The sequence below is a fragment of the Ambystoma mexicanum genome, chromosome 6q, assembly GCF_040938575.1.
Source record: "Ambystoma mexicanum isolate Mex_15411 chromosome 6q, UKY_AmexF1_1, whole genome shotgun sequence".
NCBI classification, from domain to species: Eukaryota; Metazoa; Chordata; class Amphibia; order Caudata; family Ambystomatidae; genus Ambystoma; species Ambystoma mexicanum.
The window spans coordinates 1505107555-1505251733 of record NC_090937.1 but is presented as its reverse complement, the minus strand read 5'-3'; positions in this window follow the sequence as shown (position 1 = coordinate 1505251733).

Here is a 144179-nt window from a genome sequence, read left to right as displayed (position 1 = left end):
GTTCGACCTGATCGAATCCCCTAGAATTCTGCGGATTTGGGGATTGTACATTACATTGTGTTAATGAATATTACCAAATACCTGCTGGCCACTCAAATTGATGGTCTAAAACTTAGGCCTGCACACCATTGATGTGCACACCCTTGCCATTTTCTTCCTTCTGGTCCTCAGTGGCTCCCCTTTTTTTCACCAGATATTGTTGAGGTTTACGAGTTTCTTCTCCCTCTCCAAATGAATGCAGTTTATTCTTTTAAGCGTCTAGTTGGTGTTTTTAGCTATATTCTAGTGTTGTTATATTTCTTTGTTTTATGTTTCAAGTAGGTGGGCATTGTTAAAATGACAAATTGTACTTGTTTACTGTGTATATAGTTATTTAACTTTAACACAAATCACATATATATTTACACACATACACATATATGCTGAGAGAAATACACATCAAATCATTATAAAATACAATCACAATTAATCACAGTTAATGGAGGAAGGAAAAATCATCAATATACTTATAATATCACATTAACTTTCAAATAATAAAACCAAATTGTTTATACAAATAAGAACTGCAGATTAATAATAGCCAACCAAGAAAAGAGTAGAACAAAGATATGACATTATTTTCCCTGCATCAGACAAAGGAATACAGATCTACTATCAATTTAACTTCTTCCTCGAAGTTCTGCAGGTATTTATTTACACTCTTCCAAACATGAGCAATGGCCTTTACTATGACCCGACACACATCTCAACCAGAAAGTTTCACTGGTAATATATTCTAAATCAACCTCAAACTTGGAAAAATAACATTCGTACACCAATCTCATCATTGGACAGTTTGTCAGGATGTGTCTAGCCGATTCGATCATATGACTATCAAGGCATAGTCTGCACGCCCTCTTCTCAACCAAGATGTCCATCCATGCACCTTTAATTTCAAGAAAGTCCAAGCGGTTGAGCCTGATATTTAGGAATATTCAACATGTACTAGGTAAGGGCAAGAGCATTAAGTATGTGTGAGGCTGTTTAAACTCAAAAACATCCTAGAGAATGAACACAAATACCTTATTCTATCCACTTTTTCGTGGCTCATTACCCAGTTCCATTTCTCCCAAAAGTTTTTGAGGGACTGAAGCATGGCTCCTTCACCATACTCCCAACAAGATGTCCATCCTATTTTCCCAGAAAATTGTTTCATCTCCTGGATTGTATTCAATACCACAGTTTTCCCTCCCTTTTAGGCAACTTGGAGGATGAACAATAAAGAGTTGGGGCTAGCAAATTTGATCTTTGTGTACAACTTAGCTCTGTTAACTTCAATGAGGCCAGACAAGGAGATCAATCCCATTTCCAAACAAACTGCCTCTATTGGTGTATAATTAGTAAACCCCAGTAATTTTCTCCAGATAAGGCCTTCAATAAAATCAGCCCATGCACACCAGTCAGAGTAGAAAGTCTCAAGCGCATTCAGAAAAGCAGCAGTACGTTTCTGCTTATATATTGAAGTGATTTGATATTTTATTTATATCACGCTCGTACACGAGTGTTTCAGAGCATGACAAGGCAAGGGAGGGGAACAGGGGAGAACAAAACAACGATCTTACTAGGCCCAGTGACATTGAGCAAGTGCATGGGAGGGGAAAAGTGCATGGAAAAGGGGAGAAGTGGCAAGTGCAGAACAGAGGAGAAAAACATAAATAATAAATAAATAACAGCAATATATAGTGGTAGTGCAGCCAGCAGGTGGCAAGGGCTGGGTTTAGCAGACAAGGTATCTCTGAAAAGTGCAGAAGAAAAGGGGGTGGGGGACTGTATGGGTGCAGATACAGACCCCAGTGCAAGGGGTGGCCCGTAGGCAGTGCAGGAGGCTGGCGGGGTGAGCCGTTACCTGGGCCTGGAGGACAGAGGGTGGCCAGGTGCACAGTTCAGAGAAAGAAACAGATCAGCAGGGGACAAGGGGGGCAAAGGTAGAAGCAAAGAGGAAGGTCTTGAGGTGCTTCCAGAACCAGAGATGGTTCTCCTCGAGTTTCAGAGTGGCAGGGAAGCTGTTCCAAAGGGAGGCCCTAGCCGAAGACAGGGATCTACCCCAGCTTGTTTCTTTGAAAAACAACTAATCCTGAGGGAGTTAGAGGTAGAGGAGTGAAGAGCTCGAGAGGGCAGATATTTATGGATGGACAGTTGAATGTATTTTCGACCCAGGCCCCAGAAATCCTTGTGGACAATGAAGAGGGTTTTAAATGTAATCCTTGTATGCACTGGGAGCCAATAAAGGGATTTCAGAGCTGGAGAGATACATTCCCATGGCTTGAGGCCAAGGACAAGTCTTTCAGTCCTGTTCTGGTTTAGTTGTAAAGGGCCAATAGTGGAGGCAGGTAGATTTAATAGAGGCTGTTACATTGGTCCAACCTAGAGAGAACCAACGCTAGGGAGAAAGTGAGCTTCTGGGGAAGGAGAGGAAAGGCAGAATACCTCTGAGGAGTTGCAGTAGGAAGTTTGACTTTTAAGAGACATCAGAGATGTGGGCAGAGAAGGAAAGCGTGGAGTCAAAGATGACCCCAAGTTTCTTAGCCTCGCAGGTGGGGGTAGGTAGAGGGCCAAGAGAGGCTGGTCAGAGAGTGACAGGAAAGGAGGGTGAGGGTGTGCAGATGAGGAGGATCTCCGTCTTGCTGGCGTTCAGGCAGAGATTGTTGGCGGCAACTCCAATCCTGAATGGCAGATAGGCAACCAGTTTAACAATTATAGACCCATCACCACTGTCCCATTCCTCCTCAAAATACTGGACAAAGCTGCCTACCTGCAGGTTCAGCACTTCATTGAAGAGAGCAAACTCCTGGGGCTCAGTCAATCTGGTTTACGCCCTAGACATGGGACTGAAATCGTCCTACTTGACCTGAAAAACCAGATGGACAATGCCAGAGATATAGGCAAACCAACACTTCTCTTACTTCTTGACCTATCAACCTTGGCTTTCGATCTTGTAGATCACAACGTCCAATGCCACCACCTCTCCTCCACTGCCAAGTTCTCCCCTGACGCCACTGCATGGATCACCTCCTTCCTATAAGACAGAACCATGCAGGTATTATCTGACCTAACCTCCGCCTCACCCACCTTCATACACTGTGGTGTGCCCCAAGGCTCTTGCCTCTCCCCCACCCTTTACAACATTTTCACACGTCCCCTCTTCCTCATCCTCGACGCTATGGGTATTTCCTACACCAACTACACTGACGATACCCAGATCCTCCTTACCCTCACTGGTAACTAGAACACTGGCTCCTTGACCCCTAACAACCTCTACAACACCATCCAAGCCTGGACAGCATACAATGGACTATGCCTCAACTCCGACAAGACCGAACTCCTCCTGTTCCCCCGACACACTAAAAAATCTATTTTCTTCAGTCACTTCACCATCAACACCATCAAAATACCTGTCTCAGACTCAGTCAAAACTCTTGGAGTCTATATGGATTTCAACCTATCCATGGACAGACAAGTCAATGCAATAGCCTCCTCAGCTGCATTTCACGCTAGACTAATCAATGCAGTCAGGCCCTTTCTCTCCAAAGAGAACTGCACGAACATAGCCAGCGCCATCACTGGCTCTAGGCTAGACTACTGCAATGTACTATTTCTAGGAACCTCCAATAAAAACTTGGAGAGGCTACAAGTCATACAGAATAGTGCTCTCCAGGCAGCCCAAGGCATTGCTAAAAGAGAACAAATCTCGGAGGCTAGAAAACTAGCCCACTGGCTCCCAATAAAGGAAAGCATTGTCTTCAAAGCTCTGACACAGACACACAATTGCATTCACCTCACTGCTCCTGTTTACCTCTCACAAAGGATCCACCCCGTCTCCTCTACAAGGCCAACCAGATCACCCTATACCAACAGGCTCTATGTGCCACTAGTAAAAAGAGCCAGAGCAGGTAGTTCCAACTTCCCATATCTTGCACTCACTCACTGGAATGCCCTACCTCCCACAATCCGAGGTGAGGCCTCCCTCATCGCTTTCCGTACAGCTATGAAAACCATCCTCTTCACATAAGGTCCCTCGTATCAGCATGAATACTATACATATGACCCACTGCATAAGCTGTAATGTAATGACCAATTGCATAAGCTGTAAGTATAGAATTATGTCTGTAGTATTTATAATGTACCAACTACTGCTACCATTCCTGTACCTCTGTAACTAAGCTCTTACAAGTAACAGCGCCTCAATGCCCCTGGGCTGTTTGCGCACTATATAAATAAATAAATAAATAATTAAATAAATAAATAAATAAATCGGAGATGAGAGAAGGAATAGAGGTGGCCGAGGGAAGCCTGAGTGTCATCAGCGTAGCACTGAAAATTGGAGCAGAAAAGAGCAATGCAGTGGGCGAGAGATGCCAGGTACTGGCTGAAAGGACAGGGTGAGAGATTATACACCTGGGGGACACTGCAGGTAGAAAGGGAGATAGAAGAAAGGAAGGACCCAATTTGTACCTGGGAGGGTCGATCAGAGAGAAAAGAAGCCAAACAGGCCAGAGCCTGATCGGTGATACCCAAGTTGTCACAGAGATGATTGAGCAGGATTGTTTGGTTGACCGTGTTGAAGGCAGAAGTGAGATTGAGTAGGATGAGGACAGAGGGGATGTAAGAGTCAAGGTTGTAGAGCAGATCTTCACAGATGTTCAGGAGAGCGGTTTCTGTGTTTCTGGCAGCTCTAAAGCCAGACTGATGGTCATGGAGACAACCAAAAGAATCAGAATGACGGTTAAGCTGCAAGAAGGGCAGATTTTCCAGCAGTTTGCCCAGAAAAGGAGTGATGCAGATGGGCGATAGTTAGCCGGGCAAGAAGGGTCAGATGTGGGTTTCTTGAGAAGAGGGTGCACAAGAGAGTGCTTCAGAGGGGAGGGGAAGGCTCCTGAGGTGAAGGAGCGGTTGAAGAAATTTGCCAGGGCAGGAGCGAGGGTGTCGTTGTAGAACTTAATGGTTTTGGAAGAACAGGGAAGAACCTGTTTTGATGAGACTTTCATAGATCAGACGTTTCTAGACCTCGTCACTGGTGAAAAGAAGAAAGGACGAGAAAGAGGGAGTGGGGTGGCTGTGGTAGAAGGATAGGGAAGACGAGGGGGAGGGGATGAGAGTGAGGACAGGATATCCTGGGTTTTTGCGATGAAGTGAGAGTCAATGGGCGTGAAAAGGGCCTTGGGGGCCACAGGAGAGGTAAAGACTGCATCAGGGTTGGCCAGCTCCTTGCAGATTCTAAAGAGTTCGGCAGAGTTGTTAGATGCGGCAGAGACACGGTCTTGAATGTGAACTCTCTTCTTTGAGGAGAATACCAAAGCACTGTTTAAGACAGGTGCTTTTCAAAGGAAGTGGACAACTCTATGAAATGCAGGGCACATGTGCTTTTTGTAGGAACAGGCAAACTCTAAAGGCAGTTGTAAGCACACCTGCAATTTGTAGGCAGAGGAAAACACAAAGGAAATGACATTTTTTATTCTGTCTAGATTGAAATTAATGTATTTAATTTTGTGTTTTTTTTTTACTCTGTAATTAAGCCTTGAAATGTTTTTCCCTTTAAAGTATAGAAATTGTATAAAAAAATGGTAAAGTTGACTTGTTTCAACTAAAACAATAAAAAAAAAGGAAATGACATTATGTAGATGTATAGATGAAAGAAATACCTGTTAGTGGTAGTGCATCTTTTCAATCAGCCATATCATAAACTATGCATGTTTTTCAGACAAAACCAATTAGCACACCTTGTCATCTGCAATATATGTAATAAAATAGTGTCTTAATAGGGATGTCAGAACCAATATGGAATCCTCTATTTGTGAAGTGGTATCATCCACAATCATTAAAGCATGAGGTAATATAACAGGTCAGCCTTCACCCCTTTCACTGCAGGTAATGGTCACATTTGCACTACCATCACCCACTATTTCATCCGAATTACAGAATTGAACACACTTTGTCAGAACGCCAAATGTGCCTGCACATCCTATGGCATGCAGGCAGTGTGTCCCCCCCACCACCCAATACACCAGCACACTGTTGATGAGGATTGAGCGTGTATTAGAGCTGCCTAATCATCCCTAGGAATCAGCATATTTCAGACACAAGACATAGCTTAAATTGGCTTTCAGTTTCTCATAGAGTCTCACTGAAAACTCTTGCACTGAGGCATAACTGTCATACTAACCAAGCACCTAGCTACCTGTCTTCTCGCTTTACCCACCACATCCAACCGCCCATTAGAGCTACACAGGCACAATGTCCTGCCAAACCTAGATACATGGTCCAGCAATCAGGTGGTTCCATCTTCCCAGTCCTCACCACAATACTCTGGAATTCATTACCTAACCCTATCAGAGCATAACCTTCTTTGCATTCCTTTAAGAGTATGGCCAAAGCCTGGCTTCGCTCGCAAGACGAGCACAACCCTTCCAGTTCCGAAGTTGCTTTGCATGCCACTATGCTCTCTGATGCTCCCCTGGAGTACCGCTTTTTGTAAATACCCTGTAATTTTGTATATTTGTAATTTACTTGTAAGCTTCTTATTGTATTGCTCCTATCCATGTTTATTATGTACTTTGTAAGTATTTAACTGATCTGATTGTATTGATCCTATCCATGTATATTATGTAACTGTAACTTCAAGAAATGCACCCAGATGCCTCTGGGCCAGGTGTGCTATATAAATAAATAAAATACAATACAAATACAAATCACAAAAAACACGAAAGACTGGGTATCTTCAATTGTAGCCTTGGTTTAATGTTGTCAATAGGTTTGCTGCTCTAGTATGTTGTTAAAAAATAAGGATTCAAATGGATCATGGGTCCCTGTGCGAATCACCACTACTTCACATAATAGTACTTACATGTTCTGGGAGTGGTGGGAATGAGAATGGAACATCGTGAGTGTAAAATAGTCCACCTGACAATGAACAGGTGAACCAATGCATACAACATGCATTTCATGAGCATTGCCAGCCTCTGGGTCACTTTTCCCTGTACCTTTTATCCGCAAAGTCCAGCACACAGCCACATAGAAGCATTTGTGACAAAGTCACAAAAGGAAGTTGATCTTTTATACAAATAATGTGGCACAAGGGTTCACTCATTGTTACAAAAGGGCATTTTGACATCTGACAACAGACTTAATTGAGGCATTGTAAATCTATGGGCCTCATTACAACCCTGGCGTTGGACCATGGTGCTATTAGCACAATGGTCCGTGCCGGATTCCACCATGGTGGATGGCGGATTTACCGCCCCATTCAAAGGTTGGCAGGGCGGTAAATCCCCATTCACCATGGCCCCTTCCCATTCCAATTTTTGGCCCATAGGGCTCAATGGGAATGGGGAAGGCACTAATTATGGCACCGTAAATTACGGTGCCGTAATTAGCACCAAGGTCCCTTAGGGGTTGGACTTTAACGCCTGCAAAAAGCAGGCGTTAAAGTGTGAATCGGGCGTTAAGGGTTTAACGGCACCGCAGCCTTTTACGGCACCATTAAACCCTTAACACCAGGATTGTAATGAGGCCCTATGTTTTGACTGCCTCCTGCATTCTTTAGTGTATGACTTTATAATCCATTACTTCCCAACTGATAAGATGGTGAATGTGGCCCAGGAGATATTTGCCCACTTTATCCCCTCCTAGATTGGTCAACATATTTCTGTAAGGATGCAGTCATGGTACAGACTTGCTAACGACTAGTGCATATCCAAGACCAAGTATTGCAGTAGATCAGTACTACCAAAACCAGAAAGTGCATGGTGAATATCTAACAGCTTCATGGTGGCAAACACTGGACACATTTCTTCTTCTATGCTGACGCTTGAAGAAGCCACCCATCATGTTAGTCTGTGTGCTACATCATCCAGTGAAGTTCCTCTACTGGTTTATCTACTGCAATTCGGTAATATCTAGAATAATAAATGAAGATGACATGTCTGGTGGTGTAGAAGCAGGGCAACTGGCCATGAGCATTCTCTAGACCTTTGGCCAAGATCCACCCGTTTTAATAATGACATTTAATATTGAGTATTCCATAGCAACAATGTATATACTACAGTATAAAGTTAAGGAGACAAAATATATCCAGGATGCTCGTCAGGATAAGACAAATACAGAGGGCTGTTATTTCAAAGAGTATGTGCTTTCCATGTATATTTATGGAATACAGAGATGATTAATAGCCTAGATGGAACATCAAGAGAGAGGAATATTTCAATGATCGTCAATAGCGAGCAGGACTGGACCCTTGAAAGTAGTGTATCAGACATTGGCACTCCTTCTCCTGATGTTCTGACAGCAGTTTAAGGGGCAATTGAAGCTTTCATAGAGCAGAAAAGTATAACTGCCAGAGAATAATTTAGATGGCCTACTGCGCACCAGATGGTTGCTATGTTCTCAACATATGCCAACTGTTATATGATCTTATTCACTACAATTTCGTCTAATCAAGGGGTCAATGTAGTCATGTGTTCTTCTCAAACCAACTGTGAAAACCCTTAACCCTAAACCGCCACCCACAGCTAGGATGAAGTATGAGCAAGTCATTCTGGGGTTATTGTTTTCGACCACAGGACTAGTCTCCATGACACACAAATAAACATTTGCGAGTATCATATCACTAAAGACGACAAAAGGCAAAAACATCAGACCCATTACTTGGAAGACCACACAACAGGGTTTTCAGATGCTGTGTTGGGGGTAAAACAGACACAGCCATCACACAGATGAAGGTCCATTGAAATGTCAAGGTGTCATCAACTCTGACAGTTGTGGTTAAATTCATTGCAACATTAAATTATAATTTTCTCAAATTCCTAGTAGCAGAAATTGGATGGTCTGTCTGGATTTGTTTGTTTCTACCAACCAGTGTAGCAAAACCCTAATGACATGCTTAAAGAGGGGAGGTTATGCATTTATGCATTTGTTTCTAACTTGCATTAAGCTATTTCTGCCTTTTTTCTGAATTCTGTACTCTCGACTTTTGAAGTTGTTGATTTCTGCCATTTTTGACAACTCCTACACTTGAAGAGAATAGGGTTGTACTGGAGAATTTTCAAACCATGGCATCCACCACTGCAATGGGATCCATCTTTCCTGGCTGATAGATGCATACTTGCCTGCAGGCCTCATCACTCTGTCACTCTGGCTCTATTTTCCTGCCCAAATGGTTTCACATGCTGAAATCTACTGCCGCCAATCGGATGGTCTGTCACTCTGGCTCTCTCCCCCTGCACAAATGGTTTCACATGCTGACTTCTACGGCCACCAACAGGATGGTGTGGTGCTGGTGGTGGTAACAATGTCCTGCTGGAATATGGATCCAGTGGGTAGGACTACAATGAGCCAGACACAAATGCCTGGGATGTTTGGACTGGCTAGAGTGAGTAGTGAGCAGGGAATAAGTATAGATTGCTACATCACTAATGTTAAGATGGATTTCTGAACTCTGACCAGGTGGGCAGAGGTTCAGAAGGCCAGCCTAGTTCCTTCAGGGTAACCTTCTGGACAAGCCAGACCAATCAAGGTAGCATTGGAGGCAGTCAAGACCAGGGCCCTCATTCCGAGTTGGGCGCAAAGGGATACCCCGCACCGTTAAGGACATCGGTGCCCGTAATCCCTTTGCACCCTATTCCGAGGTCCCTTAGCGGGTCCCTTCCTTACCGCCTGGCGTTATTACCAGGTTTTACCAGGTGTTATGGACGGGGCCCGTTAAGGGACTTCAGAGCTAATAACGGTAGTGCAATTTTCGGTACCATTATTAGCTCATTCCCCTTCCCATTGAGCCCTATGAGGGCCGAAATGGGAATGGGGAATGGCTTTTTCTATGGGGATTTACCGGTCCCGCAAAGGTCAGAATAGACCGGTAAGTCCCCATTGAACCTAGGGCGGACTCGGTACCGGTATTGGAGGTAGTCATGGCCCAAACTCGGAATGAGGGCCCAGGTCTCAGGAGGGGTGAGGGTGATTGAAAGTCCACAATGAGCACACACAGTAAACACCGCAAATTATTCTCAGTCAGGTATATAAATCAAAAATACATATACATTTATTAGAGGCCTTTTACATCAAACACAAAGTGAAACCATAGCAATATTAACAAAACCAACACAGCACTATACTAGGACACATATATACAGTAACTATTGGCCTAAAGGAATATTAAACAGGGGCAGATGCACAACCTGTAACAGAAGAGTGCAAATATACTTTAGGAAATTCTTCAAGAGTCTCAACCCTAGCTAATAGACTGTCCAATCCCTACGAAGTGTGGAGCCTTGTGCTCAAAAGTACGTTCAGCGCAGCAGCACTCGATTGTGTGTTAAAGTACACAAGGCGTCTCTTCAATGGAAAAAATTGTGATTCGGGATGGTATCTCACGCTTGCACCATACAGTTAGTCTGAAATTTTGCTGATATAAGTCCAATATCACTATTTCTCAAAATAGATCAGAAATGTCACTCCAAGAAATCCATTCTCCTCTTATTTTACAAATTCTTGCACTTTTTCAGTCTCGGCACAAACCTATTTCCATCTTTGTTAAAGAACAGGGTGATGTGACCAGCAGGCAAGTAGAACTTAGAGGTCCTTTCAACAAGTGAGTCTGTTCCCTCGGCGGGCTGGTAGCTACGGTACCCATTAAAAAGAAAATAGTATGGCCTGGTGAGCATGAAGGGTCCCACTTTGCACCTCAGGCGAACCCACCTGTCATATAGCCACACCAGAGCTACATTTTGGGTTGAATGCTCATTTGCGACTGAATAATATCTTGAAGACCACCTAACCTTTTAATAATCCTTATCGGTGGACTAAGCTGGGGACAATAGTAAAATTATAAGAAATATAGCCCATCTGTAACTGTCCTTTTTTAAATAGATCAAGGTTACTTCTATTATGGAAGAAAATCCCATGTTTGTTGTCGATTAAGAGCAAGGACATTAGCAGAGTTGAGTTGCCAAAGTGGGATAGTGCCTCCATTTGGGCACTTATTTCCTTCATTTCTCCCGCAATTGTCTCTCTGCTTTGCATGGGTGCACCGGCTGTTGACACTTAGGGATTCAAATTAACAATTTTCTGTGCCTCATCTGGCATTAATCACCAGGCTCCAAATGGATGGTCGTCGGATCCGCAGTGCCGTACACCGGGGAAAATGCACCCTCCCAAACAGATGAGCAAACTGTACCTACCCCTAATCCTGCAAGGATCAGCCTACCGAGATGAATCATGAAGGGATGAGCAAACTCTGCGGGGAACAAGGAGCATTTGGTTCATATTGAACTTCTGATGTTGTCAAAGCGCTGAAGATGCTTTGCTGGAACACACAGGGAAACAGTTAATTCTTGAAACACCCTATTGGAACTACAATTATCAGAAATAGTGACATAATCTTGCTACAAGAAACTTGGGCTGTTCAGGATCTATATGAATGGCTTCAAAATAATGTTTAAGCATGCGGAACATGGGTATCTTGGTCGCCGGTTTGGTGGTCTCATTATTGGTGCCAAGTCATTCATGAAAGTCTCCCCATTCTTAGAGGAAATTATTTCTCTGTATGTAAAGGCTGCAATAATTACCACAGACTGATGATTATGAATATGTACTCCACCTCAGGCTCTGCCAAGGTTAAAGAAATCTTAATTATAATGAAGAAAATATTGTGAGCCTGGTGTGTAAGATATCCTACTGGGAGAATGATAATTGCAGGTGGTTTGCATGCTCCTAATCTTATACATTGTAAATGACAAGATATGGGTGGGACTGATTGTGGATTAATGGAAGATGGTCTGGGCTCTGTTTGTGGTGAAGACTCACATTGATTTTTATTCATGACGAGATTTGATTTGACCTGCTTGAACTGGGGAAAAGGGGATAAAGGGCAGATGTCTCTCTTGTCTTGACTTTGTATTTATTGATAAGCATATGAGGGAACACTGCAACAAACTTGGTGTTGCATTTACTTGATGTTTGCTTTACTGATGATGTTGCATCCAACTTGTCGGCTAACACCAAGCCTAATTCCCAGATATTGCTATTAGGTGATCTAAACCTCGGCCTCTCTGATCCCAAGGACCACATGGCCACTGAAGTTGCCACCACCCTCTCTAACCTAGGCTTCCAGCAGCACATTCGTGATCCTACACATAACAAGTGTAGAACGCTCGACTGGCTAGTTGACCTTAATTGTAATACCAATGTCACTTCCAACGCTGCTTGCACCTGGTATGACCATCATGTCATTACCTTCCACCTGCCAACCACCAACCCTCAGCCTACACCTACCATAGCCTCTGCTATACCCACCAGAAACAAAAAGGACATTACCAGGGAAAAACTGCTTCCTCTCATCCTCCCTTGTCTCAACACCTTCGCTTCGCAGCAAAACGACAAGGACCCCACTGTCTTAGTAGACGCCTTCAACAGCTTGATGTTCAAAGCCATTGAGAGAATAGCCCCACTAAAAACTTACAAAGCAAAACAACAGTCTCACCTGAACTCCTGGTTCACCCCGCAGCTTAACAATCTGCACAAGGCTGAAGCCCTTTGGAAAAGTAATCCCAGCTCAGCGAATAAAGCCTCCCTCCTGATCACTTCACTTAACTATAAGGAAGCCATCCTTCAAGCCAAAAAAGAGATGTATAATTTACGCATGTCCCAAGCAGAATGCAACACAAGAGAATTATTTAAAATTCTCAAAGAATTAGAATCCCCCTCACCTGCCCCTGACGTGTGCACCAAAGACAGCACTTGGTGTAACAATATACAAAATGCACTTCTTAACAAAATAACCACTCTGCAATCCAAAATCAACGCCAAACAAAACTCCCTCCACACTCTTTTATTTACCTTGCCACCTAAAATAACATACCCAGACTCCCCTGTGCCATTCAGCTTCACACCGCTCACCGCTCCGGAGGTGGAAAAAATAATCTGCAATTTAAGACCCTCCAATTCCCAAGGAGACGCATGTCCAGCTCCGATCATTAAGGAATCGGCCCATGACCTTGCTCCTTTCATTACTACTTTTATCAATTCCTAATTTCAATCGGGTGTGGTCCCTAACAATTTGAAGGATGCGTGGGTCATCCCTCTTCTAATAAAACCTACCTTAGGCCCTGAGGTCCCAACCAACTACAGGCCCATCATGACAGTCCCATTTCTGCTAGAAATCTTAGATAGAGCAGTGTATCTTCAGATACAGAAATACTTGGAAATGAACAATCTACTAGGCACTAGACAATCCGGCTTTAGACCCAAGCACGGTACGGAGACAGCCCTCCTAAATCTCAAAACCCAAATTGAGGACTTTAAAGACAAAGGTAAATTAGCCATGCTACTACTATTAGACTTATCTGCTGCCTTCGACTTGGTCAACCACCAAATCCTTTGTCACCATCTGAAAACTGCAGCCCACTTCTCCGATAATGCCACTAACTGGATTCAATCATTCCTGGATAACAGACACATGAGGGTATTCTCCCCAACCTCCTCTGCCGACCCTGCGCCCGTCCCTTGTGGGGTCCCCCAAGGATCGTGCGTATCCCCCACCCTCTACAATGTTTTCATTAAACCCCTGTTTTATGTGCTTGACTATCTGGGTGTCACCTACACTAATTATGCCGATGACACCCAGATACTCATCCCCATCACAGCGATTACACGGTTGACTCGAAATCCCTAAATGACATATACCATGTCATCCAAACCTGGATGGCACAACTTGAGCTCTGTCTCAATGACGACAAGACAGGGCTCCTCATCCTAGGTGCACAGCAAAGACTTAACAAGCTAAAACCCATGTTCAGCTCCTTTAATATCGACGGAAACTCCATTAAAGTCTCCAAAGATACCAAAACTCTCAGAATCTACCTAGACTCCACTCTCTCCCTCCACAGACAAACAAATGCATTTGCTGCCGCCACAGCTTACACTTGCAAGTTGAGCACAGCATGGCACCCTTTTCTCTCCACTCATAACTGCACAATCCTTGCTAGGACTATGGTTATGTCCAAACTGGATTACTGTAATTCACTGTACCAAGGCACCAATCAATGCAACCTAGACAAACTCCAGATCATACAAAATAAGGCCATCAGAGCAGCCCTCGATATCCCTAGATCAGCCCACATCTAGGAAACTAGGAAGAACCTTCATTGGCTGTCAGTCCCCCAAAGGATCTCACTAAAATCGCTTGCCCTGGCCTACAAATGCATGAATAACCAGGCCCCCATCTTTCTCTCCTCACGGTTCACGCAGTATACCCCATCTCGAACTCTAAGGTCTACCATTAGCCAGAGCCTACTGATCCCCAGATACAAGCTCCAAACAGCCGTTGTGTCCAGCTTCCCAGTTCTGGCAGCCAAATTGTGGAACTCTGTCCCTCTTACTATCAGAAACCTTCATTCCCCTTCCCTAAATTTATTCAAACAGAAAGCCAAACTCTGGCTAGTCACATCATCACTCTGAAAATTACCTATGTATTTCTGTCCATTCTTCTAATGTGTTCTGATTACCTTGTTCAACCCAAATGTTATTTGAAATGCCATACTGTTATGTAACCACTGCTTCTAACATATGTGCCCGGTAGCCTCCGGGCCTGGTTTGCGCTATACAAATAAATAAAATACAAAATACAAGTATTTCGATTAGTGATGATGCAGCATTGCGGTGGACACACGCACTGAACAAACTCTATAAAATTAGTTCTAAACTCAAGTTCACACACATTGAAAGGTAAACCCCATAGTGAGGAAGAATGATAAGGCTAATACCTATATCAATATGAGTGGCACTTAATTGATTGGCTGCCTTAGGGCCAATAATTGGAACATTCAGAACTTAATGAACTGGCTGAATACAGTGCTGCACACCCAAAGTAATCCATGAGCAGCATATAAACTGCTATGATCACCTTATCCACTAAGCTAAAACAAACTAACAGAAACTACTTAGGTCTATAAGTACATCCAACCACTCCTATGGACTGAGCAAGAGCAAACCTAAGACACTTGCCATCATTAAATACAATAACTATCTAACAAGCCACAGATATTCCTTAGAATCTGTGAATTGGTTATCTATTTGGGAAATGCTTAAAAATAATGATGATGAATAGTGATGAGACTGTCAAGACGCTTTATCACCAACAACATAGGTATCAAATTGATCCCTATTAGTGAGAGTGTATTGCATGAAACCCTTAGGAACCTTTTTTATATCTCAGATCAGGATCAGGTGGTGGACTCCAACTATTTATACACCCCGGAATTTGCCAAAGGATTCTAACAAGATGATTTCATATTTATATTTAACTCCCTGAATAACTCCCGCACAGCGGGTCACGATACATTATCAAACGCAGTATTTAAGTAGAACCCAGAATTCTGGGCATTTGTTTTTTAAAAAACCTTTGAATAAAATATTACTAGAAGGGGTTATTCCACATAGTTGGACGCTGTCCATTTTGATCCTTATTCATAAGGGGGGTGATCGCACTGATCTGGTGAATTATGGCCTTTTGGCAATGCTTGATGCTTGCCAAAAGATCTTTGCAAACATACTCTTGAAAAAACTGACAACATGGACGCTAGATGTGGGTCTGTTGCCACCTTGCCAAACAGGTTTTCCCAAGGGGTCCAACACCCTGCATAACTTCTGCACATCAGAATATGTAATCTCGGAATGCAAACAGATGTTGAAAGATAGTCTATATCTGTGTTTCATAGATTTTAGTCTTGCCTTTGATACAGTTTCCCGCCCCTGGCTCTGGCGCAAATTGCGCCAATGGGGCATTGATTATTTGTTATTACATTTTATCATCTTATTACAGTTCAATAACTCGGTAGTGGGTCGACAAAATCAGGAGGTGCACACCACATCTGAAATATTGGTCAACATTGTAGTAAAACAGGGGTGCGTCCTTGCACCTGTGCTATACAACTTATATGTGAGTGATATGGGCCCATCAATCCAAACGGTCTGAAATGTTCGCCCTAAAATTGGACCGCAAGCAGTCCCTTGGCTTGGCTATGCCGACAACACGGTACGATTGGATCGCACACCAATTGGGTTGCAGCGATCTATTAATGCATTGGCCAAATTCGCGCATAGAAATAATCTAACCATCAATGCCTGCAAAACCAACATTTTGATAGTTAGAGCATGTTCTAGCAGGCCGGTGTTCGTCTGATCTATGAATGAGACTAGCCTAGAAGTTGTAGACCAATATACCTATCTTTTTAAAAAATGTATCTGCCTCAAGGGAGGAACAACATTGAGAGGCAGGTGTCCCTCTACTCGAAAACTATTGTCCCAGGAACATTATATGTGCTGGCTGCAATTCCAGGACATTTGATGAGTTGGGAGAGCAGATTGGAAGGGAAAATATTAAAATCAATTCCTTGGGTTCCCGCGGTGAGTGCCAGTGGAGGTTCTATAGTGCGAATTGGGTCTACAATCACTTAGATCCTGTTGGGGTACGCAACGCAACAATATGTACATCACAATAAATACTGCATCCTATTTATACGCCCAACAGTCTACTATATTACTATGTTACTTAGCTACAGCAAACACACAGACATGTAAGAATGAGTTTCTGCCTAGTCTTTAAATCTCTCCACGGTCTTGCTCCCCCTTATCTCACCTCCCTCCTCTCTTTATACACTCTCTCCCGCTCCCTTCGCTCTGCTGATCACTTCCTACTCACTGTTCCTCCATTCCCTTGTGCCATATCCCGTTTACACTCTACTTCTACCTTTTCCTCATTCCGCACATCCCTTAAATCTCTCCTTCTCCATCCCCCACCTTGAAACCCATCCCCCTTCTTGCCCCCCTCCCTTGCCTTATCACCTTCCTCTTCTACCTCCCCTCCCCCCTCGCCCCCCTTTCTCACCCTTTATCCCTTCCTTCCCTCCTCCTTCTCTTCCCCACCCCTCCATCTCCCTCTCACTTCTAAGTGACTACACTCCTTCTTCCCTTCAATTTAATTGCTGTATTTACTGTTTTGTTGGTCTGATTCACAATTGTATATTGCTTCTACTGTTATTGTTATTGTTTATGTTAAATGCATCCTGTGGTTAAAATGTGCAGCGTTTTGGAGTAAAGCGCTACATGAAACTAAATAAATACAAATACAAATCTGTGAGGATGCAGATGCTTAGCTAACTGATCTAAATCTTCCCTTAATAAATAATAACTCTCCCCAAGTGGGCCCTTATTTTAAAGAGGAAGGCTTGAGTTTTCGATCATTGTAAGGATGTTGATCGTCTATCCTCTGACACTTTAAGCTGAATACAGTACACAGGGTTTCTGCAGAAATTTTCCTTGTATATATTTAAGAAAATTGTACAAAATCCCTATTTGTAGTTATCTTTGCATGAATATTCTACCCACTCTTGTATGTACGGGTAGATGGAAAAATGCCCCTTAGCTGCATCGTGGAAAGCGCAGACTGCATTACCGGCATCAGTGGATACAGCATTAGCGGAGCCCGCTAATAAGCAGAACTGGAAGTAACGTAATCGCGCCGGAACGGGAAAGCGCACGCTGACCATCTTGAAAATCTCAATCCATTGCAATCCCATGGCTACGGGCACTGAAATCCAAAACTGAGATCCCAGCCTGCTGAAGTGGGAGAATGGGAGAAAAGACTCCCCCCAATCTCCTTGTGCCCCTGGCCTAGAGGATCGCGGCCCAGACACCCGCCACAAGATGAATTTGTCTATCTACCAGACGACCAAATACCCTGGTACAAGAACATACGGATGTGCCCACCAGCCTGCCTGCCAGCCTGCCCTACTCAAGCCGACACCTGCGGCATGGATGAACTCGACTAAGCCCTCTACAACAAGCACCTACATCGTTAGAGATGCCATGACGACCTAGCCAACTGTGAAGAACACACGTGCAACCATGCACACTGGTCACTCCCACACCAATCCACACGAAGAATATACTCAGTGCTATGACGTAGGTGACTGATACACCCAGTGACGCGCATCTTTATTATTTTTCACATAGGTTTTCCGAAATGCAGAAATGCGAGACGCACAAAGCTCTCGTTTACATGCTTGCTGATGCTTCTCCCGACCCTTGCATCGTGATACTGACATGATACTGCCTATGAAGCCATGTGACACCGCAACATAAGTACCGTGCATTACACATCCCCACCTATGAACCAGGCCCAAGTAGGCCGCAAGCAAGAGCCGCCATGGACACTGAGCGAGCAAGAGTACAAGTGCTGACCATGCAGAACGAGCCCAGCGAGAGCTGACAGCCAAGGGAGCGATGTTGCAAACTCGTATGCTACCAGCCGACGCCAAGGTCACACCTGTAAGTAAAACCAGGCACGCAGAGGCAAATACAAATTCAAATGTGCAGAATTCTGCCTCAGCCACGGTCTCTCCTCACGTGACCAAGCCAAACCTGACAAGGTGCCAGACCCACGAGGGAGAAGTCGCCTGGGTACCACGTCTGGGACACAGGCTGCAACAATGAAATGACCCAATGGACACCTAAAGCGATGGGAATGGTCTGCTCTCAGGCCTATGAGCAAATCCACGCATTGTCTGCACAAACACATAGTTACATATTGTTGCAAATGACAGGTACACCGCGAGCTGGGAACAACGATGGTCCCAGGCTGGGGGGCTCACGAGTTGACCAATCAGAACATGTGGGCACTCATCACTGATGCCACTAACATTAGCCAATCATTAGGGGTCTTCGTGTAGCATTTTTCAAGTATCTAATAGAAGGGACAACCCAAGTATACCACCTGACTGACCCTCAACCACTAACAATGTTCTCTATATGTATGCTATACTAACCCTACCACTCGAGGAACCAATCCAGAGTGGCGATAGGTTTTTTGCTAACTTTCCCAGGTGACGCAAGTAGCGCGTCATACTGAGGCAAAAAGAGGCCTGCGAGCCCCACGAATGTTGAGAGTCTGGACGGATGCGTACGATCCTAGACCCATCCCTGCCGTTGTTCAATAAACAGCAGAACCACCTTGCTTCTTGCGTGTGTCTCATTTTTGGGAAACGCGGGAGGAGTTGGGGCCTCCCAGCCCGGAGGTCCGTGGATGGACCAGCTGACCCCGGGAGAAACTCCCCGACAAGTTGGAGGCACTGCTGAGATCTGGTTACGATATACCTTTTTAGTTTTCTGAGTACTCTTGTTGCGAGGAGGCCCGGCGGCGTGGCCCCTTCTGCCCCCTTTTTGAGGACTACAGGACCATCGCGGAACTGCGAGAAGACCGGACAGCGCAATCCGGATATTGGCCCTCGGGAGCCAGTTGAGAAGTATCCCGCCCGCGGTTGTCGGGTGTCCAGACGTGGTCCGGACGAGGGGAGGTGGCAAGCCGCTTGGAGGGGTGCATGCAGTGGAGCGGCCCCGCATCAAGAGAACTTGGTGAGTATGCCACCCCCAACAAGCAATGTGAAGTTGTGAGGGAGGGGGGAGGAATGGAATAAGGGAGGTGGGAGGTGTTACCAAGGTGTGCGGCAAAGATTTGATAAATTAGTGCTGGCGGTGAAGATTTGGTAGCTGGACAAGTGCGAGAGCAGTCCGCTACGCTACGAAGAAGAGTGGGCGGAGCACGAAAACATCACATGCGACCGCTCGTAGACACTGGTTGGCTTAGGTTGCGACCAACTGTAAGGGTGTGTGGGTGTGTGTGTGTGCGGTTTCCTACAAATTGGCGATTATTGTTCAATGAGTAGATGAGGATCCCTATTGATCGAGCAGAGAAACTCCATAGATAGATGACGTTTTCCTGTAGGCGGTAGCGAACTGGTTGCCTAATACGGAAGATAATTGGCTGATTAAGCCCTCCTGTTGCGGGGCGTATCACACGCGAGGCGACGCAGTGTACGCAGTCTGATTGTATTATTGGTTACCTTGTTCCAGGCGTGACATGAGGACAGCTGTGGGGTTAACAGGGATAAATAGCAAAACATATTTTGAGCATTCTGAAGTGTGAAAAGAACTTACCGGTAGTTTTGGAAGAGATTGGTGACGTCACCCGTAGGGCTTTCATAGGATACCTCGACCACACAGCGTTGTTGAAGAGTGGTGGGGAAGCGAATAGTGGTAAGGGGGAGAGCACGGAGGTCAACGGCAACGATTAAATCGGGGCCAGGTGGAGAGGGGGACGTGAACGCGCATGGAGAACGCCGGCCATGACGAGTGAGGAAGGAGGAGGACGGGTGAAGAAAAGTGGGATGGCTGTATAAGCACGTCACATAGGGCACGCAGCCGCAGGGGGCTACGTGCGCCTTGGCCGAAGGGGGCCGTAACGGTATTAAGGAAGAGAAGCAAAGACAGAGAAAAGACTATATACTTGCAAGAGCTATATTTGCCTGATTTTTATTTTTAGCGGACGGTCGCAAGTCGCAAGTCCCCAAACTACGGGGCCAGGTAACACATCTGCAATTGTCATATTTTATCAAGTTTATTTTTAGCAAGGTAACGACTACCATATTGAAGGGAGCTAACAACACAGTGCTACCATGTCATACAGGATAGGATCGGGAGGGTGGGGGAACACCCTCACTACCCCGCTACAGCACATATGTAAAACACTGTCACCCCATAGGGAGAAACTAATTAAATACAGCATAGAATGGACACAAGGGACGGACAACAAAATGACGACACCCTGGCCGCCTAACAGCAGTTTCGACCCATATGTCCAACACTCGCTACTGACACATCTACATAACACATACAAGGGGAAGAAGTTGACGCACCATGTGGAGGTGTTTCACTTATGGAGGATGTTCCAGGGGTCCTGACCAGGACCGACCGGGATGTTCACTGTGGGGGAAATAAAGGAGGAGAAGAAGATTAAGGAGGAAGAAGAGAATGGGGAAAAGGAGGTTGAAAGCACACAGTGCGCGGTAAGAGGACAAGAGGGGGGGAGAAGCTTAGCAATGTCAATGAAGCAGAAATAAAAAAGGAGCGGACCGACGACATGCCCTTAGCGAAAGTAGTGAAAAAGGAGGAAGGGGGCTTATATCCTGTAACGGAACTACGAGAAGTGGTAAGGCAACAACTAACGGCGGCTTAGGGGTATTCGAACCCAGTATACAGCCCACCACCATATACAGCTACAGGTGGCTACACGGTGGGGAGGTAACGAGTGCGGTAGGGCCAACTTATACGAAGATGCCCGCAAGGGAATGGAAGACTAGTGAAGAACAAATCCCAGCCATAGGACACGACGAGTGGGTAGCTGCGCAGGTGTTTTTAAAATTGCGAGGGACATTAACGGGAGAAGAGAAGGAGGTAGCAAGGAAAATGAACGAGGATGATGACAATAAGAGTGAGATAAAAGGGGAAGGAGGAAAAAGGAAGGAAGGGGAACTGTTACGAGAGGAGGAGGAGATTTTGGAGGAACGATTGGCCGAGTTAAGGAATGAGCAAAACGCCCTGATTAAACAGCTTGAGCGGGAGGAAAGAGAGAGAAGGAGAGGAAGGAAAGAAAGTAAGAATGAGTTAGAAAAAATAAGGGAACGAACTGAAGAACGGAAGAGGGAAGCTGAAAGGATGAAGGTGGTAGCAGAAAGGGTATCTCGAGCAGCGCAGCTTGACAGGAAAAGGGAGGAAGAAGAGAAAGAAAAGGAAATGGAAATATGGAAGAGAAAAATACTATCAGAAACCACAAAGAAATACGAGGAAGGGAGGGTAATAGAAAGCATATTAGAAAGGGAAAGAGAGAGATGGGAAAGGAGGAGAGAGGAAGAAAGGATATTAGAAAAGATGAGTAGTGAGGTAATGGAGGAATTAAAAAAGAAAAGAGAGGAAATAGGAGGAGAAATAGTAGAGAAAAGAGAAGGGGAAAGAGGAGATAGGAGAGGGGAGAGTGGGATATGGAAATATGTGCGCAGGGACACAGAAGTAGCAACAACATCAGCACAAAAGGGAGCAATTGGTAAAGAAGAAGTGGGGGAACGGATCTAATAGATTTAAAAACATTGACAATTAGGGGGAATAAGACAGATTGGGGATTGTCGCTCCTGGATGATTTTTGCAGCGAGGAAGAAGAAAGAACGGGGGGAGAAGGAAGAAACGGCGAAAGGGAAAGCTTAGACAAATTGTACATCACCCGCACCAACAGGGAATCACCATGGGCTTGCAGAAAGAAGGAAGAGCTGGGGGGAAGTGAGGAAGGAGAACAAGGAATGGCGGGAAGGAAAACACGTGCAGCTAAACCCTCAGCATCCCGTCCAACATAGCCACCCACACCCGCTCCTGAACACACACCCTACACCGGCAGGCTTAGAGATCTCCCCGGACGCAGGCAGGAAGAACGAACACACACGCCCACATCAAATAAAGGAAATAATAAAAGAATGGGAAGAGATGAAGGGGAAACAGCTATGAGCGGGGGAAATATGGACATAACAGATGACGTAGACGACACAGAAGAAGAGGAGGGGTATACGGACTCAACGCCACGACACCCGGGGGGACAGATAGGACGCAATCTAATGCCACTTTTGGAGAGAGGGGGGGTTAGACCACAATACGTCCCTTGGAAGCATGCAGATAAGGAAAATATAAAGTGTAGGCTCCCATCACTAAGTGGAGGAGCGGGGAAATGGATATATGAGATGGAAAAACACACTGCAGGACAGAAACTAGCAGTAGGAGACGTGAAGGGCCTACTAATATCAATATTAGGGGATGCAGCGGATGACATCTGGAAGAGAGCAGGCTTCCCCGGGGTCACAATAATGAACAAATCACATGACGGGGCGCCATTTGCGAATTGCAGACATGCATTATGGCAAGCACTGAGGGTACAATACCCAGACACCTCAGACATAGGAGCAATTACGTCACACAAGATGCGCGAGAATGAAGATCCTGTTGATTATATCCAGGAGATTCAGGAGAAGTGGCGCATGGAAACGAGAGAGCAATGGGACAAGACACCGGCAATATTTTATCACATACTAATACTAGGGCTCCCGAAGGCAGTACAGAAACAATTGAAGAAAGTAGTGGGGATGGAAGCAAAGGCTTGGCCGGAAATACAACTGACAATAGTACCCCATTGTAGGACGTGGCAAGAAAAGATGAAACAAAAGGAAGAAGATAGAAAAGCGGAAGAGGCTAAATTAGTGCAGAAAAAACTGACTAAGTACACAATGGAAGGTGCACTAATAACTACACCTACAACAATGACACCAAACCCCACGCAAGTAGTGGCCGCACATGATCCCTCCCAAATACAATCACCACAAATTATAACACAACAGCTGCCACCACCCCCACCATACACGGCTAACATGGGAGGAGGATACATGACATCAGGAACTGGATATTATAATAACAACAGGGGAAGGGGAGGAATGATGAGGGGGAGGGGATATGGCTATCATGCACAACAACAAGGGGGAGGTTTCAGAAGCTTCTACCCCACTGGGCAACCAGTATACCAGGATAATTCAGGAAGTTTCCCATGGCAGACCAGGGAACCACCTGTATGTTGGATTTGTGGAATGTTAGGACACATGTCACGCACATGTAGAATGAGACCCTCCACACCAGCATGGGGGGAACAAGGACAACAAGGGCCTACAAGGGAACATCAGGGTTACCTACAACAGCAGGGGCTGCCACAGGGCAGCAGGCAGCAACAGTTAGTAATGCAACAACAGCCACAGACATATTCACTACCGCAACAACAGGTAGCGATAACACAACAACACCAAGTGCAGCCAGTGCAGCAGCCCACTCAAATACAGGACCATAAGGTAACCTCCACCGATACACAGCTAAAACAAACACAATTGGGAAGGGTGACTGTCCTGGGATACAACCCTTACACAGGAAGTGGTCAATCATTATACCCACAATAGGACAGCCCACAGACGTCCTTGGTGTGTCCCATCCTGTCGGTAACACCTAATAGTGCGGAGGAACCACGCATTGAGGTAACGATAGGTGACAAAAATTATCATTCCTTGTTGATACTGGGGCAACCCGGCCTTGCATAAGGGAAGGTAAATTTAAGATGTCAGGTGAGACCATGAACACCCAAGGATTCTCTGGGGTTAGGGGGTTGGTTCCCTTTACTGATAACATCTCCTTATCTATTGGAGATTATGACATGTCTGTCCCGCTCCTGTATTCAAGGGAGTCACCAGTGAACATACTCGGGAGGGACATAATGAGCAGGCTAAATATGACAATCTCCTTCACGGAGGATGGCATCATTTGTTCCACTCCAGGAATAAACATGCTCACTGCACGACAAATACTACAAGCATACTGTGGACAGACATTAACTAGGGCTGAGCCAGTGGACGGCAAACTGTTCCAGTACGGAACAGACATGGCATTCGCCTGGATGCCAGGAATAGAAGGAAAGATCTGGAGGAGGCCAGCAGCATATTTGTTCAGGCCTGAGGCACCAGCCAATGAACCAGAAGGAAAGGTGATTTCGGTGATCATCTAGAGTATTATAGCGACTGCTGATTACATCGCAGTACATGCCCAAAACAGGGTAGGGAGAGCATGGAGGGCAGTGATAGCGCTGGCAGAGGGATGCAGGCTCACCCAGGTGTCTGATGAGGAGCTCTTTTCAGAAGACAAGGAAGAGGGTGAAATGGTATTCATGATGAGTGTGGATATATGGCTAAGAGTGACATATAAGCAAGTGGCACAGAAAATTGCCATGCACTTGAAGAACCCGCATCTACACCAGTTCCCTTTTACGAGGAAGATATGGCAAAAGTTCCAACATCTCTGTGGACCACCAGTCCCTATGATGTGGGCTGCATAAAGAGTATGGGGGGAGTAACAATAAAGCTGAAAAAGAGTGCAATACTCCCTAGAGTAAAGCAATACCCACTATCAAAAGAGGCAGATGAGGGCATCTACGAAACAATAACGGCCCTAATAAATAATGGCATACTGGTACCATCGGAATCACCATGTAACATGGCCATGTACCCAGTGCGCAAAGCTAAAGGAGGGTCTTGGCGTTTTATCCAGGACCTCAGACCCTTGAACAACATTGTGGAAGCAGAATACCCCATAGCAGCAAACCCGACCACAATATTATGTGGAATTCCAGCAGAGGCCTCACGGTTCACAGTGATTGACCTCAAAAATGCCTTTTTCTCAATACCACTGCAAACAGATTCACAAGACTTGACAGGCTTCACGTACAGAAACACAAAATGGAAACACACCAGATTACCACAAGGGTACTGCGAGTCACCCTCAATTTTTAACAGAGTAATACAGATGGACTTGGGAAACGTCGAATTGGAAAGTACGGTGCTGCAATATGTTGATGACATAACAATTTGCAGCACAAGCGAGGAAAGGTGCAGGGAGGACTCATTGAAAATGTTGAGAGTATTGGCGGAAAAAGGTTACAAGGTAGACAAAGAAAAGTTACAATACTGTCAGGAACAGGTATTAAACATTGGTCAACTAATATCCCAACACTGAAGAAAGATTGCACCCCAAAGAGCAAAAGCTATATCAAACACGCCACTACCACAAACAGTGAGGGAGCTGCAGCAGTTCCTGGGATTGTGCAACGACTGTAGAGCATGGGTTTTTGATTACAGCTCATACATAGGACCCCTACTTGAAGCATTGAGAGAAGCAAACATAGGGGACAAAACATTGGGGTGGACAAGGGAAATGAAGGAAGCATTTGACGAGTTGAAGAACGTAATATCAACTGCTCCGGTACTGGCCACCCCGGATTATGAACGGCAGTTCTTTATCTTTTCACATTGCGACTCAGCGGTAATGAAAGCAGTATTGGCTCAGAAAACAAGCATGGGACACAAGCCAATAGCGTTCTACAGCGGTCACTTGGACCCTGTTATGTTAGGCCATTTCCCTTGTGAACAGAGTCTCGCCGCAGCTGCATTCGCGGTAGAAAAATCATCATCTATTACAATGGGGTGCCCAACCACACTATTCGTGGAGCATGCACTATTTGCAATATTGAACAAGCCAAAGTCCACACTAACCACGCAGAGGGCGTCAGGTTATGAGATCATCTTGTCTAGACCAGAACTATCAATTGTTAGATGCAGTACAGTTAACCCCGCAAGATTCATAGCGGAAGTTATTGAGGAAGGTGATTATGCTCACGACTGTGCGCAGACTATCGAAATGTACTCATGTACTAGAAAAGTTGAAGAGGATGCGCTCAATGGTGGAGAGATCTTGTTCATTGATGGGTCATCAACAATAGACCAGAGTGATGGGATAAGAAGAACTGGGGCAGCAGTTGTAAAAATGACAGAAGATTTGGAGTGTGTCCCGGTGAAATGTGTATAGTTACCACAGCATTATTCGGCTCAAGCAGCAGAATTGGTTGCACTGATCTTGGCGTTGAAGGAAAGCATTGACAAAAGAGTTACTATATATTCTGATAGCGCATATGTCACGTCAACTGTCCACTCAGGGTTGATAAAATGGCAAAGAAGGGGGTTTAGGAGAGCTGATGGTACACCAGTACAACATGCTCTCTTGTTAGCTGAATTAATTGAAGTAATCAATGATCCCCAAGAAATACCTTTGGTTAAATGTCCTGCACACACTAATGGAGAATACCATATCTTAAAAGGGAATGAAACAGCAGACGCACATGCCAAACATGCGGCGTATTTTGGTGAAATATGGAGCCCCCCAGAGTCAGAGAGAGGGAGTGGGAGGGGGATGGCTAAACAGATGTTGATGAAAGAAGGGTACACCCATCTCCCAGCCACACATATAATGGAATTACAGGCGGCCGCACCAATGGCAGAAAAGGAACTTTGGGTAAAAAGAGGATGTACGATGTCCCCAACTGACGCACTGTGGCGTCAAAATAACACTGGAAAGGTGGTCATGCCATTGGCACTGTTGAACACCGCCCTGGCCCAGCTCCATCACCCAGCTCATACAGGAAAGGAAATCATTGCAGCACGAATTAGGGAAGACTGGTGCTGCCCCGATTTAAATTCTCATGTAACAAATTTTATCAGCAATTGCCTTACATGCCAACAGTTTACGGCCAGTCACACACTGCAAGTGATAAAAGGTACTATACCCCTGCCAGAGGGACCCTTCCTTCACATTCATATTGATTACGTTGATATGATCAATGTATGTCAAGGAAATAGGTATATGATTGTAGTGGTATGCCCTTTCTCCAGGTGGATTGAGGCAGGACCCTGCTCACATGCAGATGCGTTCAGAGCAGCTAAATTTCTAGTGAGGGAGGTTTTCCCCAGGTGGGGTGTGTGCGAAGTGTTGCGGTCAGATAACGGCCCACACTTTGCTAATGAAATGTTTCAGCACATCACGTCTTTGCTGGGCATTAAGCATAAATTTGCGTGTGCATATCACCCGCAGGCCAATGGCATATGTGAACGCCTGAACGGCCTATTGAAAGAAGAAATAGCAAAGATACAGCAAACAACAAAGAAGAGCTGGTTGTATTGTCTTCCGCTAGCTCTATTTGAGCTAAGGAATAGGCCAGGGTCTGACCACCACCTCACTCCTCACGAGGTGGTGACAGTACGTCAAATGCGCCTTCCTCTAACGTCTACATAAAGAGCATTTACAGATTATGAAAACACTGCAACTGTTCTTGGTGATGAAATGTATCAATATGTTTCTTCTTTGATTACTAGTGTAGCGTTTGTATCTCAACAGCTCAAGCGCACGCGGGGTGGGTCTAAGAGTTGTCAACAAGAAGACACCGACAAAGAATTGGAAAAAGAAGGACTAAGCAAAATTGCTAAAGATGACCACGTGCTACACCGCAACTTCAATAGAAAGTGGAACGGCCCACGCTTTACTGGTCCTCATTTGGTAGAGGAGGTAGCTACAAGAGCGGTGAAGTTGCAGGATAAGCGTGCTTGGAATCACCTACATGACGTGAAGATCTACAAACTCCAGACCCGCCCTAGCGTTACCGACAGGGCCATTGGAAGAACAACAACAGCATTGGCTACAGAGAAGGAGATGTCGATCACAGCTGATGACATTAGTGTCATTAAACCCGACCACCCCCCAGAGTCCCCAGAGACAAGTACTGAAATAGACACTGGACACTTGCCCACAGCCCATCCCATTGTCACGAGATCGAAAAGTAAACAGACTTCCGCCAATTGAGCCCCAAACCCCCCCCCCCTGCCCACTAAGGTCACCCCCAATTGAAGGACATTGTTTTGTGCACACACACTTGTAAACACTTGTATGTTTTCTCTTTTTCTCTCTCGCACATGCAGGTACCGTGTGTAATTGTATTGTCGAGAAAATAAGTAACTAACAGTGTACATTGCCCAGGAGTAGATGCTACCCACGGATGATAACTACCCTGAAGCCCTATCACACCAATTTGTATATCATATAAGAAGATCAAAGTACCTAAAAAGAAGGAGGGTACGCGTCTATTACACCGCATTTGTTTTGGCCATAGAACAATCATTTCCCCATCTTCACCAGCACTTACCTGCTCTAAGAGATAGATCACTAAGGTTGGCGTGGGAACAGCTCTTCGCCTGGGCACTGAACGACTACTTGATAGGGAGAGCTTGATAACAACAACTAACCATAATAACAAGCGTATTGGGAATTTTCAGGCGGGCAACTTTAACGTTGCAAGAATAAGCTGCCGGACTGCAGCAAGGCAAGAGCAAATGCCGGTGAGACTAGCATTTGTAATAAAGATGATAGGAGTATTGGACATCACTGGTCTATTGGCTGCCTCTGTATGGCAGAAAAGTTATGCTATCAATATTATGGCTGCACCCAAACCTAACGTACCCCCTCCCACGGCTGCAACAGGTGTTACGTCAGGTGGTACTAGCAACCCTCCGCATAAGGGAAGTAGAGTTAAACGCAGCACATACTCAGATGATAAGGGTATTGATAATTACATAACAGATTCAGCACATGTCTCAAACAACATGTGGTACCAGCACATGACCCAAATAGGTAAGCAGACAACAGAAGACAGCTGTTATGTTTGTTCATTGATCCCATACGCCATGAGCACTTCTCGAGCATTCGTCACCACAGAAAGAGAAGAAAAGACGACACGATGTATAGTATATCTGGCTCTATTCCAAACGAGAGGGCGATTTCAAGGAACAGTGATGAGAATGGATTGGAAAACGCGTGACACATACCCGTACGAAAACAATTTCCTCAAGTCATATTTGAGTTACCACAAGAGCAGTTTGCATGCTGAAGCGTACAGATACATGAAAAGTGGCCCTGAAAAGGGAGAAACTAAGAAAGTAACACTACAATACCTACCATGTGATTGGTACGCCACTGAAGTTCCTGGTACACAAGGCTGTTGGGAAAGGCCACTTGTAACAATAACAGGGAAGGTATACATGAACAATGAATGGGCCATAGGAGTGGTCGGTAGCAACATGGTAACAAGAGAAAATATTACCACCATAAAGGAACACAATGACAGATGTTGGACGACATGGGGCAAGTACGTACCCATGCTGACATGGATGGAGAAGGATGAAGACCCAATGAGCATACTACCGCTGACCGCGCCCAAGTTATGCTACCAACACAGAGGAGATGTGGAGGTGGGATACAACACCAACTGTGGAAGAGTGTTAGAATTACCAGAGGGGGTGCTGGAATGGCAGTGATAATGGATCACTATTGGGCCTGCGGAAATAAGGCATATCACACCCTGCCCCCGTTGTGGAATGGTATATGCACAATGGTACACATCAATGTACCATCGCTAGTGGTGCCCCAAAAACATGTGAATATGGCCAACTTCCCCAAGATGGATGAAGGGAACAAGAGGAAGAAGAGATCTGTACAATCAAAGGGGAGAGAGAACAACAACAACAACAATAATGTCCTGAACAGGAAAAAGAGACAAGGAGAACCCTTAACAGGAAACTACCTGTGGGGAAGGTCGGAAACTGCACTCACTTCTATCCCACCAGAACACAGGTTATTTAGCAGAGCTGCTATGTTCTTCTCGTCAATAATACACCCTGGACTACAAGCTTATGCAAACGCTAAATGGCTCCATATAAACCGATGGGAACTAATGATGACCATTAATTCAACAGTAAACGGATTCAATGCAATAAAAGAGGAACTGCGAGCGGTGAGAATGGTAGCACTACAGAACAGATATGTATTGGATCTCCTCACAGCAATGGAGGGAGGAGTTTGCGCAAAGATAGGACAATCATGCTGCACATTTATTCCTGCTAACGATGCCGATAATGGTACACTTACCGAAGCAGTATCACAACTGGCCCAGATGCACTCCAAAATGATGGAAGAAAGTAAAGGAGTGAAGAAGGATGATAGCTGGTTTTCATTGTTATGGTCATAGATGCCATCATGGCTGTCGGACGGGCTGAAGATTATAGTTGGATGCATAATACTGTCTGGAGCTGCATTGATTATAATAAGGTTTTGGAAGGCCAGGAAGGCTCGCACTACAGACGAAATGATCAAAATGGTTGGTATGCACCCCTTGATGCCAACTGATGATGACCAGCACACAGATACCATAATAAAGGAAAGAGAAAAACTGCGCAGACAGATCATCACCAACCACCTAGACCCACCATCTGTAAAGCTTGAAAACCCAAGAATCCCGAGGAGCTACATCGGAAGATGGGTATACTGCAAACCGGGAGGAAGTTGTGTATATATGTATTGGTCATTTGAGGACCATGTCAACCACTACGGACACCTGGGAGGAGTGATTAAAACATGGAGAGTAAGAGGAGATAGAGAAAAGGATATGTTTGTGGTCGACAAGTCGACCAGAGGGGGGACTGAAGTGGGAGAATGTGAGAAAAGACTCCCCCCAATCTCCTCGCTCCCCTGGCCTAGAGGATCGCGGCCCAGACACCCGCCACGAGATGAATTTGTCTATCTACCAGACGACCAAATACCCTGGTACAAGAACATATGGATGTGCCCACCAGCCTGCCCGCCAGCCTGCCCTACTCAAGCCGACACCTGCGGCATGGATGAACTCGACTAAGCCCTCTACAACAAGCACCTACATCGTTAGAGATGCCATGACGACCTAGCCAACTGTGAAGAACACACGTGCAACCATGCACACTGGACACTCCCACACCAATCCACATGAAGAATATACTCAGTGCTATGACGTAGGTGACTAATACACCCACTGACGCGCATCTTTATTATTTTTCACATAGGTTTTCCGAAATGCAGAAACGCAAGACGCACAAGACTCGTTTACATGCTTGCTGACGCTTTTCCCGACCCTTGCATCGTGATGAAAATACAACAAAGACATAATACTGCCTATGAAGCCATGTGACACCGCAACATAAGTGCCGTGCATTACACATCCCCACCTATGAACCAGGCCCAAGTAGGCCGCAAGTAAGAGCCGCCATGGACACTGAGCGAGCAAGAGTACAAGTGCTGACCATGCAGAACGAGCCCAGCGAGAGCTGACAGCCAAGGGAGCGATGTTGCAAACTTGTATGCTACCAGCCGACGCCAAAGTCACACCTGTAAGCAAAACCAGGCGCGCAGAGTCAAATACAACTTTAAATGTGCAGAATTCTGTCTCAGCCACTGTCTCTCCTCATGTGACCAATCCATTCCTGAAAAGGTGCCAGACCCACGAGGGAGAAGTCGCCTGGGTCCCACTTCTGGGACACAGGCTGCAACAATGAAATGACCCAATGGACACTTACAGCGATGGGAATGGTCTGCTCTCAGGCCTATGAGCAAATCCACGCATTGTCTGCACAAACACATAGTTACATATTGTTGCAAATGACAGGTACACCGCGAGCTGGGAACAACGATGGTCCCAGGCTGGGGGGCTCACGAGTTGACCAATCAGAACATGTGGGCACTCATCACTGATGCCACTAACATTAGCCAATCATTAGGGGTCTTCGTGTAGCATTTTTCAAGTATCTAATAGAAGGGACAACCCAAGTATACCCCCTGACTGACCCTCAACCACTAACAATATGTATATGTATTCTCTATATGTATGCTATACTAACCCTACAACTCGAGGAACCAATCCAGAGTGGTGATAGGTTTTTTGCTAACTTTCCCAGGTGGCGCAAGTAGCGCGTCATACTGAGGCAAAAAGGGGCATGCGAGCACCACGAATGTTGAGAGTCTGGACGGATGCGTACGATCCTAGACCCATCCCTGCCGTTGTTCAATAAACAGCAGAACCACCTTGCTTCTTGCGTGTGTCTCATACTCATTTATGGGAAACGAAGGAGGAGTTGGGGCCTCCCAGCCCGGAGGTCCGCGGACGGCCCAGCTGACCCCGGGAGAAACTCCCCGACACTGCCATAAAATGATAGAGTCCACCCTCAAAGGCACACCTTGTCTGCGTAAACAACATTTCTGCGACGAGGAGCTAAACATGCTGGCTGACACCCTGGCCCAGCATGCAGATGTGGTGTTCAGCACTGACCTGCGCTGTGCAACACAAATCAAAAAGAAACAGAGATGGGAGGAGGTGACCCAGAAGGTGTCTGCAGTGGGGACAACCACACGCAATACAAAGGAATGCCGGAAAAGGTGGGACAACCTGCGGCTGCGTGTCCGCAACATACTGACTACCAACCTTCAGCAGGTCCAGGCAACAGGAAGCGAACCATCCACGCCCATCAAGCTAGCATGGTGGGAGGAAACGTGCTGCTCCCTGATACACATGGAGGCCATTGAAGCGGTGAGGCATGCTGAGACAGGAGTAACATCATCAGCTGATGAAGGTGAATTGGTGTTGGCACTACAAAAAAGTGAACACACACAACCAACCCAAATCCAATGGCTGAGTCCAAATGGCAAGTTGATGACAGCAAGTTCATTGCCCATCACCACCCACCTAATGACTGCCCAACAGAGATGCCACACCCCTGTCACGGACACACGCAACCACCCCACTGACACAAACCACCAGTGTCCAATTCCAAACCCAAGTAACATCAGCATGCAGCCACACACATGCAGCACTGCAGAGAAGCAGGCCCCACCAGTGTCACATCCCACTGCATGGTGCAGACATCACCACCAAGTGTACACCAGAGCCCTAGAGACACATCACATGGCAAGCACACCCTGATGCATGTACACTGCACGCAATCCACAACACACCCGTAATCCACCAAGCAAACTGCATGCACAACATGGATGCGCTAGAAGGATACACAGACACTGCACCACACACCCAACACCTGTAAGCACCGTGTCTGCCCCTCCAGCATGCAGACAGCAATGCACAGGACCCAACATGCACTTACATTAATATATGTTGGATGTCCCTACACCCATGACTCATGCCCTGCCTTTCCATCCCACACAGCACAGTATCAGACAGCGATGACAGGCCCACCGCAGAAACAAAGCCAACCGCACCAGGCAGAAGCAGTGGGGAAGATGATGGCACCAGGCCGTCCACGTCAAGGGCCGGGCGGATGAAAACCAGCACCCCCATGCCACGGTGGTCTGGTAAACAGGGGTCACAGGTCACAGGACTTGAGGAGCATCCACCCCCGACACATGGGAAATTGGGTGCCATCACAGCACACCTGCCACCCCGGCTCTCCCGAGCCCACAGACCAAACAACCCCTGCCCCACTGCAGCCACCTCATGTGGACGAGGAGGGTACACCGACGGCCAGCAATTGTGAGGCTCCTCAGTCACCGGCTACTAGTGACCCAGGGGAGGTGGCCCAATCCGCAACAAATAGTGCAGAGGATGATGTCCAACAGGACAAGGATGACACGGCAGGGCAATGCATGTCGGAGGACACTGAGGGAACACCATCTATGGGGCACACACCACAGCACTCCCTGGGACATGGGTCATGTGGTGGTAGCTCTGGGGAGGAGACGGCTGGACCTGTATTCAGCCCTCAAATCAGTCCAACCCCAGCTCCCATGCGACCACCAGCAGTCAATGACATACGTGACCTAGAAGCCTGCATCACCCGCATGGAGGAGTGTCAGCAGTCTATGGACGAGATGTTGTGACAATTCTTCACAGTAGGGGAAGCCACACGCCAGGCCCACTGTGACAGCACACTGGCACTCACCCGTGCTTTGAACCGCGTTGCCAGGCTGGTGCGCCAGGTCATGGAATCAGTCACCCAGTCACTCACACATTTGACTGCCACCATGGCACAATGGCTTGCAGCACTTGCCGAGTCACAACCCCCTCCATCCACGAGCAGCACCCCTGTAAGCTCAGGCCAGACAAGCCCAGTGCGTAGGCCGCTACGCCCATTCGCTGGCCAGGGGAGCCACAGCCTCCATGCAAAAGGGGCCGACTGTAGCCGGACAGACATGCGGGATGGAGGCTGTTAGAACTCATAATGTGTGCAGGGACATGGGTGTGTGGGGGAGTTGAGGGATGGGGGTGTTTGGGGAGTTTTGGAGGGTTAGATGGATGAGTGGTGGAGGGTGGTGGGAGGGGACGGAGGTGGGTGGGTAGACTCAGTTGCATCATGTGTGGGCTGTTCATCCATGTTAGTAGTTTCATTTATAATTACATCTCATTTGGAAACAAATAATGGCACATGTTGGCTGGATATGAAGATTCTGATCAATAGTGTTCTAGGCCCCTGTATCTGTGGGCCCCTCAAGAATGTCTGTGTAAATAGAAGGTGCTAAAGGAATGGAACATGCTGGGCTGGATCTGAAGATACGATGATCAGGGCAAAGTGTAGCCATTGACAATGTGCATTTGCTGTGCAGGCGATCTGTGCAAGAGGGTTGTTGAATGCATTATGAGATGGTACACAATTGATGTTTTTAATTGTAGGATATGTGAATGTATATGACTATTGAGATAATTGTATGAATTAAGTGAGACAGTTGTATTAGATCTGCTGTGTAATCTATATGTTGTATATGTCCTTTTGGTACATACATTTTTAATGGAATAATAATACATATTTACACTGATATGTTCATCTGATATTTGAACTGGTAGAGATGGGCCATTCATGTATTTGAACATTTTGCAGTTGTGTCTGTAAATAAGAAATAGACAGTTAAGGTCCCCAAAAAAACAAATAAATGCATACATATATAAATCATAATTCAATAGTGTCTTAGTTACTCCTCCAAGGTCAATATGAATATTTACCGATTTGGAACAATTTGTACTTTTTTAAATTTTCCACTCTTAGGGACACGTGGATCCAGTGAGCAGATGTGCAATTTAACCCACACCAGGAAGGACGGATAGTGGAGATAGGAGAGTAAAGGAACTGCAGGTGGCATCTGCCCTTCTCTCTTCGCCTTTCGCTAACAGTGGTGAGGGTAGTTCCATGAAGCCAGAAAACTGATACACATGCAAAGAAACCCAAACCCACCTAGACCCCAGTAGAGGGCTGTGTGTGTAGTTGATGGGCTACATAGATGGGATTGGAGAGAATGGAGGATCACTGTTTGTATTTAGTTGTGGTCATATCCTCACATAGCCAAATCAGTATTTAGTTTCAATCGAGACAGAAAACATCAGCAGAGGAATGCCCTCTGTCTGATGTTACATCATATTCTAGATGCATCAGTGGCTATCAGACCTCATTGTGGTTCAGATCTGAATAATGGGATACCATTTATTTGCATAGTAGTAACAGCTATGATACGTGGGCAACTGGCAGTGTTATATGTAACATATGACAGCACTATACATGCTATTCAATGATGACTTGCCAAATAGAACAAAAGATGGTTCACCTGATATTGCCCGATCCCAATCTTTTGCCGCATTGCACCTTGCATTGATCTGACATTGAGGCCTTTCCCAGGCTTAGGATAGCTCTGATGCCATACTGTCTAGTGTCGGATTGTGCTAAAGAACAACACATCAGAGCTGTCACTGTGTGAATGATCAGTGTCCACATCAGGCGTTAGAAGACAAGGTCATCTCTTAGAAGACATAACCTATGATTGATCTGACAACAGCTTCAAGTCTATTTCCATTCTGCTGAGAATTGCAATCGTATAATTAAAGAGTTAATGCATATGCATCATATTGGATTTTGAGCAGTTGATGTATGCATCCTGGACACTTACTGTGCTGCAGATGTATGTTTTATTTACTTTTTGTTTATTCGTAGTTTTTTGTTTCGGGTTAGTTCTGAAATATCAGACTTCACTTGCCATAATACACATTTTTGTTGGAATATGCTTTGTGTAAAAAAATATGTATTAGAAGATTAAAATAATGATAATGATAATGGTGTGTTATTTATATAGCGCCTTCTTCCAAAGCGCTTCACAGAGCACATATTTACATACAATATCACCCAACCAAACTAAACTGCATACTCTAAAACAAGCTCGTTTGAGGAATCATTATACATAACAAACACCGCTAATGTCCCCTTACATTTTTTTTTCCGTTAATTACTTTATTGAAATCACATAGTTGTTTTACATGTTTATGTATGTCCTCCCAGAGTTAACCTTAGGTGAACACCAACACTGACATGTATGATTAAAAATAGGAATGTCTATTTAGACTGGCTATGAGGAAATAGCTCATAACCAGTTTAACATGCAGGCTAAACCGCATTGTTATTTCTAGTTTTTTTTAATTTATCCAACACATCTAATTACTACTTTTCATATAGATTACACAAATGCTGAGTATAACAAACTCTTTTGTGGTAAATAAGGCTAACATTTTAGGCCACCACGTTTTGTTACACTGTATTGTTATATGAAGGTGAAAGAAGGTGGAAGGTGATATGTCTACTGTATAGGGAATCCATGTAGTAGCAGTCGTTTGGCATGCAAACAAACGTCAACATTAACTTCTGCACAGAAGGTGACATCACATAATGTGCTTGTATTGGTGTTTGTGAAGCTAAATGTAGTCTACTTTAAAATGAATGTTCATTTCTATTACTGCTGTATTCCCTTCACCCACATGACGTCTACTACTAAATGTGTGCCTTGGAGCAGATTTTTAAAACATCCACATTTATAAAAAAAAATCAACTACAGGCTAAAACCTCTACCATGTTCTCCAATAGAAGCCAGTTCTGCTCTCAAAGTCTTGGCACAACTCCCAGTAGCTTTGGTGGTTTCAGGAAGTAGGTGCCATATTGATTGGTCGGTGACCATCTGATCAGACCATGTGCTATGGTAATTAGAAATAGAAGATACTTCTAATGAAAGCTCAGTTTTCCACCAAGTAGCCCAGAAACGTCATTGTTAAGTTACATTGACAGCACTTGCCTCCAAACCACCCACTATACCCGCCCCAGGGCTTCCCCTCCCATATGCCTCCACATTTCCTGGATGTGTGCTCGGGATTGGTCCGCAAGCAACCACATGATCAGGCAGAGTGCTGAGAAATTCATCAATCGAATATTTTCCTAAAGGTTTTCAAGAAACATATTTTCCATCGTTTAAGGAATTGCATCTGGCAAGCATAGGCTTTTTTTTTAATTTCTATTACATAATATGATGATGATTTGAGTAATTCCCTCTAAGAAAGAATGGTCTGCTAACGCGACCCACCCTCCCTTAAGCTCAATGTCAAACGCATAGCGGCACATGTACCCTACTGCATCAGTCTCGTGATCTGCAGTACCTGCTCTCCAGTGGCACAGAGAAGGTTCAAAGGTTGCAGGTGCCCTTTTCACAACTGCTGTGACAGCTAAGCCACTGCAATGCAGTTTGCATTTAATTTCTGTCCCTCTGTTCCAAAACCACATCATTTGGAGCAATTGTAATCTTGGCGGTAGTTGAATCTTTAAACATAAGCCATACCTAAGTCTGTGATATGTTTGCGGGTAATTCACATAATTATTAGAAGTCACATTCACATTTCAATCATTCATATGTCAGCAATGTGAGCTCAGGTCAGGTATGAATGGGATGTGTGTGTTCTATTTTGACATCGGTCCTCATTACAAGCATGGCGGTCCGGGAACTATGGTACCAGTAAGCATGCTGGTACCGTAGTTCCCGGACCGCCATACTACATGCTCTGCTCGCGGGTGCTATTTCACCCACCAGGTTTTTCCTGGTGGGTGTAACGGCTGCCGTGAGCAGAGCACGTTGGATGCACCGGCACAACTCTGATTGTGCCGGTGCATCCAACCTCCCCATCTCCATTCAGCCCTATGGGGCAGAATGGGGATCAGGAGGCCCGTGATTCCTGGCACCTGCAAATGGGCAATTACCGGGTCCACCAAGCTCAGCATGACCCGGTTCTTGGCCATTTGCGGGTGCCGGAAAAAATGCATTCCGGCAGCAGCCGTGCCCTTAATAGGGGCACGGCTACTGCCAGAGTTGTAATGAGGCCCACCCTGTCTCTGCTCAGCCAGCAGTCCAAGAGACAGAAAGACTATGAGCCTCATTACTTGTTTGGAGGCAGCCATGCCCTTAACAAGGGCATGTCTGCCTCCAAACTCGGGTCCGGGTCCATGGTCCCTGAGAGGGGTAATACTGGGCCATTCCGACTTTGGAGGGCCCGGTATTTCCCCATTCAGGGAACCCGGACCATCCCCATTCCCATTTGAGCCCCCATAGGGCTCAATGGGAAAGCGGAGGGAGCAAACAACGGGCCCGTTTATAACGGGCCCGTTGTTAGCTCCCTGGTCCCCTAGCAGGACCTGCAAAGGACGTCTGGTCTGACCAGATGTCCAGAGCGGGTCCCGCGAGGGGACCTTGTAATAGGGCGGAATGTGTTTAACAGCACCCGCAGCTCTACCAGCGCCGTTAAACCCATTCCAGCAGGGTCGCAATGAGGCCCTATGCCTCTGTTTTGATCCCTTGTAAGGTTGAGTAGAACTGCACTCCAGCAGGACAACCCCTCTGCAGGAGATGTCAAGGCAAACAGGAATCCAAAGACACACCCTAAATAAACGGACTAAGTTCACACAAAATATTTTCATGCTGAAGGCCCTTTCAAGTTGTGGGTCTGAGAATGGGTGAGGTTAGTGGAGTCAGAGAGAGCTCAGCACACCAGGGGAAAGATTCAATAATCTTGTTTCTCTCTGTAACCCGGATTCCGTTCTGTCACCGCACTTCCTTTAGCACAAAACACTTTGGGTATGATACACGAAGAAAAGGATCACTTGTCAAAAGTATAATGATTGAAACGATTATAGCAGGCTTGCTTTTGTCCAACCTAATTCCTTTGGACCTATTTTGTGAGAGTAGTCCTTTCCAAAGTCCTCTGCCAATAAAGTGATGATCAAGTGTTATGAGGCAGAAGTAAGCTCTGCTCCCAACCCAGCCCCTGAGAACAATGGGTTGAACTGCTGACGGAGCAAGATATGCCTCTCTGCCAGCTACTCCAATATTCAGGACCTCACTGGTGTTGAAGGAACCCTGCCATACAACCCAAGGTTGGGAGAAGGAGAACTCAGAAGTATTTTGTCTCTGAGCCACTGGCTTTGGTCTAGCAGCACTCTGAGACATAAAAGTCATAATCCCCGATATTCATAACATTGAACTGTATTCAAACCAACAGGACCTGCAGGTTCTGCCATTGCAACTTTTTGAACGTCAAACCATTGTGGTTGCATCTTCAAACCAGTTAACCACAGCCTGTTGTTGATTGACCCAGCTCACCCAAGAAGCTTGCCACTGAAAAATTCTTTGAAATGCCACATTTAGAACAGTGCCACAAACCAACCCTGGTGCACTTCAACCCGCTTCCTTCTAATGCTGCATCAAACCGCAGTGAGCCAAAGTTTAAATCCCACTCAACTCCTGCTCACTTTCTGGATCGCACAATGTGCAGAGGCCTGGCTATATGCTGTTAAACTGCTCTACCAAGAACTGAATAAGGTACTGTTAGATGGCCCCAGCCTCCCTGGCCATTTGTTGGTACACCAGAGACTGAATAATACACTTGTGCACCTGTTTTCATAAAGAAGCATTTCCCTTTTGAACATGGTGGTATGTATTGACTTTTTTCCTTCTGGCTAAGTATCCAGAGTGTTTGCATTTATATATTGTGCCTTCATTTAAAGAGGAGTTGTTTTTATAGTTTAAAAAAAAATATGTAGTTGTACATTGGTTAACTAAAGGATATATTTGTATACCACCTTAATTTGAGCATTTCTTTATTTTTGCCTGTTGTACCATTTTAGTTTGGATTTCAACTGGCTCACATTCTTAAAAGGATAGCCTGCCCTTGGCCAACATAATCACAAAAGACAAAGGAGGTATATCTCTTGTATTAGCCTGATCCACCTTTATTATTGGATTCATTCTTTTTTTGTAGAAATGTGAGGGCTGAGTAGGTGGTTTAGCCACTACTCATCCTTGCACTCATGCAGAGAAGACATCATTTTGTGACACACATGAACCTGAGGCCACTGCTTTTTCATCAAACCGTGTTACCTCTTCAAGGTGGACACTAACAGCCTCCCATCAGCCCCTCTGTTTACAGGATGGAACCCCTGATGTGACAGTGGGCAACTTGGGTACTGTTCCAAGCAATCATATAATCATACAAAGAACATATTGTGAAAACAAAGAGAAAATATCGAGGCTGAGTACCCCAAAAGGAAATACACCGAACATGGGTTAAAAGGAACATAAAAAGATCTTTATTTTATACTGACAGTTTCAAAGGACAACAAGTAACGGATAGCTATCGGCCCTCAGTACAACACAGCAAACTCAAGCGCGGTCCGATGTGCTCAGTGAATGGGGCTGTACATTAGAATAGTCGCACCTTATATACCTTTGAAAACATGATGTCCAACCCCACTGTGGGTTAATATTCATTAATACATTACAGATCTAGGGTTTGTGCCGAGTTCACATATGCAACACAGATTTCTTCGCAAGTGGCTTACAAGCAGATTGGCGTAGGCCAATATACATATATTCATTACAAATAGGAGGCATGATATAATTTCCCATTTGACAAACCCTCCTTTTGACCTATGCCAAGTGCTAAACTACTTCTGATCTACTTGCAAACAACTCCGTGTATCATCGTCCATGCACCCTGAATCACTGTCGGAAATATGTATTGCCATTAGATCAGTTGCTGTTACGCTCCCACAGGGGCGTCGGTCTGACCCGGACAGCTGCGGTCTCCACCCATGTGATGCGTAGTGCAGCAATGACTGACTGGATCTGCCCTCCTAATCTTGCCTGCTTAACCCGTATAAATATTCTCCTGCAAGTGAAGAGATGGATTTAGCCACTTGTGGATTCAAGTGATGGCACCCCCACAGTCCTCCCCAACTAATCACCTCCGAAATGCCCTCACAGTAATCTCACCTTATATACTTGAAAGATGAGCTCTCCATCCTGCGTGGATTCGCAGAGGTGCGTCGTTTGCAGTTACTTCACTGGTTTGAAGGCTCGGGAGAGTTCCGGAGGGTATGACTCTGAGGTTCCTGGTGAGGACCAGTAAGTATTAAGTTTATAGAGTTCAATATGTCCGATGTTCACTCTTGTTCCCCCCTTCCTTTCTTGTCTTGCAGCTGGCTCGTGAAAAGATGCTCTTGTGGCAGCTGGTGGCGCTGAGGTAAGAGTCTGTATTACCCTGCGCTGTCCGGTAAATGTTGCATGAGGAAAACGTGTTGTTTTGTCTCTCTTTACAGATGCGGCAGGTGAAAATATGGAGAGTCACAAAAGGATGCCTCTGGTGGTAAATCAGGTAAGTCTATGGTGGTAAGAATTATATTTGTTGGTTCTCTCGGCTCACCTTGTGGTTTTCTTTTGTCTCCTAGGTGCCGAAGTTCGGCGAAGAAATGATGGAGGCAGCGCCGACCCAAAGGGTGCTGTGAAGACTGGTGAGTATGGCGTGGCGCTGCAGCTGGAGATGCGGCGCGTGCAGGAATGATGTTCTTTACAGGTCCGGAGACAAGATGGATCCAGAATCAGGTGTGGAATAGAAATAAGTTTGTTTTCTAACCTTGTCCCTTTCTTTCCTCTTTGTTTTAGGAACTCCGGATTCGAGGCGGGCATGGCAGAAGACTGGATGCAGGCTACAGGCACGGTGAGTGTTACGCTGCTGGATGCAGAATAACTCGAACGTGTGTTGCTGGTCGGGCGTGGTTTAAATAGCCTCAAAAGTAGTCCCAGGTAAGAAGTCCCTAGAACCACACTGAGTAAAAAATAGTCTCTGTAGAAAAATAGTCCCTTTCAGGCTTCATGTTAGATTGGAGTCATTTGCAGCATGGTCTGCCTGAGGTAAGTAATGACTATGAGCCTGGTGCCTTAGGCGCCAGGAATGATTCCTACTATGAGCCTGGCCATAAGGCGCCAGGACTGAACCCAGATAGCCCCTAGTCGGGGCTGCTGAGGTTTTACTAAATGTCTAGATGCCTGCTCCCGGGGCTAATGGGCTTGGTCCAGATGCCTGGAGGTAGGCATCATGACAGCACTCCCCCCCAAGGCCCCTCCTAAAGTTGTTCTTCCCCTGGGCCCTGGTTTGTCTGGGAAGTTCCAATGGAATCTTTTCACCAACCAAGGTGCATGGACGTGGTCACTAGGTTCCCATGACCTTTCTTGTGGTCCGTAGCCCTTCCAATAGATTAAATAATTTTTTTTTGATTTAACCATCTTGGAGTCCAGGATATTTTTTACCTCGAATTCAGGTTCTCCATCTATCAAGATGGGGTCGGGTGGTTTGGTTAATCTTGTTCCTGGTTGAACTGGTTTTAAAAGTGAAACATGAAAGACAGGATGAACACGCATATTAGAGGGTAATTCCAATTTGATGGCTACCGGGTTGATAATGGTCTTAATAGTGTAAGGTCCCAAATATCTAGGGTTAAAAGTCCGAGTTCCCTTTAGAGGTATGTGTTTTGTAGCCAGCCAAACTTGATCCCCAATCTGGTATTGTGGAGTTTCACTTCTATGTTGATCAGCATTTTTCTTATATTTCTCTTTTGCTTGTTTCAAATGTTTTGTTGCCTCTTTAAAGGCTTGTGTAATAGTAGAATGAAAATGACTAACTACGGGCATTTCTAAATGCTGAGGCGAATCTAGTTCAGAGGTTCGAGGGTGATGTCCATATATGGTATTAAAGGGGCTTTGTCCGGTTCCTGAATGTACAGAGTTATTGTATGCATACTCGGAAATCCATAAAATATCTTTCCAATTACTTTCGGTCTGGTGTAGCATGCAACGTAGGTACTGTTCAAGGGTCTGGTTGGTCCTCTCCGTCTGACCATCGGTCTGGGGATGGTGACTGGTTGATAAGCTCACATCAATTTGCACCAGTTGACAACATTTCTTCCAAAAATGTGAAATGAATTGACTACCTCGGTGAGAGACCAATACGGAAGGAAATCCGTGTATTCGAACAATGTTTTTGAGGAACTCCTTGGCCAGAATTGAAGCAGAAGGTAATCCCTTTAGAGGAATAAAGTGGGCCATCTTGGAAAAAAGATCCCAATAACTAGAATGGTGTTAAATCCATTACATGGAGGTAGATCTGTAATAAAGTCTAACGATAAGGTGTGCCATGGTGTAAGTGGAATATCCAAAGGTTGTAAGAGGCCAGCTGGTTTTTTCTTCTGACTTTTGTTTTAGGCGCAAATGCCACAAGACATTACAAATGACTTTACGTCTTTTCGCCAGGTGGGCCACCAGAATTGTCTCTTAATTATAGCTTCAGTTTTTGCGATACCTGGGTGTCCTTCCATCATGGTGTCATGATAATTGGAGATGACTAGTTCTTGTAGTTCCTTGTGTGGTAGAAATAGTCGCCCTTGATAATAAGGTAGGTCATTGATGACTGAGTAGTCTGGGCCTTTCTTCACCCAGTCGTGCAGGGCTGTTGGATCGAAGAGTTGTTGGATCTTTACTTGAATAGCCTCTAGTGTCTGTAGAGTGGTTATGCAAAGAATTCTTTGTTCTGAAATTATAGGCACTGGTTCCGGGTTCGCATATGCTTCTCCCATCCCTATTCGGGATAAAACATCTGCCTTGCCATTTTTACAACCTGGTCGATAAGTGATCATGAAATCGAACTCGGCAAAGAACAATGCCCATCGAAGTTGACGCGACGATTGGGCCTTGGCTGTTTTTAAATACTGCAAGTTCCGGTGATCAGTGATTACCGTAATGGTATGCCTGGCACCGAGAAGATAATGCTGCCACGCCTTGAAGGCGGATTCGATGGCTAATAATTCGTTATCGGTAACCGAATAGTTTAACTCGGGTGCCGAGAACTTTCTGGACCAAAATGCTATTGGGTGAAGTTGACTGGTTTCAGGATCCTTCTGTGACAGGACGGCTCCCATGGCTAAACTGGATGCATCAGTTTCAACTATGTATGGAAGTTCGGGGCGTGGATGCTTTAAGACAGGTGCAGACGTGAATTTTGCTTTTAGCTCTTGGAAGGCCTTTTCAGCTTCTTCGGTCCACAAGAAGCGTTTGTTTTTTCGCAAAAGTGCTGTGATAGGGTGTACAACATGTGAGAAATCCGGAATGAATCTACGGTAGAAATTAGCAAATCCGAGCATGCTTTGTACCCCTTTAACTGAACTGGGTGATGGACACTTTAGGATTGCATCCACCTTTCGAGAGTCCATTCGGACTCTTTTTGGAGTCAGGATAAATCCAAGGAATTCAACTTCCGTAGCATGAAAAACACATTTTTCCAATTTTGCATATAACTTGTGCTGGCGTAGTTTCTCAAGTATTGCACGAACGTGCTTCACATGGTCTGATTCTGAAGAGGAGTACACTAGAATATCATCTGTGTATACAACAACACAGACGTCAATGAGTTCACGAAGGACATCGTTCATAAAATACTGGAAGTCTGCTGGTGCATTGCACAACCCGAAGGGCATCACCTGGTATTCGAATAACCCGTACTTAGTGCGAAAAGCAGTCTTCCATTCGTCGCCTTCCTTTACACGTACCAGATGATATGCCCTTCGGAGATCTAATTTAGTGTAGATGCAAGCGTCCTTTACTTGGTCTAGTAATTCGGGGATCAGAGGCAATGGGTATCAGTTTTTAACCGTGATCTGATTTAATGCGCGGTAGTCTATGCACGTTCTGTGGTCACCTTCCTTTTTAGGCACGAAGAACAAAGCTGAAGATGCAGGGGACTTGGATGGACGAATGAAGCCATTAGCAAGGTATTGGTCCAAGTATTGTCGTAGGTGAAGGTTTTCGGGTTCTGTAAGGGCGTAGATCCTACTACATGGAGGTTTTGCACTGGTTATGAGATCGATTTGACAATCGTATGATCCGTCAGGTGGTAGGGTGTTTGCCTGTTCCTTTTGGAAAACATCCTGGAATTCTTGATATTCCTGAGGTAACTGCACGACTGAAGTAGCGACTGTGGCCAGGCCTCGGTTCAAGGGATTTTTTGTGGGTAACAAGTATGTGCACAATCCGGGAAGGTTATTCTCTTCTCTCGCCAATCAATACAAGGATTATGTGTTTCCAACCAAGGTATCCCCAGTATTATTTGGAACTGCGGGGCTTTGATTAAATCAAACACAATAGTCTCTCGATGCCCATGCTGACCCAATAGTGTCATCTCTGTGGTGGAATGAGTTACAGGCCCAGAGGCATTTTCAGTTCCATTGACTGTGGTGATGACATCCGAAGTGGTCTTTTTGCAGAGAGATAGATTCATCCTAGAAGCCAACTCGTGGTCCGCATAATTTCCTATGGCCGCGCTATCAATGTATGCCCTCACTGCGTGCATACGTGATAGCTGCTTTGGAGCTATGAGGACCATTGGTATGATGAAGTGCGAGGTCTCAGTATCCTTCTTCAAGCTCATAAAGCAGACCTCTACGCTTGTCTGGCGTGGTTGTTTCCCGAATCAGGCTCTGTTCGATTTTTATCAGCAACTCCGACTACTTTTTTAGATGTTTTTATAGGGCGATCCCATAGAAAATGCCCTGAGGCCCCACAGTACAGACACAATTGCATCTGCCGTCTTCTTTCTCTTTCTTTTTGAGTTAAGGGTCCCTTGACCCCCCCGATCTGCATTGGTTCTGATACATCTGTTCCTTTGAGGGTAGCATTGGGTTTAACCAATACCCGATTCTCGAACTTAGCTCCATCAGCCTTTCTATTATGAAGACGGTGTGATCTTCTGATGTCCTCGGAATTCGCTATCTGCCCCCAAAAAGGCACGAAGGATTTTGCTACATCTCCCAAGACCTGTGCTGGAGTGTCACCATTCTCGTCCCGCCGTGGACGAGCCTTCGAAACCTCTATAGTACTAGCTATGAACACCCCAGGTAACAGGATCCCTAAATAACAAGTTCCCTCCAAATCCCTGGGTAACCATGGAAATGCTACATTACCGCAAACAAAGTAGACAGGTTCGCCTACATACAAAGGTCTGTCTTCCCCAGTCAAATTCGCAACGTTGGCACAACCTTTAAAATCTCCCATTGACTGAGTACCATTCCTCTGTATGCAGAAAGAAACTGAATCGGGGCTATGGTTAACAGTGTACGAAGGAGGCATGGCATCCTTATTGCCTATCGGAGCCATCTTGAAGGAAATCAAAGATTGAAAGGGACGAGACAGTCTATCAGAGGGTCTAATAGAAGCAACGTTAAGCTTGCTCCTATTTGCGAAAAGCGAGCATCCCAGGGGATTCAAAACACGTTTCACAAAACTATTCAAATTAGTACCATCAAAGTTCCCAGGGATGCTATCGTTCCATCGGCCAAAGAACAGTGCTCTAAGAGAAGCATAACAAGCAGTTGTCAAAGGTAAAGGATGAATATACCAACCTAGCCCCTTATCCCCATGTTGCGGTAAATGCGAGCAGACCCAACAGTTGAAACTATTAAAAATGGCATGTGTAGCATTCATGATAAGTAACAATGTATTGTTATGATATCTTTGTCTATGCTGGGAGTCTCTAGGAGACAGAGTATGCAAATACACAAAAGGAGTAGGGACAGTGGGTACATTTTCAGTTGGTAGCAAGGTCTCAAATGGATGCACTTCTTCCAGGTACCAGAGACTTAGCACAGTTACTATTATAAAACCAATCGACATTATAAAAATGCAGCAATACATTTGAGGGGCCCAAGAGATTTGTCCATTTTCCCAGCCGGTCACACAATCATTTATCAGTCCAGTACGAGCGGTACTGTTGCAGGCATTGGAGTCTTCAAACAAGAAACCCCAGTCTTATTAGTTGGCGACCTCCTGGCCGCGCAACTTCTTAGTTCTTCCACAACCCTAGCGAACAGAATCCCCTTTTCTCAAACAATTACTTGGGCAAAAAAAAAGCCCTTGATGAATTTCCTTTCCTCTTCGAATGCACAGCCGAACCATGCCGTAAGTTTATGTCCTTTGGACGTAAATTGTACCTTGCTCTTCCCGGTACTGATTGATCCAAGGACAATGTGTCGTCACTTCCAGTTGGAAGCGGCGTATCAAGAGCAAGTGAAGATTCAAGATCTGGAATGACAGTTTCCGGAAGCGAAACCTTTGGAGAGTGTGGAGACAAAATGGCAGGTTCTCCAAGCCTCACAGGCTCAGAGATATTCTCCAATGCACTCTCAATGCTTTTTACTGCTTCAGGATTGTTGGTTGCAGCATTAGTGAGGGGTTCTGTTTCTTCTGTATCGTGTGGCACTGGGTGAGGAAGTTTCTTGAGATGCGTTGCATGGATCCAATGTTTCCTGCCTGCGACACGCACCGCCATCTGAGTGACCAGCAGGGCCTGGAATGGGCCTCACCAACAAGGTGCAAGGCAAGAAGAACGCTCAAATGCCTTGGTGAGCACCCAATCTCCGGGCCGAATACTGTGGCCCGGGCCCTCGTATCACACAGGTAAAGCCTTTTGCACCTGGTGATGAATCAAATACAGATTTTTAGTCAACTGGCAACAGTAATCTGAAAGAAGTACATTTTTGGCATTCTTTAAAGATTGACATTTTGGAAGGTTCCAGATATTGGCAGGTCTCCCCATTACCACCTCAAATGCAGAGAGCCCAGTCTTAGTTTGAGGGGTTGTATGCATGGCTAGTAACACGATCGGTAAGGCATCCAGCCATTTTAGTTTGGTGCCAGCACACGTCTTAGCAAGCTTGTTCTTGATGATACCATTGTGTCTTTCTACTAGTCCGCCACTTTGAGCATGTCTGGCTGAATGGAACCGTTTGTCGATCTGTAATTTCGTGCATTTCTGCAGAATTACAGCAGTGACAAAATGTGGACCATTGTCCGACCAGGTGACTCTTGGTAGCCCGAACCTAGGAAAATATTCCTTTAACATGGTTTTTGCAGTAGTCATGGCTGTAGCGTCCTTAACAGGGAAAGCCTCGACCCATTTTCTAAAAGCACAGATGACGACTAACACATAGTTAAAATTATTGCAACGTTCCAGTTCAATAAAATCAAAGTGGATGACCTCAAAGGGGACAGAAGGTGGCCCAAAACCTCCCCTTGGAGTTGATGTTCCCTTTTCCACATTGTGCTGTAAGCATATCATACAGTCTTGGACATAGCGCTGAGCTATTTTTGAAATGTTGTCATTCGCCCAAACTTTTTCTAGCATTTTCGTAACCTTCTGGGCACATATATGTGTAGGGCCATGGGCCATAATGACCATCATCATCACGTATGCATCAGGAAGTAGCCATTTTCCTTCAACTACATCCACCCAACACACATCATCATCAAGTTTCCCCAAGCCTTCTGCCCATCTCTTAGTTTCTTCTAACATGGCATCGGCTTGAATATCCCTTATGGACCCAACACCCTCGTCTATTGCATAGGCATTTACAGTCTCCCTTGAAACATACATCTCCGTAAAGAGATTGGTGGCAGTCTGTTTAGCTATCTGATCAGCGAAAGCATTCCCTTTTCCTATATCATCTATAACCTTTCGATGTGCTGCACATTTCACGACAGCTAACTGAGTAGGGAGCGCAAGCGCTGAGAGCAGTTGTACTATTAGGGAGCCATGCTGGATCTTGGTACCATGTGAAGTTAAGAACCCTTTCTCTGACCAAAGTCTCCCAAAGTTGTGAACCACCCCAAAGGCATACTGACTATCAGTATATGTGTTTACTGTAAGCCCTTCGGAAAGTTCACAAGTTCGGGTCACTGATATAATCTCTGCATCCTGCGCGGAGTTATGCGTGATTCTCTTGGTTTCCACGTCCGTGCTCAATGTAATGATTGCATAAGCAGCTGTGGATGTACCATCCGGAAGTTTGAAGCAGGAGCCGTCACAAAACAGCTCCCCTTGTGGATTGTTCAAAGGAGTGTCTTTCAGATCAATCCTACCCTTTGTCTCTTGTTCGGTAGTATACAGACAGTCATGTGACTCTTTGTCACTGCAAGCAGTACCTTGCAGGAAAGGTAAGAGTTCAGCCTATTAAGAACACAACACCTGTTAATTTGTATGTGAGGAGCAAACAAGATCAATTCATATATTGTCAACCGTTCCAAAGTGAGGTGTTGCGTTTGGGTTCTGTTCAGTAGAACATCTACAGAGTGAGGCACCATCAGGGTTAGATCATGGCCTAGAACCATTCCCTCACTCTGTTTTACAGACACAGCAGCAGCAGCAGCGTCAGCTCGCAAACAGCTTGGCAAAGCGTATGCTACAGGATCAAGGGCAGAAGAAAAGTAACCGCATGGCCTATTCGTCCCTCCATGTTCCTGCGTTAATACAGCCAAAGCACATCCATCACATTCATGCACAAACAACACAAAGGCCTTTTCATAATTTGGTGTGCCCAAAACTGGTGCCGAGCATAATGCAGTCTTGAGCAGATCAAATGATGGCTGGTGTTCCGCGTTCCACGGCAATGGTGAAGAAATGCCCTTCTTCGTCAAAGTCAACATCGGTTTAATCACTAGTGAGAAGTTTGGGCTCCACAACCTACAGTAAGAAGCCATACCTATCAAGGCTCTAACTTCCTTCTGTGTATTTGGGACAGACATGCCAGAAATGTGTTTTATTCGTTCAGGTGTCAATCTTCTTCCCTCCTTTGACAGGAGATAGCCTAAATAGGCGACCTCCTGACAACAATATTGACATTTTTTAAGCGAAGCTTTGTGACCATGCTTAGCTAGATGGATAAGCAATAACACAGTGCCCTCCTTACAGGCACTCTCGGAGTCAGCAGCTAAAAGCAAGTCATCAACATACTGAAGCAATGTACAAGAAGAGGGCAATTCAAGGGTATCAAGCTGTTCTTTCAAAGCCCTACTATAAATGCTAGGACTTTCCGTGTAACCTTGCGGTGCACGGGTAAAGGTGAACGAGCGTCCCCCTAAGGTGAACGCGAACAAGTATCTACTGTCCTTGTGTATAGGAATACTAAAGAAAGCATTCTTCAGATCCACAACACTCAAGTAAGTTGCTGAAGCCAGAATCATAGTTAATATTGTCGTCACATCAGGCACAATTGGAAATTGCGGAGCGACAACCTTGTTGCTGGCACATAGATCAATTATGAAATGAAATGGAATTGCATTATCGCCTTTTTTGTACACAGGTAAAATTGGACTATTGCACAAACTACCTGCAATTTCCTGAATCTCCCCGTGGTGCATAAAATCGGAAACAATGCATTTCAAAGCTTGCTCGCCCTCAACTGAAATCTTATATTGTGGAATACGTGCCAGCTTTATTCCATGTTTCAAGACTATTTTAACAGGATAGATCTGTAAAACGCCAACATCATTATCATCAATTGCCCACAAACTCTCTGGTACATCACTGAATTCTGGTGGCAAAGGTCTGGTTAAGAATTGAGAGACAGAAAGTTCCTGTGGTGAAATAGTCAAACGCATTCCATCAGAAGAACAATGAATTACCACATTTAATTCCTTCAACAGATTCAACCCCAGCAAATTCTCTCCACAATTTGAAGTCAAAAGGAATGGACAACGGTCCGTAAAGGGACCCAAAGAAATAGGTACCAGCGAAGAAACTGGACAAACAACTGGTGTGCCAGAAAACCCAATAGAAACATTGGTTTGCCCTGACAGTGGAATGTTTGGAACCCGAGAATGATCAATGGAACACTTCTGTGCCCCAGTATCTACCAAGAATAGATGTTTCCTATTTCCCACTATCATCTCAACGTAGGGACCTTTCTGATTAACAGGAATAGGCGTAGGTTCCAAACCCTGCTTCGGGCAATCCTAACAAAACAGAATATTGTCAAAAGGAAGCTCTTCAGAGAGGTAAGCAGCAGAAGGATGATCAAATATGTTTCTAGTATCCACACTTGGTACCTGATTATACTGTGAAAAAGGTTGCTGTGGATCTTGTGTAAACTTGGAGGTCAGTTTACACCCGGGCGACCTCTGGATCGTCTACCCATATTTCCGAATGTGTTATTCGACCTTTGTCGAAGGACGGGACATTGTGCACGCCAATGACCCTCTTGTCGACAATAGGCACACTTGTTAATGTTCACAGGACCCAAGGGCACATTCCCTTGTGGTACAAACTGACCTCTAACTGCGAACTACCCCCTCTGGGGCCTCTAACAATTTGCTGTAATAATACTTTAGTCTTTAAATCACCCTTTCTCTTCTCTACTCTTTCCTTTTCATTATTGACATGATTCTCGTAGTACTGAGCCATGTGCAGTACTTCTGATTGGGACTTCGACTGCCAGGTGCTCTCAGAAGACATAATTTGCGACTGGATGTCAGGCAGCAATCCACGCACAAATGTGTCCACAAATAATCTTTTCCCAGACTCTGTGCCTAAGTCTTGGCCACTGAAATCTGAGAATACCTGTTTCAACTGATTAAAGAACTCGGTAGCACCCTCAGACTTTCCTTGGATACAGGCCGTAAGCTTGTCCCAAAAAATTCTCTTTTCGGGAATTATGGTTTTCAGTTTTGAAATGATTCTATCAGGCAAGATTAGTATCACCTGATGCGGTCTCTCACCAGCTGGCCTTTCTCCATCGAGTCTAATTATGTTAGCCCATGTATCTCTCAACCCTGGTACGTCATCTATAGTCCCAACCTGTTTCCACAAATCTACGGGCAGGAGTACAGGAAACAACAGAGCAATATCACTTAAGGTGAATACAGAGGACTGTAAAACAGACTCTATTTCTTTATAGAATCCTGTCGTTTTTTTCCTAATGTCAGGAAGAGATTGTCTAATGGTGTTCACTTCCTGTCTCGAGAACGGGACGTGAACAAACTGTGATATATAATGTTCAAGGATGGTCACAGCAACCGCATTCGTTGCAGGATCGGCCGCAATCTCAACCTTTGGCACAAATGTCAGAGGAACCTCTCTCTTAGGCATCTGAGAAGTAGGCAACTCCGAACGCTTACTACGCAACAGAGCCAAGTCGAGTGCTAAAGCAGTTGAAGAAGTGTCAAGGGAATAAGCTCTCTTATAAATACTCAATAACTTTGTGGGACAACTAATCTTTCTCTTCAGACATTCATCCTGCAGGTACTCTATCATTACCTGAATCACTTTCCTCTGAATTTCTGGCGTATACTGACTATATGTGTCATATACCTGAACTGGAGTTATCAACATGTCTGAAATCCATTTAATTGCGTCTTTCGTACAAATTCGTACTTCCTCAGATATCGATTTATGACAAGGAAGGAACCGTTTCTGTATGTACATACTACCCTAGTCGTCATCCTTATTCTGTAACCTTTCCAACTCCTTTCTATACTCAAATATCCTCTCAACATGCTCATGTACTTTCTCCACAGTGTCTCTTGAAAACGGTAAAGTGTTCAGATCCCTCAACCCTTGTGGGAGATCTACATTATTTAATTTGCCCCAAATTACATATAAATAAATCCCTAAACCTTCAATAAAAACATTTTTCTCAGGAAAATTATCTATATTAGAAAGGGTGGCAAGAACATTAGCTTGATCATCCCTCTCAATACAATACTTAGCCCATGCAATAAAATCTCGTTTCTTCTCTGGAGGTACAGTATTGCGAGTAACAACCCTTGACCCCGCACCTTGATCGGTACAAGGCCACGTGGAAAAGGGGGAGCAGGCAAATTCAATGAATGTACTGTTACTGGTGCAATAGGAAGAGGTGGAGGAACAGGTGGAGGAACAACAACTGGAGGGAGAGGAACATTAGGAGGAGCCGGAACAACAGGAACAACAGCAGGAAGAGCAGGAATAACAGCAGGAAGAGGCAAAGTGGCAGTAACAGGAACATACGGAGGTGGCGCAGAGGCACCAGGCCTTCGTTCATTTAACAATTTATCAATAAGTTCATCAGAAACATGGAAGTCTTTGGAAGGATAGATTTTCTGAATACCAAGTGAGAAAGCCCTATCCATACTCCTAGCTGACTCAAACTGTTTATCTTGGTCATACAACAACGCTTTTTCGGCGTTCGTTTTATGATGGCGCGCATGTTTTTCTCTACTCTTAAATTGCTGTAACGCTTCTTTTTTCCAATTCTGCAAAACATCAAATGCTGCAGGTCTAGCCTTTTTCTTTAATAGAATTGACTCTAAATACTCAATACGAGGGATTTCAAAACTACCATTGATTGGCCACTGAAGTTCAGAGGCATGTCTGGTTTGTCTGTGCCAAATATCATTAAACACTATACTTCCAATGCCATGCTTACAGTACATAGTAGAAGCTGGCGACCCCTCCTGTGGTGCCGGACGGCTAAATTCCAAAGATTGCCTATTACTGCGGAATAACGCCCTGAAGCAGGTAGACAATTTCCCAGGTATATCAAAATATTGGTGTTACCTGGTCAATAATTGTATTTGCAGATACAATACTCCAAAACAAATGATCAGGATATTTAAGAATCGGGTCACGACTCACGTGATCAATCCTAAGGAGATCCGATTGGATTTCAAAATTCTTACTTAACTAATCTTATCTCGTGTTTGGTAATTTCGGCAAATCTGCCCGCCTCGATAAATGGACCCTCGTCAAGATGCCGTCTCGGACCACACACTAATCGTCCAGGGATCGGGTCGTGCAGCGCTCCTGAGGTGTCACGTCTCTTTCAGAAGGGGCCCCTTATTTTGTCACACCGTCCGATCCCGGTCCAATAGCATGTGTCAACCTTCGACAATCCGGCATCAATCTTGAGGGTCCCTATTTGGGCGCCAACTGAGAGCAAAGAGAAAATATCGAGGCTGAGTACCGCCAAAATGAAATACACGAACATGGGTTACAAAGGAACATACAAAGATCTTTATTTTATACTGAACAGTTTCAAAGGACAACAAGTAACGGATTGCTATCGGCCCTCAGTACAACACAGTGAACTCCAGCATGGTTCGGTGTGCTCAGTGAGTAGGGCTGTGCATTAGAATAGTCGCACCTTATATACCTTTGAAAACATGATGTCCAACCCCACTGTGGGTTAATATTCATTAATACATTACGGATCTAGGGTTTGTGCCGAGTTCACACATCTATACGTTTAGGGTTCACTTTTAATGTATTCACCAACAAGCCTCAATGGCTACAGTATACTTTAGGATTTCTTATAGAGACCTTCTCAAACATCTATACAATGTAGTTTAAACAAATGTTCACAGTTCAGTAGTTGAATACATTGTTCGTAACATATGCTCGCGGATTAGCTTCATTGGCTCAAGTAATCCTTTACACACAGGTCAACGAAGGACAAGGTCTCAGTTCATGACCCTAACAAATGGCTTGCAGGCAAGTTACACATTAGTTTATACATAGAGGTCAAGACGGCCATGTTACATTTTCGGAATGACACTTTCCACCATTTTAGCTCACAGGGTGACTTTGCAGAGAGAACCTAAAATGGCGGATTGACCTAAAATGGCGGCTTACATTGATTCTAAAGTTGGGACCTTGCAACACGGATTTCTTCGCAAGTGGCTTACAAGCAGCTTGGCGTAGGCCATTATACATATATTCATTACAAATAGGAGGCTTGATATAATTTCCCGTTTGACATCATATCTATGTGACACTCTGTTTTTCATGTGAAATCCCTGACATGTCATAATCTGACTGAATCGTTTCAACTGCCTCCTCTAACAACGTTCTCTACCACTAGAACAGAAACAAATAACCTCAAACGCAAGAAGTGCGTCCACATTTGCAGTCATATGACCCACTAATTAGGCCAAACTTTTATGCTATAATAAATGCATGACATTCCTACAAGAAGCTCACTTTTCTACAGAGAAAACGGGAAACACCACGTGGTCTATTCTGACGTCATTGCTTCCTGCAATATCACTTGGTAGATTCTGAGGCCATTGCCTTCTACAATAATTACTCTACCACAAAGAATTGAGCCCAATAAATTATGATTGGCCAGTGTACACAGTACATCTAGGCATCAGTTTGTCATTGACTGTATTATGTTTGGTGAGCACCAATTATCACAATGAAAATAATTCATAGAAAAATATGCTGAGACATTCAACATCCCAAAGCCCAACACACTTAGGTGGATTGATGGGCGAAGGAAGTGTACCACACTTCGATGGATTGTTGGGGATGGGAAACGTATTGCACTTAGAGGGATTGTTGGATGTAGGCAATGTACTGCACTTAGATGGATTGTTGGGGGTAGGAAATGCACCACACTTGGATGGATCATTAGGAACATTAGTGTGCCACAATTAGATGGTTTGTTGGAGGTAGGAAATCTACCACACTTAGATGGATTATTGGGCATAGGAAATGTACTGCACTCAAAGGATGGTTGGCGGTAGGAAAAGCATTGCTACCAACTAACCATTCTAAAAACTCATAATTCTTCTTATTCACCCTCAAACTCTGAACTACACACAACCATACCTCTACCGCACCACAAACCAGACACACTTCACACCACCCAACATGAAACTAAACAATACACAATATCACCTCAACACCACATAACGGCTAACAACTGAAAACACATCAATGCTCAGTGACTGGTTTCTCTGAACTGAAGCTGCCAACAGCAAAACAAAGCTCTCTTGCTCTTCTCCTGCTCAATCTGACTAACAAACCCTGCCACCCTCCTTCCATTGCAGAGCACAAAGAGACCATGCAGATTGCACAGTGCACGGTACAAGAACCTTTAAAATAACAAAATATAACATCTGGTCCATTTTGAGACCCATACCGATTTAAAAATGTGATTCACTAAGCACAGAGAATACCCACCTCCCATCAGTCTCAGTTTTAGTGGTACTCTGAAGCAGCCCCAATTTGGTCACCTAATTAATGCAGGTATCAGAAAGAGTGCAGTGTTAATCATAACAAGAAGAAGTGAGGGCTATGTGGGACAGGGTTGGACTTGGACAAGAAATAGGCCCTGACAACCAAAAAAAAGTGTCCCACCCCTCGCCTCAAAAAAGTGTCCCACCCCTCACATCAAAAAAGTGGTCCACCCCTCGCCTCAAAAAAGAGGCCCTCAAATCATCACCCATGAATCGCGTCAATTCACACCTTTACAGTCATGATGGGGGGGCCCTGGTCTTGTGCTGTATGCCATGCTGCCGCAGAGCTTCTGGTTGCATGTGGGTAGTAGCGTACATGTGTGATGTGCTGGCAAGTGATATTTTGGGATACAATCGTGGTCGACTGCATGTACGGGTGGCTGGGGGGCTTGGCGGAGGCAGGTCCAGCGGCATTCGGAGCGCGGCCTAGTCTGATGGCGGCTGTATGTGCTACAAGCACATTTTGAGTCATTTGGGCGGTGGATGGGGCCCTAAGAATGTCAATGTTGTTTGGGTATTTACCCAACCGCTGATTGACTGCTCAGAGACATGCTAATCCCTATGGCCATTACCACCCAGTGCCTGCCCCACCCCACCCTAAACACTGCCTCAGGGGAACTCTTTGAGCTTGCTTTAATCAAGTGTTGACCTTTACTTTAAACATTGCACTCAAAGGGCCTCCCAGTGTTTTTTCAAAGCAGTCTTCTGAGAGTTAATGACTTCATTGATTATTTACATTTGCTACTGGTGTAACAAACATGTCTTAACCAGTTCTGACTTCAGCCATTCGATTAATAAGCACTATCTGCGTCCTTTACTGAAGTCATGTTAAAAACAATCATTTGCAAACCCAACAGTTGTTGCTTGTGTATTAGGCATCTGCCAGGCACTGCTATGATGTCCACGTGCTCACACCATTTTGCAACTGCCTCATCAATGGCCATTTAATACCACTACGGCAGTGACTGGCAAGCGCCTTTCCCATGTTTACACATTATGGGTGACAGATGTATATATTTCGAGAACACCAGGCAAGCCACAATGTTGTGAGGCTATCAAAAAAAGGACATTTGCTTAAACATCTTGTTTTCTTTTGTATTCATAAGATAGTTGTGACTGTTGTAAAAACCTTCTGTGAGGCACTACCTGAAATGGCTGGTGGGATCAGTACCTTTCACTGGGTGCTCAGTTAGCACTAGACAGACATTTTGCCCCTTGCACACAGAAGAATAGATATTACGGTATAGATGGAAACTGGAAACTGGGGTGCAGAGAGTCCTAAATATGTCGGTTCCAACAGCAACACTGCATCCCTCGGATGGCATTACCTGGTCTTACAGTGCCCACGGTGCATCCTTGTTTGCATTCCACTGTACACCTGTGTGCTTAGCTTGCCCTGGGCACAACATCCCTGGTTTAATTGGCACTGCATCAGCCCCCAACCCCTACACCATCCAGGAGGGCATGAGCCCCCTGAAACCACCATAGGAGCTGTGCCGGAGCAGGAACCCTCGCAGGAATCCCATCGAGGATCGACTCTACAGCTACGCGACTTCAGAACCCAATTCTGGGTAAGCATATGCAGCCCACCTTTCCTGCCTGATATCCATGTTTGCCATAGTGCTATTCACCATTATTAGCACTCGACAGTGGCCGTAGTATCCAGCCGGCCGCCATTCCACACGAGGATCATCCCAATATGGCCTTGTTGTATTATATTACGGATTGCTAGGTAACAAGGTCTTAGCCCACAGGGCAGCACGCTCCTCTTCTGTGACGCTGGATCACCGGAAGGCGTGAGCCGGTGCAACACAAAGGGCACTCACCAAGGGTATTGCCTGTTTGCATCTGTCTGCGTCGGAATGCAGATGGATGAACTTCCCCTGCATTCTCTAGTAAGTACTGCTGCTCACTGTCTCCTCTTACCTTTATTCTCTAACCTTGGCGCATATTTTCTTGACCCTAAATCACAGCTCTTTTATACCACAGCGCTGACAATCTCTTATGACCTCTGTCTAAATACGGAAATACGTGACAGATTTGGCTGCCACCAGAGTTCGGGACATGCAGATCACTGCATATATCTAAGGACAATTCACGGTACCTGGCATACTGTCCCCTCATTACTTTTGCAAACATAATGTGTGCTCATACCTAGCCACCTATCTGCTCGATACATCTGCACACCGAACCTACCATTAACTATTGTACCAACGACAGTTTCGCTGCCCAGTAGCCATATAGTATTTCTATAATCAAATTGCACCAGGTCCACAGTGATGTCCATGCATGCTTTTTGTGTTTACTGAGAGCCCCTGCACCTCACAATCATTGTCATTGTGTCCTATTGTGAATATTTCACATCTAGCCTACTGTGATATTTGTGCTTACTGAGAGTCCCTACGCCTCACATTCCTAGTCACTCTTACCCAATAACATTAATTATGCTAGGCTGGCTACTCATCACCATGTTCCCCTTTTGCCTCATACCAAATAGCACCTCGTGCACAGGTAACCACCTTCTGGCATTCAGAAATGGAATATCAAGACTAGCATGCCCCTGACACCACCCCATACCCTGCCCAAGTACCTTCCTTCCACCCACGTCACCCTTTCCAACCAACCCTAACCATGCACACAGGTTCAACATGAACACCAGCACTCCCACCAGAGAGCCTGCTTCCGTCCATCAAACCATTGAAGCTACAGTACAAACCAACTCCTATCCCAATAATGGTATGGACAAGACACTGCGCCTTAGATCATGCCCCAAACCTAGCCATGTGCACACTACCACCACGCTTAGTGTACCCCAAATACCCAATCCTACCAACTACTGGCAAAAAAATACACACAGCCCACCTACGGGCCCAACCACTATCAAATCCTCCAAGATCCCCCAACATCTAAGACTCATGACAGCTTCCCTAGCTAACTCCAAGCCCCTCTACCGCATCAAAAGTGCCCTTATAAACATCCGATCGCTAGGAGCCCATGCCATCGAAATTCATCATCTAATCACTGAACAAAATCTCGATCTTCTGATGGTCACAGAAACCTGGCTCCACCAAGCCTCAGGACCCCTATTAGCCTTGGCCATTCCGCCTGATTACAGCATCTTCAGAGCTGACAGAACTCACACCACACAAGGTGGTGTAGCCATCATAGCCAGAAACAACATACAACTCAGAACTAGCCCAACTGAAGACACACCAGGCTACAAACTATTAATTGTTAAACTTGCCATGAACGAGAAAACCACGATTAACATCATAGAGGTATATAGAACTCACCAGTGCAAATAGCCACCCTGAAACCGACATCCCACTACTTATTACACCCTTTATCAAACCCAATACAAAATGTATCATTCTTGAAGACCTGAATCTAGGATTCAACAATGACTTAGACCCCAAAGCTGCTAGCCTTCAATCAGCACTCAAAGACATGAACTTTAACCAGCAAGTGAATGCTCCCACAAATGTCAAAGGCAGAATCCTGGACAGGAACTTATCACTGAACACTATTCTTAACATAGGCACAATCAATCCCCTCAGCTGGATTGACCACTTCGGCATCAACTACACTCTCCTAAGTGATGAACCTCAACCTCCCAAAACTAAAACAGCAGACACTGTCAAAACCGGAAATCCACGCAAACTCACAATAGAGAAATTCACCCCCACCCTAAACAAATTCTTCGAAACAAATTCAGTCACTAGCAATGACCCAAGTATCATTGCTGACTACTACCACAAATGTCTCACCCTCAACATTGATGAAGTAGCGCCCATCTCAACTAAAACGCGACAAACCGATAAAAAGAACCACTCCTGGTTTGACAAAGAACTAGCATCCCTAAGAAGATCCAAATGCTCCTTTGAACACGCACACATCAAACATCCAACCCTCGACTCTGCTGAAGCCTTTAAAATGCCAATAAAACATATAAAGCAGCCATAATCTCACACAAAGCTAACGCCTACAACACACGGATTAGCAACGCCTCCTCTGACTCCAAAGAGCTCTTTGCTATTCTTAGAGAACTAGAAAACCCTGTCCCCATCACAACCCCTACCAATTCAAGTAAAGAATGGTGCTCTATCATTCAAGACAAACTTTCAGCCAAAATCATCATGCTACAAAACAAAATCTCCACCAAAAGACAATCACCAGCAGAGAAAAATGCGCCCACCCTCGTCTCGTCACCTCCACTGAAAAGCCCAACACCTTATTCCATTTTGCCCCGGTCACCCAAGAAATGGTCCTCAATACTATGTCCAAAATAAAAGCCTCCAATTCCAAAGGAGATAGTGTCCCAGCGAAACTAGTGAAAGACTGTGCCCTTTCCCTTACCCCTACCATCACCAATGTTGTCAATGCCTCCTTTAATTCGAACAAAGTTCCAGCAAATAACAAAGAAGCCTGGGTAACCCCACTTCTAAAAAAACTTTCACACAACCCCACAGTGCCCACAAACTATCGGCCCATAACAACAGTCCCCTTACTTTTGAAACTAATCGACAAAATAGCTTACATGCAAATACAAGCTCATCTCGAACATAATAAACTCCTAGGAACTAGACAATCAGGCTTCATGCCAGACTACAGGTATCCCAGCATATTATCCACACCAAAAATATCACCGTACATATGGTTGTTTGTCTCGCCATAGGTGATATTTTTGGGGGGGTTCATTTGTGGGGGTTGGGGGTGTCCCCCCCACACGTTTAAAAATAGGGTGGGGTTGCGGTGGTGTCCCCCGCAGGGTCCATAGCTCAAAATCACCGCAAAAATATGGCTATATCTTTGCGGAGATATTAACACATGGAACCAAACCACAGCACTGAAACGGCCCTCCTAGATCTTAAAATCTACATGGACACTATCAGAGACTCTGGGAAACTCTGTATTCTACTGCTGTTAGATCTATCTGAAGCATTTGACCTCGTCGACCATGATAAACTGTGTACCTCCTTTGCCAATGACTTTAACTTCTCGAATGATACCACCATGTCGGTTACATTTTTTCTTGATGAACGCATGTCCATAGTGGCCATAGGCAAGTAGGCAGCTGACCCCATACCAGTACCCCAGTACCCATAGGAGTCCTCCAGGGTTCCTGTCTATCACCCACTCTCTACAATGCCTACACTAAACTCCTCTTCTCCACTCTAGACGATATCGGTGTCATCTACACCAATTTTGCAGATGACACTCAGATCCTCATCCCCATAAAAGGGGACTACAACCAAGACACCCTAACCATTAACAAAATGTACTCTATCATACAAACTGGATGGCATTAAATAGCCTCTGTCTCAATGATGAGAAGACAGAAGTCCTCATCGTTGGATCTCCAATCAAAATAGCGGCCCTTCACTCAAACTACTCCTCCATCAACATTGACGGCACCCAGATTCCTGTCCTCAATAAAGTGAAAACATTAGGCGTACACCTAGACACTAACCTCACGATGACTAAATACATCAGTACGCTTGCATCCTCCAAACATCGAAACTCATAGCATTAAGTCATAGCATTAAGTCGACAATTTATGACCCCAACCAACTGCCTTACCTTGGCCAGAGCTCTGGTATTATCTAGATTGGACTACTGCAATGTGCTATTACTAGGGATTTCCAATACTTACATTGGGAAAATGCAACTTCTGAAAAGTAAAGCATTTAGGGCAGCATTAGGAATAAAGAAACGTGATCATATAACCACGGTCAGGAAGGACGCCCATTGGCAGCCTGTCAAAGCAAGACTCATTTTTAAAACACTTTGCATCACACAGAAATGCATTACGGAAAAAGCCCCAATCTATCTTAATAATGTTCTACAGAAAAAAGAAAACTTCAGAACCCTTAAGATCCAAAGATAGTCAATGTTTAGTGACACCGCGCTACAGCAATAACAGAGCAGGGGGCAGTAGCGTCCATGTCTACATTAAAAAAGAGATCTCCTTCATCTTGTTAAAAAGACAACTGAAAACATGGCTGTTCAAACAATACTAACACATCGCTGGTTAATTGCAATGATTCTTACCAACGCGCCATGTATTATATGTACATCCAATGTTGTGTGTATATCTTGTATCATTAATTTCTAAGATGTCATTAACCACGCCGTGATACCCCGGGGTCTGGGCGTGTAACAAATGAATGAATGAATGAATAAATAAATAAATAAATAATAAATGGCGTGCATAGTGCAACCCTGCCCCCTGCCCGTACTTAAAGTCCCCCCATGTACCCGGGTTCCCATTGCAACAAGCACCTCTGTGATTGCTTTGCTGTCTACCGTTGTGCTGATATTGCAATGCCATGTGCCCCCCTTGGCTAACGATGCCCTGTGCAGCCACACGCATATATAGTCCTTTCAGTGTACACTAACTCTTTGCTGGCATTTCCTTGTGCATCCCGCACCTATGATTACATTAACCCTGTGTACCCATTGTTTACATGCACCCATGCACATCTGTACTCCCACTGCCCTGGGTACACTATGGGGGTTCACCCTGCTTTCATCTGTTTGCATATCCATTCTTTCCCCCTCTCGGTATGCACGCCCTTTAATTGTACTGTATGCCTCTGCAATGTGCATCACACCACCAGTGCCTTGACCTTCCGTGCTCCTCTGCCACTAGGCTAGCAGTGAACTACCTCCATGAGGAAGGTCCTTTCCTCCCCGGATACAGACATCACCAAAAGGCATACTTGCAGGCAGCGGGGCCTGGCACCCCAGGCCTGCCGCCTCTGACCCCGCTGCTTGAGCCCAACCTCGGCCATCTCTCACCGCTCTCAGCATTGAAGGCGAGGGCCTCACATCCCGGGCAGGTGAGGTCCAACACATCCTGGTGCCTCAGCAGCCATCTCCACCGGTTTACCCCGGTCGCAGCTGCTCCTTCCAGCGCTCCTTCCATCCTGCAGATACCCCTGGCACCAGCACCTTCAGCAGCCTGTTCCAGCCCAGTGCCAGTCCCAGGAACCGTCTCTCTGCAAACAAGACTGCCCCACACAGCCACACCTCCCCCACGCTCGCTCCCTACTCCCCACTACCTCTCTCTATTTACAGCTAATCACTGGGAGGGAGCGGGCCAGACCCCACCCAGCCCTGCCGCTCCCTCCCAATGTTTTGCTGCTGGTGCCATGGTGTTGCGGGCCGGCAGGGACGCAAATGATCTGTAAGTTATGTAACTTAGAGATCCTTTGCAACTTACGTGTCTGGTGACGGCGATACCCTGGTGGCTGTAGTCCGGCGCAGGTGTGAGCTTCAGGGACCGGGCCCCAGGGCCTCATCATGATTTTGGCCCAGCCACAGGCCGAATGGCCGACGGGTCAATATGACCCTGATGTGGGAACAGAGCCAGTAGCGTGCACATTCACAAAAGACATAGGCGTGGCTTGGCTTGCTGTAGTGCCTACTGAAAATCTGTCCCTATCTCTGCATCTCATCCCAGAACTCCTAAAATCCAGACCATGTCAGGTCTCAAGACCTCTGTTACTGTACCATGGTTTTGGCGGACATGTCAGTCCTAATCCAGTGTTGAAGATCCCTGTGATTGTACAGCAGAAACACAGAGTGTGACCTGGGGAACAGTAGGGAATGGCTGGTGGAGGAATGTGACAAACGTGATGGGCAAAGGTGGGTTGCTTTATCATCTGTGCAATACCATTAGCATAAACAACAGGGAACAGTTACATGATTGACTGCCCATGAAGCAAAGGAACAGTCGTACTGAGCAGGCTTATCATATGCCGTTCCATTTCCTATCATATAAATTACCGAAACGAGTTCAAGAAAAATAACTTCACAACATCCACCCCTTTGAATTTTGTTAGAGGATCTATGATTTTTATAAAAGTACCAAAATGTGGCCATCATTAAAGTAAACAGAATTCACAGAAGACTAGCAAGGGAGGAAAATACAACAGATGAGAAAGAATGACAAGAAAACAACATGACCTAAAGAACTCTCTCACTGTCTCGCTCTCTTCCTCACTCGCTCTCTTTCTCTCTATTTCTCTCTCTCTCTCTCTGTCCCTCTCTCTCTCTCTCTCTCTTTTTGTCTCTCTCTCTCAGCGTCCATATTTGATTACAAATGCAATCCAAAAAGCATTCCAAAGATGTTGGTATGAAAACAAAGCTCTAAGATATTCTATCAATCTGTAGTGTACACGACTAGGGCTGGAAATGCCAGAACTAGCACTGAAGAAAGAAGCAAGAGGATGATTGGGGAAAGTGATAGGCTCTAGGTGAATAGCTAAGTATAAGTTTCACATCAGTATAGAACCCTGAAAGAAAGTGATAGGGTGCTTAACATCAGGTCACTAAATACACAATGTTCCATTGGCTACGCAAACTATAGGACCCTTGATTACACGGTCCTCTACAATTGTTTGGCTTCTAACCCCTACCAGTACTTTTCCACTCATGTTTAGCAGCACGCAGGCTGAACATCCAGGTGTTAATGGGCTCATCTACAAACTAGCTTCCCAACAATTATTTTATCAATCCATCATCACCTCAACGGTCTAGTTTCAATTAGTGCTTTGAAGTTTGTCCTTGAGTTTATAGTGTGCCCTGAGAAATTTTAAGGAGTGAAGGCATAGCCTGCCCTTGTGCGTACGTGTGACCACCTTGATCATCCAATTTCTTCCTTCCACGTGACTGGACACCATGAAATCGTGCCTTTTCGTGTATATTGATATTATTTTTTAATAGTCCTCTGACCTATTTTGTTTTGCTCAAGCCTCCTGAACAGGAGCCTCTTGTACCTTCACACAATTTGTATCCAATGTCATCCAATTCCTGTTTGATAAGACTTTTGGCTTCTTGGCTCATTCAACTCCTTCTGCTGAGATTCTTCTGTAATTAAAATTGCTTTTAACTGCGACACACTGAAGTGAAGTCTTCTTTGCCCATGGTTGTGTTCAGTACTGCTTTATAACGTGAGGTGGAAACATCCATCTTTTATTTATTTCAGAGGTATATATATGTGTCTATATAGGCACTTGCTGCAAACTATTTACTATAAAGCTTGAGGCTAGCTTTCAAGATTACTTTGTTGCTTGCGTTTCAATTGCGTCTGTACACAGTGAAATGACTTGATATCTTCTTCTATTTCTGCGGCATAAGCTTCTTCACCCTGAGCCCAAGATGTCACTTATCCTTGTTGCTTTCTTGATGCCTTATAGACTATCTGCATCCTCTGATCTCTGCATCTCTTATGTGTGTGTCATCTCTTTGTTTGTGACGTCACCATCCCTCCTTGCATTTCATCCTCTCTGCCTCTTCAGGAATGTCTTGCAGACAGATAAGTTTTCTCAATGGGTACCTTGCCTCCCAGACTTAGGTATTGGTACTCTTATGGCTACTGCACAGAGTCCACGCTCTGCTCTTTACTGAATCAATTGCTCTGTATACGTCACATACATTGGTACCCATTCTATAGGTAATAAGGGCGGGGCAGTTGGAGGGGGAGTACTTGGCTCCTCCTCTACATCCCCGATCTGGAGTTTCGCCAAACCTTCTGTAGCCAACCCATGTCCTCCTCTCTTCCTCCCCTACAATCCCATCTCCTCTGCCACCCCGGTAACCCACTAGTAACCCATGGTCACATATACAGTAGCAATCTCTTTGCACCTTAAACTGTCATTAAGTGACTGACCCCATAAACCTTCATGTGCACTAATTCTATTTGTCCAATTCCATAACAAATGCTCTGTTTCTCATGGAACTCAATTATGTCTACTGCACTGGACATATAGCTGCACCATAGCACATTGTGCATACTGATGTGTGAACTGTAAAGCAGACAGATCCATTGAGAAACTGATGATGCACAAATCTATACCTGAGCTCTCATAGCTGGCTTGATATGATAGATAGGACAAGACCAATAATTATGTTCATGTTTGGCATCATATTTGTCAATAGACCATAAACAAGGCCTATTTGCACATGCTCTTTCACAAACAGTCCATTAAAAATGTGTGGATCTCTCTTTACGTTTCAGAAACCAGGCAATATCACAGTGGTTGGGAGCAGTGTTGCCAACATTACCATTCAGGGTCACATAATCTGTTATTTCAATGCATACATTGCCACTTGTTGGTATGAACATGCCCCTGCAGCCTAGGCTCCTCTCTATCCCTCTCACTGTGGAGGTCCTTCTGTGGAGCCAGCCAAGCACATCTACAACATTGCTGAAATCAAGATAAATGTATCACCATCAGAATATGAGCAGGCGTTGCAGCAATCCATTCTTTTGTGACAGCCCAGATTCTGAAGGATTTTGTCATTTTAAATATTATTTTTGCATCTCAGAACTCTGACCCATGTTTCAACAGCCCAACCAGCCTGTGGGGCAATTGCCCCTTTACCCCCCTTGCCAGTCCACCCCTGAACCATAGTACATTTTCACTGTAGAACCTTTTTAAATATGAGTTGATCACTCCAAGCAATTGCCAAAATTCCCCAATACCAGTTATGCATGGAAGTGGAGGAAGGTGTAGCCCCTGCATTCCAATCGCTTTTGAACAAGGAATTATACTTGCGACAAGCAGTCCCTGTTACACCCCCAACATTCTTGTAACAGAACCAGGAACTAGGAAAAGGTATATGTTTTCTCCATGCTTTGAATGCTATAGAGCACATTCATTTCCAGTAATCTTACATCCAGCTGCCCCTTATTCTTCTGTAAGGTTGACCCTTCACTTGTGTTGACCTCTGTAATGCTTTTTTATTTATCCTGATACACCCAGACAGTAGATATCTGTTTACATGTTCTTATTGCCAAATACAATGCATCAGGGCCCACCTTCAAACATGTATACTGAATTTCTGACTTTCAAAACAGCTAAAGACCTTGATGACATTCAACTCCCAGTACAATACTTGTTCTTGCATTATGTAGATTACTTAATTGTGTCTTCACCTTTGTTTGACACTTGTAAATAGTATACCCTAGTGCTAGTGACTGAGTTAGCTCATATAGTCAAGGGGCACATAGGCAGAAGATACAGTTGAGCAAAGAGATAGTACACTATTTATCAACCTGTTTACTACTACATACACACACTGAAAGGAAACCAAAGATACAATATAGATGTGTGCCATTTCACTAATGTCAGAATATTGCTAGCCTTGGATCTTAGGTCAGCAGAACCTGTGAAAACAGTGCACCAGTTACACAACTTGAACACAAAAGAGAACGTATCATGGTCCAAAGAAAATAAACACGTTTTCACTGCAGTAAGACGTGCTGTATCAAACCAAAAAAGCATTAGGGTTGTCTGACAATCCAAATAAATGTACCCTATAATGCCATGAGACAAGGGGGCGGTTTCCTTTGAAATCTGTGCAAAGAACACTGGTAAAAACATGCTTATTAAAGCACAGACCTAAATCCAAAAGGTGCTGAATTCCGGTCTTTCTTGGATCTGTATCTTCAGCATCATATACGGTGCACCAATCTAAATGTGTTTTTAGGATGTCCGCTAGAAGAAGCTTATCCTAATGATGTAGCTGCATTATTAATGAAGACAAAGAGACAACCCCGTTCACCTTGCCATTTAACTAAGTATGAGATGACACGCTTGCATTTTTCAGACATAATATTGACACAACGTCCAGTTCTAAGTCCATGTTCTTATTGCCTAACCCACCTGACATTGAATTACAAATATCACTGATAAACTCAGATACCGGAGAAAACACCTTCCAATATCCCCTTACATAACCCATACCTAGTATATTTCATTTATGGTTCGTATTCCAGAGATGAAACATGAACATTGAAAACAGGTAATGCAGTTTGTTCTCTCTAGAAAGTGATAGAAAGTGACAAATGAGGGTCTTATTTATATTAGTTTCTTTGGCATCTGGACCGGAGGTAGGACCTTGTTAAATGTTATGTTAATACAGCTTCAGTATGTTTGTCAGGAATATATACGATTTCTCTGTATGGGATGTAAAACAATTGTAAATCAGCTTACAGAGAAAGACTCAACCGAGCAAGCACATTTTTGAGGGCAGAGTGGTTTGCTATAAGTGGAAGACTGCCAGTACAGGTCATAAGGTACATTTAACTCGTTTGGTAATGAAATGTGAAACAGTTGTGCTGGAAATGAATACTGTGTGAATTGTAGCAGAAGACAAAACGATGTGCAAACAGTGAAATCGTGTGGAAGATTTACCATCTCCTGCATCTACTGAGCATGCAATGGTTTGTCCTTGTACTGTACATTATACATAGGGAACTTCTAGATTTAAGAGTAGCAATTGATTCATGAAAATCTGTTTCAGTACTGATTTTCATTTTGGGTACTAGGTACAACCTTGGTTGTTGGACACCTGGGTGCATCCGGGTTTGTGAATGGGGGGCCATATGGGAATAGGGGCTAAAATATTTGTTGTTGCCAAGTGGATCATTCGATCATCCTGTGATCTTGCTGCATATAATAATTACAGGATCTAGGATTCACAAAATGTGTAAACTTGCACCACCCATTAAGCAAATATGTGATTATTCGTTTTTAGGGTAGTTAGGCATTGGTGCTCAAGATTTAGATAAAACACATAATATCAAATATAATACTATTTATTTAACTATGATCTAAACATAATATATACATTTCCTTTGACCACTTGTCACTCCTTATTTCCATTTCTAACCTTGGCATGTAAAAGATGGCACTTGCTAAGATGGATTCCTACCTTTCTGACTGCTCTATCATCATATCGTGGAGCACCCACACCTCCTATTGAACACACATCGCAGTGAGAGACCCGAAAGGTATAACCCTCAATCGTCTTCTTTTAATCCTCTTGCATATTTCTCTAGCAAAAAAATCTCTTCATTTGGATTCTGTAACTACCTAATTATTTATGAAACTCTTATTGTATTCTTTAGTCCACACATTTACCCCAAAATGGTCCTCTTCTATCTGTAACTGTATTCTGGCTATACCCTATTGGATGGTTACTTATTGTGTTATGCTCAGCTCCTCCAAGACCAATGTCATGTACTTCCTGGCACAAAATACCACACTCATCAATCCTTCCCAGTCTCCCCTTTTCACCTGGCCTTCATGTACCATGACCTAAAATGACACCAATTCATGACAACCACTTTGATTGCAGCTACAAGCACTCACCACTCCACTAAAATTCTAAATTCCACTGTGGCTCTCAGTTAAATGATCTGTATCCCCTTTCTGCTACTGAGCATACCTTTTTGCAAATGTTCTCCTTAACAAAATTAAGTTTTTCTACACTCATGCTCTATGTCCACTGTTACTTACATTCCTAGATGGTGTACCAGCACTATGTCATCTGACCCTCCAGTCATCAATAGTTATTATTTACATAATTCATCCAATTAGCCTGCAAATGTATTTAGGACCCTGTCCCAAACAATCATACATTTCTTCCACGTTCTACTCTTGCTCTACCACCCTCTTCTACCTTAATACTTCCCACTCATTCAGTGTTGGGTGTCACTTGTTTTCCTGCTCTCCTTGCCCTTCATCACTGGAGTTTCCTACCCATGATATCAAAATTCCACCACTATCCTTTCTTTCAAGCGTGCCCACACATATAATCTCCTCATCCATGAAGAAGAGCCTGCCCGCACATATCATATGCCCCATCCAACCCAATCTCTGCTTCTTTGTCCTCACTTTTAATTGTACCTTACATTTCTAAATGACCATCTGTATCTGTGTCCATTATTCATGCCATCTGTCGGTCTGTGATGCCCCCTTTATGGGGACAATTTGTAAGAATACAAATATATAGCATGCATAGAACAATGAAAAATGTTTTTACATGCCAACAGATGTTTAAAGCTTTCTGTGGTGGAGCTGGTGCGCAGTTCCTAATCAGTGAATCCTTCAACGCCATCCTTTCCACCATAGACACATGAAAACATCTTCATCTTCATGTAACATGTACATGTACATGTTGGCATGCATTTGGTTGCACTATGAAGGACAAACAGCACGTGGACCATCGGGTCTCCATGATTTATTTGTAATTTATGCATTTCAAAGTACAAACCATTTTTGATGAAGAGGATAATATCTATTTTGTAGGAACTTCAAAAATAAGCATGACTTGCCTCTATACCTTATTAAAACAGTTGTAAGGGGTTTTCCACTTTCTGATTTGGTTTATCTAAGTACTGCAATCCTTCGGAAAACGCTGAACCTTGAGTTTTATACATGCACATGCAAATATTAATATAGATTTATATTGTTATTCTATACCACGCCCCATTGACTTCACAATCCTTGTAAATGCCATTGGAGCAAATTCCAAGCCAAAGAGTGCTTAATCACTTGGGATGCTAGAAAAACTAACTGCAGTCATTTCCAGGTGAAAGCAAGCACGCTTAATGCATTATTAATTCATTATATCTCATCCTGGTAATCCACCTAACACCTTCATCCCACTTCATTCTGCCCATGAAATAATGGTGAGGAATTTCAGTGGCATTAGAGAAAGGGAAATGGTCTTCACTGTTGCTTTGTGAGTCATGATATCCATTCCATGATGCACAGCGAAATCCCTTCAGAACCCTCCACTATGACTTGTCTGATTCTTGGATAGGGATGGAGAATTCCTGACTGATTATCGCAATAACTGATTAGGTCCACAGATTGTGACTCAAACGTATTCTTATGTGGCTCAACAGGAAGAAACCCAAACTGTTAAGCTTTGGATCTGTAATTTAGAACATTCTGTAAGTCAAATCAGTACTTCAAGTGAAGTGTGCTAGAAAGATGGAATCCTGTGCTATGAACCTTATGGCCACTGCTGGGAGAATAGAAATGTTTTCAAAAATTGAACTTAGAATGCATGAATGAATGTGTTTGTTGACTGAAGCTGACCAGAATTAAACACGAAGGCCGAAAATGTTCCAAACAGACCCACCAGAACTGGAGTCAATCCAAACAGACTCAAATGAGGAAGTATGCAAAATGTGTGGTGAATCCCAGCTTTAATATCATCCAAATAAAGCAGGGGCAGCATACAGGGAAACAATTGGTTAAATACTACAACCTCATCACAACAGCATGATATGATATGGCATTCATAATGCGCCTGTACAAAAGTGTTTCTAGGCATGGCATGACAAGATTAGGAGGGGAACAGAGGGAGGTCAAAACAACAATCGTACTAGGCATTGTGTCATTCAGATTGCACAAGTGCAGGGAAGGGAAAGGGGAGAAGTTCCAAGGGGGGAAGATGAAGAAGTGCAGGTAATGAAAAGTTCAGCCAGCGGGTGTCTCAGTGCAGGTAATCAAAAAGTGCAGCCAATGGGTGGCTCATAAGTGCAGAGAGAAGGGATTGTAGTTTTACAGAGAGAGACCACAAGTACTGGAGGAGCCAAGGGGCAGTACAAGGTGCAACTGGACAGGCCGGGACCTGGGCCCAAGTTCAGAGGGCGGGCAGGTGACCAGTGACATCATACATAATCCATAATCTCAGTTTACAAAAATGTAAAGGGACTGGGGATGGGTTAGTGATCTTGGCTACACATGGCTTCTATAGGGGTTAACATTTCCATTGGGTTACACATATCTGATGGCTCCACCTGGAACTACCACTATATCGATAAAGGTTAAACTAAATCCTCTTCATGACAAGGGGTTGTTGGCATACTACCGGATGTGCAGCATGTCTCCAAGGATTTTGATGTACAGGTCATCAAGATATGAACCAGACAGCTAGTCTGATTTGATTTGAGTTATTTATAACATGCACAAGGATAAACCAAATCATCTTAAGGAGATCAGTTTATCAAGGAGAGCCTACAGTCAGTAATAGAGAAAACAGGCATCTGACATTCCCTTTATTTAAAGAGGAACGTTTTCAGGGGTTCTACAAAACTGGTGGAAGGATTCCAGAGACCTAATTTCTGGGGGGATGATGTTCCAAAGCTTAGGACCATATACAGCGGATCTTCTGTCACCCCTGGGTACACAACAGGATCGGGGGATGCTCAGCAGCAGTAGATACCCTGAGCGTAGCAGACTAGTCAGTTGGTATTGATTAAGCTTGTCCACTAGGTAAGCTGGAGCAAGCCCCTTCAAGCTCCAATATATCAGACAAGCAATCTTAAACTTGATCCTATCATCTACTGCCAGCTGGTGTAGGGTGTGGCGTGCAATCGAGACATGATCATATCTGTTCCAACAGCAGACTAATCTGACTACTGCCTTCTGAGCCTTTTGCACTCTGCCACTGTTTTACAGGAATTCCAGCAAGAAGGCTGTTGCAATAGTCTAAATGTGAGATCGCCAGTGACCCCACTACAACAGCATGGAATAAAAAACTGGCTGAAACTTAGCACTGACCTGACTTTTACTGCCAAGATTATTTTGCAAGATTATACATCCACGATTATTTATTGTGATGGTGAATTTAAGATCAGCCCCCAAAAAATGAGAATCCTGGGGGCATTTCTCTACAGTGATTAGGTATATTGGCCCCACAGGCGTGATCTCCATTTTAGCTGGATTCAGTTGCAACTGGTTTGCCTACATCCAATAACTGACTTCCTCTAAGTGTTGATTGACTCAGAGAAATGTATGTTCGGCATCCTCTATTTTGATAAAAACCTGGGTGTCATTGGTTTTTGGGAATTGCAGATCGCTGGTGATTTTGAGCTAAGCGATCAAAACCAATACTTCATCCTCCGTTATTGGATTAAAGTCAAAAGACATTGAACACTCTGGCGCCACCAATTGCCCTGAGGGATTCGGTCCAGTCTGAATTGCACCCTTAGCAGAAGATTGGAGACTCAGACGGATATTACTTGGAAACTGTTCTATCTTCTTAAAAAATATGTTAAATATATTAGCCTGCCTCAGTGATGCTTCCATAGAGGAAGCGGTGCACGTTGGATGACAAAGACTTGAGATGACTGAAAAGAGCTCTCTGGGATGATTCTTCAGAGCATCAACTTTAAAAGTAAGTGGATTTAGCTTGAAAATGTCCCTGCGTATAGATCTTTAATACGCGTTTTGCCCTAATGCTGCTATGTCTAGTATTAGCCTCTTTCCATTTACGTTTTGAGGCTCTGAGGGTTTGTAGGGTCATAGCTATCTCAGTTAAGCAGGTAGTGCAAGTTTCCCCTATTTGTAGCATTTTTTAATTGGGCGTTCAACACACATTAAAGGCCAAACCTTAGAGTCACATTTTTTCAACTAAACAGATCCAACATTGTTGTCCCAGTTATGGGGACATTTTGTCTTTGGAAAACAAGAGTATCTACAAAGGATCCTTAGAACTACCTTCCACACTAACTGTGATTGCTAGAATAAGGGATCAGGGAACATGGGTATAAAAGACCCGTGAACACCAACCACCTACCTCTGTCTTTTAAGGCATATGGAAAATGTATAATAAGAGAAGAGTCAAAGATGAGTTGGATACTGATAATGGAAACTGACTTTGAGATCATAATCAAGGAGGACAATGACCACCTAATGGCCTTTTGTGAAGAGGCAGAATGCAGAGGTGCAATGCCGGGGAGGGTGTGCATTTTCAAATAGCAAGGGTATAATGCAGGGATAATGAGAGACTAGAAGTATGCCAATGACAACGACTTACATACATACATACATACAGAATTCAAGTATGCATTCCAAGTTACTTCAAGAACGGGAATTAAGTGAAGTGTGCAAAATTAAAAAGAGCGGGAACCATTGACCGCGCGCAATGTTGAAGATATACAAGTCAGGACGTTAAACATGCACTATTACCCTGAACAGTTTTCCTCCAAGAAAAGTAGCATTGCAATATATTACAATATATTTGAAAAAAGAATTCATGGCTTCCTAGATTGCCGGCTCTATTTCATCAAAACTTAAAATGCAGATGTCATACGACTTAAAAAAGAAAAAAAGAAAGGACAAATACCACGCATGGTAACCCATGTAAAATGATGACTGAACGTTTAGATAATTGGAAGAGTGTCTTGGTATACTGACAAATTGTGCTCGTTGGAATATCTGGGTTTGTGTCTTGATTGCATATCTTAATGTTCCCATATTTTTAGTAAAAGCATATTTTTCATGTTCTTTCCAAATGGAATGTTTCAGTTAAACATTGAATTTGGCTTCATTCCAAGCATGTTTATAGCGTTCAGGCCTTATTAACGGTTATTCAATATGGCGATGCAGTTAATCAAAGTGCCACGCTAACCTTGTTGTGAAACTAGATGTTCTTTTTAATTATTGCGGAGGATTTGTTTTGCAGGAAGTTAAAGGTGCCCTCCATTGTTTACATTTTGACAAATGACTAATACTTGTTTTTGTAAAGTGGATTTCCATATGCAGTCAAGGGTGTAAACATGATTCAACTAGCCCATATAAAAATGTACAAAATACAATCAAAAACTGTTTCCGTGTGAAAAATAATATCGCACAGCCTCCCAAAAAACCTGGAAATAAAGGGATGCAACTACAAGTACTGAAATAGTTAGCAGAATCCAATTGTCGATAATTGTATTTCATTGGGGATACCATTTTTATATTTCTCTTAGCAACACCAAAACAATGTTCATTCAGTAAGATTCCAAAGGTGTTACTATAAGATGAAATAATTGACCCCTATGCTAACATGGACAGATGTTACAATCAGTGTTTGCACATGCTATTTGATAGTACAAACAATATAGTTTAATCAGCATGTGCGACATGAGGGCATACTCATGTCTAGATCTTTTTCAGATTTTATTATGTATACTTGCAGATTGTTTTGTTAAGAACATGTCTAAAGCGCAACAAACACCAGCACGGGCATCAAGGCGCTAGGCAGTGAAAGTGAAAACAACTACAACAGGAACGAAGCAGATTCTGAAGAGAAAATTAGAGTTGTTAGCATGCGTCTGAAGGTGATATGAGCTTGTACTAAGCGTAAAGGAAGCGGAAGAGCATTCCACAACCGAGCTGCACAGACAGAAAAGGATCGGCCACTGAGACGTGAGCGCCGGACACGTGTAACATAAATGAAGAGTGTAGAAGCAGATTGCAGGGAGCGCGAGGGAACATCCTGAGCTAATTTAGCCTGCAGATAGACTGGGCCAGCCTTATAAAAAGCCTGATGAACAATGCACAGGGCTTTAAAATTAACCCTATTGATAATCGGAAGCCAGTGAAGAGCATCAAGAGCAGCAGTGGCCTGAGAGAGCCGAGGGGCCCGAAAACCAGGTGGACCGTGGAATTCTGAAGCATCTGAAGATGCTGGAACAAATATTTTGGTTGGGCTAAATAAAGAGAGTTACAACAATCAAAAGAACCAGAGATAAGAGAGGAGACGACAATCGGACGTAGGGAAGCAGAGAGACAAGGAAAGACCTTACACAGAAAAATAAGCTTGAAATGAACAGTTTGACGAACAGCACTCACCTGAGGGAGAAGAGAGAGCAAAGAAGAGAACTTAACACCTAGGTTTTTTACAACAAGTGAAGGGCAAGGGTGGGACCCAAGCACGGAAGGCCAGAATGCACTGGAACACAGATAGGCGTCGGGATGCGGACCGACTAAATCATATAGTTCCCGATGTGGGATCCAAATTAGTTGAAACATGTTCTTTTTCGTGGTTACACATTACAGAGTCTGCTGTAGCTACCCTGTAGTTATGGCTACATTTCTCATTATTAAATCTCGCCGACCTGACAAGGTGAGCTGCAGCAAAGAAGATTTATTCTGCTAACTAAAACAGGACATTACGTGAAACTGCCCATAAGACCATCCACAGCCAGCAACTATCTATTGTTCCCAAACATAACATTTTTTCTTTCCTAAAGGCACTTCATAGTGGAATTCAAACTGAGATACATTATAGAATGCTGCACATGAAAACACTTCAGATGCAGCTTGGCTGAAATGAATGTGATAACTATATACAAGCTTCACATATAACACACTTCCTTCTCTTTATAAAGGTATGTAAATATATATATATATATATGTATTACATGGCCACGGAGGTGGACATGTAGTTATGGTTAAGTTGCTGTTTCCATAGGAAGAGCACTTTTTGGGCGGCGTATAACTTTGCTCCCCCTGGACGAATCTTCGCTCTGAATTTTTTTGCAAACTTTGGTGAGGATTCTTCCAGGGGGGATAAAGTTATAAGGGGGGTCCCAAAACTGTTTTTTCCCCCCATAGACTGAATGGGGAAAAAACTTTGCCGTGCCTACAGCCGAAACCGCTGGACGGATTTTCACCAAATTTGGACCAGGCGTAGAAGCTTGGTCCCGAAAGCGTGGTTTTGCAAATTTGGTGAAAATCCGTCCAGTAGTTTTTCTTTTAAAATGACCAAAAAGTAGGTAAAAAAAAATTAGTGATATCTGTGTTCGGGGTCCGCGGACACACTTCCCTGTTCACTCAGCGGACAGTGTCCTGATTGGCCAATCAGCTTACGTCATGTCCGCGGACATGCAACGTGTTCCCTGATTGGATGGTGTAGTGCTTGAAGCACATCAGATTTTTTTAAGTAGCGCCCACCCTCTTGGATTCGCAGATGTCCGCGGATAGTGCAGTGAAACTTGGTTGAAAAATTGTATTTAGAAGAGTGTGTTGGTGTGTAAGAGTGTTTGGGGAGGGTGGAAGAGTATGAGATGGGTTAAATGTTGTATTTTTTATGTGGTAGACCCTCTTGTTGTGTTTGATTTGTCTGCAGACAACACGGCTGTTCTGAAATGTTCAAAATAAACTAAATGGGGTGTTCTGAGGACGCAATATGTGTCTGTGTTGTTCGTAAGCAAGGTGAAACTGTTCTAAGAACACTCACGCTGTCCTGAAATGTCCTTAAGTAAAGAAGTTGGGGGTGTCCTGAGGACGCTGTCCGTATTGTTCGCTGGTAAGTTGAAATTGTTCTCAGAACACTCGCTGTGTTCTGAAATGTTGTTAAATAAATAAAATGGGGGTTTTCTGAGAACGCGGTGTCCTGAAACGTTCATAAATAAATAAAATGGGGGTGTCCTTAGAACGGTATGTCTGTCCGTATTGTTCGCTGGCAACTTGAAAGTGTTCTAAGAGCACTCGCAGTGACCTGAAATGTTCGTAAATAAAAAAAATGGGGGTGTCCTGAGGATGCTGTCCGTATTGATAACTGGCAAGTTGAAAGTGTTCTAAGAACACTCGCAGTGTCCTGAAATGTTAGTAAATAAACAAAATGGGGGTGTCCTGAGGACACTGTCCGTATTGTTCGCTGGCAAGTTGAAAGTGTTCTAAGAACACTCGCGGTGTCCTGAAATGTTCATAAATAAACAAAATGAGGGTGTCCTGAGGGCGCTGTCGGTATTGTTCGCTGGCAACTTGAAAGTGTTCTAAGAGCACTCACGGTGTCCTGAAATGTTCGTAAATAAACAAAATGGGGTTGTCCTGAGGACACGGCCCGTATTGTTCGCTGGCAAGTTGAAAGTGTTCTTAGAACACTCGCAGTGTCCTAGATGTTCGTAAATAAACAAAATGGGGGTGTCCTGAGGCCGCTGTCCGTATTGTTCGCTGGCAACTTGAAAGTGTTCTAAGAGCACTCGCTGTGTCCTGAAATGTACGTAAATAAACAAAATGGGGGTGTCCTGAGGACGCTCTCCGTATTGTTCACTGGCAAGTTGGTAGTGTTCTAAGAACACTCACGCTGTCCTGAAATGTTCGTAAATAAACAAAATGGGGGTGTCCTGAGGACGCTGTCCGTATTGTTAGCTGGCAAGTTGAAAGTATTCTAAGAACACTTGCGGTGTCTTGAAATGTTCGTAAATAAACACAATGGGGGCGTCCTGAGGACGCTGTCTGTATGTTTCGCTGGTAACTTGAAAGTGTTCTAAGAGCACCCGAGGTGTCCTGAAATGTTCGTAAATAAACAAAATGCGGGTGTCCTGAGGACGCTCTCCGTATTGTTCACTGGCAAGTTGAAAGTGTTCTTAGAACATTTGCGGTGTCCTGAAATGTTCGTAAATAAACACAATGGGGGTGTCCTGAGGACGCTGTCCGTATTGTTAGCTGGCAAGTTGAAAGTGTTCTAAAAGCACTCGCGGTGTCCTGAAATGTTAGTAAATAAACAAAATGGGGGTGTCCTGAGGACACTGTCCGTATTGTTCGCTGGCAAGTTGAAAGTGTTCTAAGAACACTTGCGGTGTCCTGAAATGTTCGTAAATAAACAAAATGGGGGTGTCCTAAGGACGCTGTCCGTATTGTTTGCTGGCAACTTGAAAGTGTTCTAAGAGCACTCACGGTGTCCTGAAATGTTCGTAAATAAACAAAATGGGGGTGTCCTGAGGACGCTGTCCGTATTGTTAGCTGGCAAGTTGAAAGTGTTCTAAAAGCACTCGCGGTGTCCTGAAATGTTAGTAAATAAACAAAATGGGGGTGTCCTGAGGACACTGTCCGTATTGTTCGTTGGCAAGTTGAAAGTGTTCTAAGAACACTCGCAGTGTCCTGAAATGTTCGTAAATAAAAAAAATGGGGGTGTCCTAAGGACGCTGTCCATATTGTTTGCAGGCAACTTGAAAGTGTTCTTAGAGCTCTCACGGTGTCCTGAAATGTTCGTAAATAAATAAAATGGGGGGTGTCCCGAGGACACTGTCCATATTGTTCGCTGGCAAGTTGAAAGTGTTCTTAGAACACTCGCGGTGTCCTAAATGTTCGTAAATAAACAAAATGGGGGTGTCCTGAGGCCGCTGTCCGTATTGTTCGCTGGCAAGTTGGTAGTGTTCTAAGAACACTTGCGGTGTCCTGAAATGTTCGTAAATAAAGAAAAATGGGGGTGTCCTTAGGACGGTACGTCTGTCCGTTTTGTTCGTAGATAAGTTGATAGTGTTCTAAGAACACTCGCGGTGTCCTGAAATGTTCGTAAATAAACAAAATGGGGGTGTTCTGAGGCCGCTGTCCATATTGTTCGCTGGCAACTTGAAAGTGTTATAAGAGCACTCGCGCTGTCCTGAAATGTTCGTAAATAAACAAAATGGGGGTGTCCTGAGGATGATGTCCGTATTATTAGCTGGCAAGTTGAAAGTGTTCTAAGAACACTCGCAGTGTCTTGAAATGTTAGTAAATAAACAAAATGTGGGTGTCTTGAGGACACTGTCCGTATTGTTCTCTGGCAAGTTGAACGTGTTCTAAGAACACTCGCGGTGTCCTGAAATGTTCGTAAATAAAGAAAAATGGGGGTGTCCTTAGAATAGTACGTCTGTCCGTTTTGTTCGTAGATAAGTTGATAGTGTTCTAAGAACACTCGCGGTGTCCTGAAATGTTCGTAAATAAACAAAATGGGGGTGTTCTGAGGCCGCTGTCCATATTGTTCGCTGGCAACTTGAAAGTGTCATAAGAGCACTCGCACTGTCCTGGAATGTTCGTAAATAAACAAAATGGGGGTGTCCTGAGGATGATGTCCGTATTATTAGCTGGCAAGTTGAACGTGTTCTAAGAACACTCGCAGTGTCCTGAAATGTTAGTAAATAAACAAAATGTGGGTGTCTTGAGGACACTGTCCGTATTGTTCTCTGGCAAGTTGAACGTGTTCTAAGAACACTCACGGTGTCCTGAAATGTTCGTAAATAAACAAAATGGGGGTGTCCTGAGGACACTGTCCATATTGTTCGCTGGCAACTTGAAAGTGTTCTAAGAACACTTGCGGTGTCCTGAAATTTTCGTTACTAAACAAAATGGGGGTGTCCTGAGGCCGCTGTCCGTATTGTTCGCTGAGAACCTGAAAGTGTTCTAAGAACACTTGCGGTGTCCTGAAATGTTCGTTACTAAACAAAATGGGGGTGTCCTGAGGACGCTGTCCGTATTGTTCGCTGGCCTGTTGAAAGTGTTCTAAGAACAATCGCGGTGTCCTGAAATGTTCGTAAATAAACAAAATTGGGGTGTCCTGAGGACGCTGTCCGTATTGTTCGCTGGCAAGTTGATAGTGTTCTAAGAATACTCACGGTGTCCTGATATGTTCGTAAATAAACGAAAAGGGTGTGTCCTGAGAAAGCTGTCCGTGTTGTTCACAAGCAAGCTGAAACTGTTCTAAGAACACTCGCGATGTCTGAAATGTTCATAAATAAACAAAATGGGGGTGTCTTTAGGACTCTGTACATATTGTTCGCTGGCAAGTTGAAAGTGTTTTAAGAACAATCGCGGTGTCCTGAAATTTTCGTAAATAAACAAACTGGGGGTGTCCAGAGGATGCTCTCCGTATTGTTCGCTGGCAAGTTGATAGTGTTCTAAGAACACTCGCGGTGTCCTGAAATGTTCGTAAATAAACGAAAAGGGTGTGTCCTGAGGACGCTGTCCGTGTTGTTCGCAAGCAAGCTGAAACTGTTCTAAGAACACTCGCGGTGTCTGAAATGTTCATAAATAAACAAAATGGGGGTGTCTTTAGGACTCTGTACATATTGTTCGCTGGCAAGTTGAAAGTGTTTTAAGAACAATCGCGGTGTCCTGAAATTTTCGTAAATAAACAAACTGGGGGTGTCCAGAGGATGCTCTCCGTATTGTTCGCTGGCAAGTTGATAGTGTTCTAAGAACACTCGCGGTGTCCTGAAATGTTCGTAAATAAACGAAAAGGGTGTGTCCTGAGGACGCTGTCCGTGTGGTTCGCAAGCAAGCTGAAACTGTTCTAAGAACACTTGCAGTGTCTGAAATGTTCATAAATAAACAAAATGGGGGTGTCCTTAGGACTCTGTACATATTGTTCGCTGGCAAGTTGAAAGTGTTTTAAGAACAATCGCGGTGTCCTGAAATTTTCGTAAATAAACAAACTGGGGGTGTCCTGAGGATGCTGTCCGTATTGTTCACTGGCAAGTTGATAGTGTTCTAAGAACACTCGCGGTGTCCTGAAATGTTCGTAAATAAACGAAAAGGGTGTTTTCCTGAGGACGCTGTCCGTGTTGTTCGCAAGCAAGCTGAAACTGTTCTGAGAACACTAGCGGTGTCTGAAATGTCCGTAAATAAACAAAATGGGGGTGTCCTGAGGACGCTGTCCATATTGTTCGCTGTCAAGTTGAAAGTGTTCTAAGAACACTAATTATGTCCGCGGACATTAAAAGTTCCCATAAGGCATAGTTAAAATGTTTGACTTTATGGGTGTGATATGCTGCGGTGGTTGTGGCCAGGGCATAGAGTCTTGGGAGCATGGCCATGTGGCCATGCACCCAAGACTCTATGCCCTGGCGACAACCACCGCAGCATATCACACTCATAGTGGCTTATAACTTTGGGATCCAAAAACAAATTTATAAGGAACAAAGTTATAAGCCACTATGGGTGTGATTTGCCACGATGGTTGTACTTATTATAATATACTTACTGTTTGGTTTAGTAACTGGAGTACATGTATTTCTTGTTCATTTCTGTGATAAAAGAAAAGAACATGTTAGTATTGAATTTTGTAACAACATATAACATTGAATAATCAACCTTTTTCTTTACCCTCATATTTAGTACATTACAAACCAGTGTACTGTGCAATTTGCTCAATTTCTGTGTTTGTTGCTAAAATCATTGGGTCTGTGGGAGAAAAAAAATCCATGTTGGGTTAAAAAAACGAACTTTTTTTGTTATGCTGCAGTCTATTTGTTTGTTTGTTTTCAGTGTTCACTTGTTGTTTCTGGCTAATGCTCTATATATTGACTTGTTGCATATTTTTGGAGCAGTTACATATCATTTATTTGTTTGCATATTGTAAAATTTTGTAGCAGTTAGATACCAGTTGGCGTATTCTAACAGTCTGTTTTTTTAATATATTTTAGTGGTATTGATTTATCTGTTTGGATATTGTAAAATTTTGGGGCAGATAGATACCAATTGGCGTATTCTAACTGTCTACTATTTTTTTATATAATTTAGTGATAATGATTAATTAGTTTGGATATAGTAAAATTTTGGGTTAGTTAGATACCAGTTGGTGTATTTTAACTATCTATTTTTTTCTCTAATTTAGTGGTATTCATTTATCTGATTACTTGTTGTAGCGTCTTCGGGCAGTTAGATACCTGTTGTAATATTCTAACAGTTTATATTTGTTTACTACTAGTTTAGTTAAGGTTTAAGTACAGTTTAGTTAATAAATTGTGGTTTTAAGAACATTAAATAAGCGTTTGAAAGATTTGCTGGTAATCTCTGCTTTAGAGCAATGGTACTATCATTACATTCAAACCATCCACATTTCTTTTTTATATATGCAGTGTAGTGACCTGAATTGGTTGTGGCTCCTGCCTGGTAGATTATACCTATTGTTGTGAAGGTTTTCTTATCAAGTGATACTTGACCATGTGTGAATCCAGTCAGCTTGCAGTTGTTTTTGGTACCATCTGCATTGTAACGCAGAAGCATTAGTATTACATATTTACTATGTGTTTGTATTAATAAGGTGCAGCGATTATCCGAATTGCAGGTAGTACATAATCTACCATGGTTTGCATTTTGTACAAGTTGCTGAAATGGAATGGATTCACAATTAGGTATTGATATACATATATACAAAGCGTTCATTGGGGATTTGTTCTTGTGTCACATTGTTGCAGAGAGTGCATGTTTGTCTCCACATGTATGAAATCTGTAAGATTTCATTTATAGGTATGTTTTTATTTTCCAGTACTTGGAGTAAGTACATTAGAAATTCTTGTGGATCTTCCTGTGAGTTTATAGTGAATTTAACCATTCCAGCACAGTAATCCAATTGCTGTCTTATTCCATAAACACACTATATGTGTTGTCAGGATTGTTTGTTGCGTTTCTGTGAAGTACTAACATTTGCAGACACAATTGGTCTGTACCGTGTAAGTAAATGTTGTCAACAATTGGTGGCAATTGAAATAGATTATTCATTGCTACATTTGCGTAGCAACTTACTCCAACTATATTTGAGAGTTTAAATGAACCAGGTAGTTCTGTAGTTGATTGATTTTTTTTAGTTTGTCTTCCTTCTTTGACAAAATACCTGGTTTACTTTCCCTAATTGGTTCTTTTATGTTTGTGGTACTTGATGAAGTTTTAGTTTCTTTTACTCTCTTTGGAGGATTTGCAGTGACATCCTGTTGCATTTCTGTTTGATTTAGTTTTCTTTTACAACGTTTTACTTTTTGTGGAACAGAATATGTGTTTAGATGGGGGTGTATAGTGAGCGAAGTCTATTGTATTCTAGAATGCAAGGAATATCAGTGTTTACTTTACTTGCATCAAAAATGATTAGAAATAGACCGTCAAGTGTTCGTAAGCGTGATAGTGCTACGTATCTCATGCCTTCTTTAAAGACTGTGTTACCAATGTCTATCATTGCTTTGTCTAGGGTAAGACCTTGTGATTTATGAATGGTGACTGCGTATGTAAGAGTTAGAGAAAATTGTTCTCTGCGTACATACATGTCTTTGAAGAGATGAAATCCAGCTGTTGAGCGTCCTATCCTTGTTACTTCTGAAAGTTTGTCAAAGAGAATATTGACAAACTGAATTTTGTTGTCACGTGGTTATGTTTGAAAGCCAACAACTGTACCCAGTGCTCCATTAACTAGTCCTTGGTCCACGTCAAGGTTCCGTTTAAGCATTACTCTGCAATTTAAGGATAGTTTTAATATCTTTTCCAACCAAGCTGTGTTGGAGATTGAATTTTCTAAACTATAGTCTTGTTGTGACTTGCTCTAGTTTGTCTGTGGCGCTAATTTCCATTATTGGTTGCATTTCTTTATTTAACATTATTTCATTGAATTTGAAACAGCTTGCAAGAGTTGGCATTAAGGCCATACAATTGACATTTTTATGGGCTAATTGTTCCATAACATCTGTAGCACATGCATTATCGCCATAAAGTGCATGAATGTGCCGGGTTTTCAAAATTGATTGTGCTTCTTTAGATAGTATACCAATTCTAATACTTTTTAAGATGTTTGCATAAGTGAGATCTGCAGATTGCGGCATGTTTTCTGTTAATTCTCTGTATTGGAAATGTTGCCAAAGGTTGACATTTCCAATGATGCCAACAGTTTTACGGCAGAGTTTGTGTCCTAATGTTTTAAAAATAGGCTCACCTTTTACTGGTGTCAATTGAAGAAGATCTCCGAAAACAATAATGTGTTTTCCTGCAAAGAGCTCTTCGTAGTTTGTTTTGAGTACTTCTTGTAATCTGAGGTGAATCAAAGCCAACATTAGGTTGGACACCATGCTCACTTCATCTATTAGTAGCATTTTCATTTGTTTTAATACTCTGCGTAGTTCCATTGCAGCTTCTGTAGAACATTTGTAATAGTCTAATTTGTTTTGGTGTTCTACTGGCAGGAGTAGTAATCAGTGTAAAGTGACACCGCTATGTTGCAGGCAGCTTAACCTTGCGGGGGCAGTGACAACAGCTGACAGTTTGTTGTTTGTCAATTGTTGAAGGAACTTACTGATGATTTTGATTAGGAATGTTTTGCCAGAACCATCTTTACCACTGACATACAGTAGTATAGGTTTGTAATTTTGGCAGATGCATTCTTTGTTTTCATGTTGTTCACCATGTGAAATTTCTTTTGTTACTTCTTGAAAAATGCTATGTTGCTCATTGTTTAGTTTTGATTGTAGTATAGTTAAGTCTTCTTTATCTTCATACTGACACATGGTGTTTTCTACTTCTGTCATAGCTAATTCTGCCTCATTTGTTATTAGTGGTTCTCCCAGTGGTTCTTGGCTTCCTGTTACAGAAGGTTGACTACTGTCAGGAGTGTCCTTATCTAGTTGGGCCTGCAGTTCTTCTTCGTGTTGCTGTTCAGTGTGCAACATTGTTTTGTACTGTGTAAAGTTGACATCAGTTACAGTGCTTTCATTTGGTTTGAAAGCATCTTCATATGAGTCATAGTTATCTAGTATTTCTTCTTCTTTTCTCGATGGTTTAAAGAGTTGTAGCAGGGACATGTAATATCATTTTTTATGTTGAGCAGTCTTTAATGACAATTTTATATGATTAATTAAATTTGGTTTGGTGAGTTTTACTAAGCTGCCTTCACAGTTGTTCACTCTGTATTTACCTTTTTTTCATCAGGTTTAATATTATTTTTGTATGTGAAGTTTTGGGCTATGTGGTATAGACTCATGGTTTCCAAAGTATTACTTCTGTTTGGGTAGTATGTGTCCAATAAACTGTTTTTTAAAATGTCTTGGCTGTTGGGATCATGTTTGGCTATTGTTTCTATATCTCCATATGATTTTAGAACTCTTTTACTAGATTTAGCAGGACCAAGAGTTAGCCATACTATATTTTCAGATTTACCATACAATGTAGTACCAGTTAAACGATCTGCTGCTTTATAGGATCCGCATTCTCTATGGGAGAGCATTTTTATGCCCAAGCTGTATAATTTCTGAGACACCGTTTTATCTGATGACAGGTCATCCCAGAGGTCTTGGAGATCTGTTTTTTCTTCTTTCGTTAAGTATGCTGTAACATATCGTGCAAATGCAGTGGAATTGTCTGCAATGCACTGCACATCTATGTTTGCATCCCATAATGGGCAATGATTGTATTGTATTCATTGATATATTTTTCTTCTTCTGTTCTTTTTATGTAATATGTATTTTTAGGTGACTTACCTTTAACATTGTTCACTTGGCCTGTATTTGTAACTGGTCTAGGGAAACCAAAGCGGAATTTGGTGTAGTATTTCCCTTTGTTTTTGTATTTGCGACGACAATATTTGCCACATTTGTGTCTTTGAAATTGTAAAATTTGTGCATGAAGGTCACTATTTGTGGCTTCTGATGGAAACTCACAAGTGACATATTTTTCAATAAACTGTAAAACAGTGGCATCACTGTCTTGACCAAATTTAGGAGCATCTTTAATCCATAAAAGCATGTGGATATGTGTTGCTCCTCTGGCTTGGTATTCTTTTCTCCAAAAGAAGTGTTGCACTTCTCCAAGGGGAGGAACAGTTTTATTACAAATAAAGTGTAGCATAGCAATGAAGCGATGGTGAAAATATTTTGAAACATTAACAGGATCCAGAGAACAAAGTTCTCCAGGTGTTATTATATCTATGTTTGTTTTGTTTTTGTTTGATATGCGTAGGAAATCATGTAAATCTTCCCATGCATATTCTGGACAACTTAATGTAACAAACCAAGTGGGTGGGCCAAGGTTTCTGATCATACAACGTACTTCTCCATGACGTCGAAACCAGTACTCTTTAGTACCATGCATATTTGCTAATAGATTTGTAATATTTGATTGTAAACCCTCATCTTTTTTTTGCACTTTTTGTTATGATTTTGTAGCTGACATATTTTGAAAGTGGGATCCTGATTTTAATGTGTGTGCAAATCCGTAACATAAAGTGGCTAGTTCACTTTCAAAGAGTAGGTGGAATATGTATTCCGCATTTTGTCTAAATGTGGGATCTTCAGAATACATCCGTAATGAGTGGTATTCTGATGCTGATATTTGAATAGGTCTATCATCGTATCTTCCTCCTTTGCCAGTAGGAAAGAGTAGAGGAAAAGCACGTGCTTCTATACTTTTTTCCCATATGCTGATTGGTGATCCTTTTGTTTGACGCATTTGGTATGTTTCTAGTGCATCTTCTATGGTGTCATTAGAGTGCAATGGATGCATTTTATAATGCTCTAAAGTATTTGATATTGTAGCAGCGTCTAGGACCCCAAATTGACCAGCTTCTTGTGACTCTTGAATTATTTCAGTGGTTTCATTCAAGTTTTCTTCAATATTAATTTCATTGTAGTATTCATTATTTTCTTTAAGATATTGCAAGGCTTGTCTAACTTTATGTAAATCTACCAGCTGTTGCCATATTTTTTTGTCTTTTGTAGGTACTCCATTTACTGAGATAATTAAAGATTGCTGCAATGGACTTTGCACTCCTAGTGTGTGCACATTTTCTTTTTGATCTAATGGTAAATACGCTACTTTTCCACGAATACCTTTCACTAATTCAGAGGGAGGTAATTTTGCTGTTTTTGGTTGAAGGGGTATTATTGCTTGAAATGTTTGTACTGTTTGAATTATGATGCTCTCATATAAATTAAGTTGTTGTAGGAGTTTTGGTAGTGGATATCATTCCAAATTATTTGTGATAGCACGTGAAGGAGTTTGGTGGTTGTCAAGTTTTGTAGTGCAGTAACTGCAAAGTATTAAGGGGTCAGTTATTTCATATTTGTTTTCTGCTATAAGGTAGAGAGCTAATTCAAACCAGTTAGGGGGTAATTCATAGAATCCAGCGCACAAGTGGTGCACGTGGCTGGCACACAGTGTGTGCGTGCGACTTTCTGTGCCAGCCGCGTGCGCTAAAATCAATTTCCGCGCACAGCGTATTCATGGCTTTTTAACATTCAAAACTAGCCGTGGCGCAGAGTGGCGCAGCGACTCTGCAGCAGCGCCAGTTACACTCCCAACCCCTCCCCGTGCGCCATGCACAGCGCACAAATCCTGTACATGGCGCACAGGCCCCCAACCATGAAAATGCCTGTAAAACTCCACACGCACCCCTCCGAATACATGTACACCCCGTCGCGGGGAGTTTCACATGCGATTGGCCCTGTGCGAGCGGGGTACATGTATTACTGGGGTTCACAGGAAGTTTCACACGCAATTGGCCCTGTGCGAGCGGGGTACGTGTATTACTGGGGTTCGCGGGAAGTTTCACATGCGATTGGCCCTGTGCCAGCGGGGTACGTGTACAACTGCGGTTCGCGTGACGTTTCACACGCGATTGGCCCTGTGCGAGCGGGGTACGTGTATTACTGGGGTTCGCGGGAAGCTTCACACGCGATTGGCCCTGTGCGAGCGGTTTACGTGTATTACTGGGGTTCGCGGGAAGTGTCACACGCGATTGGCCCTGTGCGAGCGGGGTAAGTGTATTACTGGGGTTCGCGGGGAGTTTCACACACGATTGGCCCTGTGCGAGCGGGGTATGTGTATTTCGGGGGTGCGCATGAAGTTTCACATGCGATTTCGCTGTCAGAGCGTGGTACGTGTATTTCGGGGGTGCATGTGAAGTTTCACACGCAATTTCGCTGTCAGAAGTTTCACACACGATTTCGCTGTCAGAGCGGGGTACATGTATTTCGGGGGTGCGCGTGAAGTTTCACACACGATTTCGCTGTCAGAGCGGGGTACGTGTATCCAGTGGGGTGCGCGGGGAATCCCAAACGTGAATTGGCAGTGTGGGTCCTCCCAGGTGCCCCCTCTACCCCCTCCACGGCACCCCTGCAGGCAGCCCACACCACAGGGGACTGCCCTGCACCCCTGGTAATGTCCCGCAGGCAGCCCATCCACCATGGGCATGCCCCCCAGCCAAGCCACATGTCACGTTGCAATATGATCACCAACTCATGTCCCCCAGCACCCCCACCCCCCAGCAGTGAGGGGCACCTGCCAGCATGTCCCCACTCATGTCCCCCTGCACCCCCACCCCCCAGCAGTGAGGGGCACCTGCCAGCAGGCCCCCACTCATGTCCCCCTGCACCCCTAACCCCAGCAGTGAGGGGCACCTGCCAGCAGGCCCCCACTCATGTCCCACTCATGTCCCCCAGCACCCCCACCCCCCAGCAGTGAGGGGCACCTGCCAGCAGGCCCCCACTCATGTCTCCCTGCACCCCCACCCCCAGCAGTGATGGGCACATGCCAGCAGGCCCCCACTCATGTCCCCCTGCACTCCCACCCTCCAGCAGTGAGGGACACCTGCCAGCAGGCCCCCACTCATGTCCCCCAGCACCCTCAACCCCCAGCAGTGAGGGGCACCTGCCAGCAGGCCCCCATTCATGTCTCCCTTCACCCCCACCCCCCAGCAGTGAGGGGCACCTGCCAGCAGGCCCCCACTCATGTCCCACTCATGTCCCCCAGCACCCCCACCCCCCAACAGTGAGGGGCACCTACCAGCAGGCTCCCACTCATGTCCCCCTGCATCCCCACCCCCCAGCAGTGAGGGGCACCTGCCAGCAGGCCCCCACTCATGTCCCACTCATGTCCCCGACCAACCCCACCCCCCAGCAGTGAGGGACACCTGCCAGCAGGCCCCAACTCATGTCCCCCAGTACCCCCAGCCCCCAGCAGTGAGGGGCACCTGCCAGCAGGCCCACACTCATGTCCCCCTGCACCCCCACCCCCCAGCCGTGAGGGGCACCTGCCAGCAGGCTCCCACTCATGTCCCCCTGCACCCCCATCCCCCAGCAGTGAGGGGCACCTGCCAGCAGGCCCCCACTCATGTCCCACTCATGTCCCCCTGCACCTCCACCCCCCAGCAGTGAGGGGCACCTTCCAGCAGGCCCCCACTCATGTCCCACTCATGTCCCCCTGCACCCTCACCCCCCAGCAGTGAGGGCCACCTGACAGCAGGCCCCCACTCATGTCCCCCAGCACCCTCACCCCCCAGCAGTGAGGGGCACCTGCCAGCAGGCCCCCACTCATGTCTGCCTGCACCTCCACCCCCCAGCAGTGAGGGGCACCTGCCAGTAGGCCCCCACTCATGCCCCCCCTACATGAAATAAATATGCACAATCATGGCCCACTTCTACACCAAAATACCACAGCACGCCACCCCATTCTTGAGACACAATGATTTCCCAATCCACCCACACTGACATGCCTATCTCAAGACACAAACCAAAAGTCAACTATGTACATCAACACATGTCCGTCACACACACACACTGGTTGGCATTGATTGTGTAAACCCATATTTTCACATGCATTAACCCAATGAGCGAATCCCACACATGGAACTAAAATATCAAACTGTATCATGTACAAAAATAAAGCAATGAAATGAAAGCATAACAAAATAGCAAACATGAAATGAAAAGCATGTGCAAAAGATGAGTAAATGAAAAGTATAACCAATCCAAAGAAATCCGAAAGAAAAATAGTCCAAACTCTCCCTCCATCAACGCAAATCCAAAGGAAACGTAAAAAGAAAAATCCATTGATCCATGGTGAAATCAAAAGAAAAAGTTCAAAATAATCCATTGTCCAACTATGTACAATCCACTGTCCAAAAGAAAAAGCCATTAATCCATGTTCAAAATCAAATAAAAACTTCAAATAAATCCATTGTCCAACTATGTACAATCCATTGTCAAGGGTCCATGAGCCCAACAAAAGAAGTGAAACCTACCTAAGAAACTATGTAATAATAAAACTATATACAAATATGTGCAGCATAGTCCATTCACCACAAATCAAAGGAAAAGGAAAAGGAAACCTAACTCTAAAAACTATTTACAATGGAAGCAGGCTAGTCTGACGGCTCACTTCCCGATTTTCCGGGCCAGGGCATCATCGAACTCCTGCTTGATGTCCCTGTTAGGCAGAAAGCTGTGCAGTTCCCTCTGGGACCACTGCAAAAAGTTTAAGTCTGCAGGAGTTAGCAGTAAACCCAATTGGTAGCAGTCCGCACCACCCAGATTTACCTGGTAGCTGTGGCTGAGCAGTCAGACTTCTCTCAAGACAAGTTAGGCAGTATTTGGAGTATACAAGATAGGGCAATTTACAGAGTAGAACAAGCAGACACTGATCAGAGCTTGGGTGTAAAGATATATAATTATTTATTTAAAAACACATCTATGAAAAACACACTGGCACTAATATGGCAAACAACTTCAATCACAGTTACTATAAGTATATATCAATCCCCTGCAATATTTCGACAAGTCTAGGTTCAACGGCACCACTTATTTGCAGACAGAGGTAAATGCTTTAGCCTAGATGGCACTCTAGTATTCGTTAGAAATGGAGAGAAAAAGGCAGGGTATGAAACCAACTCAGTACCAACACTTTTACGAAACAAATGCAAGGCAAGCAGGGCAGGGTCTACTGTAAATCACAAAGTTCAGAGGCCAGGCCCACTCGGAGAGAGGCGAGGCGGTATGTCCCAAAAGTACCACAGTGGAAATGCACTTCAAGTCTTTGTAGCAAAATGTCACAGAAAGGTTGGACCAGTTTAGAACAAAAGTTTAAGAAGGTCTAGAGGCGACCCAATGGAAAGGTAAGGATTTAAGACACCTCACGCTAACCGTTTCAAGGGAAGCCAGGCGGACACAGTACCTTGAGAGTGAAGAGACAGCTCCGGCGGGGGCTGTTGTTCCTGGTGGAGGATGCAAGTCGGGGCTTTGCCAGAAGATGAGATGATCTCGTTGTCGAGGAAAGTTGAAGATCGTTGCACCACCAGGGAAGAGACCAGCCGCAGAGTGCTCAGTCACAAGGCACCACCTTTTGGTCGTGGTACAGTGGTTAGTGGCTATCCGGTTGCCGGGGTGCTCAGCACGGGCAATTCGACCACTAGATGTCCTGGAGGTGAAGAAAAAGCAAGGGTCTGGTTGTTCCCACCAGTCAGGGGAAGAAGACTCCCCAGCAGGGAGATATCCTCTGTCGTTGGGAAATGGTGAGTCGGTTCAGCAGGGCTCCACCAGAGTTGTCGTCGTTGCAGGTCGGCTCAGCTTTACCCTAGTCGGATTCTTAGGTCCTGTGGCGACTTCTGAAGTTCCAGTCCCAAAATCCCTGCTTTTATGCAGAAAGCCCCCATTCATTCAGCCTAGCTGTCAATCAAACATGCTAAGTGGTGAGCGGGGCGGCTCACCACTCGGGCCAATCACACCAGAGTGCGACTTGAGTTGGCAAGGCAACTCAGTCTCAGTGGTACCCAGACAGAATGGCACCACTCTGGAGGGCTTCTGTGCAGAAGCCCGCCAAAAGTGGAACAAAGGGCTCAACCTTTGGTTCGGAGTTACAGAGGCGAACACATACGCCATTTTAAAAACCGAGTTCTGGCAGAAAATACCAACCAGTGGATTTATTTAAGACAAATAAACCGGCGGTATGTTTAGAGACTAATGTGAAAAAGTGTTAGCCTTGAACAAAGGGAAGAATCCCATAGGAATATATTCGCGGTCGAATATAAAAAGTAGTATCCACTGCCACCAGCTAAAACTCGACGAGGGGGGACGGGACAGTGCCCCCTCGAACAACAGACCCAGGGGTAATCGAATTACCCCTACCAGTACGTCCACAATAGGATGGTTTGTACTAGTTCTGTTAGTAAATTTAGGTCTAGTAAAGCCAATGGTGACTTTACAAGCCCTGGGAGACAGTAGTCAGTCCCAGGGTATGGAGTCTATGGTGGGGATCCTCTAGGACACCCCAGTGTTACGGCACGGAGGGTGCGGTGTAACACACATAGCAAAACACATTAGGCTGTATGGAGTAAAAGACCCCATAGCCCACAGAACACATTGACATTCAAAGAAATCAACCATAATCATGTCCAAGAGTGGGAGGAAAAGAGTCTCACTCTTGGCAGGATGAAAAAAACAAACTCCAGAAATCCAGCAAAGCTGCTGGGGGACTCGATAGGTTAGGAAATTCAGCCTAAACAGAGAAATCTCCTTAACAGTCCCGGAGGCGGTCCTCTTCCATGGGCCCGAGGGTTCGCAGGGACGATGACATGTGGACCTCCAACTCCCTGCGAATTGCCTCGAGGCACTCTGCCCGCCTCAGAGACCTCCGCATGGAGTTCTCCGCCCTGACCATTGTGAGCCGTGCCTCTTCCGCCCGCTGCAGCTCCGCATCTATGGCCTGGCCCAACCGCTGCCTCACGGAAGACACTTCTAATCCTGGGTCCTCCTGCCCTCTGGCCGATGCCTCCCCCTCCGATGTTGAAGGCCCCGAGCCATCATGGCTCCCACCTTGTTGCTGCTGCTGCTGTGCCTGTGCCCTGGCTCTTGCTGCCTGCACGTCCTTCTCCGGCTGGGGTGCAGTTGTTGACTTGGCCACCCCTGCTGGACGTCTGACTCCCGACTGTGGCAGGGATGTGTCCTCCACCAGCCTGGCTGCAGGGTCAGAGGCAGCTCCACAGGGTACCCAGGTGATACATGGGTGGGAAGATGGCATGGAGGACGACTGGCGAATAGGGGGTTCAGGTGAGGAGGGGGTCGGAACAAGGTCCAGCAAACGGAGGAATCCGGCCCTGGTGACCTGTCCCAGTAGGTCAACGCGGTCAATGAGGCATTCGAGATGACGTGCAATGTCCTCACGAAAACACTGCAGGTCACCTCGCATGCCCCGTTGATGCAACGCCATCCCACTCAGGACAGGCTAAACCCGGTCCCGGATAGCCACGTCTGCAGGGAGAGGAAGGCCATTTGTTGTAAGCGGATCCCCTCCCTGAAAACGGGTCCGGACGTAGGCATCCCTGCTGGTGCAGGATGATACAGTCACAGGATCGGGGACAGGATTACACACAGGCACCTCCGCGGTGGCCTGTGCTGCCTCCTGTCCCTGCCCCTGCACTGCACCACTAGCACCAGTGGAATCCCCACCTCCAGACCCCGTGTCTGTCCCTTCCACGGCCTCCTCCTCCACCAAACCCCCCACCAACCTGGATGACACCGCGCCATCTTCCTCTGGCGGACCCTGTGGGGTCTCAGCTGCCCCTTCTGCTGCCGAGGAGTCCAACTTTGACCTCCGCCTCTTGGACCTACCCTCGGCAGCTGCGGCCTGGGATGGGGCACCGGCTCCTCACTCCCTGACGAGATGACAACCTGGGAGGGGAGCCGGGCCTTGCGTCTCCAGATGGCAGTGCGATCCCTGCCGCCTTGCTCCACAGCACCCTCTCCGCCCTCTTCTTCAGTTGACGCTGCAGACAGGGAGAGATAGGACACAGGCATCAGGGCACTGTACAATGGACTGATACACAAATGACAGTTGCACATGAGTGGCAGTGTCAAACTTCAGACATGGCATCACAATCTCCAACACTCATGTCATTTCAACTCACACACATGAGCAATCCCACAGCAATATTGCACCAGGCAGCACCATCCATACACATACAACAGCATGAGCAGCCGAAGGTGAGCATGACATCACATGAAACACGGGGAGTTCACAAGACATGCACACACGCCACCACACTTACATGCATGTGTACATCTCCACCAACTGTCGCAGTGATGAGATCGCCATCCATGTCACATCTGGCATTAAGCCTTCTACATATCAGTGTCACATGCATCCATGTTGCATCACAGTTGCACACTTGTCAAATACACACACATGCACATGTACACAGTGCAGATGCATGCAGCTGGAACCAACATCCATGTGTTGTGACACCACAACCATGCCAACGTACATACACAGTAATTCAAACATGTGTGCTCCCACATCTGCATTTGGCCTGCATGCTTACCCACACATACACCATCTATGTGTCTCACACATGAGAGGACTCGCATGTGTCAGCCTCATACCCCTGTATATACACATCCATACATGGCCCTACAAAAACACATGTGCAACCTGCACACTACTGGCACACCACGACACGCACAGCGTCCAATCAGTATGCATGTAAACTTACCGCTCGACTCCAGGCGGGTCTGCCTCTCAAGGACCTGGACATGGAGCGCTGGGCATATGCATTCCAGGACCCTCATTTGGTGGTCGGACAGGTGGCCCTGGCGCCCCTTGGCATCCGCTGCCTTCAAGAGGTGCCAGGCCTTGTCGAGGGTCCTGGACGTGAAGTCCTCCCAGCGCTTCTTGACTTGTTTGATGTTGCGGACTGCCACCCCCTCCTCATTGATGGCAGTCACAATGTCCATCCAGATCCTGGTCTGTCCTTCATAGTCGGCGTGAGAACTTCCAAAGAGGGCATCATACTGCCCCAGGACTTGCTCCACCAGGACACCAACTTCCCTGGAACTGAAGCTGGTGGCCCTCTGCCTCTCTGGCTGGGGGTTGCCAGTGGTGCCAGATGGTGGTGTGCCCGAGATGGCAACCCCAGAGGCAGGTGTGGGTGGGCAACTGGTCCTGGGGATGGGCTGTGGAGCGATGGTATCCCAGTCGGGAGTCTTCAGTTCCAGCAGGGGTGGTCACAACAACTGCACCCCTGCAGATCGATGATGTGCAGGCAGCAAATAGCAGGGCACGTGGACAGCAGGCAGGCATGCAGCAGCAGATGGCAGGTGGGAGCGTGCTTGGGGCTCTGGGGGCAGTAATTTGGCCTTCTGGGCAGGAGCGTGGTCTTCCGTGTGTTGTTGCGTGGCCAGATTGATACAGAGTGATTTGGCACGTGAAAAAATTGCACGTCTGCGTGTAATTCGAGGAAAGGCCCTTAGCGCGTAAGCGCGTCAGTGACGTTATGTCTGCGGGCGTTTCCCCCGTGACGTGGGCATAGTGGTTCAGCGCGTGTGAAAAAACTGCACATCCGCGTGTGAATGCGTGTAATCCGAGGAAAGGGCCTACGCATAAGTGACGTGATGCGCGTGGGCATTTCCCTCAGTATGGGTTAAAGGTGAGCGGGCCAGCAGTTCGCTGTACGTGCCTTTCGTGGAGACTGACGTGTGTTGCTGCTTCGTGTTGTTTTGCGCGCCATCACAACTTCACAGCGGATCGAGGACGTATCTCTTCTTTTGGCGGGGGTATTGGCTACGTGTGTTTTTCATTATCACGCTAGTCAGACGGTGAGTCGCGCACGCTATCTTTCCCACTGCGGGTGTATCACACCCGTTTTCTAGGTCATAGTAGCCTGCGTGTCCCACGCGTACACGTTTTTCCTGTTACTGGGTGCCACTGCGTACTGCGGGAGGTTGATTCCACGCATGTAGGCTTCAGGGTTGCTTGCATGGTTTTACTGCAGTTTTGGGGTGCCTGAGCATTGCGTGACCCGTCACTACATCACCGGGGTCACATACAGCCTTGCAGGTGCTGGGGGACTGTTAACATCTTGCATCCCACCCCCTTCACCCCAATTGCCCAGGACAATTGTGGCGTACACCTCCCATTGGCACTCCTCCATCTGTGCCGGCACTACTCCATCTGTGCCATGGTTGGGAGGCCACCAAAGGGCCAGCAGTTCGCTGAGGGGCGCCCCAGCTGGGCATCCTCCTCATGGCGGACATGGTCAGGGACGTGGCCGGGGTGACCAGGGAGTAGGGGGACTCCAGGGTGGCTATGGTGGCAACAGAGGGGGAAGAGGCAGGGGTGCGCCACTTGAGCATGATGTTGTGCCATGTGTCAGTGCAGTCTTGCCACCACCCTCTGTGGTTCCGGGAGATGCAGCCTCCGCATCTGGCACTGGCGCCCGTGTGACCCGGCAGTCTGTTTCATCGACTGCCACGAGCTCAAAGGTAGTGGTAGCTGCAGGTGCAGCTGTGGACACCACCACCCATCTCAGGGTCTGCCAGCGCAGGCTGCGTTGGCCCTTGAAGAGCCCTTGGAAGATTTCCAACAGGCCAGGATGGAAACCGTAGGTGCACGCAGGGCTGCCCTGACCAAGACACGTGTCCCTGGGGCAGTAATGTCATCTGCAGCCCCGACCAGCTGGGTGTTGGGAAGTGCAGATGCAGCCAACAACACCCCAGTTGTGAGTCTGCCAACCAGGACAGTCGCGGTCAATGACCCTGCCACAGCGGATGTTGCTGCGCAGGGTCCATTAGAGGGCACCCAGCTGCCACTGAAGCAAGTCAGGCCTTTGGTCGACCCTCCACCTCCTACTCTCTTGGCTCAATCCACCGATGCTACTGGCCATAGTGATCAGGGCGGCATTTGCCAGCCAGGGTCTGCGCCACAATCCAAGAGGAGGAAGGTTGATACTGCAGCACAGGCTGGGACCCCACACACAGCCACGACCTCCAGCACGTCGAGGAAGAAGCTTTTCTGCAACCAGGAACTGGACTACCTCGTGGACTACGTGCTGGGCCACAGCCGTGACATGCTAGTGGGTCCTAATTGTCAGACTATGGCTGCCCACCGTGATATCCACTGGAAGCAAGTTGCGGAACATGTGAGTGCATTCAGCCATGAGGTGCGCATGGCACAAGAGGGCAAAAAGCGTTGGAATTACCTGGTGACTGGCAGTGGGCCTGCACCTGAGGAGGAAGACCTCACTCTGCATGAGTCACTCGTTGCCGAGTTCATACCAGCTGAATCGGTCGAAGGAGTGGGAGATATGCCGGACTTTGATGCCCAGTCCAGTGAGTGTTGCTGCGTGTTTGTTGTGGACATGTGTGTTTTACTTGTGTGATGTGTTGTGCATGACTGCCACTACCTGTCACGTGTACATGGTTCTGATGTGCAAGTAATGCAATGCTTCCCTGATGCATGTCTGCTCTGCTGGATGGTGGACATGTGGAGCAGACGGGGATTGTCCGCATCACCACTATTGCACCCTACTCACATGCTGGTCACCAGGATGCCCCTCAAGTCCATGTTCCAGCTCACTGGCCCTTCTGCATGCAGCGTGGGGTGACCTTCCTCTCAGCCTAGGGACTATGTCATAGCATGACTGACGTGCATGTGTCCTGTGCCTGCATGCGGGTACTCCATTTAGGCATGCTCCCTTGCCCCTCCACCCCCCCTCTGCACCCCAATTCCACCTTAACACTGGTATGCTTCAATTTTGCCGTTGAGTGCTTCCCTGTTCATGAGTCCTGTGTGCATGCTAACTTTTCTGCAGCCAATCTGCCAGACATATGCTGTGTGGTACATCCTTTGCACTTGATGAAGGGTGTCTCACTGTGCAGAGATCAGATGCCCCGCAGGGACATGAGTACCCATTCATGCTCCATATGTATTCCACTCATGCCCCTATGTGTCCTTGACTGGCTGATCATTGTAGTAGGAGTCCAAGTGGACCTACATTGCAAGGCATTTCATCAGCCTTCCCATTTCCACTGTGGCTCAGTCCTACGTCACACACATGTTTAGGGTGTGACAGTCTGTGTGGGTCAAAGCCCTCACCCTGTTTAATGGCCAATGACTCTGTCCAACTGGTGTAGTGTCTTCTTCACATGTGGGTGTACTCCAGAGGTTTCATCATGTGTCCTGCTTACTGTCCCATCATCATTTGCTGTGTTGTCACTTGACTCACATGATGCAGTTGATGCTAGTCAACACTGTCTGTCAATACACAGGTCTATGTTCAGCCTTTTGATACCATGCTAGGCATCCCTGCATTTGCACATGGGGGGAGGGGTGGTTTGCTTGTAGACATGCTACCCATTGAATGCAGGTGATGCCTGAAGTTGACCTTGCACTGCCTTCACATTTTCTGACACACATCATGAAGTTCTTGTACATGTAGATAGTGAGTAACATACATATTTGCTGAACTGCATTGACCCACTTCAGTGCAAACTGACACCTTTCGACATGCCTAATCACAGAAGCAATTTCAAGTTGACCCAGCATGCATGGCAGGTTCTATTTTGTGTGTGACATGTCTGCTTGATGTGTTTGGTGTCTGTTTGTGTGTGTTGTGTGCTTCTAACATGTGTAGTGACCTTTTTTCTCTCTAATTTTCAGATGATGATGCAATGGAGCCAGAGGATGGTGTTGTCATGCCAGGAACAGGGTTGTCATCACTACAGCAACCCGGCACAAGTGGGGGTCATCGGGTGGTAGGCCACGAAAACCCACATGTGCTACAGTCCATCTTGTCTCTGGCTGGCAATGAGTCCAGCCCTGATGACCACTCTGACGTCCATGTTGAGTTGGATGAGCATCAGGTCCATATGTCAGGGGTGAGTGATTCTGATGTGGACACTCCTCTGTCCGCGACACCTGCACTGAGGGGTCAGACAGTCTTGGAACCTCCATCTGTGGTGGATCGGGACGCAGGGTCACCCTCCACACCAGTCACTGATGTGCCTGGGCCATCACGTCGACGGGGGCATGTAGTCGTGCAGCCGCGGGCGGTGCCAACACAACGAGGACACCCAGTCCTTGATTCCCGCAGGGGTCAAGCCCAGCAATGCAGTCGCTGTGCGCAACCGCAGTATACTGAGTGGGAGCAAGACATGACTGCCAATTCTGAACGGCAGGGGGCAGCAATGGAGAACATTGCTGAGAGCATGGAGCGTGTGGCCCAATCCGTGCTCCCCCCTGCTAGACAGGTGCTTCTCCTGCAGCAGGCGGCACGGTCCATGGCCCGCTCGCTCAGGCTGGGCATGGCGGCCTCAGACTGGTCACGCCAGACTGAAATGTCGTCTCTGCGTAAAGCAATTGCTGCTCACGCAGAGGCACACGTGGAGGCCCTGAGGCAAGAGTATGCTTCCCTCAGATCCACTCTGGATGTCCTTCTGATGCCCAAGAGGGAGCGGTCAGAGGAGAGGTTTGTGCAGCTTGAGCGTACCATCTCGGCTGAGCTACATGCTTGCCGGGAGGTGCAGCAGTTGTTCACTGCAATTGTAAAAGAAACAAATTAATAATTTTGTTTGTATATAGCACTGTTTTTAATTTAGACATTGATTTTTTTTTAATTGACATCCTCAGCGCCTTTCTCAAAACCATTAAAACTATCTCATTCACATAAGATACGTCGCACCAGTTGAATACATATCATATGTTCTTAATGAATAAAATGTATTGCAATGACTAACTGTAGCACATTACATATCTTTACTATGCCTTGTGAAATTCATAATGTACCAGTGAATACCACTATTCCTGTAACTAAGCTCTTGCAATTAATAGTGCCTCAATGTCATGGGCTGCTTGTGCTATATAAATATAAGTGAGCACAAAAATAAATAAATAAATACATGTTTATGATATTGTACAAGTATTGTTGTTTGAGATTTGAACATAGTGTGTGCATGAAATGTTGTTTGACTATATGCAGTCTATATATTTTATTTAAAAAATGTTACTTCAACATGATTTGAATATGTGTGTGTAAAAAGAAATTAAATAGTATAAAGGTTTGTAAGTGACAGTTGATTGTAGGAGATGGAAAAAAAGACAGTACATTCAATTTACAGATTATACAAGGTAAAAGTCAGTTAATCTGTTTATATGAAACTAGAAGAATTGTACACGTACTTTACAGAAAATATGCATACCTGTAGTTTTTGTTCATGCATATGGATATGCATGGAGCTGCAAGTAGAAATCTTGGAGACTTGTACAGTATTTCTTGTAGAAGGTGTTTTCCAATGAAATGACACTTGTACTCAAGAGAGATTCACAGTACATTTGCAGTGCTGATCTATGATAATGCAGTTAGATGTAGAGGTATTCTATGTGATTGGTAGATGTTCATGTGACTTCTTAGCTACATCCAATGAGGGAATGGCACAGAGAGTGAAGTGGAAATGGTAGAATGGCTGTCCATGTTACGATATGTCCGTGAACATGGCGGTAGTTCGCGGACATCGGGTGTTACATCTGGGGATTTTTGGGTTGGGAAGCCATGCAAATTAGAATGAGCATAGAAAGGGATTGGTCAGGAAAGTTTAGTGGGTGTGTTGTGCCAGTAGAGAGTTTCTCGGATACTCTTTTTGCTGAGAGAAGAACAGATAGCTATGGCTGTGTGTTTCAGAAAACAGATTGTTTGGATTTTGGGAGATTTGTGGATACATTGGTTGAAGGTGCATGCAGAAAGCTGTGCAGTAGCTGTAGATCTTGGATTTCCACATGTGGAAGTACACTGGCATGGAGTACGTGGAATGAAGTGGTTGGACTTGCTATCTCTCTGTGCTACTTTGGAGACAGAGCAACATCCAGATATAATTATAATTCATTGTGGAGTGAACAGTTTAGGACATGTGTCTGGAATTACTTTGCAATTTGCAATGAAAGAAGGACTAAGGAAGGTCATGGACATGTTTCCAAATTCTCAAGTATTTTTTTCACGGATTGCGCAGAGACGAATGTGGCATGTCCTCTTTTCACAATGAAAATATTATGTTTCGTAGTATATATATTTTTCGCAGAGATGGAGTCCATCTAACTTATGCTGGCAATCAGATTTTTCTGAGAAATATACAAAATGCATTGCAACCTTTTTTAGAATTACAGCATCCATTTTGTAGTAGGTGTTGAGTATTTATAATTTTTCAAACACAAACACCACCAAAAGGCTTTTTTCAGAGACACCACTTCCTCCCAGAGAAAATTGCAATGGTTAGCCCCCAAAATTTTAGATGTCCTCGGACTATCTGCGGACTTCTAAAAAATACAAAGGGCCCTGCTTCATTTATTTTCACTTCTATTTTTTAACTGTGAAAGGCGGCTCTGAAAAGAGCCTTATTTTTTTTATTTTTGTTGTGTTATATTTTTTTGGGTTTTTTATACAAGACATATTAGGAGAGGAGGGGAAAGGAGGGTAAAGGGGGGACACCAACCACACGGATAAGAAAGGGCGCGCTGAGAGAGGAAGATGTAGAGTGGGTTTATTTGGGTAGTGAGCAGATCTTCTCGTGCTCTGAGACGATACTCTCAAAAGCACTGCAAAGTCGCTCCCCCCTGCAGAGTACTGTATCGCAGTACATACACACAACTGTCACCCTCGAAAGGTAAGGGTCATCAGCATTGTGTATGGCCTGTGAGGCAGCTTGAGGAATACGCTGTCCCACAGGGGTGTTCCTTGTGGTGACAGGATTAGAAACGTAGGATGAAGTAGAGGAAGTCAACCTGCTACGCTCCTCGCAAGGTACAGCCCTGCAAATGGCCCCAGTGTGAAATTACCTTAGGTGTCGCTTCATGGTAGTCGTTCCAAAACTGTACAAACCAAGCCTCCCGCGACTGAGTACCATTTTGCACTCGTTGCAGGTGACTTGGTTCGCACGAGCCTTTTGACCATTCTCACGAATGGTAAATAAACGCCACACCCAAGACTCACGCCGAGTTCGGGTAGTAGGGAGTTCAGTTCAACTACCTCATCCTCTTCTTCCTCCTCTGCATCCTCACTCCTGTTCCCCTCTTCAGGCCCTTGGGGAGGTGGTGGTGGTAGAGCGGGTGGGGCTGGTGCTCAGGCAGATGCAGCACCAGGTGGCAGCAGTGCAGCCATGAATGCCATCAGGTTCAACATGGAAATCTGCAGGTGGCAGTAAAATTCACTGTGCTCTGTAGAATAGCCAGAAACACAATGAGAATAAGCTCTAAGGCGTGGTCTTTTATAGGGTGCTTGTACGCAGTTCGCGGACATGCGCGCTGTCCCTGGACAGATCGAACACAAAAAAAAGGTTCAAAAAGTTTTACAAAGTATGTAGAAACCCAGGATTAGTATGTGGGACTTGTGCTATGGTGAGTTTTTATTGAAAAGTATTGTGGATTACTTGAAAATGTACTTTTAAATTGTTCGGGACACGAACAGTGTCCGCATTCAGAAGACACGATCAGGGTGGACGTGGTCACATGATCGCTTCGTGAACATGTCCACGAATGGAGCGGCTGTCTGCAGGACACCAAAGGCACGGACATTGGTGTGCGCATCCGCGTTGATGTTCTACGGACACTGTTCGGGTCCTGAAGTAATTAAAAGTGCGTCACACGTCAAACGAACAGTTAGGGACAGGTGTTTGTTCTTAGAACAGTTTCAACTTGCTTGCGAACAATACGGACAGACATAGCGTTCTCAGGACACCTCCATTTTGTTTATTTACGCACATTTGAGGACAACACATGTGTTCTTAGAACAGTTTCAACTTGGTTGCAAACAATACGGACGGGCATAGCGTCCTCAGGACACCCATATTTTGTTTATTTATGAACATTTCAGGACACTGCGTTTGTTCTTAGAACAGTTTCATCTTGCATGCATATATTACGGAGACGTATAGTGTTCTGAGGACATCCCTATTTTGTTTATTTACAAACATTATAGGGCACATGATGTGTTCTTAGAACAGTTTCAACCTGCCTACGAACAAAACAGACAGGCATACCGTTCTCAGGACACCCATTTTGTTTATTTACGAACATTTCAGGACACCGCAAGTGTTCTTAGAACAGTTACAACTTGCTAGCGAACAGTACGGACAGGTATAGTGTTCTTCAGGACACCTCCATTTTAATTTCTTCACAGACATTCCGGAGGCCCGCGCTGTCCACGGACACCTAAATTGCTTTTTTTTAAAAAAAAACATGAAATGAATTAGAACACAATGTAAACATTTTACTTTATTTATCATGTATGATTAATGTATGACAGAGACGGTGACGCAGAAACTGAAACAAAAATAGGAGAATTAGGGATTTCAACAGGATTTGTATGAGGTGAAGAAGGGATGGAAGTCTCATCAGAACGTTTTCGTTCATGGAGAGGGTTTGGGGATAATTGACTGGGATATGGTGATGGGGGACAGGTACATGTGGGACAATGGTACCTGGTCTTTTGTTTAAAATGATCTTCCACAAAGTTTTTTAAATTATTAAAATTAGCCCACAGTAGATCCATATTTTCTTGTATGCTGTGAAGGGTCTTATCCATAACATCTTTTTCTGTAGTACTTTCTATTTTGGTATGCTCTGTACAAAATAAAATATATATGTTAAATGTATATAAAATAATAATAATTAAATGGTATATATTGTAAAGTGTCTACCATTAGATTCACTATCTTCTGACATTTCCTCATGTGGGAAATGTTCCTCTAGCCACTCCAGAGTACTAGACATTTCTGTGAGAAAAAAAAAAAACATAAAATCAGTTTTTTTTTAATCTAATACAGAAAGTTTATAAATATATGAGTAAAATGCAGTACACTTACTATTTCAGGTTAGACATGTTGTAAGTGGTCTGTAGATCTGCTGTTGATCTTGGTTGTGGAGTGTCTGTTTGGTAATTATGTTGGAAGCCTATCTTTCTTCTTTTGGTATATTCCATTTTAGAACATATTGTATTTAAATGAATGGTTAGTGCGTTACATATATGGGTTACACTTCTTTTGTATTACTACATATAATCTGCATGTGTGCTGGTTTGTGAATTTGTAAAATGTTAATATGTTATGATATAACAATTAAATATACCCCCCCAGAATTTTTGGGTAGTGGTGCTGTTGTCCGAACATGTCCGCGGACATCAAACTCAGTAGAGGGGGTTCAGTATGTTCAATTTGACATGCACATAAGTCAGAGTTATTATTACTATTACATTGTGCTACTAAAAACCTATGAAATTCAGTGAAAAACTTTGTTAAAGGGACGTTATGGTTAAGTTGCGCTACTAAAAACCTATGAAATTCAGTGAAAAAACTTTGTTAAAAGGTCGTTATGTTTCCAAGTAAAACCGAAATACCCCTAAAATTCGCCAGTTATGGTAAGCTAAGCAACCATATCTCGCGCCACCACCGTGCACTGCTAAGACTAACACCCACGACATCAAAGATGACATCACAAATGTCATTGATGACATCACTGATGACATCACATGTGTATTTGCGTTTCATAAAATATGTGTATAAGGGATTCTTATTATAATGTTGAGAAAAAAGTGTCAAGGATTATTGCAATAAATATCATACCCTAATTAGTGCATTGAACGATGCATTGATATAAATAGCATTCTATTATAGGGTTCTATCTAGTATAATAAGCTACTCATGAAGAGACATAGCATTGTTTGCAGCGTACAAGATGAAGGTATCATATTCATAATGTTGATATGTTGAATAATGAAATGATAATTGTTTTATTAATAGATTTTTGTGTACTGTGAAAAATGTAATAAGTAGCTAATAAAACCCATGTATTACATAATTGCATTACTACAGACAAAACACAAAGAGACAAGAACACATACAAATATGGGCATATACAGGGAAAGTGAAGTTAGCAAAAAAGCAGAAGTAGTAGCAGAAACAATTCATAACCTAACTGATTATTATCATGCAAATAAATGATTGCTCTGTTTCTAAGCTGCTATTTACCCTATGTATATGTATCACATGATGTGATTGGACCCTAAGGAAAGTAGTGTGAGTACAATGTAAACAAATATGAGCATTTACAGGGAAAGTACAGCCATAAAAAACAACAGAACTATCAGAAAGTGCTGATAACTCTATTGATTATCTTTATGCACAGAAAGGATTGCTGTCTTTTAAGCTTCTGTCTTCCCCTATGTATATGTTTCATATGATGTGACTGGACACTGAGGGAATTACTGTAAGAACCTACTTGAAGGATAGGTCTACAAATAAAATAAAATGTTTAGTTTCTAACTGTTACTGAAGAAAACCATGTGGCCTAGATATGTCAGTAAAGGAAAAAATAGTGAGCCAGACATGTGATGTCATCAGTGATGTCATCAATGACATTTGTGATGTCATCTTTGATGTCGTGGGTGTTAGTCTTAGCAGTGCACAGTGGTGGCGCGAGTTATGGTTGCTTAGCTTACCATAACTGGCGAATGTCAGTGGTTTTTCAGTTTTTTCACTGAATTTCATAGGTTTTTGGTAGTGCAACTTAACCATAACGTCCCTTTAACAAAGTTTTTTCACTGAATATATATATATATATATGTATATATATATTTTTGTAAGTGTCTATCTAACATGCTGTTAATAACATTCAATAAAAAACAAAAAATTGCAGTGAAATGAAATGACTTGAACTTCATGGAGCTAATCCTCATCAGTCATACGTCTCCTTAGACTTCATTTCAACATCCACCATACTTCTACGCAAGGCCTCCTCCAGCATCACCTTGCGTGCATTCACAAACCTGTTCATCCACCTTGGATGCAATCTGGAGTTTGACAACCTCTTTCTCAGGGCTTCAAATGGGGACACTCCCATTACATGGTGAGGAGCAATGCTATACTGGACTACCCACTCCCTGATGGCACGTTCCCAATCCCCTCCAGTGGCAATCACAATTCATACCACCTCCACCAGAGTTCTGCTAAACCTTTCTACTGTCGTATTCCCTTTAGGGTTGTACAACGCAGTAGTGTTGTGTTCTATTCCATTACCTTTCCAAGAACATTTCCATTTCCTTCGCCACAAACATCTGACACAATATTCCTGGGAAAACCCTCCCTCCAGAAAACTGATTTCAAAAATGGTATGCGGGTGCTGATGTCCCTCCCAATGCATTATTCTGGCCACTTGGACAACAGATCAACCAACACAATCACATAAGCATTTTGAGTACCGCTCCCAGATATGGCTGCCAATGTGTCAATTGCCACTGCGTCCCAAACAGAGTGTGGCTCTCCACAATTCTCATCAGAGGTACCCTGGCAATGAGAGTCTTGTGGCTTTCCCTACAACTTTCACACTCCTTCAAAAAAACCTCTGCCTGGCCACTAGAAAACCTGCCAAATAAGACCCTTGATTTTAAAAATGCCTAGAACAATTCTTCTCATAACGTTCAGCACCACCATACACTCTCCTCATGAGAAAATTCCTTTATCAGCATTCAGTTCATGTTTCACCCTCCTATATCCCTTTAACATTTCATCAAGTTCGTCCATGGGCCACCCTTGTTCCACATACCTCACAACGGTTTTGTAAACCTCATCCATATAACATTGCTCCCTCGAATCATTTTTGTTAGCTAATTTACAATTAGCAAATACTTCTCCTTCTTCATCACACTTGATTCCATCATCCTCTTCTATGGGAATGCAAGTCAAGGCATCAGCTATGATTTTCATTTCACCCTTCAAGTACCTCACCTATATGTTAAAACCTTGCATCTCAGTGACCCACCTGACAATCCTCCTTCAAACACCATCTAATCCCTTCCTGTTGAAGATACAAACTAGCGGCTTGTGGTTGGTCACAATAACAGATTTCCTTCCCCAAACAAACTGCCTGAATTTCTCTACCCTCACACACGTGCTAGAGCCTCCTTTTCTACAACCGAATACCGTTTCTCTGCATCCTTAAGGACACTAGACGCAAAAGCCACGGTTTGAAACACATTAACTTTCTGCTGCATTAATATACAACCCAGACCATTCTCACTGGCATCCATATTTAATTGCACCTCCCAATCATCCTTAAATCCTTTAAGAATTGGTACAGTCAATAAACAACTCCTCATGTCTTCAAACTCTCCCTCCCCACTCTCACACCAATTTAACCTAGCCCCTTTCCTTACCAAAACCCTCATCGTCTTTGTCCTCTCAGTCAAATTTAAAAACAAATGTGCTGTAAAATTCAACCAAGCTATGACAGTTTGTTTTTATCCTTTGCCACTTTCATTTTTCTTATCGCTTCCAACATGACACATTTTGGTTTTATACCTCTGCAGACAATTCATTACCCAAATAATGAACTTTCTCTAGTTTAAATCTGCACTTCTCAACCGATATGGTCAAAGCTGCATCAGATATTCTCCCCAACATCTTCCTCAACCATGCGTCATGTTCCTCCACATCCTTGCCCCACACCAGTATATCATCTTGATTGCAACATGTGCCTGACAAATCCAGAAGCAATTTGTTAATAACCCTCTGAAATACACTAGAAGCAAACATCAACCCACATGTCATCCTTCTACAGCCATACAGACCAAAAACGAGTTATACACTCTGTTAAATCTACAGATGCAGGATGCAGCTTTACCTGATGATATGCTGCCTTTAACTGCTTCTCCCCCGAACTCTACCAACAAATCATACATGTTGGGAAGTGGAAATCTATCAAGCATCACTTTTCAATGATGTGCTCTAAGGTCAATACACAGTATGACACTTCAGTTCGGCTTTCGCTCATGGACCTATCCATTCAGCAGCTTCTGCTTCTTCTATTATTTCCTCATTCAGCATATGCTTAAACTCATTCTCCACATCCTCATGCAATCCCAAGAGTGTTCTTCAAGCCTTGGACCTTACTGGGATTACCCCAGGCTTTTATTTGATCTAGAGAACAACACCTCTCACACATCCCATCTTGTCCCCAAACACATCAGGCTACCAATTTGTTTGGTTATGTCCACACTTGTTTCTTGTATTGTCGCTACCTTCCCTGATGATGATGATGATGCTGAATTATTTATACCGCGCACAAAGATGAACAAAATCGTATGGAGGCACAGATGGTAACATAAAAGAACTACATATCATTAGACAAAAGGATCAACTCATCGGGGGGAGGAGTCTACTTCAAGAGAACAGCTTCCAGTATTTCTATTATTTAAAGAGGGAAGTTTTCAGGGCTCTACAGAAGTGATCAAGTGATTCCATGGACCGAATTTCTTGTGGGATGCTATTCCAGAGTTTAGAACCATAAACAGCAAATCTTCTATCACACCTGGTGATACAATGGGGTCAGGGGATTTTCAATAGGAGATGGTCCCCTGAGCTTAACAGCTAGTCTATTGGTATTGACTAAGCTTATCTTCTAGGTAGGCTGGAGGGAGCCCTTTCAAGCTCTTATATAACAAACATTTCTTAAATTTGATCCTATCATCGACTGTCAACTAATGTATGGTACGGCGTTCATTCGAGACATGGTCATATCTATTCATCCCTGGCCTTTGTTTATCACCCCCACCTGAGAAGGGTGATCTGGGTCTCATCTAAATCCAAGATCAGCCTGGGCATCCCAGGATAACACATTTCCACCCTTGGAAGCAGCCCTCACAATGCCTTGGGCACAACTTACACCATACCTAAGTTGAGCACAGACCTCACCTGCAATATCAATTGCCACATCATCAGAGGCATGCCCATTTACAGTCACCTCTTGTAATTCACACAACTTGAACTTTTCTCTCCAAGCATCTAGATGTATAAGTGTATAATCCACAGCACTATCTATTAATAGCTTCATAGGGACTGTATTGACACTTATCTCTCCATGCGGTTTCACTCTCTTTTGTCTCGCATCAACTGCTTGAACCATTTTAACACTGCCCGATCTATTCCAGTGCCTACAACAATGAGATGTATACCCTGTTTCCCACAATATCTACAAATTACGTGATGAATAAAACACTGTTGCTTGCTATGTGATCAGGATTTCTGCATCTATAACATCTCTTGTTGAATACTTTCACATCTAATTTCTTTTTCATACCTATCTTCTTCTTGCTCGCTTTTCTAATTTCCTCCATATTCACTTGATATTTTAACATTTTAGTTTGCTCCACTGAATTAGCCCTTTGACCGATTGGCTTCGCAGCTCAGCATCTAAGGTATTCATACTCCATACGAAAAATCCCCAACACTGCCCCCTTCGCGCCACAATGCTTCTCTAATCTTTTGCAAGTACACCGAATCATTAGCTGATCCCTTATATGTTCGTCCCTGCAGTGATCATAATCGCATTTTCTGGCCAAACCCAGTAGGCCTGTAACAAATTCCTCAATGGATTCTTCAGACTTTTGGTTCCTAATAACAAAATCATGTCTTGCTAAAAATGTTTTCCCCTTCACAATGAATTGGCGGTTCAGCTTTAATAAACTTTGCTCAAATGTAGTCAGGCCCTCTGCTTCATGAGCTGGTAAATCAGGTAGCTCTCTAAAAATGTACTGTCCTTCCTGACCCAGACTGATAGAATAATGAGTCTTTTCAGTCTGCCTACTGTTTTAAACGCCAGGCAAATACCTCATAAAGCCCTCCTTCTAGTCACCCCACTTTACAATGGGCTCACCTGGTTAATGTAAAAATATTGCAGGACCTGGAATGTTCATTCTTCTGTTGATCAGGCTCCTGCTCTCCTGATGCTGCAAATTGTCCTTGTTTTTTGTTCAACTAATTGAATTGCCTGACATCAAGATGCCGGTGTAGAATATCTAGGTTAGAGAAGTCTGATTACACCCTGACCATAAATATTGATGCGCTTGCAGTCTCCTGTGCTGTTCACAAGGCTGCCTGACAATGGAATGACGGTCGGCAACTGACAGACCATTTCTCGCATGGTTAAGGATTTAGGAGGGTCCTTACCGGTGACAGCCAATGTCATGATTGCGTGACTTCTTATTCCCCTTCTCCGCTGTCGCAGTACTTCCTCTATGCAACTAACAGGGCCTCCTGGCTGAGCACACCTTCCTCCCGGTTCCTAATAGGGACGGCACAGCTACTGCTCGCCTGCTGAGCGCACGCCGATGACTGGACTGGGGCCGCTGCTTCTTCACCATCCTCGTTGCCAGTATTAAATCTTGGAGACCGGACAAGATGAGTTGTGGCAAAGTAGATTTAGCTTGGCTACAAAGAGCAGGATAACTATATACAAGCTCCACATATAACACTCATCCCATAGGAAGAGCATTTTGTAAAGCTTAGGTTCTCTAATGATGACTCTGATATCTTGGGATGTTCTAGTAACTTATTTCATTAAGTTCTTGAACATTGTATTAAATACATCAAGTCAGGTACATTCAAGCTTAGTGCAACATGCACCGGCATGCTCTCACTCAGGGGTCTACATCTCCAACTGACTCTCACAGAACACATTCACATTCTCTCAGGCTGCATTCTGTGTCACTCACTCCAACGCTCCAAGCATTCAGCTCAGGGACCAGGGGAGGCTTAGTCACTACATATCCCCCCCTTAAAAATACCAAAAAACATCTACCAGCAACAGATACACACTCACTTTCTGAGGCAGGGACAGGACCTCCCATCCACCGTAGGCTGCAGGAGCAGCCTACTCCCCTCACAGCCTCCCGTAAGCCTTAGGTAAGCCTGGGCTAATGAAGACCCATTTTCAAGAAAATAGGCCATCCGGCGTGTAAACGCCACATTATAATCTATTTGATTCCTACATAGCCTGTGTAGATTTTGTGCCAGGACTGCCCCTTTTGGGGTGGGACCAAACCTGATTTGCATATGGTCTTTCCCCTTCTCTAATGGCTTGGCAGGCAAACAACAATGGTCTGGAGGGTTGCCCAGAGCAACACCAGTGGTTAAGATTAATTCTAAAACTTCCAGCCATCACCTCTTTGTTTTTGCTTTGTCACCCCGAGCGGGACGGGTATGCCCAGACGTGGGTGCCGTGCCTGCTGGGCCTAGAGACCCAAGCTACTCCTCACTGATGAGGCCCAACAAGGCCGAAACATGTTTGGGGATGCTTGTGGTCTCGTGCAGAAGGGATGTGACCTAGCAGTTTGGGCAGACAGCCCCTTTTGGGGTGGGACCAAGCCTGATTTGCATATGGTCTTTCCTCTTTTTTAATGGCTTGGCAGGCAAAGAATGATGGTCTGGAGACTTGCCAAGAGCAACCCCAGTGGTTAAGATTCATTCTAACCCTTCCAGCCATCATCTCTTTGTTTTTGCTTTGTCATCCCGAGTGGGACGGGTATGCCCAGAAGTGGGTCCCATGCCTGCTGGGACTAGAGACCCAAGCTACTCCTCACTGATGAGGCCCACCAAGGCCGAAACATGTTTGGGGATGCTTGTGGTCTCGTGCAGAAGGGATGTGACCTAGCAGTTCGGGCTGGACTGCCCCTTTTGGGGTGGAACCAAGCCTGATTTGCATATGATCTTTCCCCTTCTGTAATGGCTTGGCAGGCGAAGAACAATGGTCTGGAGGGTTGCCCAGAGCAATGCCAGTGGTAACGATTCATTCTAAACCTTCCAGCCATCACCTCTTTGTTTTTGCTCTGTCACCCCGAGTGGGACGGGTATGCCCACACGTGGGTCCCGTGCCTGCTGGGCCTAGAGACCCAAGCTACTCCTCACTGATGAGGCCCAACAAGGCTGAAACATGTTTGGGGATGCTTGTGGTCTCGTTCAGAAGGGATGTGACCTAGCATTTCGGGCTGGACTGCCCCTTTTGGGGTGGGACCAAGCCTGACTTGCATATGGTCTTTCCCCTTCTGTAATGGCTTGACAGGCGAAGAACGATGGTCTGGGGGGCTGCCCAGAGCAACGCTAGTGGATAAGATTCATTCTAAACCTTCCAGATGTCACCTCTTTGTTTTTGCTTTGTCCTCCGAATGGTACAGGTATGCCCAGACGTGGGTCCCGTGCCTGCAGGGCCTAGAGACCCAAGCTACTCCTCACTGATGAGGCCCACCAAGGCCGAAACATGTTTGGGGATGCTTGTGGTTTTGTTGCAGAAGGGATGTGACCTAGCAGTTCCGGCTGGACTTCCCCTTTTGGGGTGGGACCAAGCCTGATTTGCATATGGTCTTTCCCCTTCTGTAATGGCTTGGCAGACGAAGAACGATGGTCTGGAGGGTTGCCCAAAGCAACGCCAGTGGTTAAGATTCATTCTAAACCTTCCAGCCATCACCTCTTTGTTTTTGCTTTGTCTCCCCGAGTGGGACGTGTATGCCCAGACATGGGTCCCGTGCCTGCAGGGCCTAGAGACCCAAACTACTCCTCAGTGATGGGGCCCAACAAGGCCGAAAGATGTTTGGGGATGCTTGTGGTCTCTTGCAGAAGAGATGTGACCTAGCAATTTTGGCTGGACTGCCCCTTTTGGGGTGGGACCAAGCCTGATTTGCATATGGTTTTCCCCTTCTGTAATGGCTTGGCAGGCGAAGAACGATGGTCTGGAGGGTTGCCCAGAGCAACGCCAGTGGTTAAGATTCATTCTAAACCTTCCAGCCATCACCTCTTTGTTTTTGCTAAGACTGTGTGGGCGACATTGCTTTTATTTATCCTGACCCTCATCTTAGCCAACACCTACAGCTATAACCAAGGAAGCCTGGAACAGCTGATTGGCCAGCTGCTTCCAGAAAGCCAATCGTGGGGCACCGGCAGGCGAAAGCCGGCCCCTGGCAAAGGCAACCGGAAAAGGCTATCCCATGACTGAGCTTGGTCGTGCTCGAGTGCTCCGGTTACCCTGCGTACCAACATGGTCTCAATCAAGGTGAGATCCCCATCGCCTCCTTTGCTTCTACTCTCCTGCTCAATAGACTTGCCCTTCTCCCTCCACCCTGCACATCCACCCCGCACATCGGGGTCTAATCCTAGCAACTCCTGGCATGTCCTGACCGCCACCCACCTCCATTACTGGCACCCCGCAGCCTCCCCTACATAAGCGTTTGATTGATGACTGCTACCTAAAGGCCTACACCCGTACAAATCAGCAGGCCATCGAGTCCCTGGAAACCCTTGCAGCACCACTGCTACCACCGCCGCGACCAATACTGCCGCAGCACGGACTCTGCGACCAGCCCCCAGTCATTGCAAGCTTCACTGCTCACCCCTTACCTACGGTGCCAGAACTTCTCAACACCACCACTCAGCATGAGTGCTCCGTGGATGAACAATTGAACTACGCCAAAGTAATAAACTGATCTGTATTTCTAACTGGTGCTTTGCAATGGTAATCCATCTGCCTCTTCCTTACCCTTCCAATGTCTGTGCGAGCACCCCGATACCTCCCCCTCATAAACTTGATTCTTGGCGTATTGTACTGCTTTGTCTGTTTGCCCATTTCTATGCTATTCTGTGCTAGTATGAGGTCAGCGCCTCCTTATGTTTCCTCGCCATATCTAGCTGTCTAGCCCATACTGATTGCCTGCCTCACCCATTTTGGAAACTGGTCTGATCGAGGCTAGTGCCTATCTATGTTTGCTTGCCTGCCATATCTGGTTCTATAATGGCCTGTGCCTGGATCGATTTGTTTTGATTGACCGCGTGTAAACCTGCTTAGAACGAGTCCAGTACCTCCTAAGGTCTGCCTCTACTAACGTGTTCTGTCCCCCACTGACTGCTCGCCTACCTCTCTTGGAAACCTGTTCATCAAAGCCCGGACCCTAATGTTCGCTTGCCTTAACTTGTTCTGAGGTGGCTTGTGACCCATACTGATTGTTTATATATGGACTGCTTGAGTGCCCACCCCCTTTCCCATATTGATTGTCTGCCAACTTTGCCAAGCTACTTGAAGTAGTATGGCCAGTGCCTCCTATTGATTGCTTCCCACCACTGCCATTATTTTTATCATTTATCCTATGACTGACATTCAGTCCTAGCCTCACACAGGGACGTCATTTCACCAAAATGCCAGGGGTAGCGGAAGTGACATCACAGTGCCACACCCCCAAGAGTGACATCACTGGAAATGATGTCATTTGGCCACACCCCCACAGGAAGTGATGTCATTAGACCACACCTCACAGGAAGTGATGTCATTAGACCACACCCCCACAGGAAGCGATGTCATTTGACCACGCCCCCACCATGACATGGCCTCATAAAGCATTATCCCTCAGTGCACTAAGAAAACAATGGTTATCATATCAGTGTATTGTGACATTTCATACAAGAATGGATCATCATATGTAGCAGTGTCAAGGTCCATGTTGCCACGTGAAGTGTATGAACCCCAATCCCCTCTTGATGTGGATCTGCCCTGTTATTTCAACAGGACTACAGAGCGAAATCACATTCTGGGGGGACAGGGATAGGGGAAAGCCAGGATAAAAGGGGAGAGGGAGAATATTTCAACAGCAAACATGTATGGAATCCTCAGTTTTTAATGATTCTTCTTCTTGTGTTATTTTGGCTGCCAAAAGATTCGTTCAAAAAGTGTTCAAGGCCTACAGTGCATTACTGAGTGTTACAAACTTCAGTACCCAAAGCCTCATCAGTCCTGTCCCCATATTTTATGGGGGAAAAAATCCTGGCTGCATTTTGCATTCCTCCCACACTCACCAACACTCTTTATATGCCTAGGTTTCTGTTCCTACATGTTCATTGTCCTCCACACCCCGCACCTCTCCACAATGGTACACATTCCAACAATTAGTACTATTATACAGATTTTGAGATAATGCCCAACAGTTGCTCTTCCTTCACTCTGATCATAAGACTTAAAATGTAGTTTCTTACCATATTGAGCAGAACAGTGGCTTGATAGACGTACCGGTGCTGCTGTTTCAATGGCATGTGAGGTGAAGATTCTTACTCGAAGGCAGGTTGTTGCTTAGGTGACCGGAAACCAGAGGACCGGACCCATGGCACTTCTCCTCTTCCCTGCACTTGCGCAATCTGAATGACACAAGGCCTAGTAAGATCATTTTTTTGTCCCCCCTCCTCGTCTTGTCACGCCTAGAAACACTTGTGTACAAGCGCGTTATAAATGTCACATCATATCATATCATATATCATACCTATAACCCAGCATATATGCAGAACTCGGATTAGCAGCCTCAAAGAATGTGCAGGTCCTCAAGCATGGATACAGGAGACAAATCAGAAGCAACGAGAAAGGCGCAGAGACCTTAGAATTGATAGTGAATACAGGTTACAAGCTGCCAGGCAGGTGCACACTTTGGGACTTGGACAAAGATTAGAAGAGCGTCATGGTTTTCAAGTGGTGTTGCTGTTACTGAGCTATGCAACGCATTACTTTATCGTGTCCAGTATATCAATGGTCACTATTATTATACGTGAAGCAACACAATAGCCAATCAAACCATGATTGTACTCCTTGAACTACATCACTCTTAGGGATTGACAATGTAGAAATATATTTGGACTTTGCAATTGTGACAGGTTAAATGAGATGCCCAGGATCACACACTTAAGTTAAGAGGTGAAGCTTGGACTTGAGCACAGCATGTCATTTCTGCACTTGACCAAACTGTTTTCCAGTTCTTGTCCTATAGCAAGGTGCTCATATTTGTGTATGTTGACGTTCATGAGCTAATACATATCCTGTTTTGTATACCGGATACACCATTCACAAACTCACCAACATTTAAAAATAAATTTACAGAACAGGCAGAGTTGGCCAACCACAATATGATCCCTTAACCTGGAATGAGCACAGGAAGCATTACTTGATAAATTGGTCTGAATGGAATGTACTTGTCAATAATAGCCAGGCAGAAGATGTCAAGCCTCAGCAGCAGTACTATAACATTTGCAGACGTGCCTTTTATGCTTTTAAAAGAAATGGGCAAAGAAATATTTTCATCTGCCCTGCATGTGCCTCCCCAAGGTGTGGGCCAGGAGCCCATTTTGCTCTCCCATAAAGCTGTCTCTGCCCCACCACCTCCCCTGTGACAGTTCACCATACCCCCGTTAGTAAAATGAATGGTGCTGCCGTCGGCACCGAATTCATTTTACTAACATTGCAATTTATGTGCCGGCGGCAGCTTAACATTGCAAGCTGCCGGCACATAAATCGCAACAGTAGTAAAATGAATGGTGCTGCCGTCGGCGGCGGATTTGGAAAGCAAGCCGCCGCCGGCACGGCAGCACCAAATTCATTTTACTAACGTTGCAATTTATGTGCTGGCGGCAGCTTAACATTGCAAGCCGCCGGCGGCACATAAATTGCAACGTTAGTAAAATGAATTTGGTGCTACCGTCGGCGGCGGCTTTGGAAAGCAAGCCGCCGCCGAATTCATTTTACTAACGTTGCAATTTATGTGCCGGCGGCAGCTTAACATTGCAAGCCGCCGGCACATAAATTGCAACGTTAGTAAAATGAATGGTGCTGCCGTCGGCGGCGGCTTGCTTTCACCAAATTCATTTTACTACATTATGTGCCGGCTGCCGGCGGCAGGCTTAACAACATTGCAAGCCGTCGCGGCCGCCGGCACACAACGTTAGTAAAATTAATTTTATGCTGCGGCCGTCGGCCGCGCAGCGACCACCGGTCCAAGACCACTCTGAGCTGACACGGCTCGAGCCTCGGTCACTTACCTCGAGTACTCCTCGAAGTCACTGGCCTGGCCTAGTGTGGCCTTCTTCTTCAGTGCGTGGTGGATCGTGGATGCCTGCCCTGGACACACAAACTGGTCTGGAGCACAGGAGCAGCAGTCCGAAGCACACGTGCAAAATGGAGGACAAGTTGGCAACACAACTTAGCGTCGCAGCACGCTGTGGCCACGCCCCCTCCTCCTCTGATTGGTCAACAGCCAGAGGTCGCAAGAGATTGACAGGGGTCGCTGACCAATCGCCAGCGGTCGCTCTTGCGACCTCTGGCGACCCCCAAATGACGTCCCTGGCCTCACATGTGATCTGACCCAAACATTGCTACCATATGCTATATCCACTGAACATTAGTATCTCCTAGAAAGTGATTTGTTACCACATGTTAGCAGGCTCTCACTAGCCTCTAGTCAGACTGTATACTTCATAGCCATCCTACAAAACACTATGCTCCATACTATGCTACCATACTTACCCACCCTGACACTTACCTCTAACCTACATAACACTATAGCTACTAGACTACTCTTAGACATGAATGACCCTAAATCCCCTCTACCAAGCAATCCCTGCCCAACTACAGATAGGAACCTACATTTTAGAGCTAGATTAGCCAAAATCTATGAGCCCCCCCATCAGTTCCATCCCTACTACTATAGGATTAAGGACTACGTCAACCCGGCCCTTCCACATAAATATAAACTCAAACCTAGCTCCTAATTCTGACCACATGCCAACAAACAGATCAGCTAAGCATAGCAAGCCTAAATCATCACAAGTTAGCCATTCAACAATGACCACCACCCTGAATTCTCAGATCAAGGGAGCCCTAATTAACGCAAGATCATGCTACAGAAATTGCTGACCTGATCATAAGTGAGGACTTAGATTTCCTCGCCAACACCGAGACCTGGCTACACCTTGCAGCAGGCCCTATGCTCATGATAGCAGTCCCAAACGACTACTCCATACTGAGACAAGACAGATTAAAATCTAGAGGAGGTGGTATCGCCATCATCCACAAATGCAGCCTCCCTATGAGATTAACCACTCCTATTGATGTCCTCTCATGTGAATTTCTATTTGTTAAAGTCCCTCTCACCAATGCTCAGACCCTCAATATCCACCTGATCTACCGCCACCTGGGCCCTCCCGGACCTTTCGAGGACAACATTAACACCATTTTGTTCAGTAACCTTAAAAGCTCCACTCAAGTACTTGTACTTGGGGACCTCAACATGGGTTTTAATGACCCTTCAGACCAGCTCGCCCTTACCACATTCAATACCCTCCCAGAAATAGGCTTTACCCAAAGAACTAACGCGCCCACCCATAATGAAGTCAGAATACTTGATTGGGTGGCAGACACAACCTCACTCTTACTACTCCTTGACCTCTCTGCCGCATTCGATCTGGTAGACCATGCAATACTATGCAATCATCTGGTCATGGCAGCCTCCTTCTCCCAGGAAGCAGTTGCATGGATCCAGTCTTTCTTAGATAACAGGACAATGCAAGTCTTCTCTCCTCTAGTAGCTGCTGACCCCGCACCCATTACTTGCGGTGTACCCCAATGATCCTGCGTATCTCCCACCCTCTACAATATCTTCACAAAGCCCCTTTTCGATGATCTAGACGGTCTTGGTATCACCTACACCAACTATGCAGACGATACACAGATCCTCATCCCATTGACGGGAGATTATGACAAGGATCTGGCCTTTGTGAATAGAGTCTACCTCATCATCCAGGCATGGATGGCCACCCACGGTCTATACCTGAATAATGACAAAACTGAACTCCTCATTCTAGGCACTTCTTCCAACATCAAAAAACTAGGCCCCAACTACGACTCCTTCATAATTGACAATAACATCATTACTGTAGCCAAAGTAGGTAAAACCCTCGCTTTTTATATAGACTCCACGCTTACCTTTGGTAAACAAGTGAATTCCATGGCTTCAGCCACCTCCTACACCTGCAAGCTAATTAGAGCAGCTAATTAGCCCTTCCTCTCACCTAATAATTGCGTCATTCTAGCAAGGGCATTACTCCTGTCAAAACTAGATTACTGCAACGCCCTCTACATAAGCAGTAACAAATACATCATCTCCAAAATTCAGACACTTCAAAATAATGCCCTGAGAGCTGCCCTAAACCTCCCTAAACATGCCCACACATCAGACCTTAGGGGATCTACCAACTGGCTTTCCACTAAAGACAGAATCCTCCTCAAAACAGCCTCCCTTACACACAAATGCCTCAACCATGCAGCCCCGCAATACCTTACAGACAGATTCACCAGACAAACAGCCTCTCACCCCTTACGAAAAGCTAACTCTAACCTTTTGTTAGTACCCAGATTCAAACTTTAAATCTGGCGGGAGTTGCTTCGCTGTTAAAGCGGCAAAACTGTGGAACTCCCTTCCAACTGCTCTAAGGGAAGATCTCCCTTACCAGCAATTCAGATCCAATCTGATCCAATGGCTAAAAGATCATGATGCCTAACTTCACCCTACTGTCATTTGGGATCTCATGTATATTTTGTATATTTGCTCTGCTCTGTTAATCTGTCACATCTGCATTCTTGTTAACTCACTGTACATACTTCTTTGATTTTTTGACACCACATGTCTACAGCATTGTAACCGTAGCTGTACCCCTGTTTATTTGGAACATGTAACCTAAGTTGAACAACCCCCTTTCTGCCTACGTGCCCGAATACCCTTGGGTCTGGTGCGCAATATAAATAAACAAACAAAAAAAACCAAAAAAAAACAAAAACAAAAAACAAAACAAAGACAACAACTGTCAAGCCAACATCCTCTCTATCTCACCTCTAGCTTGGACCGACCACCACCCTGTCTTTCATGCTCGCTACTAACAGACCCCCACTGCCACCAGCCACCAGGGCTCCACATACGCTAACCAGAAATAAAAAGAGCATTACTGTGGATAGGCTTATTTCGGCTTTACTCCCTACCCTCAACACGCTCCCAGATAATGCAGATCCCGAGATCTTGGTCAAAGAATACAATACAATTATGACCACTTCCTTGGACTCGATCGCTCCCCTCAAACTCAGACCAAGTAAACCTAAAACTCACCTGAATAAATGGTTCACGCCATTCTTAAAAAACTTAAGACAACAAAAAAGAGGCTGCCTGGAAAAAACTACACTCAGCAGCTAACAAACTCAAACTCACTAATCTCTCATCCCTCTATAAAAAATTAATATGTCTAGCAAAACGTATATCCTTCGATACGTGCATATCCCAAGCCAAATCTAATATGAAGGAACTATTCTCCATTCTCAAACAATTAGAGACCCCTATGGCACCCCTGACACATGCATGAAAGATAAAAAAATGGTGCTCAGAGATCCAAAACGCACTAGCCAACAAAATAGCCACCTTACAAAATAACTTAACCAAAGTTTCTACTCTCGAAGTGCAAAGAATTGTCCTGTCCCTGAAACCGTCTAACTGCCAGGGTGAGCTCTTCCCCGCACAGCTTATTAAGGATGCAGCCCGAGACCTCTCTCCTTTCATTACAAAGCTTATCAACATGTCCTTTGCCACTGGAACTATCCCTACCAACCTTAAACAATCAGGGGTACTCCCACTCTTAAAAAAAAACACGCTCGACCCATCTACACCAACCAATTACAGGCAAATTACGACAGTACCTTTTCTTCTAAAAATCGTGGATAAGGTTGCCTATGTACAAATCCAAAAACACCTGGAAGTACATCACCTACTAGGAGCCAGACAATCAGGATTCCGTCCTCAGCACGGAACGGAGACAGTTCTTATCGACCTTAAGACCCAAGTTGACAAGTTTAGAGACAATGGCAAAGCTGCCCTACTCCTTCTCCTACACCTCTCGGCCGCATTTGACTTGGTTGATCATACTATTCTCTGCAACCACCTCAACAAAGTGGCACACTTCTCTGACAATGTAATTACCTGGATTAGATCCTTCCTAAATGGTAAAACCATGAGGGTTTTTTCTCCCACAGCAGCTGCCGACTCCATACCAATTATCTGTGGCAAGCTCAGCGCTCTTTCGTCTCACCTACATTGTACAACATTTTTACCAAGCCCCTTTTCGATGATCTGGATTATCTCGGTATCACCTACACTAATGATGCAAATGATACCCAGATCCTCCTCCCGCTTTCTGAGGATTACGAAATGGATTGGCCTTGGTGAATAGAGAGTACATCATCATCCATGCATGGATGGCCACACATGGTCTATGCCTGAATGATGATACAACTGAACTTATCATTCTGGGCACCACATCCAGCCTAAAAAAACTAGGACCTGATTACTCATTTATAATTGGTGGCAACACTAACAAAGTAGGACATGAGGTAAAAACTCTAGGCTTTTATCTTGATTCAAACCTCACATTTGTCAAACAAGTTAACTCGCTAGAGTCTTCCACGGCCTACACGTGTAAACTTATCCGCACAGCGAAGCCTTTTCTCTCTGACACTAGTTGCACCACCCTAGCCAGAGCACTCATCTTGTCTTGCCTGGGTTATTGCAATGCTCTCTATCTGGGGTCAACTAAAGCCACTACTAGAAAGATCCAATCTCTGCAAAATAATGCTCTTAGAGCGGCATTGGGCATGTCCAGAAGAGACCACATCTCTGAGATTAGCCGACAGAATAACTGGCTTCCAACTAACGATAAAATCCTCCTCAAAACTCTGTCACTTACCCACAAATCCCTCAATAATGCTACACCCACCTACTTGGTCGACAGATTCCAGAGACAGATCTCAGTGAGACCTTCTAGAATTGCATATAAAGATTACCTCTCTATTCCTAAATTCAATCATTCCACAATGGTGGCAATAGCTTCCCGGTGAAAGAAGCTAAACTGTGGAACTCCCTACCTCCCACACTGAGATCCGACCTACCCTACCAAATGTTCAGGACTAATTCTGTCTTGTAGCTGAAAGCAAATGTTCAGTAAAATACAGTAAGTAGCCAGGATTCACTGCCAGGAGCCACTACTACTGTGCACCTAGCTGTATACCTGTTCATTTACACCCCACTATCACCTATACCTGCAAATACTGTGGTTGTAAGTAAGTTGTTTGCATCATCTGCATTCTTGCTTCTACACCAGCCACCTGCAAATAGGTTGTATCTGTATATACCCTGTATTTAATTCCTGTATGTAAATATGTATGTATTACCTGTATGTAAATACTTACTCTGTTGTAACTAAGCTTCGCATATACTTGTAACTGTTGCACCCTGTTACCCGAGGGTATGTCGCGCATTATAAATAATAAAACAAACAGACTCACACACACACACACCATCCAAAGCGCGTGCAATCTTTAACTCAAAACAGCAACACTCTACACACAAACCAAAACTCTAAGAACGTTCTCACCTAGTGGGACATATACTTCTCCAAACACATGCCTCTCCCCTTTACAACCCACTAAAGAAGATACACCATCAACTACAACAAAGATACCCATCTAATCTCCTCAACAACACCAGGCATACCAGCCCCTCTACCCATTAGTCAACTCACAGCACCAACTCACATAAATTACTCAGCTCCCTCACACCCACTCCTATTGCACAGCTCACAGAATACACACTCCACATATTACTAAAACAAGGCTGAGTATTCCGACTACCCAGATAACCAACACCTTAAAACTCAGTGTCACCAACCCACATGTGCCTGTGTTAAAAGAACACTTTCTACGCCACACCTCCTCCTACAGGGAGCTCTAAAAACACACTCACCACCCCCTACACTCATCATTAACCTCTAAATATAAATCACCAATTAAATTCACCCTACTCACCTACAGCCAGTCTATACACACAACACACTAGCTGCAACCTTCCACTCCTAGAAACCAGGCTGGGTATTCCTAATACCCGGATGAACAACACCCTACAACATAAACACCCAAGGTGCTGTGTCGCCACACCTAACAGTTACCTGTGTCCCATGGAGCACCACCTTGAACCAAATACACTTGCTATAAGGATGCTCAACATGACCACTCACACAACCCTAGCACTCACTGCATCACAACCTTTGGCAACCTCACACCATGTCGACACACTACAATAATCATGTAAAACAGTTAACTACTTAGCTTTCCAAATAACACAAATTCTACTAATGAAATTCTAAAATCAACTATTATTGACAAAAGTCCCACCTGCAAATAAAATCATTAGTGTGGCAAACATGTCACGAATCCTGATTCATCTCATTTACTGTAACATTATCAGTCATGACTACCTATTGTTTTTAAAAGTCCATCTGTGGGGAAAAACATTAAACATACTATCAGCATAAACTATCATTTCACTAAAGTTAGTGCACCTTGCCTTTTGCTCTTAACAGTCCATCTTTGGAAAGAAAACTGTTACACATATAAAATACTATGAACAACATGTCCTAAAGTCATGTGCTAAATCACAACTATGTAATGTCTAACACAATTATGACCCAAAAAGTACCTTTAGGGAACACGGCCCCTCTTGTTTCATTAGCTGTCCCTCCCTGGTCAGACAACCATATGCGCTCCATTCACACGCCCGTGTAAGGCGCACTCAAATTCCCACTCGGGCACCTCCATCACCACCATATACCATGGCACCTTCCTTCCTTGACGTATGTTTCCCGGTGCCCAAACCACATTGCCAGAGTTTATTCCTGAACATGATCGCACCAGTGAGACTCTCCTCCCATAGCTCTTACTCATCACCAACTAACAGGAACAACTTCTGTTGCAACATCGGACCACGTTGTAAGGTCCTTTTCTTCTTGGCCTTACTTTGAGCTGCTGCAGCTACCGTTGCTGTTGTGACGTCCCGCCCTCTCCAGCCAAAACATTCCACTCAATCGCCAACTCCCTCAGCAATCCTTCTGACATGACCATTCCTGGTTGACAGTCACAGAGAAAAGAGCTCTGTGCTCCAACCATTGTCGCAGCCCTAGCTGAACCTTCTCTGGGCACCGATGCCACCGCAGTTTAACAGCACTCTCGCTGTGCTGCACCTGAGCCCAGAAATCGGGCCCCATGCATTGCCTCCCCCACATACAATGAGGCACTCAGAGACCCCGGCTCCACCAAAGGCAGTGTCCGTGCTGCCTATGCACTGCTTCAGGCCACGTTAGCCCAACGTGTGCCCAACAGCTCCTCACAGTCACGAAGATGCCCAGTCAGGGTCGTACCATTCTCTGCCACTCCAACTACGATGGATACACTGAATCCCAAAGGTTACCACAGCCTTTGCTGCAGGAGCTGCACCCACACTGAGATGAGTCTTCAGCATTGACTAGCTCCTTGAGCCTTACAATACTGAATCACAAGCTCCTCCAAAACGCTGCACTTGGGCTCCAAACCCCTCCAATGCTCACATACTGGGCTCCAAGCCCCTGCAAAGCATATTTAATGATTAGTCACCACACAGTTGTTGGTCTGCATATATTTTTTTGTGCCATGCAATGTATCCTCACGAAACTTTGCAAAAAAATGTATACAGACAACTCAGAATTATTTTGTGAAGTTTTGTGTGGTTTTGTCAAGCGCGGGAAGATACAAAGGTTGTACCAAACCTTTAAAATCCAGATAGACACGAAAGTCCCAAAAATGTGTTTGTGGCTACAGCCCAAACCGCTGGATGTATTTGCACCAAACTTGTGCGAGGAGAAGTGGCCCTTAAGCATGCTTTTGAAAATTTGGTATTAATCCTTTCAGAAGATTATTTTGCATAAATGGTCCGAAGTAGTGTAAAAAAATGTGCAATATCTCCATCTGGTCCACGGACTCAGTTCCTGATTTGGTGCCAACGGATGCCTCAGAGCCAATCAGGAGGCCCTGTAATGTGCACAGACATGGTTTGCGGTCGATGATTGGTGAATTCAAAATGTGAAGTGTGTCAAAACCTTTGAAATGGACACCATGTTGGATTTGCAAACTGTGCCCATAGTCTGCGGACGTTGCAGTAGAAAAAAAGCTCTGAAAAATACATTTCTGGTTATTTTGAGGATGAAAGAGTGTCTGGGACGGTGGGGCAGTGAAGTAACGGAAACATGTATGCATAATTGTGTGCAGAAATGCGCGTGGGCTTGACGCTGAGTTTGTGGTCATTTTTCCTGTCTTCGACCAATACAAACAGTAAAAGATGTTCGCGGACATCCATTGACAAGGGTGGAGTTATGTTATATGTAACAACATTGCTTGCTTTGGGTTTTATAATTATGTAACGAAAATGGTGGTGTGACTAATAGCTTTATAGATTTCTGGTTATTTTGAGGATGAAATCTTTTCTTTGGAGGATGACAGAAATAAGAAAAGGAAACATCTATGTGTTAGTGTGTGTAAAAATAGCTGTGGGTGTGTTGCTTTATATGAATAGTAGTAATAGTAGTAGTAATAACAATACATATTATTGTGACCATGGTCACAACAATATTTTTACTTCGAACTATATGGCCACTGACCTTTGCATTCAAGGTGTGCAACAATCTGGCTACTGACCATGGTACAATAGCATATTTACTTAGATTGAATAATTGCAATGGGTTGGTTGCCTGGAAGAATATGTGTAGTGGCATTGGGTACAATCTGGGCAATGTCTATAGGCACCATATTATGTTTACAATGGGTTGAATGCCTGCAAAAATGTGGCTAGTGACCATGGGCCTCATTACAAATCGCCGGGTATGGAAACAACGGTGGTGGTAAACCCGCCGCCACCGTTGTTTCCATGCCGGGCGATCACAACTCCTGCAGGCGGGAGGTGATGTTCCCGCCAGGTATGACCTGGCGGGTTTAACACCGCCCGCCTGCAGGCGGACGAGGAAACACCGGCAGCATTACGAGATACTGCCGGTGTTTCCATTATCCCCATTCCCATTGAGTCCCATAGGACTCAATGGGAATGGGGAATAACACCATTCCGCCTCCGTGATTCCCGGAAAACCGGGGTTGTAATGCCCCGCTAATTCCGGGAATTATGGAGGCGGAATGGTAATACGAGTCCGGCGGTAACCAGGCGGTTTTACCGCCGCGGTTACTGCCGGACTCGTAATGAGGCCCCATGTCTAAAATAGTGTGTTTATTTTGACATGGTAACAAGAGAATATCTGTATTTCTTATTCTATAAAGAAAATACACAGTGGTTTATTGTAGGAAATAGTATGGCAGATGGACAGGCTTAAGGTTTTACAGTTACTTTTTTACACGCATAATGAATGCAATGAAGCTATTTTTACTTATTTTAATTGGATCCCAGATTTCAGCAAAGGCATGCCTTACATATACAAAAAAAGTATTTTGAGAGCCAATTTAACAAATGGCACCGGTGTAATAACTCTGCCCACCTCTCAAAATGAAAGGGATACGAGGCTGTGTCCCATGTGGTGCATCATAATAGGAGGATGCAGCCATACTTGCTGTTGTGCTCAGACCCTGCAATAAGGAAATTTATAGTGCAGTTAGAAACAAACCAATTACTAGTATTGGCTGTTTGTGGACCTCAGCTGTGCATAGCTTCTCAGGACCATTTTTGATGCATCTGCAGGTTGGAAGATAAAGCAGAAACTGCTAGGCATGTGCAGACCCAGTGTTTGCAAATGGGCACTATATATTATTGTAATCTGGGGAGCCTCGTTCACAGGTATGAGGCCATCTCATCCAAATCCTTTTGGGACTACTACATTAACACGGACAATATATCCTTGCAAATTGCCTTATACAGGTTTGGTTAGAGGTGAAGAAACTATTATTACTATCATTGATGCCCGATAAGGAAATTACTTCAGGATGAGATATCCGTAAAGGGAGCTATCTTTAAAATATTTAAGGGCATGTCATGAACTATAGGTGAACTACAACTGAGTTTCATTTGAAATCTTCAGAAGCAGAAATTATCTAAATGTTGTCCACAATTGGTGGCAATTGGAATAGAAGATTAATTGCTACATTGCCATAGCCATTTATTCCAGTTGTGTTGCTACATTTAAAAGGACCAGAGAATGATGCCTTTGTCTCTGTCCCATAGGGAATGCGGGTGCCACAAATCTGCAACCAGTTTAACAGGTACAGCCTTGCATGGCAGATCTTAAAACATTGGGCCTCATTACACGGTAGGCGGTGAGCCATGGCGCTATTTGGCTCATGCCGGTAAAATACCGGCACCGCCTTGGCGGAAAGGGGATTTACCGCCCCATTCCAAGGTTGGAGGCACGGTAAATCCCCCTTCCACCATTGCCCTTCCCCTTTCCCATTTCTGCCCCATAGGGCTCTATGGGAATGGGGAAGGCGCTAATTACGGCACCGCAATTTTGCGGTGCCGTAATTAGCTCCGAGGTCCCTTAGCTGGTTGGATTTTAACGCCTGCAAAAAGCAGGCGTTAAATCCCCCAACCCGCAAAGGGACCTCGTAGTAAGGCGGTAGGGATTTACCGGTACCGGTATTTTACCGGTACCGGTAAATCCCTACCGCCATCCGTGTAATGAGGCCCATTGTCTGGCTAAACCTTGGTCCGGCTTAATCCCGAGAAAGATTACTGAAATCCTACCAAGATATAGAAACAATAACCACAAATGAGCCCAACAGCCAGGCCATTTAAAAAAATAAATAAAAAAATAATAGACACATACTACCCAAAAAGAAGTGCTGCTTTGGAAAACATGTGCCTATACAACTGTGATGCTGGAAATGCATTGGAGGGACATGATCTTGCTGTCCTTTTCCTGTGCTCCCTCATCATGTGTGTTCTGTGTTGTTTTCTGCACAGGAGTCAAGTTGGGACCCCTGGCAGTGCAGCTCTTCCTCTTTCTGGCCATACTGAAGAGAAACCCTTGGGATACCCCTTATGACACCCTGTATCCCAAGGGAATGATTTTGGACACCTGTGTGTTGCTCCCGCAGAGCAGGGTGTGGGCTGGTAGCAGCTTCATGCTGATATGGCAGGAGCTCTGAGAATCCACCATTTTGGGATACCCAGGCCCTGCCATAGGATTAGTGGATTTCTGATAGAAGGCAAGATGGCCCCTGGGGCCTCTTGCTTTCTATTGCCTGTTACCTTGTTTTCCCAAAGTCTGGGGAAGCCCTGACTCTGTCCCTTCCACTGACTGGCTGTTGGTTGGAAGAACCATATTTGGGGAAGTCCAAGCCGGACTGAATGGTCCCTTCCCAGTGACTGTATTTTGTGGGTACTCCTTTGGGATGGGACCTGTGTGAATAGAGTGTCTGACCAATATGCAGTCCATGTTATGGGTGTCTGGTTTCTGTGTGTGTGACATAATGAATGATACAGCCGTTCCTGAAACTGACATGAATGGAGTGTAGTGTGCTGAAAGGCTGAGTGCTTGCCCCAATACACATTCCTTGTTATAGGTGACTCAGTGGAAGTGAATGGCCAGAATACCTGTGAGCCTGATTGGCTGCCTGCTTGCATGAATGCCCTTCTGTGTGATTGGCTGACTGAGCCTGGCTTCGGCCAGAGTGAATGAGGGACCTATGTGCATATCTAGGGATCTCTCACTTCCCTATTTGTTCAGAAGCTGAAGTTGAAACTTGAAGCTCCTCCTTGAAGCCAATCCAAGAGCTGTCAACTCTGTCGAGGACTGATCCAAGAGAGGACCTGGCTGGGAGACCTCTTCCCGAGCTATGAGGGACCATTGTGCAAAAACTGCTATTCTTCAGTGAGGCAGTGTGGAAGCCAGTCCGGAAAGGCTGTCGATCGGAGAAGGGGTCTGCCGAGATTCCTGAAGAGAGCACACGGACATCGAGAGTCATTCGAAGTCCAATGGCGTCAAAAGAGGTTGGAATATTTCTGTGACCACTGGAAGCCAAGTATCATTTTGCTCAGAAGCGGGGACACGTTGACGTCGGGCTGCTTGACGCCAGGAGCCAAGAAAGCTCCACTTGCCTAAAAACATTTTGACAGAAGGCTCCCTTGCCATCACCGTCAACCTCTTTGTCTCGCTGAAGAAAGCGAAGGTCGTCGGCTACCAATGAAAGTCCACCAGTGGGTTTCACACCACCAGAAGCTGACAAAGACATCTCTAGGACACTGATGGAGTGAAGATCCAAGGTCCAGCCTGTGGTCGAGTCCTGATGGCCGAAGCTATCCCGAGGTATGTGCTTCGGCTGTAGCACCCACAGGCCAGTGGACTGCCAAAGACGAGTCCTGACACCTGCTGTCGGGCCAGCCTTCATCACCCCCAAAGGTTTTTCAAGTCCACTGAGACTTATTTGCAGCACCAAACCCTTTGCTTCAAGGTTTACTGCACGATCGATTGTCGAAGAGCACTGTGAAGGTCGAAGCTGTTGTATAGCAAAAGTGTTTCACTTTTCTTTGATGATCTTTATACACAGTGACCCCTTCTTCAAAGGGGGCTCATGTTCGACAAATACTGTCGGCGAACAGTCATAGAAACTCTTCCACTTCAGGTACATTGGGGTGGTTGAACTTGTTATCCAAGAAGCAAGGCTTATTGAGCATTTATGTATTGGGCTTGTTAATTCTCTTATTATAGGTTGCCCAGCTGGGAGGATCCTCACACAAAATTGTGTATCTATATCCAAAGAAAGCATTCCGCCGTTGTTTAACCTTGACCTGCCTTCCTTCCTTAATGTCGATGCTTATACACCTTACTGAATAATGTGTATGCTCTATTATAACTGCCATCAGTTGATGCATTTAAAAGGAATCTAAAGTCAAAGGGCCTCATTACACGGAAGGCGGTAAGGGTTAACGGTCACCGGCAATTTGCGGTACCATAATTAGCACCTTCCCCATTCCCATTATGCCCTATGGGGGCAAAAATGGGAATGGGGAAGGGCCTTGGTGAATGGGGAATTACCGCCCCCGCTACCCTTGGAGTAGGGCTGTAATTCCACCATCCACCAAGGCGGACACAGTAAAATACCGGCGGCAACCATGGCGCTAATAGCGCCATGGTTACCACCTACCGTGTAATGAGGCCCAAAGTGTGGTACCACATAGAATTGTATAGATTTGTCACCAGAGTACAATGTGTGTTATTGAATTGTGTATATATCACGGGAGCTTATTGTTTATATAAAGAACTGTGTTAGCACATAAAATAGTGTGTGGACATTCCTTTGTGTGGGGTATGGGGACTCACTGTACTTAAGAACCAGCCCACATCCCCTTTGTGTGAGCTTAAGCCTTGTTTGTTCATCCATAGCTACCACATAGAGAACCTTGGCTGGGATATTCTGTGCCATATAGAGGGCAGAAGTACAAATACCCCATCCAGTCTTTACATCCACATAGCTCAAAACTACACCTACAAAAATAATGTCACACCAGATGAAAAACCTGGCAAATATATAGTCTGAGCAGATGAAGGAAGCCTAGTCAAACGTACCAAACCCAGTCTAATTAATCATATAAAGTGATCATTTAAATCTCCACAACATAGTGGACTTTATTAGATGGCCCCACTGCAACTGTTTAAACCATGAAGAAAAGAAGAATTATTAGGTAACAATAACTCACTTGAAGCTGCATTCAATTCAATCAAATCAGTACAACAAATGTCAATTGCAAGCAATACAAAGAAACGTTGGACAATTAACTTGTTGGACAATGAACACCAACAAGAGGAAGACGTTGAAGTTCAACTAGATAGAGACACTCCTGAGGGCAATCAACCTTCCCTTATAGGAAGCCAAGAACCACTTGCAAAACCACTCATTCTAAAATAAGCAAAAATAGCCATGATTGAAGTAGAAAATACCATCTATCAATATAAACAATTGGAAGAAGACCTGTCAGTTTCAAAATCACAGCTAAATGATGAACAATTCACCATTTACCTAGAAATCACTGAAGACATTGAACATGAATTTAAACATGAAACTAAAACTTGCACGTGTAAAAATGATAAACCTCTGCTCTGTTATGTACGTGGTGAAGCTTGCTCTGGAACAAACATTCCTAATTAAAATAATCAGCACATTTCTACAGAATTTAACAAACAACAACCTTTCACCTGTAACGACCCCCACAGGTTTAGCTGCCTACAACATAGGAGGTGTAACTTTACACTGACTACTGCTCCTTCCAGTAGAACACCCCAAAAAATGAGAATACTACCAATTATCAGTGGGAGATACTACTGAAGTCCCCCGAAATCTGAAACAAACAAAAGTGCTCCTAATAGATGAAGTAAGCATGGTTTCCAACCTCATGTTGGCTTTAATTCACCTCAATTTTTTTTTTGGTTACCTCCTACATTTAATACCAGTAAAAGGTGAACCTATGTACAAAACATTAGGACAAAAACAATGTCGCAAAACACTCGGAAGCATAGTAAATGTAAATCTCTGGCAACATTTTCAGTACAGAGAACTTACTCAAAACATGTGTCAGTCTGCATATCTCACCTATGTTAACATTTTAAAAAGCATTCAAACTGGCCTGCACACTAAAGATTCAAATTCCATCTTAAATAGTAGTCTAATCCATGAGCTATATGGGTGAAATGCATCTGCTCCTGATGTAATATAAATATAACATGCATTAACATGCATGTCCTTAATGCCAACCCTAGCAACCTGTACTCACTTTACGACACAGTGTTAAAAAAAGAAATGCAGCCCATACTGCATATCGACTCCACAGACAAACTAGAAGTGCGCAGCATGACACTCCCTATGTGTCAACAAGCAACAACACAACTAATTAGCTTAGAAAAATCTAATTCTAAACATAAGCTTGTCTTAGAAAAAGGTTTAGTGGATGGAGCAATTGGTGCAATTGTTGGCTTCGAAACATCCACATGACAACAATATTCAGTTTGTCAACATTCACTTTCACAAACTTGCAGAAGCTAATAAAATTGGCTGCTCAATAGCATGGTTCCTTCTTTTCAAAGACATGTATGTACCTAAAGAAAAATTATCTCTGTCTACTATTCACAAATCCTAAGGTCTAACCCTAGAACATGCATTCATTGACATTGGCTGCGCAGTCTTTAAAGAAATTAGAAATAACATAGCAATTTCACGTCTACTCCTTCAAAGTCTATTCCTTGTCAACTATGATGCAAACAAAGTCAACGCTGACATTCCTTGCATACTGTAATACAACAGTATGTGTGCACTGTACATACCACGTCCACATATGTACCATGTGGAAAGAAAAAGAAAAGTAATACAAACAGAAAACTATAAGAGACCTTCCAACAATATCACCACAGAAACCAAAACAACTGCTACTCAAGCAATGCAACCACATAATTGTCTAGTGCAAACACACGTGCATATCCATCAGACAGACAAATATTTCTTCTAAACAAACAAGTGCAGGCCCATTAAATGACACAGAGACACACCTCTCTGCTCCATTTAAATATAGCAACTCAAATGTAGTAAATTGCTTTGCAAATGTAGCAATCAATTGTCTCTTCCAATTGCCACCAATTGTTAAAAAAATGTACTTAAACGGCTCCTACCAGTTGTGTTTATAAATGTTGGTCCCTCATAGAAATGCCACAAATAATGCTGACAAAATTTAGAGTGTCTCAAGTATAAGGCAAGAATTGAGCTACTATATGGGAATGGTAAAATTCACCATAACCCACAGGAAGGTCCTCAAGAAAGTCTAATGTGCATAATACAAGTACTAGAGACCAAACAAATACCTGTAAATGAAATCTTACCGATTTCATACACATGAAAATATCTATGCAGTCTCTGCAACCACGTTTTACAAGAGAACATCCCTAATGGCCGATTTGTGTACGTATCCATACCAAATTATAAATCCATTCCATTTCACCAGCTTCTGCAAAATGCAAATCATGGCATTTCATGCATGTTTTGCAATTCAGACAATATTTCCACCACACAAATACAAATAAACTTGCATAGCCAATATCTGATACTAATGTTTTAATGGTACAATGCAGATGGTGCCAAAAAGGCTGTGAGCTTACTAGCTTCACACACAGCCAAGCATCTCTTGGCAAGAAAACCTTCACAACAGTAGGCATAATCTACCACACCGGTCCCACAAATGCTGCAGGCCACTATACTGCATATGTCAAAAAAATAAGTGTTTTGTTTGAATTTAACGAAACGTCTTTTACTCTAAAACATAGGTTACCAGCAAATCTAACAAATGCCTACTTAATATTCCTTAAAACACAAATTTAGTCACTGAACTGTAGCACAATAAGCAGTTAGGATACACCAACTGGTATCTAAATACATCTATAATCATAAAATACTACTTTTAAAAGGTAAAATTGTTTGAATACTCCAACAGGTATCTTCAAGTGATGTCCGCGGACACCAACACTGACCACAGACTCAGTGTCATCTGCAGACCCCTTTTCACATATAAAAACAGCTCCATATCATCTTTCTTCCACTCCATCCAGTAGCCTTTTCAGACGCTCATTCAGCCACCAAATAAACTCAAATGAATTTCCCAAGCCGTCCATTCACTAACGCTGTCTGTGAACTACTGTGGTGTCTGTTGTCTACTGTTACATATGCACACCCTTTTTCCACCTATAAAAATAGCCCCATATTATCTTTTTCCACTCCCCCACATTTCCCAGTCCCTCTTTCCACCACCAAATAACGTCAAATGTGTTTTCCACACTTTTTCCCCACCACAATGCCCGCGGCCAGTGACGGCTGTCCGCAGATACAGCATGGCTGGTGTTTCAAAAATATGACGCACCTCACCCTTTTCACCATCCAGTCTGCAGACATTGATCGGCCTCTGGACCTCTAGACCAATCGGAGGCCTATCCACAGAGCAAACAGGGAAGTGGGTCCGCGGACTGGACCCAGATATTACTAATTGAATTTGACCTACTTTTTGGCTGTTTTAAAAAAAAATACTGGATGAATTTACAAAAAAGCGCCGTTTCGGGACCAAGCTATTGTGCTTGGCACAAATGTGGGGGGAAATCCATCCAGCGGTTTAAGCACATTTTTTTTTCTCCATTGCATCTATGAAGAAAAATACACATTTTGTGGACCCATATAACGTTGCCCCCCCACCAAACTTTGCAAAGTGAATCCGAGGGGGCCATATATTTTATTTGCAAAGTTTGGTGAAGGTTCGTCCAAGGGGAAAAAAGTTATAAGCCACCCAAAATATTCAAGGAAAAGTCTTTAGAGACATTCAGGGGTGCTGTTTCGTTAAATTCTCACCTTAATCTCCCTGCAACAAAAGTTTTCTTCCTGAATTTCAAGGGTTTTGTTATTCCATAAATAATTGAAATTAATTAATAATACAAATAATTGGGCTAATTACAATGATGTGTAGAAATTGTGCAACCACATTCCCCAATAATAAACCTGTACTTAAAAAACTTGTTTGCATACTTACTTAACTTTTTAAAGTGTTTACATTTTAATGAACTGTTGATGAATAGAAAGTTATTAACATATTACAGTAACTGTGTACAAAGACCGCACTGAATATATCCTAAAATAAATCTTTGCAAGAGTACTGGCCACATATATATTTAAATATCGTTTCCTGCAATATTATCACTCGATACCATACAGTATGTGTTTTTATTGTTTATTTTTATAAATTAAATTTTGGGCCTGAAAAGGACAGTTTTGGGGGATACAGAAAAAGAGGTAGAAACTGGGAAGGGGTATAGAGGCACAGCGGTCAAGTGGCCGGTCAAGTGGCACAGCGAGTAGAGCGCTCACTTTGACACCCGTGAAGAGCCTGCTAACACAGGTTCGAATCCCGGCGGGGCCAAACTCAGCCTTTCATCCTTCCGAGGTCGATAAATGAGCACCACACACTGTGGGTAATAATAAGCAGCGCTCAGATACCTGAGGGTTTGTAGCGCTATATAAATGCCAAATTAAATTATAGAATAGCATCAAAGAAAATGTACACATAAAAATATACCTAGCATTGGCAATTGTCTGTATGTTCTGAAAGAGCCTTGTCCAAGACGTCTAGGGTGGCACCTCCCACCTTGATCAAGCTGTGACAGGGTTTGCAGATCACAATAAATTTAGAAAGATCAGGTGAAGGCAGGATGGACTGAGGTTGGGTGTTAGTTGCTAAAAATATAGCTAGTTATCATATTGGAAGTCTATGGCACATATGATAAATACTGCTGTACTAATTTTGCTCCATGTGCTTTGATTTTATGTTTCAAATTAGCTTTCCTATATGATTCATCCACTGCATCCCAATGAATGCGGACAAGATGTTGAATTAACGTGGATGTTCCCAAGCTTTGCAACAGCTTTGTGAAGTTGCACTCCTTAAAACATTACCACAGAAATTGCACATGACCTCCTTGATCTCTTTTTTGCTTTGTCGGTCCTTTACTACTATAAAAAAAAACAAAAATGCCCACGGTTTAATGGCACAATATATTGTAAGACTTTTCTGAAAACCTCCACACTGCAAATGGAAGATCTGTAAACATGAACAAACTAACACTTATAGTAAGCTATTTACATGTTTTAATTGATTTGGTATACTTTTTTTAAACATTGTGTCCATCCTTATTTTTGCCACCTACACACATGACAAGTTAGAAACAATACATCTAAATCCTGCCCTTAATCTCTTATTAGTATTTATTTTACCAACATTGTACTTTATTGTTTTTGTGTCTACCTCTTAAAGTTCACTTTTTCCATATGTAAACAGTCATGACCTACCTTCTACACTCCCTAACACTCAAAATAATGAACATGGAACCATTTATGTAACCTATTACTTATAGGGAACACGTGTACATATTAAATTATACAATGTTTTGCACACTAAAACAGAAGTAGAAGATAGAAGAATGCTGTTTTCTCTTCTAATTTATATAATCTTCAGAATATTTCCTCTACATGTATTTCATACTGATTTTAAAATACATCCTAGTAACAATCCATCTTCTACTTTACATAAAACACTTTTTACCCTATTCTTCTGTTACCAACTTGTATTTTGCTTGTTTATAGTCACAAAGAACATTAAACATATATTTTAAAACTTTGGTTCAAACAACATTAAGTAAGCATTCTTTAAACCCTCAGGCAATTTAGCGGTATGTAGTGATAAAATAGCAGAAAAAAAATGTCGCCTGTACAAAAAATTGCGGCAAGAATGCTGTTGTTTAACCCGTTAAAGGTGTACCCCATTACACCATTTAAGGTGATCAGGGAAAGCGGGGGTCTCCCCCACTTTCCTTAAATTGTATAATAGGTCTAGGGGTTGCCCGGGTGTCCTCTGCATCCTTTACATGGATTGCAGCAACAAAACCACTGCCTTTTTGCTGCAATATTTTGTGTCCACTGCCATTTTTGCCGCGATTTTGACATATGGAACCAATTTAGCTTGGTGTGTGACTACAGAGTCATTAAAAAAAAGCCAATCTACTTCTGTACGCATCCATGTTGTGAAATGTCCACAGTGAATGGATGGCCCATCATATAAAAGAATAGTATACTCTTAATATATATCATTCATTACTGACGTGGTCATTTTCCTAAATCTATACTGTGGACCACATCATGAGTTGGCGGTAGCAGTGAAATTCAGTGGTAGCGCTATTACTGCCACATTTAAGCATCTGCCCCATCATGACTCTGAGAGCATTTACCCCCAGATCCAAGCCAGAGATAAATGCACCAACTTAATGCCCATTTTCAGGCGCAATTAGCACACCACTATTAGCGTGCACTAATTGCACAGAAAATGCCCCATTGGGTCCAATGGACTCAAAGGGGAATGAGGAATACCCATTACTGCTCAACCCTTGATCCAGTGCTAATAGTGCCAGATTGGGTGGCGGTAACGCTCTTTGCCTGGGTGGTATCCTGGCGGCAATACTGCCGGGATACCGCAAAACTCGTGATGAGGCCCACAGTGTGTCTTTGAAACATAATCAAATACATGCTTATTGAAAACTAGATTTAGCTGTGTAGACAAAAAAATACAACCACAGTAAAAAAGCTGGAGTTAAAACAGCACATTTAGTGTCCAAATTGTGATTGAGCCAGCCCTTAAATGCAGCGGTAATACTGATTCTGCCAACTCATGATAAGGCCCGATATATATTCAACATTGATGCAGAATTGTGAACACATTCTTGTACAATGATATTGTGAAGCAGAGATTCGCATCTTCCAATTATCCAATCTCCCTCCTGTACCAGTTGGAAAAACCATAGGGAAACAACATGCTTCTAATGCATTTTCCCAGATACTGATTGGTGCAGCGTTTGTTGCTTTAATGTAATACAATTCTAAACTGTCACCCATTACTTCACGTGAGTGTAAATGATGAATAGTGTAATGTTCACACAAACTATTCCCTTCTGTTGACTCAACATCACACATACACAAATCTGGTACCGTCAGACTGCCTTTGTATAAATCATTGTGCTCCAACAGAAACATGAATGTGTTTTTCATGTTTCCAATATCTATATGCTGTTGCCAAATGCTCTTATCTTTAGTGGCAACACCATTTACTAAAACAAACAAAGAATCTGCAATGCAACACTTCTCTCCTAGAGTATTCACATTTTCTTCCAAACTGAGAGATGAATGCACAACTTTGCCTCTCACACCTTGCACTAATGATTGTGTAGGCAGATTCGACATATCTGTTTGCAATTTAACAATAACTGAACAGTTTTCAATGCAATCACTTCAAACATGTTCAATTTTTTAAGAAGAGAATGGATATCAGGCCCTACCATGTCATTCAAAACACTTCTTGGAGGATTATGACTTTGATTATAAAACCCACACAGTTGGCCTCATTACGACCCTGGCGGAAGACCATGGTGCTATAAGTACCATGGTCCATGCTGGTAAATTGCCGACTCCGCCATGGAGAAAGGGGGAATTACCACCCCATTACAAGGTTGGCGGGGCGGTAATTCCCCCTTCCTCCATGGCCCTTCCCCATTCCCATTTTTGCCCCATAGTGCTCAATGGGAATGGGGAAGGTGCTAAGTACGGTGCTGCAAATTGCGGCACCGTACTTAGCACCAAGGTCCCTTTGCGGGTCCCTACTTTAACGGCTGGTAAAACCAGCCGTTAAGGTCGGGTCCCGCAAAGGGACCTCGTAATTAGGTGCTAATAGGTTAACGGTGCCGCAGCCTTTTACGGCGCCGTTAACCCATTAGCGCCTGGGTCATAATGAGGCCCAGTGTCTACAAACTTATAGTGCCTCTCTTGTGTCACATCGTTCTTCTACAACCAAATCCAGATACAGTTATGTCCCGGTTGCCCACGGGCCTGGTGCGCTTTACAAATCAACTAAACTTCAAACTTCAAACTTCAAACTTCAAACGTCCAAGCATGTTCTACAATGTGTTTAATTTCATCCTCAATGTACACTAGTTGCACTTGAGACTTATAAAATGTATGTCAACATGATAAACAAACAGTGGGCCTCATTACAAGGTTGGAGGTAGCCTGGCCGGTTTTACTGGCTAGGATACCACCAAACTCGCATCCGGCACCGGCACCCACGAAAGGAGAATCACTGGGTCATTCCAACCTTGGTGGACCCAGTAATTCCGCTTGCGCAGGTGCCGGAGCCGGTACGTCCAAATTCCCATTTGATCCCCCATAGGGCTCATTGGGAATGGGGAGGATGGTAGCAGCTGTACCGTTCAAAATGGTACTGTTGCTACCATCAAGTCCTGCTCACGGGTGCCGGTACGGCCACCTGGTCAGACCAGGTGGCTGCAAGGGCACCCTTGAGCAGGACTCCTAGTATGGCGGTATGGTAACAACGGTGCTGTTAGCGATACGGGTGCCTTAACGCTATACTCCTAATGAGGCCCAATGTCTTTCACCTGAAGACAATTGAAACATTGTGATACCTCATTTATACGGTTGAAAAATGTGACCCTTTGAAAGCATAAGATAATATTTCCACTTCCTGTAAGTGTTTCATCTGCATACTCTTTTAAATGCATCATATTTATCATTTGCATTGTTGAAACAAAACTTTATACAGTTCCAGTCAAATGTGTGTGCAATAATAAATAAGGTTTAAAAAAAAAAGTGCAAGAGACAAGACATGCTTGCTGTTTTGCACACATGCAGTTTAACTACACGGTTTCTGATTTTGGTATGATGTGCAGCCAGCATCCGCGTATGATGAAACTGACTCTTACATCTAGTTTTATTATGACAAGCTAGAGAGTGACCTAAATGTCCTGTTTTTTCACACACTCCACATCATCTATTCTTTGTAGCATCTTGAACTGTCTTTGAACATTATCATGTTGCTGCAAAACTTGAAAAAATCTCTTTTAGACTTTACAAGAATCAATATTGCATATTCATACCTCGCAATCCTTTGGTCTTATTTTTAACTGATCTACACTTTCTATGTATGTATTATTACACCATACGATTTCTTCTTTTTTATAGATCACACCATTTCGGACTCCATAGCTATGTCCACTCTCATCAATAGCTAGGGGAACATTCTTTCCTTGAATGTAACTCTCCTCATTAAAAAATCTTTCTGTATAAGAAGTGTGTTAACATTCTCCACCAAACACATCACAAAAGTTGTCATGTGTAATTACATGAATTGTTTGTATATATGTATAGAATGTTGAAGTCAATTTAAATTATTTCTTAAGCTTATTCAATACGAAAATGCTATTGTCTTTTCATATCAAAGCTTTCTTAATTATTACTTCTACTTTTTTTCTTTTGCAAAAATCGCTTTACCACATATCTAAATTTTTGTTTCACAATTCCACAAAGATCTGTAACAACTCGAGAGTGATTCATTTTCCAATATGTTTGTTTGTTTGTTTGTTTGTTTGTTTATTTATAGGGCGCCAGAAAACCCTTGGGTAGCTGGGCGCACAGAATAACAAGAATACTTAGAGCTTGGTTACAGGTTGCTGATTACAGGTTGTTGGTATCATATGTTATATACAGTAATTACATTATATACATTCTTTACATGTAAGGATAGAGGGTAACATGTTATAAACAGTAAATACATTATGTACATTTTACATGTGAGAGTGGAGGGGTACGTATGGCATCAGATCACAATGCACATGGTCTTAGGTTTCAAAGGTCATTGCGACTGAGCCAGGTGCGGGTATGGTGCCTGAAGCTGTTGTAGGACTGGTCCCTTCTTAGTTCAAATGGTAGGGCGTTCCAGTACTGAGCTGCTTGCACAGGGAAGCTATTGCCTCCTTTTTTTTGTCGGAATCTAGGGGTCTGGAGGCAGAAAGAGTTGGCTGTTCTGGTTGGTCATGCAGCGGTCTTTCTCATTATTCTATCCCTAAGGTATGAGGGGGCAGCATCGTTCAGACATTTGAATGTTAGTGTGACAATTTTGAAGCTGATCCTATCGCTAATAGCCAATTGTAATTTCTACGCACATTCGAAATGTGCTCTCTTGTTGGGGCTTCAGGGCCGTTCTAAGCACGTTGTTTTGCAGGGTTTGAAGTTTATTGATGATGTATTTGTTAGCGCCTGCATAAAGTGCATTGCAGTAATCCAATTTTGAGAGGATCAGTACATTGGCTAGGATAATGCAGCTAGCGGGTGAGAGGAAGGGTCTGCATGCTTTAATACGTTTACCAGGCAGTGGATAAGGCCAGGGAGTTCACTTGTTTCCATAGGGACAAAGTGGAGTCCAAATAGAAACCAAGGGTCTTCACTGGCGACGGGGATTATATTGCCATCGATATTGAAGGAGCTGTAGTTGGAATTGAGTTTTTTTAAGTTGTCAGGTGAGCCTAGAAGGTTTTTTCGTCATTCAGGCAGAGGCCATGGGTTGCCATCCATGGCTGAATGAGGGTGTAAATTTTGTTTTGTTTACTAAAGCTGTATCCGTAGTGAAATTGCCCGAAAGGGGGATGAGGATCTGGGTGTCGTCTGCATAATTTGTGTAGGTGACACCCAGTCTGTCCAATTTGTCAAATCGAGGTTTATTAAAGATATTGTACATCGTTGGCGAGACAAAGGACCCCTTGGGACTCCACATGTTGTCTGGATAGTGTCTGCAGAGTCTAAGGTGGAGAAGACTTCTATACTTCTATTGTCGAGAAAGGATTGGACCCATGCTATAGCTTCACTTGAGAAGTGGGCGGATGACGCTAGGTGTTTGCAGAGTACTGCGTGGTCCACTAGGTCAAAAGCCGCCGACAGATCAAGGAGGAGTAGCATAGCTGTGTTTCCTTTGTCATTGAGCTCGTCGATTTGGGCTTTAAAATCTATAAGTGCGGTTTCAGTGCCGTGCTGAGGTATAAAGCCCGATTGACGAGTGCCAAGGAGTTGGTTAGTCTCCAGGTATTTTTGGATGTGGAGATAGGCCACTCTGTCAATTATCTTCTGGAGGAAAGAGACAGTAGTGATGGGCCTATAGTTGGTGGGGATGGAGGGGTCTATGGTTTGTTTTTTTAGCAGGGGGAGAACCCAGGGCTCTTTTAAGCTGCTTGGGATGGTGCTAGATGAGAAGGAGGCATTGATGAGTTTAGTGACGACAGGGGCTAGGTCTCTGGCACCATCCTTAATTATCTGAGCCGGCCAGTAATTGCCTTTGCAATTGGATGGTTTTAGTGAGGCAATGATTTTTTCAGTTTCATGAGTGGAAACATTAGTGAATTTGAAGAGTGTTAGGCTAGGTTTGGGTGTGGGCGTTGGCGTACTGGGAGTTTCGCTGAGAGGGAGCGAGGCTTTTTTTTATAGCGATTTTGGATTGTAATGTTTTCACTTTATTTGCGATGGCATTTTGGATATTGGTACACCATTGCTTGTCTTTGGGTACGTTATCGGGTGGTGGTATGGGAGATTCAAGTTCTCGCAGGTTTGCAAATAATTCCTTTGTATTGGAACATGCTTTGGAGATTCTATCGTTATAGACGTCTTTTCTAGCTTGGAGGATTGCTTTCTTGTATTTAGTAGTGCATAGTTTGAGTTTTGGTTTGCTTTCAACTGTAGGGTTGTGTCGCCATACAGTTTCAAGCTTCCTTTTTTCCAATCTCAGTTCTTTTAGGTGGGGGGTGAACCAAGTATTGAGGTGGGATTGTTGTTTACTTTTACAGTTTTTCAGTGGGGCAACGGTGTCCATGGCTATGGCCATGGTGTTGTTGTATATTTTGACTATGGTGTCTGGGTCAGAATCAGTTGGCAAGGCATTGATGGTTGGGAGAGCAGGGGTAAGATATTGTCGGGTGTGATGTTTCTGTATGCCTCTGTTTCAAATTGATAGCACATTCGCCACCTTTTCTTCTAAAAATCTTTCTTTTTTTACTACCTGGAAACACATTTGATACACTTTTTTTTTTACTTTTGAGAAAAACAGCCTCAGTTCTATCAATATATTCTGTTGGCACATCTCCTATTTGAAATTGCACATTTTCAAAAGTATTATCGATAATATGTATTGTTTGTATTATCTACAGGATGTGTATCTACAGATTTAACAACACTACTTTTTTGAAATATTACACTCTACACATGTACTTGCCTGCAGACTCTCCTTTATACTGGCTCATTGTAGTAATTTTCTTATGATAAAGCTGAATAAAAAATGTTAAAATTATGAAGGTAACGCATTGTTCTATTTATTACATGGCCTGCGGTAGGTTAAGTTTCTAAACCCATAGGAAGAGCACGTTTTGGGTGGCTTATAACTTCAGTCCTCCTGGACGAATCCTCACCAAAATGTGCAATAAAGTATATGGCACGCTTTTTATTTGTTTGGCAAGTTTGGTGAGGTTTTGAATTGACTTTTTCTTTGCTCACGCCTAAAGCCTAAACCGCTGGACAGATTTTCACAGCAGGAGTGGTGGCTTTGTCCCGAAAGTGTGCTTTTGGAAATTTGGGGAAATCCGTCCAGTAGTTTTTTTTCAAACAGGCAAAATCTGTAGATTTTTTTTTAAAACAGGCAAAATATACGTCCAAAAAAATGAATGATATCTGGCTCTGGGCATGGACCGATTTCCCTGTTCGCTCCGCAGACAGGACTCCGATATGTCCGGAGGGCCGCGGCATGTCCACGGACATCCAACGCACCCGCTGATTTGCTGGACGGAAGCATGATGTGCGTCACATTTTCCTGAAACTGCAGCCCTGATGTATCCGTGGATATCTGGAGCGGGGAACAGGGATTGAAATCAAGTTTTGGGGCATGTGGTGTTGGGAAGAGAGGCTGGAAAGGGTGGGGTAGTGAAATATGGTTCATATGATGTATTTGTTTAGGTGGAACAGGACCGTGTTGTGTCTGTGGTGTCTGCGGACACTGTGGCAGTTTGCAGGTAGGTCCTCAGGTGAGCAGCTTCTCTGGTGACTGAAAGTAGGCTTCATTAGAGTAGGGGAGTGGAATATAGATGATATGAGTATGTTTGTATAGCCTGTATTATGCTGCTGCGGTGGTTTTGGCAAGCTCCTGGACTCTTGGGTGCATGCATGGAGGCCATGCTCCCAAGAGGGTGCACACTGGTTGAAGTACTGTAATAGTATTTGTAGAGAAGTGCACAGGGACTAAGCAGTCTCGCTTATTGCACCCAAGAGTATGCTGACTGGTTGCAAGTAGTGCAATAGTATGTGTATAGAAGTGTACAGGGCCTCAGGTGGCTGGCTTATGTATGTGGGTTTTGACCAGTGTGCACATTGTTGGGTGCATAGCTGTATTATGCTGTGGTGGTTGTGGCCAGCTACTAGACTCTTTGGTGCGTAGCCAGAGTCTACCCACTGGCTGATAGTAGTATAATAGTATGTTTATAGAAGTGGACAGGGTGTGTGACAGCTGGGTTATTGGCCTGCCCAGAGTGTTGTGGCCACTGGGCAGATTCTTAGGTGCATGGCTGTATTATGCTGTGGTAATTGTGGTCCGATACTTGAGTCTCGGGTGCAAGAGTCTTCCCACTGGTTGCAAGTAGTGTAATAGTATGTGTACAGAAGTGTATACGGCGTGTGGCGGGTGGCTTATTAGACTGCCACAAGACTCTTGGGTGTATTGAGTTTGTGCAGTGGGTGCAAGTAGTGTAATAGTATGTGAACGGGTAGGTCCTATGGTGAGCGGCTTATCTGGTGATTGCAGGTAGGCTTCATTCGAGGTGGGGAGTGGAATGTAGACGATATGAGGATGTTTGTATAGGCTGTATTATGCTGTGGTGGTTGTGGTTAGCTCCTGAACTCTTGGGTGAATGGCCACTGGCCATGCAACCAAGAATCTGCCCAATGGTTGAAGTACTGTAATAGTATGTGAAGAGAAGTGCACAGGGCATGTGGCAGCTGGTTTATTGGACTGCCCCGAGATTCTTGGGTGTATGAGACTCTGTGCAATGGGAACAAGTAGTGGAATAGTGTGTGAACTGAAGTGGGAAGGGCCTCAGGTGGCTGCCTTATGTATGTGGGTTGTGGCCACTGGGCTGATGTTTGGGGGCATGGACCTATTATGCTGCGGTGGTTGTGGCCAGGCCCTAGACTCTTGTTTGCCAAGAGATTTGTAAAACTTGACTGTACAATGACCTCTTTTTCTTGCACCTTTTGAAGTAGCTATGTAGCAGACATGTTTTGAAAATGGAAACCTGTTTTCAATGTGTGTGCAACTCCGTAACATAGAGTGGCTAGTTGACTTTCAAACAGGAGGTGGAGTAAGTATTCAAAGTTTTGTATGAATCTGGGGACTTCAGAATA